Source organism: Coregonus clupeaformis, unplaced genomic scaffold, assembly GCF_020615455.1.
Source record: "Coregonus clupeaformis isolate EN_2021a unplaced genomic scaffold, ASM2061545v1 scaf0678, whole genome shotgun sequence".
NCBI classification, from domain to species: domain Eukaryota; kingdom Metazoa; phylum Chordata; class Actinopteri; order Salmoniformes; family Salmonidae; genus Coregonus; species Coregonus clupeaformis.
Window position 1 is genome coordinate 6,235 of NW_025534133.1, and position 144,179 is coordinate 150,413.

General features: G+C 42.1%; 2 protein-coding genes and 1 pseudogene across 2 annotated transcripts; 1 reads left to right on the forward strand and 2 right to left on the reverse strand.

The window, feature by feature from the left end:
• Positions 1-365: 365 nt before the first annotated feature.
• Positions 366-20,129, reverse strand: LOC121562666 (zinc finger protein 501-like). The gene is made up of 3 exons (XM_045216316.1): positions 20,031-20,129; positions 5,286-5,313; positions 366-1,774 (listed from the first exon to the last, which is right to left on the reverse strand). Exons 1-3 carry the CDS (start codon positions 20,127-20,129, stop codon positions 555-557), a joined length of 1,347 nt encoding a protein of 448 aa, XP_045072251.1. The 3' UTR covers positions 366-554.
• A 22,998-nt stretch (positions 20,130-43,127) lies between these two features.
• Positions 43,128-44,317, forward strand: LOC123485413 (testis-expressed protein 264 homolog). The gene is made up of 2 exons (XM_045216317.1): positions 43,128-43,162; positions 43,392-44,317. The coding sequence occupies exons 1-2, from the start codon at positions 43,128-43,130 to the stop codon at positions 44,200-44,202; spliced, it is 846 nt and encodes a 281-aa protein (XP_045072252.1). The 3' UTR covers positions 44,203-44,317.
• Positions 44,318-107,095: 62,778 nt separating this feature from the next.
• Positions 107,096-109,081, reverse strand: LOC123485414 (annotated as a pseudogene).
• Between the last annotated feature and the right edge of the window lie 35,098 nt (positions 109,082-144,179).

Genomic DNA, 144,179 nt, shown 5'->3' on the forward strand with positions numbered 1-144,179 from the left:
TTGGCATTGCTCATGGTGATCTTAGGCTTGTGTGCGGCTGCTCGGCCAAGGAAACCCATTTCATGAAACTCCCGACAAACAGTTCTTGTGCTGATGTTGCTTCCAGAGGCAGTTTGGAACTCGGTAGTGAGTGTTGCAACCGAGGACAGACGATTTTCATGTCCTTCAGCATTCGAGCGGTCCCGTTCTGTGAGCTTGTGTGGTCTACCATTTTGCGGCTAAGCCGTTGTTGCTTCTAGACGTTTCCACTTCACAATAACAGCACTTACAGTTGACCGGGGCAGCACCAGCAGGGCAGAAATTTGACTTGTTGGAAAGGTGGCATCCTATGACGGTGCCACATTGAAAGTCACTGAGCTCTTCAGTAAGGCCATTCTACTGCCAATGTTTTTCTATGAAGATTGCTCGATTTCATACACCTGTCATACACCAAATTTTTTACATCTCATTTATACATGATACATTTATTTTTATTTTTAAGTAAACCGATTTTTTAAATGATTTCATTAAACAACATGATTTTATGTGGCATCAACAACAACACAAATTCTCAGTCAAAAACATAAGTCAGAACACAGCCTCTCTATTCTCTCATGTGATTTCAGGTCCTCTGACTGGGAAAATGTCTTTCCACAGTGAGAGCAGTGGTATGTCTTCTCCTCCTGTGTATGTATTCTTTCATGCTTATTCAGATGTCTTAACCGGTTAAATGTCTTTCCACACAGGGAGCAGTGGTAGGTCTTATCCCCTCCTGTGTGTGTCCTCTCATGCCTAGTCAGGCCCCCTAACTTGGTAAAACTCTTTCCACACAGGGAGCATTGGTAGGGCTTTTCTTGTGGGTGTGTTCTCTCATGCTGTTTCAGGTTTACTAAACCCCTGAAAGTCTTTCCACACTCGGAACATTGATAAGGCTTCTCTCCTGTGTGTATTCTCTCATGAGTTTTCATGTTTATTAACCAGGTAAAAGTCATTCCACAGTGGGAGCAGTGGTAAGGCTTCTCTCCTGTATGTATCCTCCCGTGTAATTTCATGGACTTTAACTGGGTAAACCTCTTTCCACACATGGTGCATTGGTAAGGCTTTTCTCCTGTATGTGTCCTCTCGTGCATTTTCAAGGTGCCTAACCATCTAAAACTCTTTCCACACTGGGGACAGTGGTAAGGCTTCTCTCCTGTGTCTATTCTCTTATGCTGTTTCAGGCTCACTAAACCCCTAAAACTCTTTCCACACTGAGAGCATTGGTAAGGCTTCTCTCCTGTGTGTGTCCTCTTGTGCCTATTTAGGTTCCCTAACTGGCTAAAACTCTTTCCACAGTGGGAACATTGGAAAGGATTTTCTCCAGTGTGTATTCTCTCATGCGTTTTCAGGCTCCCTAACCAGGTAAAAGTAATTCCACATTTGGAGCAGTGGTAAGGCTTCTCTCCCGAGTGTATTCTCTTGTGTATTAACAGGTACCCTAATTCGTTAAAACTCTTTCCACACTCTGAACACTGGAAAGGTTTCTCTCCTGTGTGTGTCCTCTCATGCCTTTTAAGGTGATATAACCAAAGAAAACCTTTCCCACACTCGGAACATTGGAAAGTATTTTTCCCTGTGTGTGTCCTCTCATGTTTCTTCAGGCTCCCTAACTTAGTAAAATTCCTTCCACAGTGGGAGCAGTGATGTTGTCCTGCTGGTTTGGGAGCCTCTGATTGGTCTGATTGCCCTGAAGGACCCTGGTCTGGGTCCCCTGAAGGACTCTTCCCGCTGTCAGAGGGAGAGTCTGGTCTCTCTCCTGCCAAAGACAAACAGAGTATCCAGTTACTGTGTGTCCAAACTTGTGAACCAGACGTCTATGATTGGTTCAGATTTGGTCTTGTTTGGGGGTGGAGTTCATGAAAGTAATAGCCAGTGTGAAGAACAGTGGTCACCAAGGCAACCTAGACAATCATCAAACATTTCGGTCGCAGTGTGTTTTCCGTTTGCTCCCGCAGTATTCTTAAAGTTAATGTGAATTTATCAGTAAAACCGGATTTCTTTTCAAATATTATTTTGGTGATCCCTTTCTGGAGTACGCAAGACTACTTTGCTTTCAAAATGTCACGAAACATAAAGACAAAAACAGGACTGAGGAAAAACCCGGCCTACAAGACCCAGTTTCATCACTGTCCTCTCCTGAGCCTGAAAGCCCAGAGACTCGCACTTTGCCCAGAGGTGGGGTTTTGTCTGGGGGCGCTAAAATGAACATTCGAGGCCAACAAGCTTCTTCTAGGCTTCTTCTTCTACGCTCTGAGAAAGTTAAGATGAAAATGTATGTAGTTGAATACAAGCATCATATTCCCTATACAGTGCACTACTTTAGACCACTGTGGGAAAGAGGTTTCTGGTACTTTTCAAAGCAGATTCAACTAATCTGCGAAACGACAATGCCTGTTATTGCATCACTCAAAACAACAACAGAGTTCCACACCATGATGATTACAGCCCTTTACACCTGACTCCGACCTGACTACTTCTCTGGAGGCTGACGTGAAACGCCTGGCTGGGAGACCTGACTACCTCTCTGGAGGCTGACATGAAACGCCTGGCTAGGAGACCTGACTACCTCTCTGGAGGCTGACGTGAAACGCCTGGCTGGGAGACCTGACTACCTCTCTGGAGGCTGACGTGAAACGCCTGGCTGGGAGAGCTGAAAAAGGTGCAGGAGAGCTGTGTGAGCTTAGAGGGATTTTCTTGCCCCAATAACCTGAGACTGGTATCGGTCCCAGAGTCAGTGGAAATGCCTCGCGCAAACAGATTTTGTTTCCGGGCTGCTGAAGGATGTTCTCATTTACATTACATTTACGGCATTTAGCAGACGCTCTTATTCAGAGCGACTTACAAATTGGTGCATTCACCTTATAGCCAGTGGGTTAACCACTTTACAATTATTATTATTATTATTATTTTTTTTTTTTTTGGGGGGTAAGGGATTACATTATCCTATCCCAGGTATTCCTTAAAGAGGTGGGGTTTCAAATGTCTCCGGAAGGTGGTGAGTGACTCCGCTGTCCTGGCGTCGTGAGGGAGCTTGTTCCACCATTGGGGTGCCAGAGCAGCGAACAGTTTTGACTGGGCTGAGCGGGAACTGTGCTTCAGCAGAGGTAGGGGATTCAGCAGGCCAGAGGTGGATGAACGCAATGCCCTTGTTTGGGTGTAGGGACTGATCAGAGCCTGAAGGTACGGAGGTGCCGTTCCCCTCACAGCTCCGTAGGCAAGCACCATGGTCTTGTAGCAGATGCAAGCTTCAACTGGAAGCCAGTGGAGTGTGCGGAGGAGCGGGGTGACATGAGAGAACTTGGGAAGGTTGAACACCAGACGGGCTGCGGCATTCTGGATGAGTTGTAGGGGTTTAATGGCACAGGCAGGGAGCCCAGCCAACAGCGAGTTGCAGTAATCCAGACGGGAGATGACAAGTGCCTGGATTAGGACCTGTGCCGCTTCCTGTGTAAGGCAGGGTCGTACTCTCCGAATGTTGTAGAGCATGAACCTACAGGATCGGGTCACCGCCTTGATGTTAGCGGAGAACGACAGGGTGTTGTCCAGGGTGTTGTCCAGTTCTCGCCATGGATGAGAAGCCCCTGATTGATCGTGCCCACCGGTCACTGCGCCCAAGGCCACAGGACAGTGAGAGGCCCCCGTGACATCATTCAGCACTTTTTCCATGAGAAGATGTCGATTCTCTGAGCCCGCAATACCACTCTGAGCTTTCAAGGACAGAGCTTCTCTATCTACCAGGACTACTCCCCCCACTGTGTCCAGGCAGCGCTCAGCTTTACCACTACAACACAAGGACAGAGCTTCTCTATCTACCAGGACTACTCCCCCCACTGTGTCCAGGCAGCGCTCAGCTTTACCACTACAACACAAGGACAGAGCTTCTCTATCTACCAGGACTACTCCCCCCACTGTGTCCAGGCAGCGCTCAGCTTTCGGGCAGGCCAAACGACAGCTACGCGACCATCCAGGTGTGAAGTACGCACTGCGATTCCCGGCCCACCTGTGGCTTTCTCATGATGTAAAAAGACTACACTTTTGACTCTCTCCAGATGAGGCTATGGCTCACATCAAGAAGTCTTGAACTCATAGATCAGAAACAGTGGCTTGTTAATAGTAACAGTAAGAAGCCGTAGCAGAACTATGTTTAGTTCTAACTGTATTATCCTGTACAGTTCGGGAGGAGGCGAACCCACTCAGGCTTATTTGATGTGATCCAATGTTTTGATCATCTAGTTTGCTTGCCTTACAAGCGTTCAGTCACTTTTATTGAATGTTATTAGGGTTTACGTAATTCCTTTGTTTATATACTGTCTCATTTACCATGTTTGGATATTTGTTTACAGCATCCGTTTGTCTCGACTCAGTAAACAGTAAATGTGCCGAAGCTACACGTGGAGGAAGGAGGTTGAATTGTTTAGTTCTAATGTTGTCATTCTGTCATTCTATTCAGCTTCTTTTTCCAAGTATCTTTATATTATATTACATCATATTATTATATTATATTATACATTATAACATTATATAGTAACATTATTACTCTGAGAATTATTCCTGGGGATTATTAGCAAATAAATCTAAAAACCTGTTTTTGCTTTGGCATTATGGGGTATTGTGTGTAGATTGACGAGGAACATTTTTATATAATCAATTTTAGAATAAGGCTGTAACGTAACAAAAATGTGGAAGTCAAGGAAAGAAATTCCACAAATTAACTTTTAACAAGGCACACCTGTTAATTGAAATGCATTCCAGGTGACTACCTCATGAAGCTGGTTGAGAGTATGCCAAGCGTGTGCAAAGCTGTCGTCAAGGCAAAGGGTGGCTACTTTGAAGAATCTCAAAGTAGCCACCCTTTGTACCAAATTTTTCACTGGTACTGTATATATACAGTGGGGAGAACAAGTATTTGATACACTGCCGATTTTGCAGGTTTTCCTACTTACAAAGCATGTAGAGGTCTGTCATTTTTATCATAGGTACACTTCAACTGTGAGAGACGGAATCTAAAACAAAAATCCAGAAAATCACATTGTATGATTTTTAAGTAATTCATACTTGATCGAATAGAAGTTTCGTAATGCTTAAGTTGTTCTGAGTGTACTGATAAGTAGGACACGTGACATACCGACAACTTTGAGAAAAAACACTATAGGAGATGGCTTTGCAAATTCATAACATGATGCTAGTAGCATAGCATCTCTCTCCATTGAATTGACAAGCGAACTCCAAATATCCAAAGTGAAAAACACATTTAAGGCGGTACTTACTGGTGTTAATCAGATCTCCTATCTCCTCCTCTTCATCTTTCAACGTGACAGTAATCTCTCCCTCCTTCTTCACTCCAAAACCTACATCCTCCTCTATCTCTTCCTCCTCCTCTTTCACTCTGAACGCGTCTTCCTCTTCTTTCACTGTAACATCCTCCTCCTCTTTCACTCTGAACGCGTCTTCCTCTTCTTTCACTGTAACATCCTCCTCCTCTTTCACTCTGAACGCGTCTTCCTCTTCTTTCACTGTAACATCCTCCTCCTCTTTCACTCTGAACGCGTCTTCCTCTTCTTTCACTGTAACATCCTCCTCCTCTTTCACTCTGAACGCGTCTTCCTCTTCTTTCACTGTAACGTCTTTCTCTTCTTCTTTCACGGTAACAGCTTCACCCTCTACTTGTTTTTGTATTGTAACATCCTCCTCTTCCTCCTCCTCTTTCACTAGAGCTTCTTTCTCCGTCCAGCAGACCTCCTCTTCTTTAGCAGGAGGAGAGTAGCTTAGTGAGCTCATGGTCGGGGATGTTAGCTAGCTAGGCTAGTGCTAACTTAACAAGCCAGCTAGCTGACTAATAACAACTTAATATTAAATTAAATAGGTTAACAAGTAGATACGTCCGAAGTGTGTTTAAAACACAGTAGCTAATATACACCGAAAGCGTCTAGTGCTTGAATCTTTCGGCTGTTGGCTAATCAGCTACGGAGGTGGTTGACTGTTGCCTCCCGTCCACTAGATTATACGTCACGCTTTCAGCATCGCCTGAAAGACACACATCGCCATCTGCTGACTGGAGTGGGTATCGCGGTTGAGGAAAATATTTTATTTTCAAAGTTTATTTTTAATGTATATAATTAAATAATACTATTATATTGAGACGTACAAAGACAGGAATGTGTTGATTGATTAGTGCAGATTTTTAACGAGTTCAAATTTAAAAAATTTATACTACAGCACATCCGCATTTAAGGCAGTTTCATTAAGTCAAACAAAATCTAAATAAGTAACTATCTAACATGTTGCTCCTACATGGTGTAACAATACATCATGTAGATGTATATAATGAACAGACTAGATCTATACTGCTCCTACATGGTGTAACAATACATCATATAGATGTATATAATGAACAGACTAGGTCTATACTGCTCCTACATGGTGTTACAATACATCATATAGATGTATATAATGAACAGACTAGGTCTATACTGCTCCTACATGGTGTAACAATACATAAATGTAGATGTATATAATGAACAGACTAGGTCTATACTGCTCCTACATGGTGTAACAATACATCATATAGATGTATATAATGAACAGACTAGGTCTATACTGCTCCTACATGTAACAACACATAGATGTATATAATGAATGTCTACTAGTGGTGTTCCACACTTTATTTATATTCAGACCAAAATATGTTGAATTAATCAAATGCTTTTTACAAATCAGCACCATGTGTTTTCTCTGACATGGTTGGGAACACTGATGAGGTAGCTGGTGAATGTTCTTCATGTCAACAACTTCCCTACGTCGTCATAACAACATCATTATATTTTCACACACCTTTTAGCTCGAAGACTAGAACACAAATTAACTCAATGAAACAAAACGACTAAATTCATGAGGTTTCAAAGTTAGAATAAAGCAATAGGCTACGCGTTCTAGCCCTGTTCTAGCCCCGTTCTAGTCCCATTCTATATCAAAATCATATAATGAACATCTAAGGGTTCAGACTTGTATTAAATCCATAATCGAAATAGAAATACCCATTTTAAAATGTTAATCTGATTTTAGACATGACCTTGTCTTGAGAGGAAAGAGCTAAAGTAGGCCTATTTTAGAGTAAGATTTCATACAAACACGATTTTACGTGGCATAAACAAAAATGCAAATTCTCAGACGAAAACATAAGTCAGAACACAGCCTCTCTTATTCTCTAATTCCAGGTCCTCTGTCCTGGGATAAAAGTCCCTCCCCGTTTTGTTTCCGTTTAAGAAAACGTTTTGCAACAGAATCGGTGGAATGAATACACCCCCAGGGGGGTTGGAAACAAAATGATTTTCCAATCGTTTCGGTCTGAATAGAACCACAAATTTTTTTCGTTCCATTCTTCTGTTTCCGACCAATTATGTGTATGATATATGTAACCCTGGATGACAGAAAGGGGGCGCTGTAATGCAGCCACCACCTTGGTACCCAATGGAAGCTATAGAAAATACATTTACATTTTAGTCATTTAGCAGACGCTCTTATCCAGAGCGACTTACAGTTAGTGAATACATATTTTTTTATACTGGTCCCCCGTGGGAATCGAACCCACAACCCTGGCGTTGCAAACGCCATGCTCTATCAACTGAGCTACATCCCTGCCGGCCATTCCCTCCCCTACCCTGGACGACGCTGGGCCAATTGTGCGCCGCCCATGAGTCTCCCGGTCACGGCCGGCTGCGACAGAGCCTGGATTCGAACCAGGATCTAGTGGCACAGTTAGCACTGCGATGCATTGCCTTAGACCACTGCACCACTCAGGAAAATAATTGATTAATGTCTACATTCATTTGACACGTTTATCCTATTACAGACAAATTAATACATACTTTTACATTCTAATATGTACTGTATATATACTGAGTGTACAAAACTTTAAGAAACACCTCTTCCCATTAAATGGACTGACCAGGTGAAACGTTTATCCTATTACAGACAAATTAATACATACTTTTAAATTCTATAAAATATATATATGTACTGTATATATATACACTGAGTGTACAAAACTTTAAGAACACCTCTATCCATTAAATAGACTGACCAGGTGAATCCATGTGAAAGCTATGATCCTTATTGATGTCACTTGTTAAATCCACTTCAAATCAGTGCAGATGAAGGGGAGGAGACAGGTTAAAGAAGGATTTTTAAGCCTTGAGACAATGGAGACATGGATTGTGTATGTGTGCCATTCAGAGGGTGAATGGGCAAGACAAAATATTTAAGTGCCTCTGAACGGGGTATGGTAGTAGGTGCCAGGTGCACCGGTTTGTGTCAAGAACTGCAACGCAGCTGGGTTTTTTCACGCTCAACATGTGTATCAACATGGGCCAACATCCCTGTGGAATGCTTTCGACACCTTGTAGAGTCCATTTCCCGACGAATTGAGGCTGTCCTGAGGGCAAAAGGGGGTGCAACTCAATATAAAAGCATTTTCCTTGAAGTCTTTTTTTTTTTTTTTTTAGAGCGTACTAATGTTACTGTTCCCACTACAAAAAAGACTTAAATACTTGTAATTTTGTCCTTGAAACATTTAATTGAAATACTGTTGAATTCCATTCATTCCAATGGAGGACTGCTCCTACTGGGGAGTGCCAATATGGCCGACTGGTGGCTTCAAAGCCTCTCATAGCATCAGCAATCCAGGGTTTATATACGTCATTGGTTCCTACCAGCAAAATAAAGTTCTGAACCGGTTCAAACCCCAAATAACACTACATAGCATCAGTAATCCAGGGTTTACCGAGCCGACTAGGTGAAAAATCTGTCGATGTGCCCTTGAGCAAGGCACTTAACCCTAATTGCTCCTGTAAGTCGCTCTGGATAAGAGCGTCTGCTAAATGACTAAAATGTAAATGTAAATGTTTATATACGTCATTGGTTCCGACCAGCAAAATAAAGTTCTGAACCGGTTCAAACCCCAAATAACACTACATAGCATCAGTAATCCAGGGTTTATATACAGTGGGGGAAAAAAGTATTTAGTCAGCCACCAATTGTGCAAGTTCTCCCACTTACAAAGATGAGAGAGGCCTGTAATTTTCATTATAGGTACACGTCAACTATGACAGACAAAATGAGAAAGAAAAATCCCGAAAATCACATTGTAGGTTTTTTTATGAATTTATTTGCAAATTATGGTGGAAAATAAGTATTTGGTCAATAACAAAAGTTTCTCAATACTTTGTTATATACCCTTTGTTGGCAATGACACAGGTCAAACGTTTTCTGTAAGTTTTCACAAGGTTTTCACACACTGTTGCTGGTATTTTGGCCCATTCCTCCATGCAGATCTCCTCTAGAGCAGTGATGTTTTGGGGCTGTCGCTGGGCAACAGACTTTCAACTCCCTCCAAAGATTTTCTATGGGGTTGAGATCTGGAGACTGGCTAGGCCACTCCAGGACCTTGAAATGCTTCTTACGAAGCCACTCCTTCGTTGCCCGGGCGGTGTATTTGGGATCATTGTCATGCTGAAAGACCCAGCCACGTTTCATCTTCAATGCCCTTGCTGATGGAAGGAGGTTTTCACTCAAAATCTCACGATACATGGCCCCATTCATTCTTTCCTTTACACGGATCAGTCGTCCTGGTCCCTTTGCAGAAAAAACAGCCCCAAAGCATGATGTTTCCACCCCCATGCTTCACAGTAGGTATGGTGTTCTTTGGATGCAACTCAGCATTATTTGTCCTCCAAACACGACAAGTTGAGTTTTTACCAAAAAGTTATATTTTGGTTTCATCTGACCATATGACATTCTCCCAATCCTCTTCTGGATCATCCAAATGCACTCTAGCAAACTTCAGACGGGCCTGGACATGTACTGGCTTAAGCAGGGGGACACGTCTGGTACTGCAGGATTTGAGTCCCTGGCGGCGTAGTGTGTTACTGATGGTAGGCTTTGTTACTTTGGTCCCAGCTCTCTGCAGGTCATTCACTAGGTCCCCACGTGTGGTTCTGGGATTTTTGCTCACTGTTCTTGTGATCATTTTGACCCCACGGGGTGAGATCTTGCGTGGAGCCCAAGATCGAGGGAGATTATCAGTGGTCTTGTATGTCTTCCATTTCCTAATAATTGCTCCCACAGTTGATTTCTTCAAACCAAGCTGCTTACCTATTGCATATTCAGTCTTCCCAGCCTGGTGCAGGTCTACAATTTTGTTTCTGGTGTCCTTTGACAGCTCTTTGGTCTTGGCCATAGTGGAGTTTGGAGTGTGACTGTTTGAGGTTGTGGACAGGTGTCTTTTATACTGATAACAAGTTCAAACAGGTGCCATTAATACAGGTAACGAGTGGAGGACAGAGGAGCCTCTTAAAGAAGAAGTTACAGGTCTGTGAGAGCCAGAAATCTTGCTTGTTTGTAGGTGACCAAATACTTATTTTCCACCATAATTTGCAAATAAATTCATAAAAAAATCCTACAATGTGATTTTCTGGATTTTTTTTCCTCATTTTGTCTGTCATAGTTGACGTGTACCTATGATGAAAATTACAGGCCTCTCTCCTCTTTTTAAGTGGGAGAACTTGCACAATTGGTGGCTGACTAAATACTTTTTTCCCCCACTGTACGTCATTGGTTCCGACCAGCAAAATAAAGTTCTGAACCGGTTCAAACCCCAAATAACACTACATAGCATCAGTAATCCAGGGTTTATATACGTCATTGGTTCAGACCAGCAAAATAAAGTTCTGAACCGGTTCAAACCCAAATAAGGTACCGGTACATATCGTTCCTTTCTTAACCTGTGAAAGCAACTCTTTTTAAAAAAACATTTAGCTAATTAAATGACTTTACCAATCAGTGTGGATAGAGCAGCTTGCTATGGAGCGGGCAAGCTAGTCGTTTACATGCTTGATGGACAGACAAGTGTAAGGGCGCGAGACGCGACAGAGGGGAGAGAGCAAGTAGCTTCTGAGGGGAGGGGCAGGCAGGCTTTTCATAAAGTGCTTTGCTGGCGTTTTTTTGTGGGACTGAAAAAAAAAAGGCAGGAATTTAAAGTAAATGCCCAGTGTTTCCAGATTTCTATGAAACATGAGCTATAATTAATTACAATGTGAGTTAAATCGTTTTACTTCCAATTCTTTTTAATTAAGTATGTCAAAAAGCAGCTTTTCTGTGTTGTTATGGTGTGGGCTACCCAAAAAACGGAATGTTTTTTAAAATTACATTTATGCTTTGGCCACAAATACAAGTATAGGACAAGTCAACAACATTTTAATATGAGTTAAGAGAATATTAACTTTTAAAGTGCGATTTTCACTGGGCGGTTACTTTAAAAGAAAGTTAACCATTTCCAATGCTATTAAAAGAACGGTTCTGTTCCGGAACAGTAGAGATCATTTTCTTTCCCGGTTCTGTTTCTGTTCCTCAAAATGTTTTGTTCTTTACCAGTTTTTGGTTCTGTTCTCTGAACCGGTTCCTGCTACACACTGGGCGCATTGGAAAGACTATGTATTCTCTCATGCCTTTTCAGGTTCCCTAACCGTGTCAAACCCTTTCCACACTGGGAACATTGGAAAGGTTTCTCTCCTGTGTGTATACTTTGATGTTCCTTCAGATGCCCTAACCGTGTAAAACTCTTTCCACACTGGGAGCATTGGAAAGGCTTCTCTCCTGTGTGTATTCTTTTATGTTCCTTTAGGGACCCTAACTTGGCAAAATCCTTTCCACACAGAGAGCAATGGTAAGATGTCTCCCCTCTGTGTGTCCTTTCATGCTCCTTCAGGTTCCCTAACTGTGTAAAACCCTTTCCACACAGGGAGCATCGGAAAGGCTTCTCTCCTGTGTGTGTTCTTTCATGCATATTCAGGTTGCCTAACAAGGTAAAACCCTTTCCACACTGGGAGCATTGGAAAGGTTTCTCTCCTGTGTGTATTCTTTTATGTTCCTTCAGATGCCCTAACCCTGTAAAACCCTTTCCACACTGGGAGCATTTGAAAGGTTTCTCTCCTGTGTGTGTTCTGTCATGCATATTCAGGTTCCCTAACCGTGTAAAACTCTTTCCACACTGGGAACATTGGAAACACTTCTCTCCTGTGTGTGTTCTCTCATGCCTTTTCAGGTTCCCTAACAGGGTAAAACTCTTTCCACACTGGGAGCAGTGGTGTGGTCCTGCTGGTTTGGCCGTCTCTGGGTCTGGTTCCCCTGAAGGACTCTTCCCGCTGTCAGAGTGAGAGTCTGGTCCCTCTCCTGCCAAAGACAAAGACAAACAAAGTATTTGGTTAAACAGAGAAACCTGAATGAAAGCTCCACATGATTAAACTGTCTTCCTATGAGGTTTAATCAGTCATCAATAAGTGCATCGATGACGTTGTCCCCACAGCGAATGTACTTAAATAACCCAACCAGAAGCCATGGATTACAGGCAACATCCGCACTGAGCTAAAAGGGTAGAGCTGCCGCTTTCAAGGAGCGGGACTCTAACCCGGACGCTTAAAAGAAATCCCTCTATGCCCTCTGACGAATCATCAAACAGGCAAAGAGTCAATACAGGACTAAGATTGAATCCTACTACACCGGCTCTGATGCTCGTCGGATGTGGCAGGGCTTGAAAACTATTACAGACTACAAAGGTAAGCACAGCCGCGAGCTGCCCAGTGACATGAGCCTACCAGACGAGTTAAATTACTTCAATGCGCACTTCGAGGCAAGCAACACTGAATCATCATGAGAGCACCAACTGTTCCGGACGACTGTGTGATCACGTTCTCCGTAGCCGATGTGAGTAAGACCTTTAAACAGGTCAACATTCACAAGGCCGCAGGGCCAGACGGATCACCAGGACGTGTACTCAGAGCATGCGCTGATCAACTGGTAAGTATCTTCACTGACATTTTCAAGCTGTCCTTGACCGAGTCTGTAATACCTACATATTTCAAGCAGACCACCATAGTCCCTGTGCCCAAGAACACCAAGGTAACCTGCCTAAATGACTACCAATCCGTAGCACTGAAGTGCTTTGAAAGGCTGGTCATGGCTCACATTAACACCATCATCCCAGAAACCCTGTGGAATGTCTTTCTCTCTCCCCTCTGGCAACAGCCCCCTGGCAACAGCCCCCTGGCAACAGCCCACTGGCAACAGCCCTCTGGCAACAGCCCTCTGGCAACAGCCCTCTGGCAACAGCCCACTGGCAACAGCCCCCTGGCAACAGCCCACTGGCAACAGCCCACTGGCAACAGCCCCCTGGCAACAGCCCACTGACAACAGCCCTCTGGCAACAGCCCTCTGACAACAGCCCTCTGGCAACAGCCCTCTGACAACAGCCCACAGGCTGACGTGATCTTCCTGTCTGGGTTGGCGCCCCCCCCTTGGTTTGTGCTGTGGTGGAGACCTCTGTGGGCTATACTCGGCCTTGTCTCAGGATTGTAAGTTGGTGGTTGGGGATATCCCTCTAGTGGTGCGGGGGCTGTGCTTTGGCGGAGTGGGTGGGGTTATATCCTTCCTGTTTGGCCCTGTCCGGGGTTTCTTCGGATGGGGCCACAGTTTCTCCGGACCGCTCCTGTCTCAGCCTCCAGTATTTATGCTGCAGTAGTTTATGTGTCGGGGGGCTGGGGTTAGTTGGTTATACCTGGAGTACTTCTCCTGTCTTATCCAGTGTCCTGTGTGAATTTAAGTATGCTCTCTCTAATTCTCTCGTTCTCTCTTTCTCTCTGAGAACCTGAGCCCTAGGACCATACGTCAGGACTACCGGGCATGATGACACCTTGCTGTCCCCAGTCCGCCTGGCCTTGCTGCTATTCCAGTTTCAACTGTTCTGCCTGCGGCTACGAAACCCCTACCTGTCCCAGACCTGCTGTTTTCAACTCTTTAATGATCGGCTATGAAAAGCCAACTGAGAGACCTGAGCCCTAGGACCATACGTCGGGACTACCGGCCGTGGTGACTCCATGCTGTCCCCAGTCCGCCTGGCCTTGCTGCTATTCCAGTTTCAACTGTTCTGCCTGCGGTTATGGAACCCCTACCTGTCCCAGACCTGCTGTTTTCAACTCTTAATGATCGGCTATGAAAAGCCAACTGAGATTTATTCCTGATTATTATTTGACCATGCTTGTCACTTATGAACATTTTTGAACATCTTGGCATGGTTCTGTTATAATCTCCACCCGGCACAGCCAGAAGAGGACTGGCCACCCCTCATAGCCTGGTTCCTCTCTAGGTTTCTTCCTAGGCTTTCGCCTTTCTAGGGAGTTTTTCCTAGCCACCGTGCTTCTACACCTGCATTACTAGCTGTTTGGGGTTTTAGGCTGGGTTTCTGTACAGCACTTCGAGATATTAGCTGATGTAAGAAGGGCTATATAAAATAAAATTGATTGAAAATTGATTGAACAGCCAACAGGCAACAGCCCACTGGCAACAGCCCTCTGACAACAGCCCACAGGCAACAGCCAACAGGCAACAGCCCACTGGCAACAGCCCTCTGACAACAGCCCACAGGCAACAGCCAACAGGCAACAGCCCTCTGGCAACAGCCCACTGGCAACAGCCCACTGGCAACAGCCCACTGGCAACAGCCCACTGGCAACAGCCCACAGGCAACAGCCAACAGGCAACAGCCCACTGGCAACAGCCCTCTGACAACAGCCCACAGGCAACAGCCAACAGGCAACAGCCCTCTGGCAACAGCCCACTGGCAACAGCCCACTGGCAACAGCCACTGGCAACAGCCCTCTGGCAACAGCCACTGGCAACAGCCCACTGGCACACACAAACAGGTGATGGACACCAACTTTTCAAGGATGGTCATTGCTGACCAAAAATGAGCTGGAACTGGGCAAATAACTCACTAACTAGCAATGAATCTCAACAAATGTGAACACGCTGCTAGCCTGCTTTGATCTAAAAAAAACGCATCTCGTGACTGAAGACCGCTTCTGCCTGTCAGTTGCAGAACTCCAATAATTACACTCCAATGTGCTGTGAGATCTGTCAATACAGACCTCCAATAATTACACTCCAATGTGCTGTGAGATCTGTCAATGCAGACCTCCAATAATTACGCCTCAATCACAGCTACAGCATCATTGCGCAAAATGCTACGCAGCATCATTTGGATATGTACGCAACAAAAGTTCAACATTCACCTTCTGCTACTATTTCTGTCAAGCCGTCTATACATACAGATTGACACATACCTTCGATAAATCCAACATATGCACCACACAGAACGCACTGCAACTGCCTCTGCAACACGATGCTGCGAGGCTCAGACTGGAAACAGAGCATAAGGTCAAAGCTGCACCATCATCAAAGGTCTAAGGGAGTCTTAGAGATGAAGCACAACTTTTTATTAAAGGAAAGTTCCATATAGTGCTATTCCTAATGTTTGGTATACTCAGTGTAGTGCTGTAGTGTTTGGTATACTCAGTGTAGTGCTGTAGTGTTTGGTATACTCAGTGTAGTGCTGTAGTGTTTGGTATACTCAGTGTAGTGCTGTAGTGTTTGGTATACTCAGTGTAGTGCTGTAGTGTTTGGTATACTCAGTGTAGTGCTGTAGTGTTTGGTATACTCAGTGTAGTGCTGTAGTGTTTGGTATACTCAGTGTAGTGCTGTAGTGTTTGGTATACTCAGTGTAGTGCTGTAGTGTTTGGTATACCCAGTGTAGTGCTGTAGTGTTTGGTATACCCAGTGTAGTGCTGTAGTGTTTGGTATACTCAGTGTAGTGCTGTAGTGTTTGGTATACTCAGTGTAGTGCTGTAGTGTTTGGTATACTCAGTGTAGTGCTGTAGTGTTTGGTATACCCAGTGTAGTGCTGTAGTGTTTGGTATACTCAGTGTAGTGCTGTAGTGTTTGGTATACTCAGTGTAGTGCTGTAGTGTGTGGTATACTCAGTGTAGTGCTGTAGTGTTTGGTATACTCAGTGTAGTGCTGTAGTGTTTGGTATACTCAGTGTAGTGCTGTAGTGTGTGGTATACTCAGTGTAGTGCTGTAGTGTTTGGTATACTCAGTGTAGTGCTGTAGTGTTTGGTATACCCAGTGTAGTGTTTGGTATACCCAGTGTAGTGCTGTAGGGTTTGGTATACCCAGTGTAGTGCTGTAGTGTTTGGTATACCCAGTGTAGTGCTGTAGGGTTTGGTATACCCAGTGTAGTGCTGTAGGGTTCGGTATACTCAGTGTAGTGTTTGGTATACTCAGTGTAGTGCTGTAGGGTTCGGTATACTCAGTGTAGTGTTTGGTATACTCAGTGTAGTGCTGTAGTGTTTGGTATACCCAGTGTAGTGCTGTAGTGTTTGGTATACTCAGTGTAGTGCTGTAGTGTTTGGTATACCCAGTGTAGTGCTGTAGTGTTTGGTATACCCAGTGTAGTGCTGTAGTGTTTGGTATACTCAGTGTAGTGCTGTAGTGTTTGGTATACTCAGTGTAGTGCTGTAGTGTTTGGTATACCCAGTGTAGTGCTGTAGTGTTTGGTATACCCAGTGTAGTGCTGTAGGGTTTGGTATACCCAGTGTAGTGCTGTAGGGTTCGGTATACTCAGTGTAGTGTTTGGTATACCCAGTGTAGTGCTGTCGTGTTTGGTATACACAGTGTAGTGCTGTAGTGTTTGGTATACCCAGTGTAGTGCTGTCGTGTTTGGTATACTCAGTGTAGTGCTGTAGTGTTTAGTATACTCAGTGTAGTGCTGTAGTGTTTGGTATACTCAGTGTAGTGCTGTAGTGTTTGGTATACTCAGTGTAGTGCTGTAGTGTTTGGTATACTCAGTGTAGTGCTGTAGTGTTTGGTATACTCAGTGTAGTGCTGTAGTGTTTGGTATACTCAGTGTAGTGCTGTAGTGTTTGGTATACTCAGTGTAGTGCTGTAGTGTTTGGTATACTCAGTGTAGTGCTGTAGTGTTTGGTATACTCAGTGTAGTGCTGTAGTGTTTGGTATACTCAGTGTAGTGCTGTAGTGTTTGGTATACCCAGTGTAGTGCTGTAGTGTTTGGTATACCCAGTGTAGTGCTGTAGGGTTCGGTATACTCAGTGTAGTGTTTGGTATACTCAGTGTAGTGCTGTAGGGTTCGGTATACTCAGTGTAGTGTTTGGTATACTCAGTGTAGTGCTGTAGTGTTTGGTATACCCAGTGTAGTGCTGTAGTGTTTGGTATACTCAGTGTAGTGCTGTAGTGTTTGGTATACCCAGTGTAGTGCTGTAGTGTTTGGTATACCCAGTGTAGTGCTGTAGGGTTTGGTATACCCAGTGTAGTGCTGTAGGGTTCGGTATACTCAGTGTAGTGTTTGGTATACCCAGTGTAGTGCTGTCGTGTTTGGTATACACAGTGTAGTGCTGTAGTGTTTGGTATACCCAGTGTAGTGCTGTCGTGTTTGGTATACTCAGTGTAGTGCTGTAGTGTTTGGTATACTCAGTGTAGTGCTGTAGTGTTTGGTATACTCAGTGTAGTGCTGTAGTGTTTGGTATACTCAGTGTAGTGCTGTAGTGTTTGGTATACTCAGTGTAGTGCTGTAGTGTTTGGTATACTCAGTGTAGTGCTGTAGTGTTTGGTATACTCAGTGTAGTGCTGTAGTGTTTGGTATACTCAGTGTAGTGCTGTAGTGTTTGGTATACTCAGTGTAGTGCTGTAGTGTTTGGTATACTCAGTGTAGTGCTGTAGTGTTTGGTATACTCAGTGTAGTACTGTAGTGTTTGGTATACCCAGTGTAGTGCTGTAGTGTTTGGTACACCCAGTGTAGTGCTGTAGTGTTTGGTATACTCAGTGTAGTGCTGTAGTGTTTGGTATACTCAGTGTAGTGCTGTAGTGTTTGGTATACCCAGTGTAGTGCTGTAGTGTTTGGTATACTCAGTGTAGTGCTGTAGTGTTTGGTATACTCAGTGTAGTGCTGTAGTGTTTGGTATACTCAGTGTAGTGCTGTAGTGTGTGGTATACTCAGTGTAGTGCTGTAGTGTTTGGTATACTCAGTGTAGTGCTGTAGTGTTTGGTATACCCAGTGTAGTGCTGTAGTGTTTGGTATACTCAGTGTAGTGCTGTAGTGTTTGGTATACTCAGTGTAGTGCTGTAGTGTGTGGTATACTCAGTGTAGTGCTGTAGTGTTTGGTACACTCAGTGTAGTGCTGTAGTGTTTGGTATACTCAGTGTAGTGCTGTAGTGTTTGGTATACTCAGTGTAGTGTTTGGTATACCCAGTGTAGTGCTGTAGGGTTTGGTATACCCAGTGTAGTGTTTGGTATACCCAGTGTAGTGCTGTAGTGTTTGGTATACCCAGTGTAGTGCTGTAGTGTTTGGTATACTCAGTGTAGTGCTGTAGTGTTTGGTATACTCAGTGTAGTGTTTGGTATACCCAGTGTAGTGCTGTAGTGTTTGGTATACTCAGTGTAGTGCTGTAGTGTTTGGTATACTCAGTGTAGTGCTGTAGTGTTTGGTATACTCAGTGTAGTGCTGTAGGGTTCGGTATACTCAGTGTAGTGTTTGGTATACCCAGTGTAGTGCTGTAGTGTTTGGTATACCCAGTGTAGTGCTGTAGTGTTTGGTATACTCAGTGTAGTGTTGTAGTGTTTGGTATACTCAGTGTAGTGCTGTAGTGTTTGGTATACTTAGTGTAGTGTGTGGTATACCCAGTGTAGTGCTGTAGTGTTAGGTATACCCAGTGTAGTGCTGTAGTGTTTGGTATACTCAGTGTAGTGCTGTAGTGTTTGGTATACTCAGTGTAGTGCTGTAGTGTTTGGTATACTCAGTGTAGTGCTGTAGTGTTTGGTATACTCAGTGTAGTGCTGTAGTGTTTGGTATACTCAGTGTAGTGCTGTAGTGTTTGGTATACTCAGTGTAGTGCTGTAGGGTTCGGTATACTCAGTGTAGTGTTTGGTATACCCAGTGTAGTGCTGTAGTGTTTGGTATACCCAGTGTAGTGCTGTAGTGTTTGGTATACTCAGTGTAGTGTTGTAGTGTTTGGTATACTCAGTGTAGTGCTGTAGTGTTTGGTATACCCAGTGTAGTGTTGTAGTGTTTGGTATACTCAGTGTAGTGCTGTAGTGTTTGGTATACCCAGTGTAGTGCTGTAGTGTTTGGTATACTCAGTGTAGTGCTGTAGTGTTTGGTATACTCAGTGTAGTGCTGTAGTGTTTGGTATACCCAGTGTAGTGCTGTAGTGTTTGGTATACTCAGTGTAGTGCTGTAGTGTTTGGTATACTCAGTGTAGTGCTGTAGTGTTTGGTATACTCAGTGTAGTGCTGTAAACCCGGTTCAGTCCTTAACCCTGTACAACCCGGTTCAGTCCTTAACCCGGTTCAACCCGCTTCAGTCCTTAACCCGGTTCAACCCGGTTCAGGTCAGAGACATGTATTTAGAGAGTTGGGCCATTAAGGTTTCTGCATTATGGTGCATTTACATGAAATTATGGCAGCCATGTTTGCGCCCCATTAACAATACATGGGGAATATTTAAACTGAACGTCTAGAATCTGAACAATATGGAACGTTCTGAAAGTTGGCCCAACTCTGCATAATAATAATGTATTACATTTCTATAGCGCTTTTCATAACAGTCTCATGTCTCAGGTTCAGCCTAATGGAAGTACCTCCATGTTTTGAGGATATTTATAAGTTATATTCTCCGAGAATCAATGGCTAGGCCCAGAGCCATATATTAAAACGATACATTATTTCAACAAGTGCAGTTTGTGACCCTGCTTTTAAGACAGTACTCACTGGTGTTAATCAGATCTTCAGTCTCCTCTTCCTCCTCTTTCACTCCTAAAACGTCTTCCTCCTTCTCTTTTATTGAGATAGCCTCCTCTTCCTCTTTCACTCTAAAAGGTTCTTTCTCTTCTTTCACTATAACATCCTCCTCTTCTTCGTTCAATGTTATGGCCTCCTCTTCCTCCTTTTTCATTCTGAAAGCTTCTACCTCCTCCTCTTCTACTGTTACAGCCTCTATCCCCTCTTCCTCTTTCACTCCAAACGCTTCTTTCTCTTCTTTCACTGTAACATCTTCCTCCTCTTCTTTCAATGTGATACCGATAGCCTCCGCTTCCATTCTGAAATATTCTACCTCCTCTTCTTTCAATGTGACAGTCTCTATACCCTCTTCCTCTTTCACTCCAAACGCTTCTTTCAATGTGACATCCTCGTCCTCTTCCTTATTTTTCATTCTGAAAGCTCCTTCCTCTCTTTTCACTGTAATATCCTGCTCTTCTTCTTCTTTCACGACAACGTTCAGCCACAGACCCTCTTTCTCCGTCCAGCAGACCTCCTCTTCTTTAGCAGGAGGAGAGTAGCTTAGAGAGCTCATGGTCGGGGATGTTAGCTAGCTAGTTAGTTAGTTGGTTAGCATAAACGACTAGCCTGGTTCTAAGCTAACTTTAAAAGCCAGCTCTCTACTAACCTGATTAACAACATAAATATGAAATTAAAGGGTGCAACTAGCTATACGAAATAAGTATATTTGAAAATACAGAGGGAAATATACACCGAAAGCGTCTACAGAGCTTCAGGGTTTCGGCTGTGTTGGCTAGCAAGCTACCGAGGTGACTGACTAACTGTTGAAAGAAGCGTCCCGTCCACTAGATTATACGTCACACTGCCATCATCGCCTGAAAGACACACACCGCCATCTGCTGGCTGGAGTGTGTAACGCAGCACTTCTTTCATTTATAATAATATTACATAGAGACGTGCAAAGAGAAGCATGTGTTGATTGATTTAATGAGTGACAATTTAAAGTCAAACAAGTTTATACTTTTCCCCTTACAATTTATACATCTACAACACATCTGCATTTAAGGCAATTTCAAACAAACCGATAATATCCAAATCAGCACCTAGGTGTATAATGCTCCTACATGTAACAACACATAAATGTAGATGTATATAATGAACGTCCAATAATGGTGCAGGTGTTCCACATTTTATTTATATTCAGACAAAGTTATATTAATTAAATAATTAATTAGTTATATTAATTAAAATGGGAGGGGAGGGAATGGGAGGGGAGGGAATGGGAGGGGAGGGGAGGGGAGGGAATGGCCGGCAGGGATGTAGCTCAGTTGGTAGAGCATGGTGTTTGCAACGCCAGAGTTGTGGGTTCGATTCCCACGGGGGGCCAGTATGAAAAAATAAAAAAATTATGTATGCACTCAGTAACTGTAAGTCGCTCTGGATAAGAGCGTCTGGTAAATGACTACAATGTAGACAGTAGCTCACTGAAAAAAAACAGAAACTGCTACAAGAATCGTTTGTCTGCAGTTTTCCTGGACAACAAATGTGCAACCAAGTACTATTGCGATTTGTCTTTATTTTCTGAATAAAACAACAATTGGTTCTGAAAATCCCTCACACATAATGAGCACATTACGTTTATATTGACTCTACACACCCACACACCCACTCACATACAAGCTGCTGCTACTCTGTTTTATCTTATGTCCTATTGCCTAGTCACCTTAATCCTATACACATCTACCTCCATCACTCCAGTATCCCTGCACATTGTTAATATGGTACTGGAACTGACCCTGTATATAGTCACCTTAATCCTACACATATCTACCTCCATCACTCCAGTATCCCTGCACATTGTTAATATGGTACTGGAACTGACCCTGTATATAGTCACCTTACCCCTATACATATCTACCTCCATCACTCCAGTATCCCTGCACATTGTTAATATGGTACTGGAACTGACCCTGTATATAGTATGCTTACTTACTTATTGTGTTGTTCATATTTCTTCATATTTCTCCGGTGTTATTTTTAGTATTACATTGTTATTGATTACTGCATTGGTGGGTTTTGAGTTTGCAAGAAGGGCATTTCACTGTACTTGTACATGTGACATTAAAACTTTCAACTGAAACTGGTGACCAACTGTATGCAATCAAATTAATTTAGCATTATCCAAATCATATATCAAATCAAACTCAAGCGGTTTCAAGGCTGGAATCAAGAACTCCAAAATTCCATTAATCTATATAATAAACGAATAGATTAGAGTCCTGTCCAGGGGAAGTATTTGTACATCAAGCTGCCTCACACTACAGAAACAGGAGATGGGCTCCTGCTACTATGAGCTGTTCTGGACCAGACAAGCCAAGGCTCCTGTTACTATGAGCTGTTCTGGATCAGACAAGCCAAGGCTCCTGTTACTATGAGCTGTTCTGGATCAGACAAGCCAAGGCTCCTGTTACTATGAGCTGTTCTGGATCAGACAAGCCAAGGCTCCTGTTACTATGAGCTGTTCTGGATCAGACAAGCCAAGGCTCCTGTTACTATGAGCTGTTCTGGATCAGACAAGCCAAGGCTCCTGTTACTATGAGCTGTTCTGGATCAGACAAGCCAAGGCTCCTGTTACTATGAGCTGTTCTGGATCAGACAAGCCAAGGCTCCTGTTACTATGAGCTGTTCTGGATCAGACAAGCCAAGGCTCCTGTTACTATGAGCTGTTCTGGATCAGACAAGCCAAGGCTCCTGCAAGGCTACTTCCTTACTAATATAATAATTTACATTTAGCAACAATATCCAAATCATATAAATGAACATCATCAGAGGGTTTATCCTTGTATCAAATCAATCAAATCTCATATTCAAAACGAAATAAACATTTAAAAATATTTAATAAGATTTTAAACATGTCTTGAGATGAAAACATAAAAATAAATGTAAAGGCCTATTTTTGAGTATGATTCCATTTATACAATTTGATTTCATGTGGCATTAACAAAAACACAAATTCTCATAAAAAAAATTAAAAAAAACAAGGAAAACACTGTTCTATGATGAGATTTCATGTCCTGGAAAATGTATTTCCACTAATAAAAGCAGTGGTATGTCTTCTCCTCCTTTGTATGTATCCTCTGATGTGATTTCAACCTCCCCAATATAATTCTACATTGGGGGAGCAGTGGTACGTCTTTTCTCCAGAGTGTATTCTCTTACAGTATCTCTTTGAAACATTGTTGAATTTAAAATTTTACATCACCGGTTATTTCGTGTGCTGAACGTTATAAAATATGTTTGCAAAGGGAAGTAACAGTTGTACATTTCCACTAGTGGCACTAGTAAACACTGTGTTGATCAAAGCCTCCAGTAATTCACCCCCTTTTCTACACAATGCTTCAGGAAGCTTTGTTTACCCATCACTAAGTGCTACCGCTAATTTAACCAGCCAGCTAACTAACAACGTAAATATGAAATTAAATGGGTCAACTAGCTAATACGACAGAAGTGGGTTTAAACGCAGTGATCTCAGAAAAGGGACAATTGTGAACCTGCAACTAAGAGGGAAAAAGGGGGTAAAATAAAATAATTGACGTTTTAAAATATCCAAATCATGTAATGAACATCTAATTGTATTCAATCAATCCAAATCCATAATCAAAACAAAAAACACATTTAAAAATCTGATTTTAGACATGATCATGTCTCCAGAGGAAAAAACTGTAACAAAAGTAGGCCTATTTTTTTGGTAAGATTTCATCTAAACAATATGATTTAATGTGGCATAAAATAACAGTCAAACATCAGTCAGAACACAGCCTCTCTATTCTGTCATGTGATTTCAGGTCCTCTGTCCGGGAAAACGTCTTTCCACAATTAGGTTCCCTAATTAGGTTCCCCTGTGTGTTTTCTCATGCCTTTTCAAGTTCCCTACATTAGAAAAACTATTTCCACACTGAGAGCAGTGGTAAGGCTTTTCTCCTGTGTGTATTCTCTTATGTATGTTCAGGCCCCCTAACCACCGAAAACTCTTTCCACACTGGGAGCAAGAGTGGGGTTTCTCCCCCTGTGTGTTTCCTCTCATGTGATTTTAGGTCCCGTGATCTTGCAAATATCTTTCCACAATGGGAACAGGGGGAGTGTATTCTCTCATGCTCTTTCAGCTTCCATAACCACTTAAAACTCAAATTACACTGAGAGCAGTGGCGTCGTCTCACTGGATTGGCCATCTCTGGGTCTGGTTCCCCTGAAGGACTCTTCCTGATGTCAGAGTGAGAGTCTGGTCTCTCTCCTGCCAAAGACAGAGTATTTAGTTAAACAGGGTTCAGAATTAAACCTCCACAAGACAAAAGTGTCTTCCTTTGAGGTTTAATCCAGATTAGATCCCTCATTATAAAACTGTACATTTGGATCCTGGATGCTGATTGGTTGATAGCTTAAAAAAGGTCAAACAAACGAAAATACAGCTAGTTTGCTGTCATTCCAGCAGCAGAGGTTGACGTGACTGTTAGCTTTAGCGGTCTAGCTAGCAAGGTAGAAGAACGCTAGCCAGCCTGCATAGCAACCATTTCTGTTTAGAATGCACTACCAGTGTGCTTGGCTAGAAACTATAACAATAGAATTAACAACCAGTGTGCTTGGCTAGAAACTAAACCAACAGAATGAACAACCAGTGTGCTTGGCTAGAAACTATACCAACAGAATGATCAACCAGTGCTTTTGTCTCTCAACCTCAGAAATATAACTAATGACGGTCTTAAGTCCGGACTATATCTGTTAGTGCCCTTTTGGTATCAGAAAGAAAGTGTATTAGAGGGCAATTCCACCCCCCAAAAAAAAAATTTAATTTAAAAGTTTAACCAACCATACAACTCTATAAGGACTACTTTTAACAATTTACACTGAACATTTTCCAAAAAACACATTTACTGGAAGAACTGCTGCTGCAACGTTTGTTAACAGAATTTCTGTAAAATCTCCCTCAGTTTTTAATGTGACCACGTTTTCCAAAAAAACTCTTAAATACTGTATCTTCTCCGAATTAAAGATTCAACGACGTCTTCAGAAAGAATGGGGTCGTCGGCTATGACACGACACCTTGAGTTTGAACAAATCTATTTTGGTTATTGAACTACATTAAGTGAAGTGGATTTAAACCCAGTAACAGAAATTGCGGTAACGGAAGTTCAAGTTTCAAGTTGCATGTACGGGATACACATGGTATTCACCGTCCAATGAAATGCTCATTGGCAGGTTCCTTCTGGACAATGCAACAACAATAAGAAATAATACAAGATAAGAATACCAACATAAATTAAATGTCTCAGTAGAATAGAATAAACATTTTAGGATCAGTATAATACAGGAAGGAACCATTTATAGTCCAATATTTACACACGTCTTGGGGAAAGGAGGATTGGAGGGCAAGTGGTTAAACTGTGCAGTGTTTAGCTATCATAACAGGAATCTGGTAGCAGCAGTTGGGATGTGGTGGAGCATGAATATATATATGTCTGGATGTCTGTGTGGGTGTTTGTGTCTGTGTGTGTGTGTATGTCTGTGTGGATGTGTGTGTGTCTGTGTGTGTCTGTATGTGTCTGTGTGTGTGTGTATCTGTCTGTGTGGGTGTGTATGTCTGTATGTCTGTGTGTCTGTGTGGGTGTGTATGTCTGTGTGTGTGTGTGTGTATGTGTGTGTGTGTGTGTGTGTGTCTGTAAAAACGTGTCCAGACAGACAGACCACCAAAGGCCATCAAAGAGGCAAAACGACAGTCCAGGGACAAAGTGGAGTCGCAACTCAACTAATAAATAACAACTAATAAATAACACAACATGGCTGTCTACAAGCACCAGGGCCGGCCGGTCATGGCTAGAAGGGATCCAGCTTTTGTTAAATCTCCTGTTTTTAGCTCCCCATATGATCTCTGTTTGTTGGCTAACTAGCCACCTTGACATTGGCATAAAGAGTGAATAGATTCATCAGATGTGCGTGGCAATATTTAACTAGCTTATCACATTAGGTTCCCACTAGATGAGCTGGATAAAAGCCAATTTATGCTTGATCCGGGGTTGATGTGGTCGGAGGCTCCGTATGGATGGTGTGACGCTATAGTGGATCCTCCGGAGGCAGGCAGAGGCCAAAGTGAGCCCCGTACCGTATCGTCCGGAGGCAGGCAGAGGCCAAAGTGAGCCCCGTACCGTATCGTCCGGAGGCAGGCAGAGGCCAAAGTGAGCCCCGTACCGTATCGTCCGGAGGCAGGCAGAGGCCAAAGTGAGCCCCGTACCGTATCGTCCGGAGACAGGCAGAGGCCAAAGTGAGCCCCGTACCGTATCGTCCGGGGGCAGGCAGAGGCCAAAGTGAGCCCCATACCGTATCGTCCGGAGGCAGGCAGAGGCCAAAGTGAGCCCCGTACCGTATCGTTCGGGGGCAGGCAGAGGCCAAAGTGAGCCCCGTACCGTATCGCCGTGCGCCTCTCAAATGTTTTAATAATGCGGAGGGTTACATACAGCTACTCAGAGACATGATTGGTTGATGGTAGGTGAGGGTTCCATACAGCTACTCAGAGACATGATTGGTTGATGGTAGGTGAGGGTTCCATACAGCTACTCAGAGACATGATTGGTTGATGGTCGGTGAGGGTTCCATACAGCTACTCAGAGACATGATTGGTTGATGGTAGGTGAGGGTTCCATACAGCTACTCAGAGACATGATTGGTTGATGGTAGGTGAGGGTTCCATACAGCTACTCAGAGACATGATTGGTTGATGGTAGGTGAGGGTTCCATACAGCTACTCAGAGACATGATTGGTTGATGGTAGGTGAGGGTTCCATACAGCTACTCAGAGACTGATTGGTTGATGGTAGGTGAGGGTTCCATACAGCTACTCAGAGACATGATTGGTTGATGGTAGGTGAGGGTTCCATACAGCTACTCAGAGACATGATTGGTTGATGGTAGGTGAGGGTTCCATACAGCTACTCAGAGACATGATTGGTTGATGGTCGGTGAGGGTTCCATACAGCTACTCAGAGACATGATTGGTTGATGGTAGGTGAGGGTTTAGCTACTCAGAGACATGATTGGTTGATGGTAGGTGAGGGTTCCATACAGCTACTCAGAGACATGATTGGTTGATGGTAGGTGAGGGTTCCATACAGCTACTCAGAGACATGATTGGTTGATGGTAGGTGAGGGTTCCATACAGCTACTCAGAGACATGATTGGTTGATGGTCGGTGAGGGTTCCATACAGCTACTCAGAGACATGATTGGTTGATGGTAGGTGAGGGTTCCGTACAGCTACTCAGAGACATGATTGGTTGATGGTAGGTGAGGGTTCCATACAGCTACTCAGAGACATGATTGGTTGATGGTAGGTGAGGGTTCCATACAGCTACTCAGAGACATGATTGGTTGATGGTAGGTGAGGGTTCCATACAGCTACTCAGAGACATGATTGGTTGATGGTCGGTGAGGGTTCCATACAGCTACTCAGAGACATGATTGGTTGATGGTCGGTGAGGGTTTAGCTACTCAGAGACATGATTGGTTGATGGTAGGTGAGGGTTCCATACAGCTACTCAGAGACATGATTGGTTGATGGTAGGTGAGGGTTCCATACAGCTACTCAGAGACATGATTGGTTGATGGTAGTTGAGGGTTCCATACAGCTACTCAGAGACATGATTGGTTGATGGTAGGTGAGGGTTCCATACAGCTACTCAGAGACATGATTGGTTGATGGTAGGTGAGGGTTCCATACAGCTACTCAGAGACATGATTGGTTGATGGTAGGTGAGGGTTCCATACAGCTACTCAGAGACATGATTGGTTGATGGTCGGTGAGGGTTCCATACAGCTACTCAGAGACATGATTGGTTGATGGTCGGTGAGGGTTCCATACAGCTACTCAGAGACATGATTGGTTGATGGTAGGTGAGGGTTTAGCTACTCAGAGACATGATTGGTTGATGGTAGGTGAGGGTTCCATACAGCTACTCAGAGACATGATTGGTTGATGGTCGGTGAGGGTTCCATACAGCTACTCAGAGACATGATTGGTTGATGGTCGGTGAGGGTTTAGCTACTCAGAGACATGATTGGTTGATGGTCGGTGAGGGTTCCATACAGCTACTCAGAGACATGATTGGTTAATGGTAGGTGAGGGTTCCATACAGCTACTCAGAGACATGATTGGTTGATGGTAGGTGAGGGTTCCATACAGCTACTCAGAGACATGATTGGTTGATGGTAGGTGAGGGTTCCATACAGCTACTCAGAGACATGATTGGTTGATGGTAGGTGAGGGTTCCATACAGCTACTCAGAGACATGATTGGTTGATGGTCGGTGAGGGTTCCATACAGCTACTCAGAGACATGATTGGTTGATGGTCGGTGAGGGTTTAGCTACTCAGAGACATGATTGGTTGATGGTCGGTGAGGGTTCCATACAGCTACTCAGAGACATGATTGGTTGATGGTAGGTGAGGGTTCCATACAGCTACTCAGAGACATGATTGGTTGATGGTAGGTGAGGGTTCCATACAGCTACTCAGAGACATGATTGGTTGATGGTAGGTGAGGGGTTACATACAGCTACTCAGAGACATGATTGGTTGATGGTAGGTGAGGGTTCCATACAGCTACTCAGAGACATGATTGGTTGATGGTAGGTGAGGGTTCCATACAGCTACTCAGAGACATGATTGGTTGATGGTCGGTGAGGGTTCCATACAGCTACTCAGAGACATGATTGGTTAATGGTAGGTGAGGGTTCCATACAGCTACTCAGAGACATGATTGGTTGATGGTAGGTGAGGGTTCCATACAGCTACTCAGAGACATGATTGGTTGATGGTAGGTGAGGGTTCCATACAGCTACTCAGAGACATGATTGGTTGATGGTAGGTGAGGGTTCCATACAGCTACTCAGAGACATGATTGGTTGATGGTAGTTGAGGGTTCCATACAGCTACTCAGAGACATGATTGGTTGATGGTCGGTGAGGGTTCCATACAGCTACTCAGAGACATGATTGGTTGATGGTAGTTGAGGGCGGGAGGTCCTAAACACAAACTCACTTCCTTGACAACTTCTTTAATAATAATAATAATAATAATAATAATAATATGCCATTTAGCAGACGCTATTATTCAAAGCTACTTACAGTCATGTGTGCATAAAATTTTTTACGTATGGGTGGTCCCGGGGATCGAACCCACTACCCTGGCGTTACAAGCGCCATGCTCTACCAATTGAGCTACAGAGGACCACAACAGCTCTCCGCTGCTCTGCCAAGCCCAGGAAGTATGAATGCCCTGACTTCTGCAGAGGCCACATCACCGTAAATGCTGCGCGGCCCAATGCAGACGTCAGAATGACCATGTAGCTCCTTTTAGCTAGCTAGATAGCTGCAGTGCCAACCGTGAGTGTCTTTTAGCTAGCTAGATAGCTGCAGTGCCAACCGTGAGTGTCTGTCGGTGTGTTTAAATGTCATTCTGTTTTAGGGCTGAACCCATTTAAATCGACTGGTCGATAGGCTGTTGGTCGATCGAGATTTCTTTAGTCGAACAGTCGCAAAAAATTAATAAAACAAATAATGGGTGGAGCACAAGACACCTGTCTGATTGGCTCCTCTCTGAGTGGACTGATCCATTTGGGAGGTCTGTCTGAGTGGACTGATCCATTGGGGAGGTCTGAGTGGACTGATCCATTGCGGAGGCCTGTCTGAGTGGACTGATCCATTGTGGAGACCTGTCTGAGTGGACTGATCCATTGTGGAGGTCCTGTCTGAGTGGACTGATCCATTGGGGAGGTCTGAGTGGACTGATCCATTGGGGAGGTCTGAGTGGACTGATCCATTGTGGAGGTCTGTCTGAGTGGACTGATCCATTGTGGAGGCCTGTCTGAGTGGACTGATCCATTGTGGAGGTCTGTCTGAGTGGACTGATCCATTGTGGAGGTCTGTCTGAGTGGACTGATCCATTGTGGAGGTCTGAGTGGACTGATCCATTGTGGAGGTCTGTCTGAGTGGACTGATCCATTGTGGAGGCCTGTCTGAGTGGACTGATCCATTGTGGAGGTCTGTCTGGGTGGACTGATCCATTGTGGAGGCCTGTCTGAGTGGACTGATCCATTGTGGAGGTCTGTCTGAGTGGACTGATCAATTGTGGAGGTCTGTCTGAGTGGACTGATCCATTGTGGAGGTCTGTCTGAGTGGACTGATCCATTGTGGAGGTCTGAGTGGACTGATCCATTGTGGAGGTCTGAGTGGACTGATCCATTGTGGAGGTCTGTCTGAGTGGACTGATCCATTGTGGAGGCCTGTCTGAGTGGACTGATCCATTGTGGAGGTCTGAGTGGACTGATCCATTGTGGAGGCCTGTCTGAGTGGACTGATCCATTGTGGAGGCCTGTCTGAGTGGACTGATCCATTGTGGAGGTCTGAGTGGACTGATCCATTGTGGAGGTCTGTCTGTGTGGACTGATCCATTGTGGAGGCCTGTCTGAGTGGACTGATCCATTGTGGAGGTCTGTCTGAGTGGACTGATCCATTGTGGAGGTCTGTCTGAGTGGACTGATCCATTGTGGAGGCCTGTCTGAGTGGACTGATCCATTGTGGAGGTCTGTCTGAGTGGACTGATCAATTGGGGAGGTCTGAGTGGACTGATCCATTGCGGAGGCCTGTCTGAGTGGACTGATCCATTGTGGAGGCCTGTCTGAGTGGACTGATCCATTGTGGAGGTCCTGTCTGAGTGGACTGATCCATTGGGGAGGTCTGAGTGGACTGATCCATTGGGGAGGTCTGAGTGGACTGATCCATTGCGGAGGCCTGTCTGAGTGGACTGATCCATTGTGGAGGTCCGTCTGAGTGGACTGATCCATTGTGGAGGTCCGTCTGAGTGGACTGATCCATTGTGGAGGTCTGTCTGAGTGGACTGATCCATTGTGGAGGTCTGTCTGAGTGGACTGATCCATTGTGGAGACCTGTCTGAGTGGACTGATCCATTGTGGAGGTCCGTCTGAGTGGACTGATCCATTGTGGAGGTCTGTCTGAGTGGACTGATCCATTGTGGAGGCCTGTCTGAGTGGACTGATCCATTGTGGAGGTCCGTCTGAGTGGACTGATCCATTGTGGAGGTCTGTCTGAGTGGACTGATCCATTGTGGAGGTCTGTCTGAGTGGACTGATCCATTGTGGAGGTCTGTCTGAGTGGACTGATCCATTGTGGAGGTCTGTCTGAGTGGACTGATCCATTGTGGAGGTCTGAGTGGACTGATCCATTGTGGAGGTCTGTCTGAGTGGACTGATCCATTGTGGAGGCCTGTCTGAGTGGACTGATCCATTGTGGAGGTCTGTCTGAGTGGACTGATCCATTGTGGAGGCCTGTCTGAGTGGACTGATCCATTGTGGAGGCCTGTCTGAGTGGACTGATCCATTGTGGAGGTCTGTCTGAGTGGACTGATCCATTGTGGAGGCCTGTCTGAGTGGACTGATCCATTGTGGAGGTCCGTCTGAGTGGACTGATCCATTGTGGAGGCCCGTCTGAGTGGACTGATCCATTGTGGAGGCCTGTCTGAGTGGACTGATCCATTGTGGAGGTCTGTCTGAGTGGACTGATCAATTGTGGAGGTCTGTCTGAGTGGACTGATCCATTGTGGAGGTCTGTCTGAGTGGACTGATCCATTGTGGAGGTCTGTCTGAGTGGACTGATCCATTGTGGAGGTCCGTCTGAGTGGACTGATCCATTGTGGAGGCCTGTCTGAGTGGACTGATCCATTGTGGAGGTCTGAGTGGACTGATCCATTGTGGAGGTCTGAGTGGACTGATCCATTGTGGAGGTCTGTCTGAGTGGACTGATCCATTGTGGAGGCCTGTCTGAGTGGACTGATCCATTGTGGAGGTCTGTCTGAGTGGACTGATCCATTGTGGAGGCCTGTCTGAGTGGACTGATCCATTGTGGAGGCCTGTCTGAGTGGACTGATCCATTGTGGAGGTCTGAGTGGACTGATCCATTGTGGAGGTCTGTCTGAGTGGACTGATCCATTGTGGAGGCCTGTCTGAGTGGACTGATCCATTGTGGAGGTCTGTCTGAGTGGACTGATCCATTGTGGAGGTCTGTCTGAGTGGACTGATCCATTGTGGAGGCCTGTCTGAGTGGACTGATCCATTGTGGAGGTCTGTCTGAGTGGACTGATCCATTGTGGAGGCCTGTGTGAGTGGACTGATCCATTGTGGAGGTCCGTCTGAGTGGACTGATCCATTGTGGAGGCCTGTCTGAGTGGACTGATCCATTGTGGAGGCCTGAGTGTACTGATCCATTGTGGAGGCCAGTCTGAGTGGACTGATCCATTGTGGAGGCCTGAGTGGACTGATCCATTGCGGAGGCCTGTCTGAGTGGACTGATCCATTGTGGAGGCCTGTCTGAGTGGACTGATCCATTGTGGAGGTCTGAGTGGACTGATCCATTGTGGAGGCCTGTCTGAGTGGACTGATCCATTGTGGAGGCCTGTCTGAGTGGACTGATCCATTGTGGAGGCCTGTCTGAGTGGACTGATCCATTGTGGAGGTCTGTCTGAGTGGACTGATCCATTGTGGAGGCCAGTCTGAGTGGACTGATCCATTGTGGAGGTCTGAGTGGACTGATCCATTGTGGAGGTCTGAGTGGACTGATCCATTGTGGAGGTCCGTCTGAGTGGACTGATCCATTGTGGAGGCCTGTCTGAGTGGACTGATCCATTGTGGAGGCCTGTCTGAGTGGACTGATCCATTGCGGAGGTCCGTCTGAGTGGACTGATCCATTGTGGAGGCCTGTCTGAGTGGACTGATCCATTGTGGAGGCCTGTCTGAGTGGACTGATCCATTGTGGAGGCCTGTCTGAGTGGACTGATCCATTGCGGAGGCCTGTCTGAGTGGACTGATCCATTGCGGAGGCCTGTCTGAGTGGACTGATCCATTGCGGAGGCCTGTCTGAGTGGACTGATCCATTGTGGAGGTCCGTCTGAGTGGACTGATCCATTGTGGAGGCCTGTCTGAGTGGACTGATCCATTGTGGAGGTCCGTCTGAGTGGACTGATCCATTGTGGAGGTCCGTCTGAGTGGACTGATCCATTGTGGAGGTCTGAGTGGACTGATCCATTGTGGAGGCCTGTCTGAGTGTACTGATCCATTGCGGAGGTCTGAGTGGACTGATCCATTGTGGAGGTCTGTCTGAGTGGACTGATCCATTGCGGAGGTCTGTCTGAGTGGACTGATCCATTGTGGAGGCCTGTCTGAGTGGACTGATCCATTGTGGAGGCCGTGGGGATGGCACAGTCCATCAGACTAAGACATGTGCTACCGAAATTGTATATGGTTATATTACATAAGAACAATGGTGCAACACTAATAAAAATAATATTATTTTATAACAAATGCGCTTTCTCCCTCGTAGTATTCAGACCCCTTGACTTTTTCCACATTTTGTTACATTACAGCCTTATTCTAAAATTGATTAAATTGTTTTTCCCCTCATCAATCTACACACAACATCCCATAATGACAAAGAAAATAAATGTTTTTTAGACATTTTAGCACATTTATTAAATTGTACTAAATTACAATCTAAGTAAGAGTACTTTTACTTAAGTACAGATTTTTTTTGTACTCGACCCACCGCTGCAAATGATCCATAGTCTGACTATAAAGCGTGGGCCTAAAACGGCCATATCGGTGGCCATATCACCTAAAACGGCCATATCGGTGGCCATATCACCTAAAACGGCCATATCGGTGGCCATATCACCTAAAACGGCCATATCGGTGGACATATCACCTAAAACGGCCATATCGGTGGCCATATCACCTATAACGGCCATATCGGTGCCCATATCACCTATAACGGCCATATCGGTGCCCATATCACCTATAACGGCCATATCGGTGCCCATATCACCTAAAACGGCCATATCGGTGGCCATATCACCTAAAACGGCCATATCGGTGCCCATATCTCCTATAACGGCCATATCGGTGCCCATATCACCTAAAACGGCCATATCGGTGGCCATTTTAGGTCGTCAGATTACCTCAATCACCAATTTCTCAGCCTGAGTATCACCAAAGCTCCACACTTTGAATGAATAACATGCAACGGATGAAATTGATCAACATAAATGTTCAAAACATGAAAAACATGTTTTAAACATAACATTTGACCAAAAAAAAGTGTAAACATGTTCAAATATGCTTATTTGGGGGGAATTTAAACCATTTACTTGTGTTACAAAACGTTAATAAAATATAAAGTGTTACTGTTTGACAGAAAGTGTCATTTTGTCAACATTGGTGCTTTTAGACTATATCCTCTGGTATACAGAAAACATGTTGTCAATCTTATTAATCATGTTTGATAAAAGCTCTCAGAAGAAAAATTACTCAACCCATGGATTATTGTGAATAACACTAAGAACATCCTTTAGTCATGTGTTACAATAATCCACAGGTTTTCATGCTTTATTGGTTAAATAACCTGGATCAGTTTATTTTAAATACATTTAATCCAGATCAAAATTATCCTTCTTTGTCTTGATTTTGTCCTCTTCATCATTTGAAGTCACACACGAGTTGTTTTATGCTTTTATGTGATGTCAAGCACAGACACTGATTAAAGCATTACAGAAAGAGATATTCAGATGTTTAAAAAGGTAGTGAAATATATAATGTGAAGCATTTGATCCATTAACGTTTTGTTGGCCACCCCCCACTCTTTGTAGCCCCACGCATCTCCTTGTTGTGGCAGGTGTAACCTCACACATGGGGACAGCAGCCACGTCCTCCTGCTACACCGAGACAGGACGTGAAACCCACCCGTACACTACCCCAAGGCGGCAGGTAGCTTAGTGGTAAAGAGCGTTGTGCCAGTAACCGAAAGGTCGCTGGTTCTAATCCCCGAGCCGACTAGGTGAAAAATCTGCCGATGTGCCCTTGAGCAAGGCACTTAACCCTAATTGCTCCTGTAAGTCGCTCTGGATAAGAGCGTCTGCTAAATGACTAAAATGTAAATGTAACAATTCCTACAGAACAACCTATTAAAGTGTAGACCTTCATTAGAATGGCCCTTTAAAACCACACATCGGTTCAACAACCGCAGAATTTGCGCCCCTGTTTTTAAGACAGTACTTACTAGTGTTAATCAGATCTCCAGTCTCTTCTTCTTCTTCCTCCAATGTGACAGTAATCTCTCCCAATCCAAAAACGGCATCCTCCTCTTCTTTCACTGTAACATCCTCCTCCTCTTTCACTCTGAACGCGTCTTCCTCTTCTTTCACTGTAACATCTTCCTCCTCTTTCACTCTGAACGCGTCTTCCTCTTCTTTCACTGTAACATCCTCCTCCTCTTTCACTCTGAACGCGTCTTCCTCTTCTTTCACTGTAACGTCTTTCTCTTCTTCTTTCACGGTAACAGCTTCACCCTCTACTTGTTTTTGTATTGTAACATCCTCCTCTTCCTTCTCCTCTTTCACAACAATGTTCAGCCACAGAGCTTCTTTCTCCGTCCAACAGACCTCCTCTTCTTTAACAGGAGGGGAGTAGTTTAGTGAGCTCATGGTTTGAAACACAGTGGCTAATATATACAGAAAGTGTCTAAAGAGCTTGAATGTTTCGGCTATTTTGTCTAGCAAGCTACCGAGGTGTCTGACTAACTGTTGCTGCTGTTGAAAGAAGCGTCCCGTCCACTAGATTATACGTCACACTAGCAGCATAGCCTTAAAGTCCCACATCGCCATCTGCTGACTGGAGTGGGTAACGCAGTCGATGGAAATATTTATTTCATTTTCCAGACAAAAAGTAGATTTTTTTATTTATTTCATTAAATAATATTATATTGAGACGTACAAAGAGAAGCATGTGTTGATTAGTGAATATCTTTAATGAGTGAGAATTTAAAACAACCAACCATACTACTGCAGATCTGCATTTAGGAAATCAGTCAAACGAACAGATAATATCCCAATAAGGCAGCTAGGTCCAAACTGCTCCTACATGGTGTACCAGTACTGAGTAGGTCCAAACTGCTCCTACATGGTGTACCAGTACTGAGTAGGTCCAAACTGCTCCTACATGGTGTACCAGTACTGAGTAGGTCCAAACTGCTCCTACATGGTGTACCAGTACTGAGTAGGTCCAAACTGCTCCTACATGGTGTACCAGTACTGAGTAGGTCCAAACTGCTCCTACATGGTGTACCAGTACTGAGCTGCTTTTAGTATGAAAAAAAGTAGTGGAACTTCAGTTCATCAACGATTTTAATTGGCTGATACACATTTTGTGCTGGAGAACCTGTTTAAATGTAAAATGGTTGCTTATAGATCCATTATTCATCCAATTAATAATTTACATTTTAAAATATCCAAATCATATAATGAACATGAAGGGTTTATAGTTGAATTCAATCAATCCCAAATCCATCATTAAAAATGTTTTAATTATAATTTGATTTTAGACATGATCATGTCTCCAGAGGAAAAAAACTAAAACAAAAGTAAGCCTATTTTTGAGTAAGATTTCATATAAACAATATGATTTAATGTGGCATAAAATAACAGTCAAACATCAGTCAGAACACAGCCTGTCTATTCTGTCATGTGAATTCAGGTCCTCTGTCCGGGAAAATGTCTTTCCACAATTAGGTTCCCTGACTAAAACTCTTTCCAAACTGTGAGCTTATCCTCCCCTGTGTGTGTATGTTCTCATGCCTTTTCAAGTTCCCAAGCTTGGTAAAACTATTCCCACACTGGGAACAATGGTAAGGTTTCTCTTTAGAGTGTATTATCTTATGTATGGTCAGGCTATCTAAGTCAGTAAAACTCTTTCCACACTGGGAGCAGTGGTAAGGCTTTTCTCCTGTGTGTGTCCTCTCGTGCTTTTTAAGGTCTGGTGATCTTGAAAATCTCTTTCCACACTGGGAGCAGTGGTTAGGCTTTTCTCCTGTGTGTTTCCTCTCATGTTCTTTTAGGTTCCCTAACTTGGTAAAATCATTTCCACACACGGAGCAATGGTAAGGTTTCTCTCCTGTGTGTGTCCTCTCATGCTCCTTCAGATTATCTGACAACCTAAAGTTCTTTCCACAATGGGAACAAGGGTAAGGCTTCTCTCCAGAGTGTATTCTCTTATGTTTGTTCAGGTTCCCTAACTGGGAAAAAGTCTTTCCACACTGAGAGCAGTGGTAAGGCTTTTCTCCTAAGTGCATTCCTTTATGCCTTTTCAGGCTCACTAACTGGGTATAACTTTTTCCACACTGGGAGCATTGGAAGGGCTTTTCTCCTGTGTGTGTTCTCTCATGCTCTTTCAGCTTCCATAACCACTTAAAACTCTTATTACACTGGGAGCAGTGGTGTTGTCTCGCTGGTTTAGACATCGCTGGGTCTGGTTTCCCTGCATGACTCTTCCCGCTGTCTGTGTGAGAAACTGGTCTCTCTCCTGCCAAAGACAAACAGAGCATTTAGTTAAACAGAGAGACCTGAATGAAACCTCCACAAGATAAAACTGTCTTCCTATGAGGTTTAATCTAGACTAGATCGCTCATTATAAAACAGTACATTTGGATCCCGGATCCTGATTGGTTGATCGCCGTTAGTTATTCATGATTATCCCTGGGTTCCATTTGAATTATTCCTACTAGTCGAGGCTCCTCAGAGGAGGACCATCCTCAGTGAATTTCAGAAAAATAAAAAGTGAAATATTTTTTTAAAAGTTATCATTTTTAGATAAAACTATACTAAAATATAATCACGTCACCAAATAACTGATTAAAAACACACTGTTTTGCAATGAAGGTTCTACAGTAGCCTCAGCAGCACTCTGTAGGGTAGCACCATGGTGGTGTAGCCGGAGGACAGCTAGCTGAAGGACAAAACAAGAGAGGCTAGGAGGCTGGTGATTCTCACCCCCCGTCCATGAACTGACATGTTGTCCACCCAATCAAAAGGATCAGAGAATGAATCTAGTACTGAAAGCACAAGGCTACGGCTATCCAACACTGGAACTCTGCCAAGTCAAGGTCAGCTTTTGGTTTGATTAATGTATTGCCACCGGGGCCCGCCGGTGTAACTGCCAAACTGTTTGCTGTACACTGTTACTGCATGATTGTAGCGGGTTTATTAACGTGTTAGTTCTAGTAGCTAGTTATGTTGACTCTGACGTTACTTTAGCTAATATGGTGACAACAATGTAGGCTGTGTGTAGCGGTTAGCGGTTATGGTATTTGTATTTATTAGGGATCCCCATTAGTTCCTGCCAAGGCAGCAGCTACTCTTCCTGGGGTCCAAACATATTAAAGCACTTACATCACATATAAAACAAAATATAAAACAGTACATCATATGACATTATTACACCACTACCTACAGTGGGGAAAAAAAGTATTTAGTCAGCCACCAGTTGTGCAAGTTCTCCCTCTTAAAAAGATGAGAGAGGCCTGTAATTTTCATCATAGGTACACGTCAACTATGACAGACAAAATGAGAAAAAAAAATCCAGAAAATCACATTGTAGGATTTTTAATGAATTTATTTGCAAATTATGGTGGAAAATAAGTATTTGGTCAATAACAAAAGTTTCTCAATACTTTGTTATATACCCTTTGTTGGCAATGACACAGGTCAAACGTTTTCTGTAAGTCTTCACAAGGTTTTCACACACTGTTGCTGGTATTTTGGCCCATTCCTCCATGCAGATCTCCTCTTGAGCAGTGGTGATGTTTTGGGGCTGTCGCTGGGCAACACGGACTTTCAACTCCCTCCAAAGATTTTCTATGGGGTTGAGATCTGGAGACTGGCTAGGCCACTCCAGGACCTTGAAATGCTTCTTACGAAGCCACTCCTTCGTTGCCCGGGCGGTGTGTTTGGGATCATTGTCATGCTGAAAGACCCAGCCACGTATCATCTTCAATGCCCTTGCTGATGGAAGGAGGTTTTCACTCAAAATCTCACGATACATGGCCCCATTCATTCTTTCCTTTACACGGATCAGTCGTCCTGGTCCCTTTGCAGAAAAACTTGGACACACGGAAGCATGTTGAAACAGTCCTTGTAAAGGTGTCTAAAGGAAGTGGCTGATTAGAATATTGGGACGTTGTTTTGAAGCCACTACAGCAACAATGTTGACATTTTGAAACGTGATCTCCGCCCTGCCACAGGTAACGAACGTGACCGGATGAGACAGCAACTTTTTCTGAGCCTGATGAAAATCAAGCATCAGCACTATTATCAATATCTTATTATCTCATACAAAGAAATATCAACAGAAAAACAGGTCAAACAAACAAATACATCTATACTGAACAAAAATTTAAATGCAACATGCAACAATTTCAAAAGGTTTTACTGAGTTACAGCTCATATAAGGAAATCAGTCAATTGAAATAAATAAATTAGGCCCTAATCTATGGATTTCACATGACTGGGAATAGAGATATGCATCTGTTGTAGGGGCGTGGATCAGAAAACCAGTCGGTATCTGGTGTGACCACCACTTGCCTCATGCAGCGCGACACATCTCCTTCACATAGAGTTGATCAGGCTGTTGATTGTGGCCTGTGGAAGTTTGTCCCACTCCTCTTCAATGGCTGTGCGAAGTTGCTGAAAATTGGCGGGAACTGGAACACTCTGTCATACACATTGTTCCAGAGCATTCCAAACATGCTCAATGGGTGACGTGTCTTGTGAGTAGGTATGCCATGGAAGAACTGGGACATTTTCAGCTTCCAGGAAGTGTGTTCAGATCATTGCAACATGGGGGGCCGTGCATTATCATGCTGAAACATGAGGTGATGGCGGCGGATGAATGTCACAACAATGGGCCTCAGGATCTCGTCACAGTATCTCTGTGCGTTCAAATTGCCATCGATAAAAATGCAATTGTGTTTGTTGTCCGTAGCTTATGCCTGCCCATACCATAACCCCACCGCCACCATGGGGCACTCTGTTCACAACGTTGACATCAGCAAACCGCTCGCTCACACAACGCCTACATGTGGTCTGCGGTTGTGAGGCCAGTTGGACGTACTGCCAAATTCTCTAAAACGACATTGGAGGCGGCTTATGGTAGAGATATTAACATTAAATTACCTGGCAACAGCTCTGGTGGTCATTCCTGCAGTCAGCATGCCAATTGCGCGCTCCCCTCAAAACTTGAGACATCTGTGGCATTGTGTTGTGTGACAAAACTGCACATTTTAGAGTGACCTTTTATTGTCCCCAGCACAAGGTGCACCTATGTAATGATCATGCTGTTTAATCAGCTTCTTGATATGCCACACATGTCAGGTGGCTGGATTATCTTGGCAAAAGGAGAGATGCTCACTAACAGGGATTTTTTTTTTTTATAATGTGTGCACCAATTTTTTTTGGGCCGCATGTTACATTTATGGGATCTTTTATTTCAGCTCATGAAACATGGGACCAACACTTTACAAGTTGCGTTCATATTTTCTGTTCAGTGTAACATTCAGCAAAAAAGAGCTTGGCCTCCCTCTTCGAATAGTCTATTGGTATAAGAAATGCTAAAAAAAAAAAAACATTAAGTCTAGCAAGCTATTTTAGGCTAGGTTTTCCTGCGTGGGACTCCAAGAGCTATAGAGAGTTTTTTACGGAGAGGCCAGCGGAGCACAGGTGCTTGAGTATGCGCAAGAGACAGAGGCCAGAAGCTTATTATGCATAAACCAATCATTAATCAGCTAAATATAAGGCTAACACTGCATTGAATGTATTACCTGAAAGAGGTAGGCTAGGACATCTATATACAGTGCATTGAATGTATTACCTGAAAGAGGTAGGCTAGGACATCTATATACAGTGCATTCGGAAAGTATTCAGACCCTCCTTCCCTTTTTCCACATTTTGTTACGTTACAGCCTTATTCTAAAATTGATTAAATACATTTTTCTCCTCATCGATCTACACACAATACCCCATAATGACAAAGAGAACAGGGTTATTTTTTTTGTTGGGGAAAATGTATTAAAAATAAACTGAAATACCTTATTTACATAAGTATTCAGACCCTTTGATACGATACTCTTAATTGAGCTCAGGTGCATCCTGTTTCCATTGATCATCTTTGAGAAGTTTCTAAAACTTGATTGGAGTCCACCTGTGGTAAATTCAATTGATTGGACATGATTTGGAAAGGCACACACCTGTCTATATAAGGTCCCACAGTTGACAGTGCATGTCAGAGCATAAACCAAGCCATGAGGTCGAAGGAATTGTCCGTAGAGCTCAGAGACAGGATTGTGTCGAGGCACAGATCTGGAGAAGGGTACCAACACATTTTTGCAGCATTGAAGGTCCCCAAGAACACAGTGGCCTCCATCATTCTTAAATGGAAGAAGTTTGAACCAAGACTCTTCCTAGATCTGGCTGCCGGAAATTGCCAAACTGAGCAATCGGGGGAGAAGGGCCTCGAGTTACATGTTAAAATATGCTTATTTGGGGGGAATTTAAACCATTTACTTGTGTTACAAAACGTTAATAAAATATGAAGTGTTACTGTTTGACAGAAAGTGTCATTTTGTCAACATTGGGAATGTTGGTGCTTTTAGACGATATCATCTGGTATACAGAAAACATGTTGTCAATCTTATTAATCATGTTTGATAAAAGCTCTCAGAAGAAAAATTACTCAACCCATGGATTATTGTGAATAACACTCTAAGAACAGCCTTTAGTCATGTGTTACAATAATCCACGGTGCAATAATCCACAGGTTTTCATGCTTTAATTGGTTAAATAACCTGATCAGTTTATTTTAAATACATTTAATCCAGATCAAAATGATCCTTCTTTGTCTTGATTCTGTCCACTTCATCATTTAAGTCACACACAAGTCGTTTTTTGCTTTTATGTGATGTCAAGCATAGACACAGAGCAAAGCACTACAGAAAGAGATATTCAGATGTTTACAAAGGTAGTTTAGATTTAACAACCTATTAAAGTGTAGACCTTCATTAGAATGGCCCTTTAAAACCACACATCGGTTCAACAACTGCAGAATTTGCGCCCCTGTTTTTAAGATATTACTCACTGTTGTTAATCAGATCTCCTGTCTCTTCTTCCTCCAATGTGACAGTAATCTCTCCCAATCCAAAAACTGCATCCTCCTCTTCTTTCACTGTAACATCTTCCTCCTCTTCTTTCACTCTGAACGCGTCCTCCTCTTCTTTTACTGTAACATCTTTCTCTTCTTCTTTCACGGTAACAGCCTCACCCTCTACTTGTTTTTGCATTGTAACATCCTCCTCTTCCTTCTCCTCTTTCACGACAATGTTCAGCCCCAGGGCTTCATTCTCCGTCCAGCAGACCCCCTCTTTAGAAGCGGGGGAGTAGTTTAGTGAGCTCATGGTTTAAAACACAGTGGCTAATATATACAGAAAGTGTCTAAAGAGCTTGAATGTTTCGGCTATATCGGCTAGAAAGCTACGGAGGTGACTGACGAGCTGTTGTGGCTGAAGAAACGTGCCGTCCACTAGATTATACGTCACACTGGTAACATCGCCTGAAAGATGCACACATCGCCATCGGCTGGCTGGAGTGGGTAACGCAGTCGATGGAAACGTTTATTTTATTTTTCAGACAAAAAGTATCTTTATTTATTTAATTATATAACGTTATTATATTGAGACGTGCAAAAAGAAGCCACACCCACCAACCGGATGATACCAAAAATTCTGTTCAAGAACTTAGTGCTGAGCGATTAACCAAAATGTTGGTTATTTTTCGTTTTTTTTTAAACAACTGACCGATGTTGTTTCAATTATTTCAATTCCATTTTGTTCCTTTTTTTCCCCCTGTGACTTCAATGCGCACATCGCACAGTTTCTCTATAAATAAATCAGATCCAGCCTGAACTGGGCGATGTAGTAGGGAGTTGTAGTTTTCTAGAGATAAATCAGATCCAGCCTGAACTGTGTGATGTATTAGGGAGTTGTAGTTTTCTAGAGATAAATCAGATCCAGCCTGAACTGGGCGATGTAGTAGGGAGTTGTAGTTTTCTAGAGATAAATCAGATCCAGCCTGAACTGGGCGATGTAGTAGGGAGTTGTAGTTTTCTAGAGATAAATCAGATCCAGCCTGAACTGGGCGATGTAGTAGGGAGTTGTAGTTTTCTAGAGATAAATCAGATCCAGCCTGAACTGGGCGATGTAGTAGGGAGTTGTAGTTTTCTAGAGATAAATCAGATCCAGCCTGAACTGTGGGATGTAGTAGGGAGTTGTAGTTTTCTAGAGATAAATCAGATCCAGCCTGAACTGGGCGATGTAGTAGGGAGTTGTAGTTTCCAACAGGCCAATATTCTACATAGTTAAGCGCATAAAACACGATAATTAACTACAATGACCATAATCCATTGCGCATCTACTTGTCCGTCTGTGTTTTCTTTTACGACTGCCATGGAAGAGAGAAGGAAGAGTGTGCGGATCCTGAGGTGATCTGATCTAAATCAGGGTTCCCAAACTCCGTCCTGGGGCACCCATGCGTTTTAGTTTTTGCCCTAGCATCAGATGGCTGATTCAAATAACCAACTCATCATCAAGCTTTGATTATTTGAAATCAGCTGTGTAGTGCTAGGACAAAAACCAAAACATGCACCCAGGTGGGGCCCCATGACCGAGTTTGGGAAACCCTGATCTAAGTGACTGTTATTGTTGTCTAAGTGACAAGTTCAAACAGGGACCATATAAAGATTGTGGACAACTTTTTACTGAGAGTTGCAGCATTGGACCCAATCTGTCTAGAATTGGAGTGTTCTACGATGATCCTAAAAAGGTGATAGGAGAGAAGTGTCGCTGTGCGGTGGGCAGTATCCTGAGTGAGGGCGATACTAGGCCTAGTGAGGAGCTCCAACAGCTCTATGAGAAGTTTGGTTTCCGGGTCTTCAGCTTCCCAGAGGTCACTCACGTGGTCAGCGCCTCCTTTCCCCACAGGACGCCCCTGTCAATCTTCTTCGGAGTGCAGAGAGTCTACCCCCAGCTGGACAGCTACATCAAGGAGAGGAAGTTGTGTGCCCACCCATTCCTGGAGATCTACAGAGATGATCTGATCCACTACATGAGTCCTCTGGCTCGTCAGGGTGATTTCTACGTACCAGAGGTCCGCCAGGACCCGGACAGGAGGCTGCTGGGAGATGATGACTCTGAGGAGGACAGGGGGACCAACATCACAGGTGCGGACTCCAACAGTGAGTGCAGTTCAGGGAGTGGTGTTCTCCTGTCAGACAGCAGAGAGACCTCCCTAGCACCATCCAGCGTCTCCTCCCTGCTCCGACACGACAGAGGAGGAACAGGAGGAGGTGAAGACCGCAGCGACAGGAGCACCAGCTCCTCCTCCTTTGAGGAGTTGGACATGGAACTTCCTGATGGACAGGAGGAGGAGGCGGGGACAGAGCAAGCCAGCGACGCCCCCTGCAACAAGCACCTAAAGACGACCACAGAGGAGAGGGGGGTTAAAGCCGGGGGGGAGGAGTGAGGGGATGAAGTGGGGGAGAAGAAGAAGAGGAGGTTGGGGGAGGAGGAGAGAATTCTAATGTGCAGTTTTCTATGGCTCTTTCTCAATGAGTTTTTCCTTGATTCCTCCCATTGTGGACCTTCTCCTCCAATTTGGCTGAGGTGAGGAAATAGGATGCAGGGAATCACAGAAAGACTTATTGGGATAGAGCCATAGTGTGTTCCTATAAGTATAGTTTTTTTAATTCCCAAACCTATTTTGAGGTGATGAGTCAGTCTGATGAGTGTGTTGTGTTGAGCTGTTGGTCAGGCAGAGTACCAGGGGCGGCAGGTAGCTTAGTGGGTAAGAGCGTTGTGCCAGTAACCGAAAGGTCTCTGGTTCTAATCCCCGAGCCAACTAGGTGAAAAATCTGTCGATGTGCCCTTGAGCAAGGCACTTAACCCTAATTGCTCCTGTAAGTCGCTCTGGATAAGAGCGTCTGCTAAATGACAAAAATGTAAATGTAATGTAAATGTTATTCAGGATGACACGTTGTGTTACCAGCCATCCATTCACCCAATCAGAAGACCTCTCCTGATGTTCTGACTGACACGTTGTGTTATCAACCTTCCAGCCATCCACTCACCCAATCAGACCTCTCCTGATGTTCTGACTGACACGTTGTGTTATCAACCTTCCAGCCATCCACTCACCCAATCAGACCTCTCCTGTGTTCGACGACACGGTGTTATCAACCTTCCAGCCATCCATTCACCCACTCAGACCTCTCCTGATGTTCTGACTGACACGTTGTGTTATCAACCTTCCAGCCATCCACTCACCCAATCAGAAGAGCTCATTTCTTTAAGTACGTAGATGTATATTAATTAATGAATGTCCACTAGTGGCTAACAGAGTTAAATATTAATTTTATTGTTTTAAATATTATAATCATTTTTTACAATCAGCGCCTGTTTTTTCTCTGAAAAAAGGGGAAATAATAATAATAAATAAATAGTACTGATGGGAACATTTATCAGGTAGTGAATGTTTTTTAATTTCAACAACTTATCAGAACAACGTCATCACATTAACATCCACCTTTAGCTTGAAGACTAAGGGCTCTATTCAATCCGCACCGCAGTAGTTCAGCTTTACAGCGCAATTTACATTTAAAGGCAATGTTACTGCTTTAGCCAAGACTGCATTCAAGGTAAACCCTGCATGTGTCGGCTCAATCTGAAATGACCTTTACATTTCTAATCGGGGTTCACAGACTGAACGGAGCCCAAGTACACAAATTAATTCAATGAAAACGACTAAATTAATGAGGTTAGAATCAAGAAATACACATAGGGTCCCATAGTTGAGAACATAAGCAATAATTTAAATTTAAACAGGTTCACCGGCACGAAATGCATATCAGCCAATTAAAATAGTTGATTTACTTAGTTGACAGACCGCTAAATTGTAGCTGGTCCCATCAGATAACATGGCACACGATAGCCCTGTGCTCACCAGAACACATTCTTCATCAGCCTATCAAAGACCTTGGACTTTTTATCCACCAACCAATAGCATTTCTTAAAACAGGTCAACCCCCGGCCACTAAACAGGTCAACCCCCGGCCACTAAACAGGTCAACCCCCGGCCACTAAACAGGTCAACCCCAGCCACTAAACAGGTCAACCCCCGGCCACTAAACAGGTCAACCCCCGGCCACTAAACAGGTCAACCCCGGCCACTAGAGGGATATTTTAAACCTACAAATTCAAGGTTTTCTTTTGTTCCATTGGTATGTAAAAAATGTTGTGTTCCAATATTGCATTGATGCATCCTTGACTAGTCTACCAGCTACTACTAACGTTGACTAGACTACTATATACTACTAACGTTGACTAGACTACCAGCTACTACTAACGTTGACTAGACTACTAGCTACTACTAACGTTGACTAGACTACTAGCTACTACTAACGTTGACTAGACTACTAGCTACTACTAACGTTGACTAGACTACTAGCTACTACTAACGTTGACTAGACTACCAGCTACTACTAACGTTGACTAGACCACCAGCTACTACTAACGTTGACTAGACTACTAGCTACTACTAACGTTGACTAGACTACCAGCTACTACTAACGTTGACTAGACTACTAGCTACTACTAACGTTGACTACACTACTAGCTACTACTAACGTTGACTAGACTACCAGCTACTACTAACATTGACTAGACTACTAGCTACTACTAACGTTGACTAGACTACTAGCTACTACTAACGTTGACTAGACTACTAGCTGCTACTAACGTTGACTAGACTACTAGCTACTACTAACGTTGACTAGACTACCAGCTACTACTAACGTTGACTAGACTACCAGCTACTACTAACGTTGACTAGACTACCAGCTACTACTAACGTTGACTAGACCACCAGCTACTACTAACGTTGACTAGACCACCAGCTACTACTAACGTTGACTAGACCACCAGCTACTACTAACGTTGACTAGACCACCAGCTACTACTAACGTTGACTAGACTACTAGCTACTACTAACGTTGACTAGACTACTAGCTACTACTAACGTTGACTAGACTACTAGCTACTACTAACGTTGACTAGACTACTAGCTACTACTAACGTTGACTAGACTACCAGCTACTACTAACGTTGACTAGACTACTAGCTACTACTAACGTTGACTAGACTACTAGCTACTACTAACGTTGACTAGACTACTAGCTACTACTAACGTTGACTAGACTACTAGCTACTACTAACGTTGACTAGACTACCAGCTACTACTAACGTTGACTAGACTACTAGCTACTACTAACGTTGACTAGACTACCAGCTACTACTAACGTTGACTAGACTACCAGCTACTACTAACGTTGACTAGACCACCAGCTACTACTAACGTTGACTAGACCACCAGCTACTACTAACGTTGACTAGACTACTAGCTACTATTAACGTTGACTAGACCACCAGCTACTACTAACGTTGACTAGACTACTAGCTACTACTAACGTTGACTAGATTACCAGCTACTACTAACGTTGACTAGACTACCAGCTACTACTAACGTTGACTAGACTACCAGCTACTACTAACGTTGACTAGACTACTAGCTACTACTAACGTTGACTAGACTACTAGCTACTACTAACGTTGACTAGACTACTAGCTACTACTAACGTTGACTAGACTACTAGCTACTACTAACGTTGACTAGACTACTAGATACTACTAACGTTGACTAGACTACCAGCTACTACTAACGTTGACTAGACTAGTAGCTACTACTAACGTTGACTAGACTACTAGCTACTACTAACGTTGACTAGACTACTAGATACTACTAACGTTGACTAGACTACTAGATACTACTAACGTTTACTAGTCTACCAGCTACTACTAACGTTGACTAGACTACCAGCTACTACTAACGTTGACTAGACTACCAGCTACTACTAACGTTGACTAGACTACCAGCTACTACTAACGTTGACTAGACTACTAGCTACTACTAACGTTGACTAGACTACTAGCTACTACTAACGTTGACTAGACTACTAACTACTACTAACGTTGACTAGACTACTAGCTACTACTAACGTTGACTAGACTACCAGCTACTACTAACGTTGACTAGACTACTAGCTACTACTAATGTTGACTAGACTACCAGCTACTACTAACGTTGACTAGACTACTAGCTACTACTAACGTTGACTAGACTACTAGCTACTACTAACGTTGACTAGACTACTAACTACTACTAACGTTGACTAGACTACTAGCTACTACTAACGTTGACTAGACTACCAGCTACTACTAACGTTGACTAGACTACTAGCTACTACTAACGTTGACTAGACTACCAGCTACTACTAACGTTGACTAGACTACTAGCTACTACTAACGTTGACTAGACTACTAGATACTACTAACGTTGACTAGACTACTAGCTACTACTAACGTTGACTAGACTACCAGCTACTACTAACGTTGACTAGACTACCAGCTACTACTAACGTTGACTAGACTACCAGCTACTACTAACGTTGACTAGACTACTAGCTACTACTAACGTTGACTAGACTACTAGCTACTACTAACGTTGACTAGACTACTAGATACTACTAACGTTGACTAGACTACTAGCTACTACTAACGTTGACTAGACTACCAGCTACTACTAACGTTGACTAGACTACCAGCTACTACTAACGTTGACTAGACTACTAGATACTACTAACGTTGACTAGACTACTAGCTACTACTAACGTTGACTAGACTACCAGCTACTACTAACGTTGACTAGACTACCAGCTACTACTAACGTTGACTAGACTACTAGCTACTACTAATGTTGACTAGACTACTAGCTACTACTAACGTTGACTAGACTACTATATACTAACATTAGACACCATTTTCACGTTTTTGCTGGAGAACCTGCTTACATTTAAAATGGTTGCTTATAGACCCATTATTCATCCATTTAATAATTTTTATTTTAAAATATCCAAATCATATAATGATTTAATAATAATAATAGTTGAATTCAATCAATCCAAATCCATAATCAAAACAAAATACACATTATAAAACCTTATTTTAGACATTTCATATAAACAATATGATTTAATGTGGCATAAAATAAGAGTCAAACATCAGTCAGAACACAGCCTGTCTATTCTGTCCTGTGAATTCAGGTCCTCTGTCTGGGAAAATGTCTTTCCACAATTAGGTTCCCTGACTAAAACTCTTTCCAAACTGTGAGCTTTATCCTCCCCTGTGTGTTTTCTCATGCCTTTTCAGGCTCCCTAACTGAGTAAAACTCTTTCCACACAGGGAACAATGACAAGGCTTTTCTCCAGAGTGTATTCTCTTATGTTTGTTCAGATTCCCTAAATTAGAAAAACTCTTTCCACACTGGGAGCAATGGCAAGTTTTCTCCCCTGTGTGTGTCCTCTCATGCGCCTTCAGGTTATCGGACAACCTAAAATTCTTTCCACAATGGGAACAGCGGTAAGGCTTCTCTCCGGAGTGTATTCTCTTATGTTTGTTGAGGTTCCCTATATGGGAAAAACTCTTTCCACACTGGGAGCATTGGTAAGGCTTTTCACCTGTGTGTTTCCTCTCATGCTCTTTTAGGTTCCTTAACTTGGTAAAACCCTTTCCACACATGGCGCAATGGTAAGGTATCTCTCCTGCGTGTGTCCTCTCATGCTCCTTCCGATTATATGACAACCTAAAGTTCTTTCCACAATGGGAACAAGGGTAAGGCTTCTCTCCAGAGTGTATTCTCTTATGTTTGTTCAGGTTCCCTAACTGGGTAAAACTCTTTCCACACTGAGGGCAGTGGTAAGGCTTTTCTCCTGAGTGTATTCCATTATGCCTTTTCAGGCTCACTAACTGGGTATAACTTTTTCCACACTGGGAGCATTGGAAGGGCTTTTCTCCTGTGTGTGTTCTCTCATGCTCTTTCAGCTTCCATAACCATTTAAAACTCTTATTACACTGGGAGCAGTGGTGTTGTCTCGCTGGTTTGGGCATCTCTGGGTCGGGGTCCCCTGAAGGACTCTTCCGTCTGTCAGAGTGAGAGTCTGGTCTCTCTCCTGCCAAAGACAAACAGAGCATTTAGTTAAACTGAGCGACAGTGATTAGAACAGGTGATAGGAGTCCGCTATTGGAAGATGGCTGAAGATACAGTTTTCAACTGTTCTTTATACAGTGTAGTTAGAAAGTATTCAGACCCTCCTTCCCTTTTTCCACAGTTTGTTACGTTACAGCTTTATTCTAAAATGGATTAAATACATTTCCCCCTCAATCTACCCACAATACCCCATAATGACAAGCGAAAACAGGTTTTTAGACATTTTTGCAAATTTATTAAAAATAGAAAAAAACATGAATACCTTATTTATATAAGTACTCAGAACCTTTGCTATGAGACTTGAAATTGAGCTCAGGGTGCATCCTGTTTCCATTGATCATCCTTGAGATGTTTCTACAACTTGATTGGAGTCCACATGTGGTAAATTCAATTGATTGGACAATGATTTGGAAAGGCACACACCTGTCTATGTAAGGTCCCACAGTTGACAGTGCATGTCAGAGCAAAAACAAAGCCATGGAGGTCGAAGGAATTGTCCGTAGAGCTCCGAGACAGGATTGTGTCGAGGCACAGATCTGGGGAAGGGTACCAAAACATTTCTGTAGCAATGAAGGTCCCCAAGAACACAGTGGCCTCCATCATTCTTAAATGGAAGAAGTTTGGAACTACCAAGACTCTTCCTAGAGCTGGCCACCCGGCCAAACTGAGCAATCAGGGGGAGAATGGCCTTGGTCAGGGAGGTGACCAAGAACCCGATGGTCACTCGTACAGAGCTCCAGAGTTCCTCTGTGGAGATGGGAGAACCTTCCAGAAGGACAGGTCTGAATTCTTTCTGAATGCACTGTATATAGGGTGTTGACTTTCTGTAGACCTTCTATAGGCTTCTACAGCGCTGAGAGAAAGTTTGTGAACCCTGTTCCTGGAGAGCTACTGTCCTATGATCTAGCACTTCCTGATTCTACTTCCTGATTGTAATAATTAGCTGGTTGATAAGATGAACCAGGTTAATTAAAACCTACAGGCGGTTAGCGCTCCAGGAACAGGGTTGTAATCTAGCACTTCCTGATTGTAATAATTAGCTGGTTGATAAGATGAACCGGGTTAGTTAAAACCTACAGGTGGGTAGCGCTCCAGGAACAGGGTTGGAGACCCCTGCTTTAGCATTTTCTGTATTTCTGCATGTATTTGACCTCAAATGTGATCAGATCTTCATCTAAGTCCTAATAATAGATTTAAAAATATATATATAAATACAAAAGCAATTGTACTTTTTAATTCCTGCACTGAGCCAACATTCAATTTCTTTGTGGGGAAAAGTGTGTGAACCTCTAGATTAATGAGCACAATAAAGTAAACATTTTAATTTTATTAAAGCAGTCAAAAGTTTAGTATTTGGTCCCATATTCCTTGCATAAAGTGACTACATCAAGCTTGTAACTACAAACTCCTTGGATGCATTTGTAGTTTTGTTTTTCCAACCAGAACTGAATGGTGAATAATGTCTTGTGCCATTTTCTATTCAAGTAGGATTAGAAAATGTTTCTGAACACATCAACATTCATCCTGATAATACCATGATTAAGAAAAACCATGAATGAATAATGACGAGTGAGAAGCTTACAGAGGCTACAACAAAACATGCTAACATGCTAATATGCTCTCCATTGGGTCACCATTACCTACAACAAAACATGCTAACATGCTCTCCATAGGTCACCATTACCTACAACAAAACATGCTAACATGCTCTCCATTGGGTCACCATTACCTACAACAAAACATGCTAACATGCTAACATGCTCTCCATAGGTCACCATTACCTACAACAAAACATGCTAACATGCTCTCCATTGGGTCACCATTACCTACAACAAAACATGCTAACATGCTAACATGCTCTCCATTGGGTCACCATTACCTACAACCAAACATGCTAACATGCTCTCCATTGGGTCACCATTACCGATGACATGGAAGAGCATATTCGCATGTTTTGTTATAGCCTCTAAGATTCTCACTCATCATGATTTCGTAATCATGGCATTATCAGGATTAATGTAGACGTGTTCAGATTATACATTGTTGGATTGAGCCAGGTTCCTCTTTAGATTGTTGGATTTTGCTCAATGGGAAAGTTTTTCTGGAGCTTTCTGCATGAGTTATGTTTTGGGAGCCACTGGCTGTCTACACTTGGGCTCTCTGTGTGGATGGATGGCTCGTTGGATGGTGTCTGTGGCTCTCTGTGTGGATGGATGGCTCGTTGGATGGTGTCTGTGGCTCTCTGTGTGGATGGATGGCTCGTTGGATGGTGTCTGTGGCTCTCTGTGTGGATGGATGGCTCGTTGGATGGTGTCTGTGGCTCTCTGTGTGGATGGATGGCTCGTTGGATGGTGTCTGTGGCTCTCTGTGTGGATGGATGGCTCGTTGGATGGTGTCTGTGGCTCTCTGTGTGGATGGATGGCTCGTTGGATGGTGTCTGTGGCTCTCTGTGTGGAAGGATGGCTCGTTGGATGGTGTCTGTGGCTCTCTGTGTGGATGGATGGCTCGTTGGATGGTGTCTGTGGCTCTCTGTGTGGATGGATGGCTCGTTGGATGGTGTCTGTGGCTCTCTGTGTGGATGGATGGCTCGTTGGATGGTGTCTGTGGCTCTCTGTGTGGATGGATGGCTCGTCGGATGGTGTCTGTGGCTCTCTGTGTGGATGGATGGCTCGTCGGATGGTGTCTGTGGCTCTCTGTGTGGATGGATGGCTCGTTGGATGGTGTCTGTGGCTCTCTGTGTGGATGGATGGCTCGTTGGATGGTGTCTGTGGCTCTCTGTGTGGATGGATGGCTCGTTGGATGGTGTCTGTGGCTCTCTGTGTGGATGGATGGCTCGTTGGATGGTGTCTGTGGCTCTCTGTGTGGATGGATGGCTCGTTGGATGGTGTCTGTGGCTCTCTGTGTGGATGGATGGCTCGTTGGATGGTGTCTGTGGCTCTGTGTGGATGGATGGCTCGTCGGATGGTGTCTGTGGCTCTCTGTGTGGATGGATGGCTCGTTGGATGGTGTCTGTGGCTCTGTGTGGATGGATGGCTCGTTGGATGGTGTCTGTGGCTCTGTGTGGATGGATGGCTCGTTGGATGGTGTCTGTGGCTCTCTGTGTGGATGGATGGCTCGTTGGATGGTGTCTGTGGCTCTCTGTGTGGATGATGGCTCGTTGGATGTGTCTGTGGCTCTCTGTGTGGATGATGGCTCGTTGGATGGTGTCTGTGGCTCTCAGTGTGGATGGATGGCTCGTTGGATGGTGTCTGTGGCTCTGTGTGGATGGATGACTCGTTGGATGGTGTCTGTGGCTCTCTGTGTGGATGATGGCTTGTTGGATGTGTCTGTGGCTCTCTGTGTGGATGATGGCTTGTTGGATGTGTCTGTGGCTCTCTGTGTGGATGGATGGCTCGTTGGATGGTGTCTGTGGCTCTGTGTGGATGGATGGCTCGTTGGATGGTGTCTGTGGCTCTCTGTGTGGATGATGGCTTGTTGGATGTGTCTGTGGCTCTCTGTGTGGATGGATGACTCGTTGGATGGTGTCTGTGGCTCTCTGTGTGGATGATGGCTTGTTGGATGTGTCTGTGGCTCTGTGTGGATGGATGGCTCGTTGGATGGTGTCTGTGGCTCTCTGTGTGGATGATGGCTCGTTGGATGGTGTCTGTGGCTCTCAGTGTGGATGGATGGCGTCTGTGGCTCTCAGTGTGGATGGATGGCTCGTTGTGTCTGTGGTGGCAGGTGAGTTATTTTATTTATTAATTTTTTCATGATATCCAATTGGTAGTTACAATCTTGTCTCATCGCTGCAACTCCCCAATGGGCTCGGGAGAGGCGAAGTTCGAGACATGCATTCTCAGAAAATTCTGCTTCTTAAGACATTGCTCGCTTAACCTGGAAGCCAGCCGCACCGATGTGACGACCGAAGTCAACTTGCAGGTGCCCGGCCCCGCCACAAGGAGTTCCTTGAGCGCGATGAGCCAAGGAAAGCCCCCCACCCCCCACCAAACCCTCCCCTAACCCGGACGACACTGGGCCCATTGTGCCCTATGGGGCTCCCGGTCACAGCCGGCTGTGACACCGCCTGGGATCCAACCCCAGGCTGTAGTAGCGCCTCAGCTCTGGGATGCAGTGCCTTAGACGCTGCGGCACTCGGGCAGCCAGGGGTGTTTTCTATAGAGCCTGAGGGCAGTGGTAAGGCTTTTCTCCTGAGTGTATTCCATTATGCCTTTCTATAGAGCCTGCCTGGGGGCTAAATTGAAATGCAAATGCTTTGGTCGTGGATCTGATCGCAGATCTGGCGTCATTTTCAAAATCAAATCAAATTTTATTCGCCAAATGCACCGAATACAACAGGTGTAGACATTACAGTGAAATGCTGACTTACAAGCCCTTAACCAACAATGTAGTTTTTAATAAATAAAAAAAAGTGTTAAGTAAAAAATAAAAGCAAATAACTAAAGAGCAGCAGTAAAATAAAATAACAGTAGCGAGGCTATATACAGGGGGGTACCGGTCAGAGTCAATGTGCGGGGGCACCGGTTAGTCAAGGTAATTGAGGTAATATGTACATGTGGGTAGAGTTAAAGTGATTATGCAGGACCTATACACCGCCTGGTATATAAGTCCTGGATGGCAGGAAGCTTGGCCCCAGTGATGTACTGGGCCGTACGCACTACCCTCTGTAGTGCCTTGCGGTCGGAGGCCGAGCAGTTGCCATACCAGGCGGTGATGCAACCAGTCACGATGCTCTCAATGGTGCAGCTGTATAACTTTTTGAGGATCTTAGGACCCATGCCAAATCTTTTCAGTCTCCTGAGGGGGAATAGGCTTTGTCGTGCCCTCTTCACGACTGTCTTGGTGTGTTTGGACCATGTTAGTTCGTTGGTGATGTGGACACCAAGGAACTTGAAGCTCTCAACCTGTTCCACTACAGCCCCGTCGATGAGAATGGGGGCGTGCTCAGTCCTCTTTTTTCCCCCCTGTAGTCCACAATAATCTCCTTTGTCTTGGTCACGTTGAGGGAGAGGTTGTTATCCTGGCACCACACGGCCAGGTCTCTGACGACCTCCCTATAGGCTGTCTCATCGTTATCGGTGATCTATTGTTCTTCAAACAAGGGGAGGAGACTGATGACGTCACGACTTCCCTTGATCATGACTCTTCAGTTCCATTCGAAAAAATGTTTCTGAACACTTCTAAATTCATCCTGATGTACAATGATTAAGAAAAACCATGAATGAAGTCATGATTAACAAAACATGCTAATATCCTTCTCCTGTGGCTCACCATTACACATAAGAGTCATTGGACGAAGACCTCTTCACATTAACACGGGTCTCTTGCAGTACGGTTATGGAAGCATAAGGGCCTTATTTTTCATATCAGCAAGAAATAATCATATTTTTAAAATATGTTTTCATACGAAATGGCTGATGGACATCCACAAATTAATCCACACCCTACGAAACGGAACATATGTTACTAAATGGAGTGTCTCGGATTCATGTACAGAATAGTACGAACGGCTCTGAGACCAGGTTGTAACACAGCTTCCGGATTGTAGTTCACATGAGCCAGTCGCGGGCTGAGCTAATGGCTGAAATCTGTAGAGAAAAAGCCAAATGCTGCCTAGAGTTCTGGAGAGCTAGCCGATGACATCATGTCTTCCCATCAAACCAATCTACTTGAATGCCTAACTCCTTGAAGTTATGTATAAAAAACACTATGTTGTTCTTTAGTGTAAGTTGTTTACTGTATTTATATATATCGCTTTTCAACAGGAAAAGTTAAAAAATCACAGACGGACATCTTTAACAATTCCTACAGCACAGAACAACATATCCAAGTGTAGAATGCCTTTTCAAAATCACACATTAGTTCAACAACTTCAGAGTTTGTTCCTCTGTTTAAGATCGTACTCACTGTATTTACTGGTGTTAATTAGATCTCCAGTGTTCTGTTCTGCTTCTTCCTCCTCCTATGAAATTAAATGGGGTAACTGGTTGTTTCCACAGAAGTGCGTTTAAAACATAGTGGCAAATAAACAACGAAATTGTCTAAAGAGCTTGAACGTTTCGACTATGTTGGCTAGCAAGCTACCGAGGAGGCTGCAGTTGTTGAAGAAGTGTTCCGTCCACTAGATTACACGTCACACTAGCAGCGTCGCCTGAAAGAAACACATCGCCATCTGCTGACTGGAGTGGGTAACGCAGTTCGGGGAACTTATAATTTGTGTCTTTTAAATAATATTATATTAACATTTTCACAAAGAAAAGCATGTGTTGATTGATTAGTTCAGATTTGTGTTGATTGATTAGTTCTGATTTGTGTTGATTGATTAGTTCTGATTTGTGTTGATTGATTAGTTCTGATTTGTGTTGATTGATTAGTTCTGATTTGTGTTGATTGATTAGTTCTGATTTGTGTTGATTGATTAGTTCTGATTTGTGTTGATTGATTAGTTCTGATTTGTGTTGATTGATTAGTTCTGATTTGTGTTGATTGATTAGTTCTGATTTGTGTTGATTGATTAGTTCTGATTTGTGTTGATTGATTAGTTCAGATTTGTGTTGATTGATTAGTTCTGATTTGAATGTAAAACAAACTTTCAGGTTTCAAGGTTATATCATTAATAAATGCCCATTATATTCATCCATTTAATAATGTACATTTCACAATATTCAAATCATAAATCCAACCACATTTTTGTTGTTGTTGAAAAATCCAAATCATATATCCAATCAAATGTATTTATCAGTATCCAAATCACACATCAAATCAAATTCAAGAGGTTTCAAGGTTAGAATCAAGAAAGGGAAAATTCCATCCATCTACAGTGCATTAGGAAAGTATTCAGACCCCTTGACTTTCCACATTTTGTTACTTTACAGCCTTATTCTAAAATTGATTAAAATTGTTGTTTTTTCTCATCAATCTACACACAATACCCCATAATGACAAAGCAAAACCAGGATTTATACATTTTAGCAAATTTATTTAAAACATAATAACTGAAATATCACATTTACATTAGTATTCAGACCCTTTAGCCGCAAAACACCAGTCTCAACGTCAACAGTGAAGAGGAGACTCCAAGATGCTGACTGGCAGAGTTGCAAAGAACACCTGTACAGTCGTGGTCAAAAGTTTTGAGAATGACACAAATATAAATTTTCACAAAGTCTGCCTCAGTTTGTATGATGGCAATTTGCATATACTCCAAAATGTTATGAAGAGTGATCAGATGAATTGCAATTAATTGCAAAGTCCCTCTTTGCCATGAAAATGAACTTAATCCCCCCCAAAACATTTCCACTGCATTTCAGCCCTGCCACAAAAGGACCAGCTGACATCATGTCAGTGATTCTCTCGTTAACACAGGTGAGAGTGTTGACGAGGACAAGGCTGGAGATCACTCTGTCATGCTGATTGAGTTAGAATAACAGACTGGAAGCGTTAAAAGGAGGGTGGTGCTTGAAATCATTGTTCTTCCTCTTTTAACCATGGTTTCCTGCAAGGAAACAGCCATGAATAAAGAATGGTACCAACACATCCTCCGAGAGCAACTTCTCCCAACCATCCAATAACAGTTTGTTGACGAACAATGCCTTTTCCAGCATGATGGAGCACCTTGCCATAAGGCAAAAGTGATAACTAAGTCACTCGGGGAACAAAACATCAACATTTTGGGTCCATGGCCAGGAAACTCCCCAGACCTTAATCCTTAATCCCATTGAGAATTTGTGGTCAATCCTCAAGAGGCGGGTGGACAAACAAAAACCCACAAATTCTGACAAACTCCAAGCATTGATTATGCAAGCATGGGCTGCCATCAGTCAGGATGTGGCCCAGAAGTTAATTGACAACATGCCAGAGTTCTTGAAAAAGAAGGGTCAACACTGCAAATATTGACTCTTTGCATAAACTTAATGTAATTGTCAATAAAAGCCATTAAAACTTATGGAATGCTTGTAATTATACTTCAGTATACCATAGTAACATCTGAGAAAAAGATCTAAAAACACTGAAGCAGCAAATTTTGTGAAGACCAATACTTGTGTCATTCTCAACTTTTGACCACGACTGTACAGTATGTATTCACCCCCTTTGCTATGAAGCCCCTAAATAAGATCTGGTGCAACCAATTACCTTCAGAAGTCACATAATTAGTTATATAAAGTCCACCTGTGTGCAATCTTAGTGTCACATGATCTGTTAAATGATCTCAGTATATATACACCTGTTCTGAAAGGACCCAAAGTCTGCAACACCACTAAGCAAGGGGCACCACCAAGCAAGTGGCACCATGAAGACCAAGGACCTCTCCAAACAGATCAGGGACAAAGTTGTGGAGAAGTACAGATCAGGGTGGAGTTATAAAAAAATATCCAGAACTTTGAACATTCCACGGAGCACCATTAAATCCAGTATTAAAAAATAGAATGAATATGGCACCACAACAAACCTGCCAAGAGATGGCCGCCCACCAAAACTCACGGACCAGGCAAGAAGGGCATTAATCAGAGAGGCAACAAAGAGACCAAAGATAATCCTGAAGGAGCTGCAAAGCTCCACAGCAGAGATTGGTGACGGCTGGCCGCCCAACAACCTGCCCGCTTGACCCTATCCCCTCCTCTCTTCTCCAGACCATCTCCGGTGACCTTCTCCCTTACCTCACCTCGCTGATCAACTCATCCTTGACCGCTGGCTATGTCCCTTCCGTCTTCAAGAGAGCGAGAGTTGCACCCCTTCTCAAAAAACCAACACTCGATCCCTCTGATGTCAACAACTACAGACCAGTATCCCTTCTTTCTTTTCTCTCCAAAACTATTGAGCGTGCCGTCTTTAGCCAACTCTCTTGCTATCTCTCTCAGAATGACCTTCTTGATCCAAACCAGTCAGGTTTCAAGACTGGTCATTCAACTGAGACTGCTCTTCTCTGTGTCACGGAGGCTCTCCGCACTGCTAAACCTAACTCTCTCTCCTCTGCTCTTGTCCTTCTAGACCTGTCTGCTGCCTTTGATACTGTGAACCATCAGATCCTCCTCTCCACCCTCTCCGAGCTGGGCATCTCCGGCGCGGCTCACTCTTGGATTGCGTCCTACCTGACCGGTCGCTCCTACCAAGTGGCGTGGCGAGAAGCTGTCTCCGCACCACGTGCTCTCACCACTCAGTTCTAGGCCCTCTCCTATTCTCGCTATACACCAAGTCACTTGGCTCTGTCATATCCTCACATGGCCTCTCCTATCATTGCTACGCAGACGACACACAACTAATCTTCTCCTTTCCCCCTTCTGATAACCAGGTGGCGAATCGCATCTCTGCATGTCTGGCAGACATATCAGTATGGATGACGGATCACCACCTCATGCTGAACCTTGGCAAGACGGAGCTGCTCTTCCTCCCGGGGAAGGACTGCCCGTTCCATGATCTCGCCATCACGGTTGACAACTCCGTTGTGTCCTCCTCCCAGAGTGCGAAGAGCCTTGGCGTGACCCTGGACAACACCCTGTCGTTCTCCGCTAACATCAAGGCTGTGACCCGATCCTGTAGGTTCATGCTCTACAACATTCGGAGAGTACGACCCTGCCTTACACAGGAAGCAGCACAGGTCCTAATCCAGGCACTTGTCATCTCCTGTCTGGATTACTGCAACTCGCTGTTGGCTGGGCTCCCTGCCTGTGCCATTAAACCCCTACAACTCATCCAGAATGCCGCAGCCCGTCTGGTGTTCAACCTTCCCAAGTTCTCTCACGTCACCCCGCTCCTCCGCACACTACACTGGCTTCCAGTTGAAGCTCGCATCTGCTACAAGACCATGGTGCTTGCCTACGGAGCTGTGAGGGGAACGGCACCTCCGTACCTTCAGGCTCTGATCAGTCCCTACACCCAAACGAGGGCATTGCGTTCATCCACCTCTGGCCTGCTGGCACCCTACCTCTGCTGAAGCACAGTTCCCGCTCAGCCCAGTCAAAACTGTTCGCTGCTCTGGCACCCCAATGGTGGAACAAGCTCCCCTCACGACGCCAGGACAGCGGAGTCACTCACCACCTTCCGGAGACATTTGAAACCCCACCTCTTTAAGGAACACCTGGGATAGGATAAAGTAATCCTTCTAACCCCCCCAAAAAAAAATAAATAAAAAATAAAAAGTGGTTATCCCACTGGCTATAAGGTGAATGCACCAATTTGTAAGTCGCTCTGGATAAGAGCGTCTGCTAAATGACGTAAATGTAAATTGGAGAATCTGTCCATAGGACGACTACAAAGAGCTAGGCTTAAAAAAAAAAGTGGCCAGAAAAAAGCCATTGCTTAAAGACAAAAATAAGCAAACACGTTTGGTGTTCACCAAAAGCCATGTTGGAGACTCCCCAAACATATGGAAGAAGGTACTCTGGTCAGATGAGACTAAAATTGAGCTTTTTGGCCATCAAGGAAAATGTCTGGTGCAAACCCAACACCTCTCATCACCCCGAGAACACCATCCCCACAGTGAAGCATGGTGGTGGCAGCATCATGCTGTGGGGATGTTTTTCCAACAGCAAGGACTGGGAAACTGGTCAGAATTGAAGTAATGATGGCTGGCGCTAAATACAGGGAAATTCTTGAGGGAAACCTGTTTCAGTCTTCCAGAGATTTAAGACTGGGACGGAGGTTCACCTTTCAGCAGGACAATGACCCTAAGCATACTGCTAAAGCAGCACTTGAGTGGTTTAAGGGGAAACATTTAAATGTCTTGGAATGGCCTAGCCAAAGCCCAGACCTCAATCCAATTGAGAATCTGTGGTATGACTTAAAGATTGCTGTACACCAGCGGAACCCATCCAACTTGAAGGAGCTGGAGCAGTTTTGCCTTGAAGAATGGGCAAAAATCCCAGTGGCTAGATGTGCCAAGCTTATAGAGACATACCCCAAGAGACTTGCAGCTGTAATTGCTGCAAAAGGTGGCAAAAGGGGTGAATAGTTATGCACCCTCAAGTTCAGTTTTTTTGTCTTATTTCTTGTTTGTTTCACAAGAAAATATATTTTGCATCTTCAAAGTGATAGGCATGTTGTGTAAATCAAATGATACAAACCCCCCCAAAATCCATTTTAATTCCAGGTTGTAAGGCAACAAAATAGGAAAAATGCCAAGGGGGGTGAATACTTTCGCCACCCACTGTATTTTCAGGTCTCTCCAGAGATGTTCGATCGGGTTCAAGTCCGGGCTCTTGCTGGGCCACTCAAGGACATTCAGAGGCTTGTCCTGAAGCCAATCCTGCGTTGTCTTGGCTGTGTGCTTAGGGTGGTTGTCCTGTTGGAAGGTGAACCTTCACCCCAGTCTGAGGTCCTGAGCACTCTGGAGCAGGTTTTCATCAAGGATATCTCTGTAATTTGCTCCGTTCATCTTTCCCTTGATCCTGACTAGTCCCCCAGTCCCTCCGCTGTAAAAACATCCCCACGCTATGATGCTGCCACCACCATGCTTCACCGTAGGGATGGTGCCTGGTTTCCTCCAGACGTGACGCTTGGCATTCAGGCAAAGAGTTCAATCTTGTTTTCATCAGACCAGAGAATCTTGTTTCTCATGGTCTGAGAGTCTTTAGGTGACTTTTGGCAAACTCCAAGCGGGCTGTCGTGTGCCTTTTACGGAGGAGCGGCTTCCGTCTGGCCACTCTACCATAAAGGCCTGGTTGGTGGAGTGCTGCAGAATTGGTTGTCCTTCTGGAAGGTTCTCCCATCTCCACAGAGGACCTATGGAGCTCTTGGTGACCTCCCCGACCAAGGCCCTTCTCCCCCGATTGCTCAGTTTGGCCGGGCGGTTTGGACCAGGTTTTCATCAAGGATCTCTCTGTACTTTGCTCTGTTCATCTTTCCCTCGATCCTGACTAGTCTCCCAGTCCCTGCCACTGAAAAACATCCCCACAGCATGATGCTGCCACCACCATGTCAGAGTGACCATGGGGTTCTTGGTCACCTCCCTGACCAAGGCCCTTCTCCCCTGATTGGTCACCTCCCTGACCAAGGCCCTTCTCCCCTGATTGGTCACCTCCCTGACCAAGGCCCTTCTCCCCTGATTGGTCACCTCCCTGACCAAGGCCCTTCTCCCCTGATTGCTCAGTTTGCTCTAGGAAGAGTCTTGGTGGTTCCAAACTTATTCCATTTAAGAATGATGGAGGCCACTGTGTTCTTGGGGACATTCAATGCTGCAGAAATGTTTTGGTACCCTTCCCCAGATCTGTGCCTCGACACAATCCTGTCTCGGAGCTCAACGGACAATTCCTTCGATCTCATGGCTTGGTTTTTGCTCTGACATACACTGTCAACTTTGGGACCTTATATAAACAGGTGTGTGCCTTTCCAAATCATGTCCAATCAATTTAATTTACCACAGGTGGGCTCCAATCAAGTTGTAGAAACATCTCAAGGATGATCAATGGAAACAGGATGCATCTGAGCTCAATTTCGAGTCAGAAATACTTATGTAAATGTCTGAATACTTATGTAAATAAGGTATTTCTGTTTTTTGTCATTATGGGGTATTGTGTGTAGATTGATGAGGATTTAATTTTGTTCCAATATCAAAACGACACTGAAGGGCAATATCCATAATAAACAACATTTAAGGGTTATTCTTGTATCCAATCACTAAGTTCATAATAATAAAATATACTTTATATGAATTTAGATATGACCATGTCTTGAGATGACAAACAAAAAATTTTTGAGCAAGCTTTCATATATACAACATCAATTCTCAATCAAAAATTATATAGAAAGGTATAACCATAAACAATATGATTTAATGTGGCATAAACAAAAACACTAATTCTCAGTCAAAAACATAAGTCAGAACACAGCCTCCCTATCCTCTCATGTGATTTCAGGTCCTCTGACTGGGAAAATGTCTTTCCACAATGAGAGCAGTGGTAGATTGTCCTGTGTGTGTCCTGTATTGTGATTGTAGTTGCTGTAACTGGGTGAAACGATTCACACTGGGAGCAGTGGTAGGGCTTTTCTCCTGTGTCCTCTCGTGTAATTTTAAAATGGTCTAACTGGTTAAAACGCTTTCCACATTAGGAGCAATGGTAAGGCTTCTCACCAGAGCAAGTTACCTCCAAAAAATGTAGGCACTGAGCAAAGTTTAGGTCTGCTGAGTACAAACTTTAACGTTGCGGCCCGCATTTACTGTGAACACTGAGGCTGTATCCACTTTAAGTTACAGTTTTAACAGTGGCCAAGTAGGCTACTGTGGCTATTGGATCATAATGTAGGCCTACCAGAGTGGCCTACCATCAAAAACCATGGAGAAAATGCATCCCATAACATTTTAACATGGAAATAGCTGTTATCATTCAGCCTACAGTAGCAGCCAATGTGTGGTGTTCAATGTAGGCCTACATTCCATGAGACTTTTGAAAACATGCAGGCTTGACATGAACCCTTTTAGCCTTCAGACAAGTAGGTGACTGAAAATGTTGTTGGAATGTATGATGCAAGAAACCACTTTATAAAATAAAAGTCATTATTATTCCCATACCCATATATTACAGTCCAAAAAAAAAAAAAAAGCCTCCCTTTAAGATATAAAAAAGCTATTTTATCTTACTTGCATTTCAAAGATGGCTAGAAATGTACACGTAGGAAGCCATCACTCGCCATGGCTGATCCAGAAATGAGCTAGCACTGGGCTAATAACTCAATAACTAGCAAAGAATATGAACAAATGTGCGGCTACATGCTTTGATCTCAAAATAAGTACTACTACTCACGGCCGCTCCTGTCTTTTCAGTGCAACTGAATCCTCCTCCGATGCTCTCTGCCTAAAACAAAATCACAGACTAAGTCTTGCATAGTTCGATTGTTCTGGTATGTTGCATTGAAAGGGGCTAATATTAGGTTGATTTCAATCAAAATTCCCACAGTAGAGCGGAAACGTTGATAGTGTTAACTAACGGTCCAAAGTAAAAAGTTGAGTGAAGTTCAATCTCGTGCGTCTCTACGTGGGCTGGTATTTCTTCTGCGCTGCAGTACTTGGTGCAGTTGATGATGCCATTGACCTTAACAAGGGCCCCAGGACCAGTGGAAGCAGAATAGCCCCATAACATCAGAGATCTACCACCATATTTGACAGTAGGTTTGGGGTTCTTTTCTGCTCATGCATCCTTATTTTGATGCCAAAACGCACTACCGTCATCCAACAAATGTAAACGAATGGAGTTTGCTAAACGGCATTGGCACTTGGATTAGAATCGGTGGCGTGGTCTGATGACATGAAAATAGAGCTCTTTGGCCACGCCCATGAGAGGTTAAGCTTAGAATAAAGAAAATACACATTCTATTCATCCATTTATAATTAACATTTGAAAATATCCAAATCATATTAAATGAACACCTAAGGGTTCATAATTGTGTTCCATCAAATATATGATTTCATTTAAACAATATGATTTCATGTGGCATAAATAAAACACACATTTCACAACACAGCCTCTATTCTGTCATGTGATTTCAGGTCCTCTGACTGGGAAAATGTCTTTCCACAACTAGAGCAGTACTAAGGCTTCTCTGCTGTATGTGTTTTTTATGCTCTTTCAGGTTCCCTAACTGACCTATACTGTTTCCACACTGGGAGCAGTGGACGGTCTTATCCTCACCTGAGTGTGTGTATTCTCTTATGTTTGTTCAGGTTCCATAACTGGGTAAAACTCTTTCCACACTGAGAGCAGTGGTAGGTCTTCTCCACTCCTGTGTGTATTACTTCATGATTTTACAGGTTCACTAAATGGGTGAAACTCATTCCACACTGGGAACATTGGAAAGGCTTTTCTCCTGTACGTGTCCTTTCATGCTCTTTAAGGCTCCCTATCCGGCCAAAACTCTTTCCACAGTGGGAGCAATGGTGATGCTTCTCTCCTGTGTGTATTGTTTGATGTTCATTCAGGTTCCCCAACCGTGTAAAACTCTTTCCACACTGGGAGCATTGGAAAGGCTTCTCTCCTGTGTGTATTCTCTCATGCGCTTTCAGGCGCCCTAACGCTATAAAACCCTTTCCACACTGGGAGCATTGGAAAGGCTTCTCTCCTGTGTGTGTTCTCTCATGCTCTTTCAGATGTGATGACTGGTTAAAGCTCTTTCCACACTGGGAGCATTGGAAAGGCTTCTCTCCTGTGTGTGTTCTCTCATGCTCTTTCAGATGTGGTGAATGGTTAAAACTCTTTCCACACTGGGAACATTGGAAAGGCTTCTCTCCTGTGTGTATTCTCTCATGCGCTTTCAGGTGCCCTAACGCTATAAAACCCTTTCCACACTGGGAGCATTGGAAAGGCTTCTCTCCTGTGTGTATCCTCTCATGCTCTTTCAGGTGCCTTAACCGTGTAAAACTATTTCCACAGTGGGAACAGGGGTAAGGCTTCTCTCCAGCGCGTATTTTCTCGTGGTTTTGCAGATACCCTAACTGAGAGCAGTGGTAGGGTTTTTCTCCGGTGTGTATTATTCCTTCATGCCTTTTCAGATTTCCTAACCGGGTAAATCTCTTTTCACACTGGGAGCATTGGAAGAGCTTTTCTCCTGTGTGTGTTGTCTCATGCTCTTTGAGCTTATATAACCACTTAAAACTCGTTCCACACTGGGAGCAGTTGTGTTGTGTCGCTGGTTTGGGAATCTCTGGGTCTGGATTCCCTGAAGGACTCTTCCCGCTGTCAGAGTGAGAGTCTGGTTTCTCTCCTGCCAAAGATAAACATATTATTTTATTAAACAGAGAGACATGAATGAAACCTATACATGATTAAAATGTTTTCCTATGAGGTTTAATCCAGACTAGATCCCTCATTATAAAATGGTTAATTTGGATTCTGGATTCTGATTTGTTGATAGCCGTTAGAAAATCCCAGGTAAAGCCTGTTAAAAGTTCAATTTGAATGATCCCTATACATCCACTGTCCCCCAGCCAAGCCAGGCAATTCATAAACTAATCTCCACTGGAAACAACCATCTAGTCATTATTACCCCGTGTTTCTAGTCTAACATTTGGTTTGTAACAGAGGGGATTTATAGAAGCCTCTTCCTCTCCAACGGTTAGAGCCATTTTGGATGTAAAATACAAATATTTATAGAACTTATTTTGGTGATTTATTATTGCATATGGAAAACATGTATTTATTTATATGGAATCTCTCTTTAATTTGCTCTAAGGACACCTAGTGGCAAATGGTTGGTTTTCTACTAAACTATTCACTACTGCACCTTTTTTTTTTTTTTTTGTTAAATATTCTTTTTATTTATTTATATTCCATCCTATTTTTGGGGAAGATTTAGGCTTTCTGATAATGTATCAATAATAATCAAATAAACCAAATGTAAACCCACTTGAGGCGACGCTGTGCCATGAGGGGTACTGAAATGGAAAATCAGATATTTTCTGAACATTAATTAAGTGAAATAGTAGAAAACAAGCACTGTCCTCACTATCAGAGGGTATGACTGTCCTCACTATCAGAGGGTATGACTGTCCTCACTATCAGAGGGTATGACTGTCCTCACTATCAGAGGGTATGACTGTCCTCACTATCAGAGGGTTTGACTGTCCTCACTATCAGAGGGTATGACTGTCCTCACTATCAGAGGGTATGACTGTCCTCACTATCAGAGGGTATGACTGTCCTCACTATCAGAGGGTATGACTGTCCTCACTATCAGAGGGTATGACTGTCCTCACTATCAGAGGGTATGACTGTCCTCACTATCAGAGGGTATGACTTCCCTTTAGGCTCCTTTCACCAGTAGAACGTCCATGTGTCCAGTCCATTGCCTGTGAATGTCAGTGGATAATGTAGGCCATCATTTTACATGTCTTTCATTAAGCATGATATTGGCCTGAAAAGTAGCCTACGGTGTCTTCAGAAAGTATTCATACCACTTGACTTATTCCACATGTTGTGTTACAGCCTGAATTCAAAATGGATAAAATAGATGTTTTTCCTTTCACCCATCTACACACAATGACAAAGTGAAAACATGTTTTAGACATTTTTAGTATATTTATTGAAAATGATATCTCTGAGTGAATACATGTTAGAATCACCTTTGGCAGCGATTACAGCGGTGAGTCTTTCTGGGTAAATCTCTAAGAGCTTTGCACACCTTAATTGTACAATATTTGCACATTATTCTTTTTTAATTTCTTCAAGTTCTACCAAGCCGATTTAAGTAAAAACTGTAACTAAGGCACTCGTATTGATATGCAACTCCAGTGTAGACTTGGCCTTGTGTTTTAGGTTATTGTCCTGCTGAAAGGTGAATTTGTCACCCAGTGTCCGTTGGAAAGCAGACTGAAACAGGTTTTCCTCTAGGATTTTGCCTGTGCAAAATTCTGTTTCTTTTATCCTGAAAAACTCCCTAGTCCTTGCCGATGACAAGCATACCCATAACATGATGCACCCACCACCATGCTTGAAAATATGATGAGTGGTACTCAGTGACGTTGGATTTGCCCCAAACAAAAAGTGACTTACTTTGCCCTATGTTTTGCAGTTTTACTTTAGTGCCTTGTTGTAAACAGGATGCATGTTTTGGAATATTTTTTATTCTGTACAGGCTTCCTTCTTTTCACTCTGTCATTTAGGTTAGTATTGTGGAGTAACTGCAATGTTGTTGATCCATCCTCAGTTCTCTCCTATCACAACCAATAAACTGTAACTCTTTTAAAGTCACCATTGGCCTCATGGTGGAATCCCTGAGCAGTTTCCTTCCTCTCCGGCAACTAAGTTAGGAAGTATGCCTGTATCTTTGTAGTGACTGGGTGTATTGATACACCATCCAAAGTGTAATTAATAACTTCCATTTTTTTTTTTACCCATCTACCTATAAGTGCCCTTGTTTGGGAGGCATTGGAAAACCTCCCTGGTGTTTATGGTTGAATCTGTGTTTGAAATTCACTGCTCAACTGAGGGACCTTACAGATAATTGTATGTGTGGGGTACAGAGATGAGGTAGTCATTCAAAAATCATGTTAAACACTATTATTGAATCGCCCATAATGCACCGTGCGGCACATCGACGTAGCATGGCCAATGTTTCCCCCATCTCCTCTAAAGCAGAGGTAAAAGTATATCTGCCATTGCGGATGTCAAACTCCACTCATGAGATTGTAGACCCCCTAAATTGATAGTGCAGTTTGTTTAGGCGATTTTACAGCTAACTAGCTACTTCACATGCTAATATTGTCTATGGCATTACTGTGTGTAGCTAGGTTTGCTAGCTAGCTAGCCAGCCAGCCCATAGAGAGAGCATTGTATTGTGGATTTTTTTTGTGGACTTGAGCTGCAACAGATTTCCACAACGATTTTCCTTGTTGCTAACAACCTTATTATATAACGGCAAAATTAAACATTTGTTCACAAAAAAATATTCTCACATATTAGTGTTATTTATAAATTAAAGGAATTAGTGGTTTTGGTGGATTTTTCATTTTTCACCCATTTTATAGCGTAGCTTTCTTAAAGCCCTATCTAAAGCAACGATTGACTTTAGATAGGGTGTCATGGACTACATGTCAATCCGGGACACTGAACTTAGTTGGACACTCCATTTAGTATGATAATGTTATGTTTGGTATGGTTACAGACGACTGATGGTTGCTTAAGGCAGAAATGAAGGTAGGGTGGTTGATCAGTGTGGGGGTGGGCGTATAACGTGAATGTCTAGCGACCCAAAGGTTGTGAGTTTGAATCTCAACACGGACAACTTTAGCTAATTAGCAACTTTTGAACTACTTACTACTTTTTAGCTACTTTTCAACTACTTGGCATGTTAGCTAACGCTTCCCCTTTAACCTAACTCCTAAACTTAACCCTAACCCCTAGCCTAGCTAATGTTAGACACCTAGCTAGAATTCATAACATATCATATGTTTTGTAAATTCGTAATATTTTGTACGTTTACATACCATACGAAATGGCTGATGGACATCCACAAATTAATCCACACCCTACGAAACGGAACATATGATACTAAATGGAGCGTCTCGGATTCATATACAGAATAGTACGAACGGCTCTGAGACCAGGTTGTAACACAGCTTCCAGATTGTAGTTATATAATAATAATAATAATATGCCATTTAGCAGACGCTTTTATCCAAAGCGACTTACAGTCATGCGTGCATACGTTTTTTTTGTGTATGGGTGGTCCCGGGGATCGAACCCACTACCTTGGCGTTACAAGCGCCGTGCTCTACCAGCTGAGCTACAGAGGACCACTAGTTCATATCAACCAGTCCCGAGCTAGCCGATGACATCATGTCTTCCCATCAAACCAACTACTTGAATGCCCTATTCCTTGATGTTTGCAGTTGTGTCTAGAAAAAACACTATGTTGTTCTTTAGTGTACGTAGTTTACTGTATTTACTATATATATCGCTTTTCAACAGGAAAAGTTCAAAAATCACAGACGGACATTTTTAACAATTCCCACAGTACAGAACAACATATCCAAGTGTAGAATGCCTTTTCAAAATCACACATTAGTTCAACAACTTCAGAGTTTGTTTCTCTGTTTAAGATGGTACTCACTGTATTTACTGGTGTTAATCAGATCTCCAGTGTTCTGTTCTGCTTCTTCCTCCTCCAATGTGACAGTAATCTCACCCTCTTCCTCCTCCACTCCAAAAACGTCTTCCTCTTCTTTCACTGTGACAGTAAAATCCTCATCCTCCTCCTTTTTCACTCTGAACGCTTCATCCTCTTCTTTCACGGTAACATCCTCCTCCTCTTTCACTCTGAACGAGTCTTCCTCTGCTTTCACTGTAACATCCTCCTCCTCTTTCACATTGAACGCTTCTTCCTCTTCTTTCACATTAACATCCTCCTCCTCTTTCACTGTAACAGCCTCGTCCTTAACTTCTTCTTTGACGGTAACAGCCTCCTCTTCACTTTCGTCTTTCACGATAGTTCCTTTCTCCGTCCAGCAGACCTCTTCTTTAGCAGGAGAGTAGCTTAGTAAACTCATGGTCAGGGATGTTAGCTAAACTACTGCTAACTTAACCAGCCAGCTAGCTGACAACAACGTCAATATGAAATTAAATGGGGTAACTAGTTGTTTCCACAGAAGTGCGTTTAAAACATAGTGGCAAATAAACAACGAAATTGTCTAAAGAGCTTGAACGTTTCGACTATGTTGGCTAGCAAGCTACCGAGGAGGCTGCAGTTGTTGAAGAAGCGTTCCGTCCACTAGATTATACGTCACACTAGCAGCGTCGCCTGAAAGACACACATCGCCATCTGCTGACTGGAGTGGGTAACGCAGTTCGGGGAACTTATAATTTGTGTCTATTAAATAATATTATATTAACATTTTCACAAAGATAAGCATGTGTTGATTGATTAGTTCAGATTTTTTAATGAGTGAGAATTTAAAACAAACGTTACATCTGTTGCTAAGAGAAAGATGAAAATAGATCACCTTGGCAACGCACACCAGTGGTGGGTTTATAAGTGGGAATGAGAATGCATGAGCACAAAATAACCCCTTACCTACTGTAAAATATGGTGCTGGATCTTTGATGTTATGGGGCTGTTTTGATTCCAATGGTCCTGGGACACTTGTTAAGGTCAACGGCATCATGAACTTTACCCGGTACCAAAACCTGGTTGCTTCTGCCAGGAGGCGGAAACTTGGCCGCAAGTGGATCTTCCAGCAAGACTATAACCTCAAACACGCCTCAAAATCCACAAATAAATGGTTCATGGGCACAAAATCAACATTTTTGCAATGGCCTTCTCAGTCTCTGAACTTGAAACCCATTCAAAACCAGTGGTTTGAATTGAAGAGGGGCAGTCCATGATCGCAGACGAAGGATATCAAGGCTCTGGAAAGATTCTGATACGGAGGAATGGTCTAAGAGCCCTCCCAATGTGTTCTCCAATCTCATAAAACATTTGAGTGTCGCTCTCTCTCCCAAGGTGAGGGTGATGGAGTACAATTACTTGTTACACAAAATCTCATTCTCTTGTTTTAGTATCAAAGTATACATTATTTTCCATTTTATTTATTTATGCTAATTGTTTGAATTATTCATTTTATACAGCCATTTTTTGCAAATCTTTATCAAGGGTGTCAATAATTTCAGACCCCACTGTAGCGCCACACTGCTCCTACACGGTGTACCAATACCTAATGTAGATGTACCTTCAGAAACAATTCATACTCCTAGACTAGGTCCATACTGCTCCTACACGGTGTACAATACCTAATGTAGATGGACCTTCAGAAACAATTCATACCCCTAGACTAGGTCCATACTGCTCCTACACGGTGTACCAATACCTAATGTAGATGTACCTTCAGAAACAATTCATACTCCTAGACTAGGTCCATACTGCTCCTACACGGTGTACCAATACCTAATGTAGATGTACCTTCAGAAACAATTCATACCCCTAGACTAGGTCCACACTGCTCCTACACGGTGTACCAATACCTAATGTAGATGTACCTTCAGAAACAATTCATACCCCTTGACTTCTTCCACATTTTGTTGTTACAGCCCGAATTCAAAATATATGAAATACATTTTTTTCCCCCTCACCCATCTACACACAATAACCCATAATGAAAAAGTGAAAACATGTATTATTTAGCTTAGAATTTAGCTTGATGAATACTACACAGATTATCTCAATGAAACAAAACGACTCAATTCAAGGGGTTTCAAGGTTATAATTAAGAAAGGGAAAATTTCATCCATCTATATAATAATATACATTTTGCAATATTCAAGGTTAGAATCAAGAAAGGGTAAATTCCATCCATCTATATAATAATTTACATTTTCCAATATCCAAACAACACTTAAGGCCAATATCCATAATAAAACAACATTTAAGGGTTTGTATCCAATCACCAAGTTCATAATCAAAATAAAATACACTTATGAATTTCTATCTGAATTTAGGTATGACTATGTCTCGAGATGCCAAACAAATGTAGGCCTATTTTTGAGCAAGCTTTCATATATACAATTTGGTTTTGTGTGGCATAAACAAAGACATACATTCTCAGTCAAAAGTCGGAACACAGCCTCTCCATTCTCTCATGTGATTTCAGGTCCTCTGACTGGGAAAATGTCTTTCCACAATGAGAGCAGTGGTATGTCTTCTCCTCCTGTGTATGTATTCTTTCATGCTTATTCAGATGTCTTAACCGGTTAAATGTCTTTCCATACAGAGAGCCGTGGTAGATTCTCCTGTGTGTGTCCTGTCATTAAACTGGCTTCCAGTTGAGGCTCGCATCTGCTACAAGACCATGGTGCTTGCCTACGGAGCTGTGAGGGGAACGGCACCTCCTTACCTTCAAGCTCTGATCAGACCCTACACCCAAACGAGGGCACTACGTTCATCCACCTCTGGCCTGCTAGCCCCCCTACCTCTACGGAAGCACAGTTCCTGCTCAGCCCAGTCAAAGCTATTCGTTGCTCTGGCACCCCAATGGAGGAACAAGCTCCTCCACGACGCCAGGACAGCGGAGTCACTGACCACCTTCCGGAGACACTTGAAACCCTACCTCTTTAAGGAATACCTGGAATAGTCTAAAAGTAATCATTTTACCCCACCCCCCCCTCCCCATAAAAAAAAAGTGGTTGTCCCACTGGCTATCATAAGTTGAATGCACCAATTTGTAAGTCGCTCTGGATAAGAGCGTCTGCTAAATGACGTAAATGTAATGTGATTTTAGGTGCTGTAACTGGGTAAAACTCATCACACTGGGAGCAGTGGTAGGGCCTTTCTCCTGTGTCCTCTCGTGTAATTTTAAATGGTCTAACTGGTTAAAACTCTTTCCACATTAGGAGCAATGGTAAGAATTCTCACCAGAGCAATGTTCCCTCAAAAAAATTTAGGCACTGAGCAAATTTGAGGTCTACTGAGTACAAACTTTAACGCTGTGAGAATTCTGTGCAACTTCCGACGCGCATTTACTGTGAACACTGAGGCTGTACCCGCTTTAAGTTACAGTTTTAACAGCGACCAAGTAGGCTACTGTGGCTATTTGATCATAATGTAGGCCAACCAGAGTGGCCTACCATCAAAAACAATTGGCCTACCAAAAACGGCCAACAAGTGTTCAGCATATGTGGTAACTCCTTCAAGAATGTTGGAAAAGCATTCCAGGTGAAGCTGGTTGAGAGAATGCCAAGAGTGTGCAAAGCTGTCATCAAGGCAAAGGGTGGCTACTTTGAAGAATCTCAAATATAAAATATATTTTGATTTGTTTAACACTTTTTTTGGTTACTACATGATTCCATGTGTTATTTCATAGTTTTGATGTCTTCACTATTATTCTACAATGTATAAAATAGTAAAAATAAAGAAAAACACTTGAATGAGTAGGTGTGTCCAAACTATTGACTGGTACTGTGCTGTCTTTTCAACGCAACTGAATCCTCCTCCGATGCTCTCTGCCTAAAACAAAATCACAGACTAAGTCTTGCATAGTTAGATTTGTTTTGGTATGTTGCATTGAAAGGGGCTAATATTAGGTTGATTTCAATCAAAATTCCCACAGTAGAGGGAAACGTTGATAGTGTTAACTAACGGGCCAAAGTAAAAACTTCAGTGAAGTTCAATCTCGTGCATCTCTACGTGGGCTGGTATTTCTTCTGCGCTGCAGTACTGGGAAAGCTGCACAGCTCAGAGAGAACAGAGTGTATTCTGTTATATAGGCTCTCTAACTGGGACACAGCTCAGAGAGAACACAGTGTATTCTGTTATGTCTCTAACTGGGACACAGCTCAGAGAGAACAGAGTGTATTCTGTTATGTCTCTAACTGGGACACAGCTTAGAGAGAACACAGTGTATTCTGTTATGTCTCTAACTGGGACACAGCTCAGAGAGAACACAGTGTATTCTGTTATGTCTCTAACTGGGACACAGCTCAGAGAGAACACAGTGTATTCTGTTATGTCTCTAACTGGGACACAGCTCAGAGAGAACACAGTGTATTCTGTTATATAGGCTCTCTAACTGGGACACAGCTCAGAGAGAACACAGTGTATTCTGTTATGTCTCTAACTGGGACACAGCTCAGAGAGAACAGAGTGTATTCTGTTATATAGGCTCTCTAACTGGGACACAGCTCAGAGAGAACACAGTGTATTCTGTTATGTCTCTAACTGGGACACAGCTCAGAGAGAACACAGTGTATTCTGTTATATAGGCTCTCTAACTGGGACACAGCTCAGAGAGAACACAGTGTATTCTGTTATGTCTCTAACTGGGACACAGCTCAGAGAGAACACAGTGTATTCTGTTATGTCTCTAACTGGGACACAGCTCAGAGAGAACACAGTGTATTCTGTTATGTCTCTAACTGGGACACAGCTCAGAGAGAACAGAGTGTATTCTGTTATATAGGCTCTCTAACTGGGACACAGCTCAGAGAGAACAGAGTGTATTCTGTTATGTCTCTAACTGGGACACAGCTTAGAGAGAACAGAGTGTATTCTGTTATGTCTCTAACTGGGACACAGCTTAGAGAGAACACAGTGTATTCTGTTATGTCTCTAACTGGGACACAGCTCAGAGAGAACACAGTGTATTCTGTTATATAGGATCTCTAACTGGGACACAGCTCAGAGAGAACAGAGTGTATTCTGTTATATAGGCTCTCTAACTGGGACACAGCTCAGAGAGAACACAGTGTATTCTGTTATGTCTCTAACTGGGACACAGCTCAGAGAGAACACAGTGTATTCTGTTATGTCTCTAACTGGGACACAGCTCAGAGAGAACAGAGTGTATTCTGTTATGTCTCTAACTGGGACACAGCTCAGAGAGAACACAGTGTATTCTGTTATGTCTCTAACTGGGACACAGCTCAGAGAGAACAGAGTGTATTCTGTTATATAGGCTCTCTAACTGGGACACAGCTCAGAGAGAACAGAGTGTATTCTGTTATATAGGCTCTCTAACTGGGACACAGCTCAGAGAGAACAGAGTGTATTCTGTTATATAGGCTCTCTAACTGGGACACAGCTCAGAGAGAACACAGTGTATTCTGTTATGTCTCTAACTGGGACACAGCTCAGAGAGAACACAGTGTATTCTGTTATGTCTCTAACTGGGACACAGCTCAGAGAGAACAGAGTGTATTCTGTTATGTCTCTAACTGGGACACAGCTCAGAGAGAACACAGTGTATTCTGTTATGTCTCTAACTGGGACACAGCTCAGAGAGAACAGAGTGTATTCTGTTATATAGGCTCTCTAACTGGGACACAGCTCAGAGAGAACAGAGTGTATTCTGTTATGTCTCTAACTGGGACACAGCTCAGAGAGAACAGAGTGTATTCTGTTATATAGGCTCTCTAACTGGGACACAGCTCAGAGAGAACACAGTGTATTCTGTTATGTCTCTAACTGGGACACAGCTCAGAGAGAACACAGTGTATTCTGTTATGTCTCTAACTGGGACACAGCTCAGAGAGAACAGAGTGTATTCTGTTATGTCTCTAACTGGGACACAGCTCAGAGAGAACACAGTGTATTCTGTTATGTCTCTAACTGGGACACAGCTCAGAGAGAACAGAGTGTATTCTGTTATGTCTCTAACTGGGACACAGCTCAGAGAGAACACAGTGTATTCTGTTATGTCTCTAACTGGGACACAGCTCAGAGAGAACACAGTGTATTCTGTTATATAGGCTCTCTAACTGGGACACAGCTCAGAGAGAACAGAGTGTATTCTGTTATGTCTCTAACTGGGACACAGCTTAGAGAGAACAGAGTGTATTCTGTTATGTCTCTAACTGGGACACAGCTCAGAGAGAACAGAGTGTATTCTGTTATGTCTCTAACTGGGACACAGCTCAGAGAGAACAGAGTGTATTCTGTTATGTCTCTAACTGGGACACAGCTCAGAGAGAACACAGTGTATTCTGTTATGTCTCTAACTGGGACACAGCTCAGAGAGAACACAGTGTATTCTGTTATATAGGCTCTCTAACTGGGACACAGCTCAGAGAGAACAGAGTGTATTCTGTTATGTCTCTAACTGGGACACAGCTCAGAGAGAACAGAGTGTATTCTGTTATATAGGCTCTCTAACTGGGACACAGCTCAGAGAGAACAGAGTCTAATTTGTTTATGGATTTTGATGTTTGCTTGGACTTATTGTCTTGCTGGAAGATCCACTTGAGGCCAAGTTTCAGCCTCCTGGCAGAGGCAAACAGGTGTTTTGGCTAAAATGTTCTGGTACTTGGTGCAGTTGATGATGCCATTGACCTTAACAAGGGCCCCAGGACCAGTGGAAGCAGAATAGCCCCATAACATCAAAGATCTACCACCATATTTGACAGTAGGTTTGGGGTTCTTTTCTGCTCATGCATCCTTATTTTGATGCCAAACGCACTACCGTCATCCAACAAATGTAAACGAATGGAGTTTGCTAAACGGCATTGGCACTTGGATTAGAATCGGTGGCGTGGTCTGATGACATGAAAATAGAGCTCTTTGGACACGCTCATGAGAGGTTAAGCTTAGAATAAAGAAAATACACATTCTACTTATCCATTTATAATTAACATTTGAAAATATCCAAATCATATTAAATGAACACCTAAGGGTTCATAATTGTGTTCCATCAATATATGATTTCATTTAAACAATATGATTTCATGTGGCATAAATAAAACACACATTTCACAACACAGCCTCTATTCTGTCATGTGATTTCAGGTCCTCTGACTGGGAAAATGTCTTTCCACAACTGGAGCAGTCTTAAGGCTTCTCTGCTGTATGTGTTTTTTATGCTCTTTCAGGTTCCCTAACTGACCTATACTGTTTCCACACTGGGAGCAGTGGACGGTCTTATCCTCACCTGAGTGTGTGTATTCTCTCATGTTTTTTCAGGTTCCCTAACCGGGTAAATGTCTTTTGACACTGAGAACAGTGGTAGGTATTTTTGTGTGTGTGTGTCCTCTTCTGATATTTCAGGCCTCCTAATTGGGTAAAAGTATTTCCACACTGGGAGCATTGGAAAGGCTTTTCTCCTGTACGTGTCCTTTCATGCTCTTTAAGGCTCCCTATCCGGCCAAAACTCTTTCCACAGTGGGAGCAATGGTGAGGCTTCTCTCCTGTGTGTATTCTCTCATGCGCTTTCAGGCGCCCTAACGCTATAAAACCCTTTCCACACTGGGAGCATTGGAAAGGCTTCTCTCCTGTGTGTGTTCTCTCATGCTCTTTCAGATGTGATGACTGGTTAAAACTCTTTCCACACTGGGAGCATTGGAAAGGCTTCTCTCCTGTGTGTGTTCTCTCATGCTCTTTCAGATGTGATGAATGGTTAAAACTCTTTCCACACTGGGAGCATTGGAAAGGCTTCTCTCCTGCGTTTATTCTCTCATGCGCTTTCAGGTGCCCTAACGCTATAAAACCCTTTCCACACTGGGAGCATTGGAAAGGCTTCTCTCCTGTGTGTATCCTCTCATGCTCTTTCAGGTGCCTTAACCGTGTAAAACTATTTCCACAGTGGGAACAGGGGTAAGGCTTCTCTCCAGAGTGTATTTTCTCGTGGTTTTGCAGATACCCTAACTGAGAGCAGTGGTAGGGTTTTTCTCCGGTGTGTATTATTCCTTCATGCCTTTTCAGATTTCCTAACCGGGTAAATCTCTTTTCACACTGGGAGCATTGGAAGAGCTTTTCTCCTGTGTGTGTTTTCTCATGCTCTTTGAGCTTATATAACCACTTAAAACTCGTTCCACACTGGGAGCAGTTGTGTTGTGTTGCTGGTTTGGGAATCTCTGGGTCTGGATTCCCTGAAGGACTCTTCCCGCTGTCAGAGTGAGAGTCTGGTTTCTCTCCTGCCAAAGATAAACAGATTATTTTATTAAACAGAGAGACATGAATGAAACCTATACATGATTAAACTGTTTTCCTATGAGGTTTAATCCAGACTAGATCCCTCATTATAAAATGGTCAATTTGGATTCTGGATTCTGATTTGTTGATAGCCGTTAGAAAATCCCAGGTAAAGCCTGTTAAAAGTTCAATTTGAATGATCCCTATACATCCACTGTCCCCCAGCCAAGCCAGGCAATTCATAAACTAATCTCCACTGGAAACAACCATCTAGTCATTATTACCCCGTGTTTCTAGTCTAACATTTGGTTTGTAACAGAGGGGATTTATAGAAGCCTCTTCCTCTCCAACGGTTAGAGCCATTTTGGATGTAAAATACAAATATTTATAGAACTTATTTTGGTGATTTATTATTGTATATGGAAAACATGTATTTATTTATATGGAATCTCTCTTTAATTTGCTCTAAGGACACCTAGTGGCAAATGGTTGGTTTTCTACTAAAATGGAACATAAGGGGTTAACTCACTACTGCACTTTTTTTTTTTTTTTGTTAAATATTCTTTTTATTTATTTATATTCCATCCTATTTTTGGGGAAGATTTAGGCTTTCTGATAATGTATCAATAATAATCAAATAAACCAAATGTAAACCCACTTGAGGCGACGCTGTGCCATGAGGGGTACTGAAATGGAAAATCAGATATTTTCTGAACATTAATTAAGTGAAATAGTAGAAAACAAGCACTGTCCTCACTATCAGAGGGTATGACTGTCCTCACTATCAGAGGGTATGACTGTCCTCACTATCAGAGGGTATGACTGTCCTCACTATCAGAGGGTATGACTGTCCTCACTATCAGAGGGTATGACTGTCCTCACTATCAGAGGGTATGACTGTCCTCACTATCAGAGGGTATGACTGTGCTCACTATCAGAGGGTATGACTGTCCTCACTATCAGAGGGTATGACTGTCCTCACTATCAGAGGGTATGACTGTCCTCACTATCAGAGGGTATGACTGCCCTCACTATCAGAGGGTATGACTGCCCTCAAAATCAGAGGGTATGACTGTCCCCACTATCAGAGGGTATGACTGTCCCCACTATCAGAGGGTATGACTGTCCTCACTATCAGATGGTATGACTGTCCTCACTATCAGAGGGTATGACTGTCCTCACTATCAGAGGGTATGACTGTCCTCACTATCAGAGGGTATGACTGTCCTCACTATCAGAGGGTATGACTGTCCTCACTATCAGAGGGTATGACTGCCCTCACTATCAGAGGGTATGACTGTCCTCACTATCAGAGGGTATGACTGCCCTCACTATCAGAGGGTATGACTGTCCTCACTATCAGAGGGTATGACTGTCCTCACTATCAGAGGGTATGACTGTCCTCACTATCAGAGGGTATGACTGCCCTCACTATCAGAGGGTATGACTGTCCTCACTATCAGAGGGTATGACTGCCCTCACTATCAGAGGGTATGACTGTCCTCACTATCAGAGGGTATGACTGCCCTTTAGGCTCCTTTCACCAGTAGAACGTCCATGTGTCCAGTCCATTGCCTGTGAATGTCAGTGGATAATGTAGGCCATCATTTTACATGTCTTTCATTAAGCATGATATTGGCCTGAAAAGTAGCCTACGGTGTCTTCAGAAAGTATTCATACCACTTGACTTATTCCACATGTTGTGTTACAGCCTGAATTCAAAATGGATAAAATAGATGTTTTTCCTTTCACCCATCTACACACAATGACAAAGTGAAAACATGTTTTAGACATTTTTAGTATATTTATTGAAAATGATATCTCTGAGTGAATACATGTTAGAATCACCTTTGGCAGCGATTACAGCGGTGAGTCTTTCTGGGTAAATCTCTAAGAGCTTTGCACACCTTAATTGTACAATATTTGCACATTATTCTTTTTTTAATTTCTTCAAGTTCTACCAAGCCGATTTAAGTAAAAACTGTAACTAAGGCACTCGTATTGATATGCAACTCCAGTGTAGACTTGGCCTTGTGTTTTAGGTTATTGTCCTGCTGAAAGGTGAATTTGTCACCCAGTGTCTGTTGGAAAGCAGACTGAAACAGGTTTTCCTCTAGGATTTTGCCTGTGCAAAATTCTGTTTCTTTTTATCCTGAAAAACTCCCTAGTCCTTGCCGATGACAAGCATACCCATAACATGATGCACCCACCACCATGCTTGAAAATATGATGAGTGGTACTCAGTGACGTTGGATTTGCCTCAAACAAAAAGTGACTTACTTTGCCCTATGTTTTGCAGTTTTACTTTAGTGCCTTGTTGTAAACAGGATGCATGTTTTGGAATATTTTTTATTCTGTACAGGCTTCCTTCTTTTCACTCTGTCATTTAGGTTAGTATTGTGGAGTAACTGCAATGTTGTTGATCCATCCTCAGTTTTCTCCTATCACAACCAATAAACTGTAACTCTTTTAAAGTCACCATTGGCCTCATGGTGGAATCCCTGAGCAGTTTCCTTCCTCTCCGGCAACTAAGTTAGGAAGTATGCCTGTATCTTTGTAGTGACTGGGTGTATTGATACACCATCCAAAGTGTAATTAATAACTTCCATTTTTTTTTTACCCATCTACCTATAAGTGCCCTTGTTTGGGAGGCATTGGAAAACCTCCCTGGTGTTTATGGTTGAATCTGTGTTTGAAATTCACTGCTCAACTGAGGGACCTTACAGATAATTGTATGTGTGGGGTACAGAGATGAGGTAGTCATTCAAAAATCATGTTAAACACTATTATTGAATCGCCCATAATGCACCGTGCGGCACATCGACGTAGCATGGCCAATGTTTCCCCATCTCCTCTAAAGTATATCTGCCATTGCGGATGTCAAACTCCACTCATGAGATTGTAGACCCCCTAAATTGATTGTGCAGTTTGTTTAGGCGATTTTACAGCTAACTAGCTACTTCACATGCTGATATTGTCTATGGTATTACTGTGTGTAGCTAGGTTTGCTAGCTAGCTAGCCAGCCAGCCCATAGAGAGAGCATTGCATTGTGGATTTTTTTTGTGGACTTGAGCTGCAACAGATTTCCACAACGATTTTCCTTGTTGCTAACAACCTTATTATAATGGCAAAATTAAACATTTGTTCACAAAAAAATTATTCTCACATATTTGTGTTATTTATAAATGAAAGGAATGAGTGGTTTTGGTGGATTTTTCCTTCAATAGGATGTACCACAGTATTACAATCAATGCGTTTGATTCATGCATTTAGTTGGGGGACTCTTGGGCGGTACACGAGTGGCGCAGTGGTAGCTGTGCCACTAGAGATACTGGTTCGAATCCAGGCTCTACTGTAGCCGGCCGCAACCGGGAGACCAATGGGGCGGCGCGCAATTGGCCCAGCGTCGTCCAGGGTAGTGGAGGGAATGGCCAGCAGGGAGGTAGCTCAGTTGGTAGAGCATGGCGTTTTGCAACGCCAGGGTTGTGGGTTCGATTCCCACGGGGGGCCAGTATGAAAAAAAAAAAAGATGAAAAAAAAAAGAATAATAAACTGTAAGTCGTAAGTCGAATAAACTAACTGTAAGTCGCTCTGGATAAGAGCGTCTGCTAAATGACGTAAATGTAAAATGTACACACATTTTACAGTGTAGCTTTAACAATTCCTACAGTACAGATAATGGGGATCCTAAACGAATACAAATAATACAGAACAACATATTCAAACTTCAGTAGAATGCAACAATTTAGACGGAGGGTTAGCCCTTTGATCTTTCCATTACGTTACACAGAGTCGTTGGAAGAAGGCTTCTTCTGTACGGGGGAGTTTTGTTAAGAGCCCCGACGCTCCGTCTGAACATGAACACGCATCGCTTCGCTTGATCATGACTCTTTAAGTTATTTTAGAAAATGTTTCTGAACACTTCTAAATTCATCCTGATGTACAATGATTAAGAAAAAAACATGAATGAAATCATGATTAACAAAAACATGCTAAATATGCTCTCCCGTGGCTCACCATTACACATAAGAGTCATTGGGACCGAAGACCTCTTCACATTAACACGGGTCTCTTGCAGTACGGTTTTGGAAGCATAAGGAGCTTATCTTTCATATCAGCAAGAAATAATAATAAATACATTTAAAAAGATTAAAAAGATATAGGTTAGTGTTCCCACACGGCCTGTGTAGTTGGCCACCAGGTTCGTGTAGTGATCTATCTAGCTCCTAATGTACTTCTGGTGTTGCCAAACGCAATGACACCGTCGGTGTGTTCTAAGCGTAACTCGGGAGGCAGAAGTGTAGTTTCGTTGGATGGAAGCACCAACAGTTGTATGGATCTGTACAAAACTGCTACAGTGTATCCTGTAGCTCAGTTGGTAGAGCATGGCGCTTGCAACATCAGGGTTGTGGGTTCGATTCCCACGGGGGCCGGTATGAAAAATGTATGCACTCACTAACTGTAAGTCGCTCTCGTGCTTCTAAATGACTCAAATGTAAAATGTGTATCTTTTTAATTTGAAGGATTCTTTCTCGCTGTTTTTCGAAAAGCTAAAAATCTAAAGCAATGATTGACTTTCTAAACACACAGCCTGATCTCATAGACTACACGTACATGTAAATCCGGGACACTGAACTTAGTTGGACACTCCATTTAGTATGATAATGTTACGTTTGGTATGGCTACAGACGACTGAAGGTTGCTTAAGGCAGAAATGAAGGTAGGGTCGTTGATCAGTGTGGGGGTGGGCGTATAACGCGAATGTCTAGCGACCCAAAGGTTGTGAGTTTGAATCTCAACACGGACAACTTTAGCTAATTAGCAACTTTTGAACTACTTACTACTTTTCAACTACTTGGCATGTTAGCTAACGCTTCCCCTTTAACCTAACTCCTAAACTTAACCCTAACCCCTAGCCTAGCTAATGTTAGACACCTAGCTAGAATTCATAACATATCATACGTTTTGTACATTCGTAATATATTGTACTTTTACATACCATACGAATTGGCTGATGGACATCCATAAATTAATCCACACCCTACGAAACGTAACATATCATACTAAATGGAGCGTCTCGGATTTATGTACAGAATAGTACGAAAGGCTCTGAGACCAGGTTGTAACACAGCTTCCAGATTGTAGTTCACATGAACCAGTCCCGAGCTAGCCGATGACATCATGTCTTCCCATCAAACCAACTACTTGAATGCCCTATTCCTTGATGTTTGCAGTTGTGTCTAAAAAAACACTATGTTGTTCTTTAGTGTACGTAGTTTACTGTATTTATATATATCGCTTTTCAACAGGAAAAGTTAAAAAATCACAGACGGACATCTTTAACAATTCCTACAGTACAGAACAACATATCCATGTGTAGAATGCCTTTTCAAAATCACACATTAGTTCAACAACTTCAGAGTTTGTTCCTCTGTTTAAGATGGTACTCACTGTATTTACTGGTGTTAATCAGATCTCCAGTGTTCTGTTCTGCTTCTTCCAATGTGACAGTAATCTCCCCCTCTTCCTCCTCCACTCCAAAACCGTCTTCCTCTTCTTTCACTGTGACAGTAAAATCCTCATCCTCTTCCTTTTTCACTCTGAACGCGTCTTCCTCTTCTTTCACGGTAACATCCTCCTCCTCTTTCACTCTGAACGCGTCTTCCTCTTCTTTCACTGTAACATCCTCCTCCTCTTTCACTCTGAACGCGTCTTCCTCTTCTTTCACTGTAACATCCTCCTCCTCTTTCACTGTGAACGCGTCTTCCTCTTCTTTCACTGTAACGTCTTTCTCTTCTTCTTTCACGGTAACAGCCTCACCCTCTACTTGTTTTTGTATTGTAACATCCTCCTCCTCTTTCACTGTAACAGCCTCGTCCTTAACTTCTTCTTTGACGGTAACAGCCTCCTCTTCACTTTCGTCTTTCACGATAGTTCCTTTCTCCGTCCAGCAGACCTCTTCTTTAGCAGGAGAGTAGCTTAGTAAACTCATGGTCAGGGATGTTAGCTAAACTACTGCTAACTTAACCAGCCAGCTAGCTGACAACAACGTCAATATGAAATTAAATGGGGTAACTAGTTGTTTCCACAGAAGTGCGTTTAAAACATAGTGGCAAATAAACAACGAAATTGTCTAAAGAGCTTGAACGTTTCGACTATGTTGGCTAGCAAGCTACCGAGGAGGCTGCAGTTGTTGAAGAAGCGTTCCGTCCACTAGATTATACGTCACACTAGCAGCGTCGCCTGAAAGAAACACATCGCCATCTGCTGACTGGAGTGGGTAACGCAGTTCGGGGAACTTATAATTTGTGTCTATTAAATAATATTATATTAACATTTTCACAAAGATAAGCATGTGTTGATTGATTAGTTCAGATTTTTAATGAGTGAGAATTTAAAACAAACGTTACATCTGTTGCTAAGAGAAAGATGAAAATAGATCACCTTGGCAACGCACACCAGTGGTGGGTTTATAAGTGGGAATGAGAATGCATGAGCACAAAATAACCCCTTACCTACTGTAAAATATGGTGCTGGATCTTTGATGTTATGGGGCTGTTTTGATTCCAATGGTCCTGGGACACTTGTTAAGGTCAACGGCATCATGAACTTTACCCGGTACCAAAACCTGGTTGCTTCTGCCAGGAGGCGGAAACTTGGCCGCAAGTGGATCTTCCAGCAAGACTATAACCTCAAACACGCCTCAAAATCCACAAATAAATGGTTCATGGGCACAAAATCAACATTTTTGCAATGGCCTTCTCAGTCTCTGAACTTGAAACCCATTCAAAACCAGTGGTTTGAATTGAAGAGGGGCAGTCCATGATCGCAGACGAAGGATATCAAGGCTCTGGAAAGATTCTGATACGGAGGAATGGTCTAAGAGCCCTCCCAATGTGTTCTCCAATCTCATAAAACATTTGAGTGTCGCTCTCTCTCCCAAGGTGAGGGTGATGGAGTACAATTACTTGTTACACAAAATCTCATTCTCTTGTTTTAGTATCAAAGTATACATTATTTTCCATTTTATTTATTTATGCTAATTGTTTGAATTATTCATTTTATACAGCCATTTTTTGCAAATCTTTATCAAGGGTGTCAATAATTTCAGACCCCACTGTAGCGCCACACTGCTCCTACACGGTGTACCAATACCTAATGTAGATGTACCTTCAGAAACAATTCATACTCCTAGACTAGGTCCATACTGCTCCTACACGGTGTACAATACCTAATGTAGATGGACCTTCAGAAACAATTCATACCCCTAGACTAGGTCCATACTGCTCCTACACGGTGTACCAATACCTAATGTAGATGTACCTTCAGAAACAATTCATACTCCTAGACTAGGTCCATACTGCTCCTACACGGTGTACCAATACCTAATGTAGATGTACCTTCAGAAACAATTCATACCCCTAGACTAGGTCCACACTGCTCCTACACGGTGTACCAATACCTAATGTAGATGTACCTTCAGAAACAATTCATACCCCTTGACTTCTTCCACATTTTGTTGTTACAGCCCGAATTCAAAATATATGAAATACATTTTTTTCCCCCTCACCCATCTACACACAATAACCCATAATGAAAAAGTGAAAACATGTATTATTTAGCTTAGAATTTAGCTTGATGAATACTACACAGATTATCTCAATGAAACAAAACGACTCAATTCAAGGGGTTTCAAGGTTATAATTAAGAAAGGGAAAATTTCATCCATCTATATAATAATATACATTTTGCAATATTCAAGGTTAGAATCAAGAAAGGGTAAATTCCATCCATCTATATAATAATTTACATTTTCCAATATCCAAACAACACTTAAGGCCAATATCCATAATAAAACAACATTTAAGGGTTTGTATCCAATCACCAAGTTCATAATCAAAATAAAATACACTTATGAATTTCTATCTGAATTTAGGTATGACTATGTCTCGAGATGCCAAACAAATGTAGGCCTATTTTTGAGCAAGCTTTCATATATACAATTTGGTTTTGTGTGGCATAAACAAAGACATACATTCTCAGTCAAAAGTCAGAACACAGCCTCTCCATTCTCTCATGTGATTTCAGGTCCTCTGACTGGGAAAATGTCTTTCCACAATGAGAGCAGTGGTATGTCTTCTCCTCCTGTGTATGTATTCTTTCATGCTTATTCAGATGTCTTAACCGGTTAAATGTCTTTCCATACAGAGAGCCGTGGTAGATTGTCCTGTGTGTGTCCTGTCATTAAACTGGCTTCCAGTTGAGGCTCGCATCTGCTACAAGACCATGGTGCTTGCCTACGGAGCTGTGAGGGGAACGGCACCTCCTTACCTTCAGGCTCTGATCAGACCCTACACCCAAACGAGGGCACTACGTTCATCCACCTCTGGCCTGCTAGCCCCCCTACCTCTACGGAAGCACAGTTCCTGCTCAGCCCAGTCAAAGCTATTCGCTGCTCTGGCACCCCAATGGAGGAACAAGCTCCTCCACGACGCCAGGACAGCGGAGTCACTGACCACCTTCCGGAGACACTTGAAACCCTACCTCTTTAAGGAATACCTGGAATAGTCTAAAAGTAATCATTTTACCCCCCCCCCCCCTCCCCATAAAAAAAAAGTGGTTGTCCCACTGGCTATCATAAGTTGAATGCACCAATTTGTAAGTCGCTCTGGATAAGAGCGTCTGCTAAATGACGTAAATGTAATGTGATTTTAGGTGCTGTAACTGGGTAAAACTCATCACACTGGGAGCAGTGGTAGGGCCTTTCTCCTGTGTCCTCTCGTGTAATTTTAAATGGTCTAACTGGTTAAAACTCTTTCCACATTAGGAGCAATGGTAAGAATTCTCACCAGAGCAATGTTCCCTCAAAAAATTTAGGCACTGAGCAAATTTGAGGTCTACTGAGTACAAACTTTAACGCTGTGAGAATTCTGTGCAACTTCCGACGCGCATTTACTGTGAACACTGAGGCTGTACCCGCTTTAAGTTACAGTTTTAACAGCGACCAAGTAGGCTACTGTGGCTATTTGATCATAATGTAGGCCAACCAGAGTGGCCTACCATCAAAAACAATTGGCCTACCAAAAACGGCCAACAAGTGTTCAGCATATGTGGTAACTCCTTCAAGAATGTTGGAAAAGCATTCCAGGTGAAGCTGGTTGAGAGAATGCCAAGAGTGTGCAAAGCTGTCATCAAGGCAAAGGGTGGCTACTTTGAAGAATCTCAAATATAAAATATATTTTGATTTGTTTAACACTTTTTTTGGTTACTACATGATTCCATGTGTTATTTCATAGTTTTGATGTCTTCACTATTATTCTACAATGTATAAAATAGTAAAAATAAAGAAAAACACTTGAATGAGTAGGTGTGTCCAAACTATTGACTGGTACTGTGCTGTCTTTTCAACGCAACTGAATCCTCCTCCGATGCTCTCTGCCTAAAACAAAATCACAGACTAAGTCTTGCATAGTTAGATTTGTTTTGGTATGTTGCATTGAAAGGGGCTAATATTAGGTTGATTTCAATCAAAATTCCCACAGTAGAGGGAAACGTTGATAGTGTTAACTAACGGGCCAAAGTAAAAACTTCAGTGAAGTTCAATCTCGTGCATCTCTACGTGGGCTGGTATTTCTTCTGCGCTGCAGTACTGGGAAAGCTGCACAGCTCAGAGAGAACAGAGTGTATTCTGTTATATAGGCTCTCTAACTGGGACACAGCTCAGAGAGAACACAGTGTATTCTGTTATGTCTCTAACTGGGACACAGCTCAGAGAGAACAGAGTGTATTCTGTTATGTCTCTAACTGGGACACAGCTCAGAGAGAACACAGTGTATTCTGTTATGTCTCTAACTGGGACACAGCTCAGAGAGAACACAGTGTATTCTGTTATGTCTCTAACTGGGACACAGCTCAGAGAGAACACAGTGTATTCTGTTATGTCTCTAACTGGGACACAGCTCAGAGAGAACACAGTGTATTCTGTTATAGGCTCTCTAACTGGGACACAGCTCAGAGAGAACACAGTGTATTCTGTTATGTCTCTAACTGGGACACAGCTCAGAGAGAACACAGTGTATTCTGTTATGTCTCTAACTGGGACACAGCTCAGAGAGAACACAGTGTATTCTGTTATATAGGGTCTCTAACTGGGACACAGCTCAGAGAGAACACAGTGTATTCTGTTATGTCTCTAACTGGGACACAGCTCAGAGAGAACACAGTGTATTCTGTTATGTCTCTAACTGGGACACAGCTCAGAGAGAACAGAGTGTATTCTGTTATGTCTCTAACTGGGACACAGCTCAGAGAGAACACAGTGTATTCTGTTATGTCTCTAACTGGGACACAGCTCAGAGAGAACACAGTGTATTCTGTTATGTCTCTAACTGGGACACAGCTCAGAGAGAACACAGTGTATTCTGTTATATAGGCTCTCTAACTGGGACACAGCTCAGAGAGAACACAGTGTATTCTGTTATGTCTCTAACTGGGACACAGCTCAGAGAGAACACAGTGTATTCTGTTATGTCTCTAACTGGGACACAGCTCAGAGAGAACACAGTGTATTCTGTTATGTCTCTAACTGGGACACAGCTCAGAGAGAACACAGTGTATTCTGTTATATAGGCTCTCTAACTGGGACACAGCTCAGAGAGAACAGAGTGTATTCTGTTATGTCTCTAACTGGGACACAGCTTAGAGAGAACAGAGTGTATTCTGTTATGTCTCTAACTGGGACACAGCTTAGAGAGAACACAGTGTATTCTGTTATGTCTCTAACTGGGACACAGCTCAGAGAGAACACAGTGTATTCTGTTATATAGGATCTCTAACTGGGACACAGCTCAGAGAGAACAGAGTGTATTCTGTTATATAGGCTCTCTAACTGGGACACAGCTCAGAGAGAACACAGTGTATTCTGTTATGTCTCTAACTGGGACACAGCTCAGAGAGAACACAGTGTATTCTGTTATGTCTCTAACTGGGACACAGCTCAGAGAGAACAGAGTGTATTCTGTTATATAGGCTCTCTAACTGGGACACAGCTCAGAGAGAACAGAGTGTATTCTGTTATGTCTCTAACTGGGACACAGCTCAGAGAGAACAGAGTGTATTCTGTTATATAGGCTCTCTAACTGGGACACAGCTCAGAGAGAACAGAGTCTAATTTGTTTATGGATTTTGATGTTTGCTTGGACTTATTGTCTTGCTGGAAGATCCACTTGAGGCCAAGTTTCAGCCTCCTGGCAGAGGCAAACAGGTGTTTTGGCTAAAATGTTCTGGTACTTGGTGCAGTTGATGATGCCATTGACCTTAACAAGGGCCCCAGGACCAGTGGAAGCAGAATAGCCCCATAACATCAAAGATCTACCACCATATTTGACAGTAGGTTTGGGGTTCTTTTCTGCTCATGCATCCTTATTTTGATGCCAAACGCACTACCGTCATCCAACAAATGTAAACGAATGGAGTTTGCTAAACGGCATTGGCACTTGGATTAGAATCGGTGGCGTGGTCTGATGACATGAAAATAGAGCTCTTTGGACACGCTCATGAGAGGTTAAGCTTAGAATAAAGAAAATACACATTCTACTTATCCATTTATAATTAACATTTGAAAATATCCAAATCATATTAAATGAACACCTAAGGGTTCATAATTGTGTTCCATCAATATATGATTTCATTTAAACAATATGATTTCATGTGGCATAAATAAAACACACATTTCACAACACAGCCTCTATTCTGTCATGTGATTTCAGGTCCTCTGACTGGGAAAATGTCTTTCCACAACTGGAGCAGTCTTAAGGCTTCTCTGCTGTATGTGTTTTTTATGCTCTTTCAGGTTCCCTAACTGACCTATACTGTTTCCACACTGGGAGCAGTGGACGGTCTTATCCTCACCTGAGTGTGTGTATTCTCTCATGTTTTTTCAGGTTCCCTAACCGGGTAAATGTCTTTTGACACTGAGAACAGTGGTAGGTATTTTTGTGTGTGTGTGTCCTCTTCTGATATTTCAGGCCTCCTAATTGGGTAAAAGTATTTCCACACTGGGAGCATTGGAAAGGCTTCTCTCCTGTGTGTGTTCTCTCATGCTCTTTCAGATGTGATGACTGGTTAAAACTCTTTCCACACTGGGAGCATTGGAAAGGCTTCTCTCCTGTGTGTGTTCTCTCATGCTCTTTCAGATGTGATGAATGGTTAAAACTCTTTCCACACTGGGAGCATTGGAAAGGCTTCTCTCCTGCGTTTATTCTCTCATGCGCTTTCAGGTGCCCTAACGCTATAAAACCCTTTCCACACTGGGAGCATTGGAAAGGCTTCTCTCCTGTGTGTATCCTCTCATGCTCTTTCAGGTGCCTTAACCGTGTAAAACTATTTCCACAGTGGGAACAGGGGTAAGGCTTCTCTCCAGAGTGTATTTTCTCGTGGTTTTGCAGATACCCTAACTGAGAGCAGTGGTAGGGTTTTTCTCCGGTGTGTATTATTCCTTCATGCCTTTTCAGATTTCCTAACCGGGTAAATCTCTTTTCACACTGGGAGCATTGGAAGAGCTTTTCTCCTGTGTGTGTTTTCTCATGCTCTTTGAGCTTATATAACCACTTAAAACTCGTTCCACACTGGGAGCAGTTGTGTTGTGTTGCTGGTTTGGGAATCTCTGGGTCTGGATTCCCTGAAGGACTCTTCCCGCTGTCAGAGTGAGAGTCTGGTTTCTCTCCTGCCAAAGATAAACAGATTATTTTATTAAACAGAGAGACATGAATGAAACCTATACATGATTAAACTGTTTTCCTATGAGGTTTAATCCAGACTAGATCCCTCATTATAAAATGGTCAATTTGGATTCTGGATTCTGATTTGTTGATAGCCGTTAGAAAATCCCAGGTAAAGCCTGTTAAAAGTTCAATTTGAATGATCCCTATACATCCACTGTCCCCCAGCCAAGCCAGGCAATTGATAAACTAATCTCCACTGGAAACAACCATCTAGTCATTATTACCCCGTGTTTCTAGTCTAACATTTGGTTTGTAACAGAGGGGATTTATAGAAGCCTCTTCCTCTCCAACGGTTAGAGCCATTTTGGATGTAAAATACAAATATTTATAGAACTTATTTTGGTGATTTATTATTGTATATGGAAAACATGTATTTATTTATATGGAATCTCTCTTTAATTTGCTCTAAGGACACCTAGTGGCAAATGGTTGGTTTTCTACTAAAATGGAACATAAGGGGTTAACTCACTACTGCACTTTTTTTTTTTTTTTTGTTAAATATTCTTTTTATTTATTTATATTCCATCCTATTTTTTGGGGAAGATTTAGGCTTTCTGATAATGTATCAATAATAATCAAATAAACCAAATGTAAACCCACTTGAGGCGACGCTGTGCCATGAGGGGTACTGAAATGGAAAATCAGATATTTTCTGAACATTAATTAAGTGAAATAGTAGAAAACAAGCACTGTCCTCACTATCAGAGGGTATGACTGTCCTCACTATCAGAGGGTATGACTGTCCTCACTATCAGAGGGTATGACTGTCCTCACTATCAGAGGGTATGACTGTCCTCACTATCAGAGGGTATGACTGTCCTCACTATCAGAGGGTATGACTGTCCTCACTATCAGAGGGTATGACTGTCCTCACTATCAGAGGGTATGACTGCCCTCACTATCAGAGGGTATGACTGCCCTCAAAATCAGAGGGTATGACTGTCCCCACTATCAGAGGGTATGACTGTCCCCACTATCAGAGGGTATGACTGTCCTCACTATCAGATGGTATGACTGTCCTCACTATCAGAGGGTATGACTGTCCTCACTATCAGAGGGTATGACTGTCCTCACTATCAGAGGGTATGACTGTCCTCACTATCAGAGGGTATGACTGTCCTCACTATCAGAGGGTATGACTGCCCTCACTATCAGAGGGTATGACTGTCCTCACTATCAGAGGGTATGACTGCCCTCACTATCAGAGGGTATGACTGTCCTCACTATCAGAGGGTATGACTGTCCTCACTATCAGAGGGTATGACTGTCCTCACTATCAGAGGGTATGACTGCCCTCACTATCAGAGGGTATGACTGTCCTCACTATCAGAGGGTATGACTGCCCTCACTATCAGAGGGTATGACTGCCCTCACTATCAGAGGGTATGACTGTCCTCACTATCAGAGGGTATGACTGCCCTCACTATCAGAGGGTATGACTGCCCTTTAGGCTCCTTTCACCAGTAGAACGTCCATGTGTCCAGTCCATTGCCTGTGAATGTCAGTGGATAATGTAGGCCATCATTTTACATGTCTTTCATTAAGCATGATATTGGCCTGAAAAGTAGCCTACGGTGTCTTCAGAAAGTATTCATACCACTTGACTTATTCCACATGTTGTGTTACAGCCTGAATTCAAAATGGATAAAATAGATGTTTTTCCTTTCACCCATCTACACACAATGACAAAGTGAAAACATGTTTTAGACATTTTTAGTATATTTATTGAAAATGATATCTCTGAGTGAATACATGTTAGAATCACCTTTGGCAGCGATTACAGCGGTGAGTCTTTCTGGGTAAATCTCTAAGAGCTTTGCACACCTTAATTGTACAATATTTGCACATTATTCTTTTTTAATTTCTTCAAGTTCTACCAAGCCGATTTAAGTAAAAACTGTAACTAAGGCACTCGTATTGATATGCAACTCCAGTGTAGACTTGGCCTTGTGTTTTAGGTTATTGTCCTGCTGAAAGGTGAATTTGTCACCCAGTGTCTGTTGGAAAGCAGACTGAAACAGGTTTTCCTCTAGGATTTTGCCTGTGCAAAATTCTGTTTCTTTTATCCTGAAAAACTCCCTAGTCCTTGCCGATGACAAGCATACCCATAACATGATGCACCCACCACCATGCTTGAAAATATGATGAGTGGTACTCAGTGACGTTGGATTTGCCTCAAACAAAAAGTGACTTACTTTGCCCTATGTTTTGCAGTTTTACTTTAGTGCCTTGTTGTAAACAGGATGCATGTTTTGGAATATTTTTTATTCTGTACAGGCTTCCTTCTTTTCACTCTGTCATTTAGGTTAGTATTGTGGAGTAACTGCAATGTTGTTGATCCATCCTCAGTTTTCTCCTATCACAACCAATAAACTGTAACTCTTTTAAAGTCACCATTGGCCTCATGGTGGAATCCCTGAGCAGTTTCCTTCCTCTCCGGCAACTAAGTTAGGAAGTATGCCTGTATCTTTGTAGTGACTGGGTGTATTGATACACCATCCAAAGTGTAATTAATAACTTCCATTTTTTTTTACCCATCTACCTATAAGTGCCCTTGTTTGGGAGGCATTGGAAAACCTCCCTGGTGTTTATGGTTGAATCTGTGTTTGAAATTCACTGCTCAACTGAGGGACCTTACAGATAATTGTATGTGTGGGGTACAGAGATGAGGTAGTCATTCAAAAATCATGTTAAACACTATTATTGAATCGCCCATAATGCACCGTGCGGCACATCGACGTAGCATGGCCAATGTTTCCCCATCTCCTCTAAAGTATATCTGCCATTGCGGATGTCAAACTCCACTCATGAGATTGTAGACCCCTAAATTGATTGTGCAGTTTGTTTAGGCGATTTTACAGCTAACTAGCTACTTCACATGCTGATATTGTCTATGGTATTACTGTGTGTAGCTAGGTTTGCTAGCTAGCTAGCCAGCCAGCCCATAGAGAGAGCATTGCATTGTGGATTTTTTTTTGTGGACTTGAGCTGCAACAGATTTCCACAACGATTTTCCTTGTTGCTAACAACCTTATTATAATGGCAAAATTAAACATTTGTTCACAAAAAATTATTCTCACATATTTGTGTTATTTATAAATGAAAGGAATGAGTGGTTTTGGTGGATTTTTCCTTCAATAGGATGTACCACAGTATTACAATCAATGCGTTTGATTCATGCATTTAGTTGGGGGACTCTTGGGCGGTACACGAGTGGCGCAGTGGTAGCTGTGCCACTAGAGATACTGGTTCGAATCCAGGCTCTACTGTAGCCGGCCGCAACCGGGAGACCAATGGGGCGGCGCGCAATTGGCCCAGCGTCGTCCAGGGTAGTGGAGGGAATGGCCAGCAGGGAGGTAGCTCAGTTGGTAGAGCATGGCGTTTTGCAACGCCAGGGTTGTGGGTTCGATTCCCACGGGGGGCCAGTATGAAAAAAAAAAAACATGAAAAAAAAAAGAATAATAAACTGTAAGTCGTAAGTCGAATAAACTAACTGTAAGTCGCTCTGGATAAGAGCGTCTGCTAAATGACGTAAATGTAAAATGTACACACATTTTACAGTGTAGCTTTAACAATTCCTACAGTACAGATAATGGGGATCCTAAACGAATACAAATAATACAGAACAACATATTCAAACTTCAGTAGAATGCAACAATTTAGACGGAGGGTTAGCCCTTTGATCTTTCCATTACGTTACACAGAGTCGTTGGAAGAAGGCTTCTTCTGTACGGGGGAGTTTTGTTAAGAGCCCCGACGCTCCGTCTGAACATGAACACGCATCGCTTCGCTTGATCATGACTCTTTAAGTTATTTTAGAAAATGTTTCTGAACACTTCTAAATTCATCCTGATGTACAATGATTAAGAAAAAAACATGAATGAAATCATGATTAACAAAAACATGCTAAATATGCTCTCCCGTGGCTCACCATTACACATAAGAGTCATTGGACGAAGACCTCTTCACATTAACACGGGTCTCTTGCAGTACGGTTTTGGAAGCATAAGGAGCTTATCTTTCATATCAGCAAGAAATAATAATAAATACATTTAAAAAAGATTAAAAAGATATAGGTTAGTGTTCCCACACGGCCTGTGTAGTTGGCCACCAGGTTCGTGTAGTGATCTATCTAGCTCCTAATGTACTTCTGGTGTTGCCAAAACGCAATGACACCGTCGGTGTGTTCTAAGCGTAACTCGGGAGGCAGAAGTGTAGTTTCGTTGGATGGAAGCACCAACAGTTGTATGGATCTGTACAAAACTGCTACAGTGTATCCTGTAGCTCAGTTGGTAGAGCATGGCGCTTGCAACATCAGGGTTGTGGGTTCGATTCCCACGGGGGGGGCCGGTATGAAAAATGTATGCACTCACTAACTGTAAGTCGCTCTGCGTCTGCTAAATGACTCAAATGTAAAATGTGTATCTTTTTAATTTGAAGGATTCTTTCTCGCTGTTTTTCGAAAAGCTAAAAATCTAAAGCAATGATTGACTTTCTAAACACACAGCCTGATCTCATAGACTACACGTACATGTAAATCCGGGACACTGAACTTAGTTGGACACTCCATTTAGTATGATAATGTTACGTTTGGTATGGCTACAGACGACTGAAGGTTGCTTAAGGCAGAAATGAAGGTAGGGTCGTTGATCAGTGTGGGGGGTGGGCGATAACGCGAATGTCTAGCGACCCAAAGGTTGTGAGTTTGAATCTCAACACGGACAACTTTAGCTAATTAGCAACTTTTGAACTACTTACTACTTTTCAACTACTTGGCATGTTAGCTAACGCTTCCCCTTTAACCTAACTCCTAAACTTAACCCTAACCCCTAGCCTAGCTAATGTTAGACACCTAGCTAGAATTCATAACATATCATACGTTTTGTACATTCGTAATATATTGTACTTTTACATACCATACGAATTGGCTGATGGACATCCATAAATTAATCCACACCCTACGAAACGTAACATATCATACTAAATGGAGCGTCTCGGATTTATGTACAGAATAGTACGAAAGGCTCTGAGACCAGGTTGTAACACAGCTTCCAGATTGTAGTTCACATGAACCAGTCCCGAGCTAGCCGATGACATCATGTCTTCCCATCAAACCAACTACTTGAATGCCCTATTCCTTGATGTTTGCAGTTGTGTCTAAAAAAACACTATGTTGTTCTTTAGTGTACGTAGTTTACTGTATTTATATATATCGCTTTTCAACAGGAAAAGTTAAAAAATCACAGACGGACATCTTTAACAATTCCTACAGTACAGAACAACATATCCATGTGTAGAATGCCTTTTCAAAATCACACATTAGTTCAACAACTTCAGAGTTTGTTCCTCTGTTTAAGATGGTACTCACTGTATTTACTGGTGTTAATCAGATCTCCAGTGTTCTGTTCTGCTTCTTCCAATGTGACAGTAATCTCCCCCTCTTCCTCCTCCACTCCAAAACCGTCTTCCTCTTCTTTCACTGTGACAGTAAAATCCTCATCCTCTTCCTTTTTCACTCTGAACGCGTCTTCCTCTTCTTTCACGGTAACATCCTCCTCCTCTTTCACTCTGAACGCGTCTTCCTCTTCTTTCACTGTAACATCCTCCTCCTCTTTCACTGTGAACGCGTCTTCCTCTTCTTTCACTGTAACGTCTTTCTCTTCTTCTTTCACGGTAACAGCCTCACCCTCTACTTGTTTTTGTATTGTAACATCCTCCTCCTCTTTCACTGTAACAGCCTCGTCCTTAACTTCTTCTTTGACGGTAACAGCCTCCTCTTCACTTTCGTCTTTCACGATAGTTCCTTTCTCCGTCCAGCAGACCTCTTCTTTAGCAGGAGAGTAGCTTAGTAAACTCATGGTCAGGGATGTTAGCTAAACTACTGCTAACTTAACCAGCCAGCTAGCTGACAACAACGTCAATATGAAATTAAATGGGGTAACTAGTTGTTTCCACAGAAGTGCGTTTAAAACATAGTGGCAAATAAACAACGAAATTGTCTAAAGAGCTTGAACGTTTCGACTATGTTGGCTAGCAAGCTACCGAGGAGGCTGCAGTTGTTGAAGAAGCGTTCCGTCCACTAGATTATACGTCACACTAGCAGCGTCGCCTGAAAGAAACACATCGCCATCTGCTGACTGGAGTGGGTAACGCAGTTCGGGGAACTTATAATTTGTGTCTATTAAATAATATTATATTAACATTTTCACAAAGATAAGCATGTGTTGATTGATTAGTTCAGATTTTTAATGAGTGAGAATTTAAAACAAACGTTACATCTGTTGCTAAGAGAAAGATGAAAATAGATCACCTTGGCAACGCACACCAGTGGTGGGTTTATAGTGGGAATGAGAATGCATGAGCACAAAATAACCCCTTACCTACTGTAAAATATGGTGCTGGATCTTTGATGTTATGGGGCTGTTTTGATTCCACTGGTCCTGGGACACTTGTTAAGGTCAACGGCATCATGAACTTTACCCGGTACAAAAACCTGGTTGCTTCTGCCAGGAGGCGGAAACTTGGCTGCAAGTGGATCTTCCAGCAAGACAATAACCCCAAACACGCCTCAAAATCCACAAATAAATGGTTAATGGGCACAAAATCAACATTTTTGCAATGGCCTTCTCAGTCTCTGGACTTGAAACCCATTGAAAATTATATTATTTTGCATACAATATAGCTAATTGTTTGAATTATTTATTTTATACAGCCATTTTTTGCTAATCTTTATCAAGGGTGTCAATAATTTCAGACCCCACTGTAGCGCCACACTGCTCCTACACGGTGTACCAATACCTAATGTAGATGTACCTTCAGAAACAATTAATACCCCTAGACTAGGTCCATACTGCTCCTACACGGTGTACCAATACCTAATGTAGATGGACCTTCAGAAACAATTCATACCCCTAGACTAGCTCCATACTGCTCCTACACGGTGTACCAATACCTAATGTAGATGGACCTTCAGAAACAATTCATACCCCTAGACTAGGTCCACACTGCTCCTACACGGTGTACCAATACCTAATGTAGATGTACCTTCAGAAACAATTAATACCCCTAGACTAGGTCCATACTGCTCCTACACGGTGTACCAATACCTAATGTAGATGGTGTAGTGTATTAAGATTATGTCTTTGTTAAATGTTTTTCATGAAGAAATGGAATGTTGGTTATGTTAGTATCAAAAGGCAATGTTTAGTATAATGTTACATATAATAGACAGGAAGTGGGTTGTAAACTGGTGATTGGCCAGAAGAGGGAGCCCATCTTGTTGCATTGGTTATAAATAGGGGTACACGAAGAAGATAGAGCAGAGCAGACATTAGAATTGGAGGACACTGCTCTCCGGACCTCGCGAGTCTGTAATCTATGCTGTAACCTCGTGGTATGAATAAAAACTTCTGACACGATGCAGCATGGATGGACTCTTTTGTTGACAGCGATGATTGCCACCATTCATCATATACGACATAATGGCGAGCTTGCCAGGAGGGATTATGCAATCCTTCTTTGCTGCATTTGGAGTCGCCAAGCTAACTCAAGCTAACTTTGGTCTGGAGTCATGACCCGACTAAACACAGCTAAGTTGTTGGTTTTGTTACTGCTTGTGTACACTGGAGGAATGTATCCTTATGACCGTGCCTCTGGTGGCGTTATCGCTGTTGATTGGGAGTCTGATAACAAATATTCTAAATTTGGTTGATGGGTAAATGGGGAATAATAGCATGTTTAGGACAATGGATTGGTAGAGAATAAATGTTGGGAGACGTCTGCATAGTTAGGGCACCGTGAATCTGGAAAAGACCTCGAGGAGGCGATTCTTTCTGAATGGGCCATGAAATCCTTGCAACGCGTTAGGTGGTGTAAGGTTGATTCTGGAGAATTATTAAGCTGGATGGATTATATGCATGTTATATACTCATCGTATGGTTGACGAACTGTAATGCATGGGGTAACCTCTCTATGATTATCCAGAACTTACGGCAACAAAAAGTTAGACGGAGATATTGATAATTGTGATGATGATTGGGCCGCGGTGCAGGATATTGATTTGGGTAGTAGGCCGCAGTTAGCTAGAGGCTACAGCTCAGTCTTGATTGTTTCAGGCCACGTGGTACATCGTGGCTAAGGCTAACGGCTAATGCTATCGGCTAAATGTGTTTTGTGTCACAGTGTACCTTAGGCTAAGCTAAATGCTAATGCTACATGCTAATTGTGTTGCGTGCTACATGCTAACGGATATCCTTAGAGATTCCATTGCGATGGATTAAAGTCTTTTAAACTTGTTTATGTGTTTGTAAGTCGGGTTATATGTTTTGTGAGCTCTGTTATGTGTAATTGTGTGAGTATAACGTATAAAATAGTGACGCTGTAGCGTAATGCTATCGGTCTATTGTGTGATAAGCATGGGCTTAAGGGGATGTGCGCATGCGTGTGATTTTACGGGGCTAAAAACTACGACATGAGGTCGCGCTGAGCCTACAAAACAAAGTGGTGGCTTTGGGGTTTCCTTGCAGGGGTTTAATAGCTAACGAGAAGGAAAGGTGGACACGAATCTTTTAAAATCGTTAAAGTAACTGTTATTTGAACGTTAAACTATTGGTTGAGATGTAGTAAATTTATAAATTAAATATATGTTGACGGAGTATAATTAATTAAATTAAAAGACGATTAAAATTAAATGAAATGTTTTGGAGCGATCTATGTAATAAATGATATTTGCGCATGCGTGGGATTCTGCAAAACAACACATTGGTTAAACTGCAGGGGGAGACAGAGGAACACAGACGACGGAACAAATAGGCACAAGGAGAGTTTAACACGAATTTTATAAGTTTAAACGGCGGTGGGTTAAGATGAAACTTGTTTGGGTACCTATTGAATTTATAAATTAAATATATGGTAATGGATTATAATAGAGTGAATTAGATAATTAAATGACGGATTAAAATCAAGGTTTTTGGGCGATCTATAATTAGTCCTGAGTTAAAGTCTTAGAGCGAATGTAGAACGAATGAATATTGAATGGTTGGAAATACTCAGTGATGGCATTAACTACTAAAAGCTGTTATTGTGTCTTTGTCCCTTGTCATGAGAGACAGGAGAGAGGGGGAGCGAGGAGATACAGGAAGTGATCACGTGACGCGGCAGAAGATCAAGTCATAAAAAAGGTTACTGTTATAAGATATGTGATGTTATGACGATTTTACATAGGCTTGGCAAATGCTATTTCATTAAAAATTGCATTTTGGATGCTCTGTGTATCACTGGGGTTTGATGGGAATTGTAGTATTGAACGGTTTGTTTTTGGGGATTGCTTTGAAGTTGACTAATTTACTTGCATTTGATGGGTTGTGGTAATATAGTCAACACTAATGGATAAATTGGGGACATAGGATATAGGAATAAAAATTGGTTTTAATTATTCATGATTTTTAATTGACTTATTTGGATTTATTTGGAGTTGATAGATTTATATTAAGAATTACAGGAGGGAAGCCTACATAGGCTATATAGTTTAAAATAAGATAGTTCACAATAAAGGAATATAAAAGGGTTGTTACAATGGGGAAAAAGATATCAGGACTATGAAAGTCATTACACGGGTTGAAATACGGGTAATCCTTTAATTAAAGTGTTGCTAGGTTATCCGGCAAGTGAAACAAAAGTTGCCCTTCATTCTCAAACAGAAATTGATAAAATATGTCAGCGATAAGATAGGTTTAAAAAGTAGAGCTTAGGGATGTTTATTCTCAGCTTACAATGATCGTCCAGGAGTGATTATTGCATCAGAAATATAGACAAATAATAGATAGGGTACCCGCAGAAACAACGATGAAGATGAATCCAGAAGACGGAAGAAAATGAGATGTCTGGAACGTGAAGGAGAAGAGGATGATGAAGATGAGAGTGATTGATGAGAGGTCATGGGTGGAGGTGACTCTGTGATCAGAGGGAAGTGGCAAGAGAGGAAAGAAGAAATGGATACTAGAGATTTGATCTCTGATGAAAGTTGAAGATACAAGAGCAAAGAAGAAATGGAGAAGTGGAAGAAGTAACACGACTGGATGAAGACCTCAAGAATTGAAGGAGAAGAATAATACAGTGAGGCCAAAGGAAAGGCCACTAGTAAGAAGATGATATTTCAAGAACAGAACTTAGAAGATAACCTTTTGAAGAATACTGATATGTCAACAACGAGAAAGAACAAGACGAAGAAACTCTGAAAACTCAATCATACAACTGGTGGAGAAGAGAAGTTTTGGTTATGAAGAATCAGAGTGAACCAAATCAACAATCACTGTTACAGCTTCAACTGAACAGTATCAAATGCAATTGTACCAGCCAAGGGGGGTACCAGGTGTTATATCCACAGCCAAGGTCTGGACAGACACAGAATTGGAGAAGAAGAGAAAATAGCCAACAATTGAAGTAAAAACAACCGACCATTAGAAGTGATAGTGAATAGGGGAAAAACTTATCTGGGTTCAGCCTAAAGCGGTTAAACATCTCACTAATTAAACATCTAACTAATTAGGTTAGGATAGGGATTTGAAGTAGTAAAACAGTTTACTCTTCGGGAATCAATTGAGCTATGCTATAGAACTCAAAGAGAAATTAAAATAGACATACTAATATTAGAGGGTGTTTGGGAATCATTTGCTTAAAAAGATAATATCATAGGAAGGATGATAATGTATTAGACAATGTCTGAAAATAAACTTAATAGGGGTGACTGTTATTCTGGGTTACATTCTTACACTAAGAGATTTCAGGATAGGCTAAAAGGTGTTTAGTCGTTTTGCCAAGTCTGTGTGTAATGAGTCAGAAGCAGGTGGGGAACTTTCCCAATCACATAGTCTAAACATTTGGTGGTAGGGGATTTTGTGAAAATCAGTGGGAAAAGGTTTTAAATGTTATGAGAGGAAAGATTAGATTAAAATAAGTTAGGAGTAGATTAGGGTTGAAGGAACTCTGAGACAGTAAGCTAAGTTTTAAAGTTAGTAGTAAGAGAGAGAGAGAACAGTAATGAATGACACTTTAGAATAGGAAGATCAAGGTAATTGTGGGTACCTTTTGTTATAATCAAAAGGTTTAAAGTTTAGAGGTAGAACTGAGATTTGGGGAAAAAGTGACACTAGTGGTGATGGATGGAAGTACAAGTAAAGAGTTCAGAGCTTTGGGAAAACTAGGGATGAGGTAGTAACAATAATGACATCACCACGTGAGTCTATTAAAACAACAGTGAGAAGTAATTTAACTCTTTCAACATTGATAGTTATTAAAGCCATAAATATAGCGCATTTGATTATAAGGGTTCAGCATCAATTATAGGGGGAAAATACTGTTATTAGGGTTAGGAGAATAATAATTATAATATGCCATTTAGGATGATGACGTTTCTTTCACAGAGAGAGAGAGAGAGATAATTATGAAAGCATAGAAATTTGTTCCGGTTAAGAATTATTGGTTAAAGGGCTATGTAATTCGTAAAGTGAAGCTTATAATGGAAGATTTGAAGTCTGTAGAGCGTTCTACAGTCATAGAGGGAGTTAAGGATAAGTTTATTACAGTAGTCACTCCAACAGGGAATAATCGAATAGGATGTTGGTAGTTTCCCACTAGAGGGAATTAAGGGTTTTAATTCATCAACTAAATCAACAACGTTAATGGTAACTTTGGGAAGGGATTAATGATACGATGGTAATAGCAAATGTAGGAAGGATGACAACAACTTTTCTGAAATTAGAGGTAGCAAGAGGGACTCAGGAGGTTATGGAAAATAGGAGAGCAGATAGAAACAATATAGATTAATCTGAAATGGAGAAGAGAGATTCATCATGGAAGCTGCATGATGGGGTCTTTTGATTTTGATGACAGAGGGGGGGGGCATCTGATCAGTGCTGCTCGTTCCTCTGTTGTGGAAATTAGAGATAGATTAACTCATTCTGTAAGAATCAGTGGGGAATCTTGAGGGTTGATGTCTGTTGGGGATGCCAGCCCAAGACGTGTTGGACGGTTGCGCAGCCTCTAGCGGGTATGGGTCAGTGTTATGCTTTGTCATAACTGTGGTATCAGCAACAGTCATTGACCGATAAAATAATGTAGTTGTCAGAACAGTAGGGTTTAAGTGTTCTTGGGTAAATGGATTACCCTATGGGAATTGTTAGATGGAAAGTAAAGTCAGGTAACCGCAAACTCTGAAGCATTTGAGGTGTAACCATTGAGGGATAAAAGTTGTTGTTGTTCTAATAAAACATATGAGGTAGAGGTATGTTTATGGGAATATAGGTTACTTTTTATATACCAGGTAGTAAGAAGAGCAGGACTTTGATGGTTAAAAGATTAGCTTTTGACTGACAGTGTGACTATGGGGAATTTTAGAGATATTTGGAGGGTTTGTGATGATAAAGCATCTATATTCTTACATTAGGGATGGACAGGATTTTGTTACATGTCAACGTTGAAGCTTCCATATGAGGTTTCTACTATTATAAGAGGGATAGCACCGGACACAGCTAAATCTAGGGTTAAAAGGGTGACATGGCTACATGTCATAGTCTTCAAGCCTATCATTGAAGGGTAAGTCTAAGGGAGAAGGGGGGACTTCATTCATGGTATGGTGTAACATTTGGGAAGATCATATTGATAAATATTAGTTATACTTTGAGTCCAGATAGTTCAGATAATATCACTGGGGTTATAGATGCATTATAAGGGATGCGTTTGGGAGATCTGAGAAGATTTGGTTGCAAGATCAATTAGGCCAGTAGGGGCAGTGATGGGTCAGATTTTAGTTTCAGCTTTGATAACACTGTGTGATGTTTGTAACTGACCTTTGAGAAAGCTAAGATAGGTTGGAGAGTACCTGGAGACAACACTCAGATGCCATTGTTGACTGTTCCGGATCTGGACGAAGAGGGACAAGTGGAACTGATGGATAAATATCATTTTGGATTATTTGATGATTTTTCAAATTGTTTTTTCAATATTAGTATGATTTTTAGTATGATTTATGAATCAAAGGGGGGAATGGATAATGTGATTCATGCATCATTTATGTATAATTTTTTTAATTCTTAGGTGAAATTGAGGTTTAATTTGAAAGTGGTTGTTTTGCAAAGGATACTGTTTGGTTGTTTCTTTTCTTTTCATTCCAGAAGCATTTGGGGGAACATGTGACTCAAACAAAGACAATATGAAGGGACAATATGACTGGAGGAGATGAAACAAGGAGGGTGTGGCCGATTCCATCATCAACAAGTCCATTGGAGGAGGAGACTACGGAGGAGATGAAGTGTAGTGGACTACATTCCAGTGTCTGCAATGAAATATAGACATATTTGATGTGTAATACATAATGGTGTCATATTCTTAGGTATTGATTTTAGTAGAATGATGTTTGATGTTATTGAATGCAGATGAGGATCTTAGATGCTTTTGTTTATTTCGATGGGGTTTAGGGAAAGGACGTTTAGGCAGGGAGAGATTCCCTTTTGGGTCCTATGGGTTGACCAGCCTGAGAGTGGATGTTTCTGGATAGGATTTTGTTTGCAGGGGAAACATGTGTATTTAATGGCATCATAGTTTCAAATGTATTTACATGGTTTATGAGTTTATCTGGAGTACCGCGGTGGTTGCCTGGGGCAGAGGGACCGTGAGAGAATTTTACTGTCTTGATTGATGGATGGATGGATTTGGAACAAAGGTTGCCGGACAGTTTTTCGCTCTCACACTCCATAAAGATTTATTCATGATTCATAGTAATGTGTTCACACTTCATAAACAGTTATTCATATGTCATAGAAAGGTATTTACATTCTAGAGGAGAATGTTTTTGGGGTTAAGGTTAAGGATACTCAATAAGATAAATTGTTACTGGTCATAATCCTATTCTGTTTGTTTTCGAGACTTAGTTTAGTCTCGAAGGGGGGAATATAGTATCTGAAGATTATGCCTTTGTTAAATGTTTTGGAGGAACAAAGAATGTTGTTTTATGATCTTAGTTCAAATGTAGCGTTTGGAGGGTGATGCCCCAGGGGAGACTGGTGATTGGCCAGAAGAGGGAGCCACCCCTCCTTGTTGCATTGTTTATAAATAGGGGTTAAACGATGAGACGTCAGAACGGCCATAGCAATTGGAGGAGCCGTTCTCCGGACACCGCGGGTCTGTATTTATGCTGTAAACCTCGTGGTATGAATAAAAACTTCTGACACGATGCAGCATAACGGACTCTTTGTTGATGGCAATAATTGCCACCATTCATCATATACGACAGTGGTTAAAGACTTAGTAACTTAGTTGTAGTCACGATCTGGTTACCTATAAGTACAAACAGTTATGTTTTTGCGTTATTAAGAATTTATTAACTTATTTCCAGATATCTTCTAAACTACCCACAATGCACTATTTCTCAACGTCATATGGAGGATCTACTCTGTGCTATCGAGTTTGTATGCTAGCTCGGTAGCTAGCTCAAGCTTGCAAACGTTAGCCACACCTCATGTTTTTCATGCACTGTGTGGTTGTGTTATCTAGTGTGAACCTGTTACCACAATAGGCTCTGGTGCCTTCTTGCCGTGGGCCACACCTCATGTTTTTCATGCACTGTGTGGTTGTGTTATCTAGTGTGAACCTGTTACCACAACAGGCTCTGGTGCCTTCTTGCCGTGGGCTCAAACCAAAGAGAAAATCAGACCTGGCAGTGACATACTAGACCCTGGCAGTAAATCTAATACTCAGGTGCTTTAAGTCATGCATGAAAGGTCTGGGGTGGTTCCGTGGTTATAAGTTACTGACCTAAAACTCACTAGTTTCTATAACTCTCGTCTTGCTAAAACTCACTAGCTTCTAGAACTCTGGTCGTCCTAAAACTCACTAGCTTCTAGAACTCTGGTCTTCCTAAAACTCACTAGCTTCTAGAACTCTGGTCGTCCTAAAACTCACTAGCTTCTAAAACTCACTGGCTTCTAGAACTCTTGTCTTCCTAAAACTCACTAGCTTCTAAAACTCACTGGCTTCTAGAACTCTTGTCTTCCTAAAACTCATTAGCTTCTAGAACTCTCGTCTTCCTAAAACTCATTAGCTTCTAGAACTCTCGTCCCCTTGGAACGAGCCCAAACAAAACTCATCTCCAATACAGAAAAATGTGCAGTCAAAATACATTGTGATCCATGACAATGCACTGGCTAAATGCAAAACACAAATCGTTTTGACTGCCCACCCTTGAGACAATCAGCAACCAAGTTGTCCTTACCACGGACATGTCTGATTTCAAGAGGAAACTCCTGCAATATCCGTAGGAACTTTACACCTCACTGCGGAGCTTCTCTCTCTTTTCAGGGTTCACTCGATAGGCATGTTGTTGGATCGGGGCCGAGTCCCCAATGTCATACTCTAGTACATTTGGGTTGGCACATCTGAGAATGAACCCTGATATTCTACAAGCAGGGCAACAATGTCAATATAATTGTACCCCAAAATGGTCAGTTCGTTGCATAAATTATGATTACTAAATGTTGCATGAATTGTAAATATGAAATATCAAAACAGAATGATCACCCCTTTGTTAATATGTATTGGCAATAATTCACTTAATGGTGAGGCATTGAATAATAAAACATATATATTTTGTCAGGCTGGATGTTTGAAATATGAGTAGGTGATTTGAGTCATGCTTCTTCAGTAGTGGAATAAAGACAAGTAGCACTTGAATGTTGTAAAGAAATACTGGAGTGATGTAAGATTGTTAATAAAACTGATTATAGACCAATTTATTATACTGCGTCCATGTTTATAGGCTGCAAGTACGTTGAAATTAAGTTGTTGTCAAGTCGTTGAAAAAACGACCTGAAAATACATATTTTCAACTAAAACCGAATGTAAACTCAGCAACAAAAAAAAGTCCTCTCACTGTCAACTGCGTTTATTTTCAGCTAACTTAACATGTGTAAATATTTGTATGAACACAACAAGATTCAACAACTGAGACATAAACTGAACAAGTTCCACACACAAATAATGTGTCCCTGGGGGTCAAAATCAAAAGTAACAGTCAGTATCTGGTGTGGCCACCAGCTGCATTAAGTACTGCAGTGCATCTCCTCCTCATGGACTGCACCAGATTTGCCAGTTCTTGCTGTGAGATGTTACCCCACTCTTCCACCAAGGCACATACAAGTTCCCGGACATTTCTGGGGGGAATTGCCCTAGCCCTCACCCTCCGATCCAACAGGTCCCAGACGTGCTCAATGGGATTGAGATCCGGGTTCTTCACTGGCCATGACAGAACACTGACATTCCTGTCTTGCAGGAAATCACGCACAGAATGAGCAGTATGGCTGGTGGCATTGTCATGTCAGGATGAGCCTGCAGGAAGGGTACCACATGAGGGAGGATGCCTCCTTGCAGCATGCATAAGGCATGTTCACGCAGATGAGCAGGGATCCTGGGCATATTTCTTTTGGTGTTTTCCAGAGTCAATAGAAAGGCCTCTTTTGTGTCCTAAGTTTTCATAACTGTGACCTTAATTGCCTACCATCTGTAAGTCTTAACGACCGTTCCACAGGTGCATGTTCATTAATTATTTATGGTTCATTGAACAAGCATGGGAAACAGTGTTTAAACCCTTTACAATGAAGATCTGTGAAGTTATTTTGGATTTTTACAAATTATCTTTGAAAGACAGGGTCCTGAAAAAGGGACGTTTCTTTTTTTGCTGAGTTTATATTGGACATCAGGCATAGTCTTCTTTTCAATGACTTTTCAATGACATTTTGCTACGTGGGAAACCTCAATGTCAAAACACAGTTTTAACATGTCCAAATCAATAACCAATATGCAAAAACAGTTTGTGATATATTGAAAACCGAAACCGAAACTGTACTATCTACACAAATGTGCCACAATAATCATATTAAAACAAGCACCTTATAAACTGCACAAGCACCAACAATAAGTCACTGATATCGATTATGGGGGAGATCAGGTTGTACCTGCTGTTGAAACTAACACAACTAAAAAAACATGGAAATGGGAGATAACTTTTACCTCACTGGTTAGAGGACAACCTGCAGAAGACAGTCAGCTACATTTTGGAGTGATGTATTTCCATTTATGGGTCGCTAAACAAAGGAACGCAACACTTATTTCATCGGGTTGCCAACAAGGTAAGTGTAACACAACTTTTTTTTTCTTTCACTTTTTGTTAAATCACATGAATACTCTTTCAATTCAGAGCCTGGATTTTTCCCAGAGGCTAATATCCATATCATGCTGAAATAAATTGAACAGGGGGAAACGTTTAGGGTTCTACATTGTGATATTAATTAAAATACGCCTACTACAATGTTTAAATATTCTACACTGTGACATTATTTCATTGATATCATGAAACAACTCCTTCATGTATGTATTTTCTGATGTTTGATCAGAGATATTTTATCAGAGTATCTCTTGTCACATGATCACAGCTATACGTCTTCTCTCCTGTGTGAGTTCTCAGATGTACTATAAGGCCACTTGACTGGATAAAACTCTTCCCACATTGAGTACAGCTATATCATTTATCTCCTGCTATATAGTTTCTCTCCTGTGTTGTGTGTGTTCTCTGGTGTGATTTTAAATCTCTTAACCTAACAAAAGTCTTTCCACAGTCAGAGCAGTTGTAAGGTTTCTCTCCTGTGTGTCTTCTCAGATGTACTATCAGGTAGCTTGACCGAGTAAAACTCTTCCCACATTGAGTACAGCTATACGGTTTCTCTCCTGTGTGTGTTCTCTGGTGTGATACCAGGCTGCTTGACTGAGTAAAACTCTTCCCACATTGAGTACAGCTATACGGTTTCTCTCCTGTGTGTGTTCTCTGGTGTGATACCAGGCTGCTTGACTGAGTAAAACTCTTCCCACATTGATCACAGCTGTAAGGTTTCTCTCCTGTGTGTCTTCTCAGATGTACTATCAGGTAGCTTGACCGAGTAAAACTCTTCCCACATTGATCACAGCTAAAAGGTTTCTTTCCTGTGTGTCTTCTCAGATGTACTATCAGGTAGCTTGACCGAGTAAAACTCTTCCCACATTGATCACAGCTATAAGGTTTCTCTCCTGTGTGTGTTCTCTGGTGCACTATCAGGGAGCTTGACCGAGTAAAACTCCTCCCACATTGATCACAGCTATAAGGTTTCTCTCCTGTGTGTGTTCTCTGGTGTGATTTTAAATCTCTTAAACTAACAAAAGTCTTTCCGCAGTCAGAGCAGTCGTAAGGTTTCTCTCGTGTGTGTGTTCTCTGGTGCACTATCAGGTAGCTTGACCGAGTAAAACTCTTCCCACATTGATCACAGCTATAAGGTTTCTCTCCTGTGTGTACTCGCTGGTGTATTTTAAGTTCTGATGAAGACCTGCAACGTTTCCCACAGTCAGAGCAGCAGTGAGATTTCTTCCCAGCGGGTCTCAGATGGTTTTTCTTAAGGTGTTCTGATCTGGAGAGAGACCTTTCTGCCTCGTCAGCATCATGTTGTTGAGGCTCCCCAGAGGATCCACGATAGCCACGTCTCTCTCCTGTGTGAACGACAAAGTCAGACAGATGGTTAAAGAACCACAACAGCAGAAATACACTGTTTATTTGAGGTAAAAGGTGATACCCAGAGCATACCCATGAAATTGTACAACAATTGACATCTTAAATTATTTGACATCAAGTGAGCAACAAGTCATATTTTGTCATTTTCCCACATTAGTAGTAACATCGATGACTGTAGGCTAGAAATAAGTTATTAAAGTTGTTGAAATCCTAAGCAGAGTGCCAGACGACTTTTACTCTCCAATATAGGACCCTTTCTGTGTTTGCTGCTTGTTGCTATGCAACACAATTTGGCTGCAGAAACTCCTCCATGCTAATAACCTCTAGTTATGGATGTAGTATATCTGAACTCCTCCATGCTAATAACCTCTAGTTATGGATGTAGTATATCTGAACTCCTCCATGCTAATAACCTCTAGTTATGGATGTAGTATATCTGAACTCCTCCATGCTAATAACCTCTAGTTATGGATGTAGTATATCTGAACTCCTCCATGCTAATAACCTCTAGTTATGGATGTAGTATAACTGAACTCCTCCATGCTAATAACCTCTAGTTATGGATGTAGTATATCTGAACTCCTCCATGCTAATAACCTCTAGTTATGGATGTAGTATATCTGAACTCCTCCATGCTAATAACCTCTAGTTATGGATGTAGTACATCTGAACTCCTCCATGCTAATAACCTCTAGTTATGGATGTAGTATATCTGAACTCCTCCATGCTAATAACCGCTAGTTATGGATGTAGTATATCTGAACTCCTCCATGCTAATAACCGCTAGTTATGGATGTAGTATATCTGAACTCCTCCATGCTAATAACCTCTAGTTATGGATGTAGTATATCTGAACTCCTCCATGCTAATAACCTCTAGTTATGGATGTAGTATATCTGAACTCCTCCATGCTAATAACCTCTAGTTATGGATGTAGTATATCTGAACTCCTCCATGCTAATAACCTCTAGTTATGGATGTAGTATATCTGAACTCCTCCATGCTAATAACCTCTAGTTATGGATGTAGTATATCTGAACTCCTCCATGCTAATAACCTCTAGTTATGGATGTAGTATATCTGAACTCCTCCATGCTAATAACCTCTAGTTATGGATGTAGTATATCTGAACTCCTCCCTGCTAATAACCTCTAGTTATGGATGTAGTATATCTGAACTCCTCCATGCTAATAACCTCTAGTTATGGATGTAGTATATCTGAACTCCTCCATGCTAATAACCTCTAGTTATGGATGTAGTATATCTGAACTCCTCCATGCTAATAACCTCTAGTTATGGATGTAGTATATCTGAACTCCTCCATGCTAATAACCTCTAGTTATGGATGTAGTATATCTGAACTCCTCCATGCTAATAACCTCTAGTTATGGATGTAGTATATCTGAACTCCTCCATGCTAATAACCTCTAGTTATGGATGTAGTATATCTGAACTCCTCCCTGCTAATAACCTCTAGTTATGGATGTAGTATATCTGAACTCCTCCATGCTAATAACCTCTAGTTATGGATGTAGTATATCTGAACTCCTCCATGCTAATAACCTCTAGTTATGGATGTAGTATATCTGAACTCCTCCATGCTAATAACCTCTAGTTATGGATGTAGTATATCTGAACTCCTCCATGCTAATAACCTCTAGTTATGGATGTAGTATATCTGAACTCTTCCATGCTAATAACCTCTAGTTATGGATATAGTATATCTGAACTCCTCCATGCTAATAACCTCTAGTTATGGATGTAGTATATCTGAACTCCTCCATGCTAATAACCTCTAGTTATGGATGTAGTATATCTGAACTCCTCCATGCTAATAACCTCTAGTTATGGATGTAGTATATCTGAACTCCTCCATGCTAATAACCTCTAGTTATGGATGTAGTATATCTGAACTCCTCCATGCTAATAACCTCTAGTTATGGATGTAGTTTATCTGCATGGAGCAACAATGGTGAGCGAATATTTTAGTTTTTCACAACGTATTCTGAATATTACAGCGCACTATCAGTGGAAGATTCAGGAGTGCTACTCAAGGAAACTCACATTAAGCTCTGTGTCGCTATTCACTAATTCACCACCGTGGGTGAAAACTCAGGGGAGTTCTCATAGGCTGCCAGCAACAATAGCCTCCATTTACAGGTTGCTTATGACTGCATTTCCCACTACTTTAGGATTATAATTGTAAGGCTCGTTTGAACGTCCTGCTTAATATAATGATTGTGGCATCGTCACAAAACAACTGATTTATACTTAAAAAACATTTAAACTTCAACCAGTAAAATGCTCTTTGGCTAGCTTTGCTACCAGCCTGTTAATGAGCGTTAGCATTCAAGCTAACAAGAGCTGCATCCAAAATAGGTATTTATATAACATAGACCTACTGTAGGACCCATAACTTCACCTAACAACATAGACCTACTGTAGGACCCATAACCTCACCTAACAACAACATAGACCTACTGTAGGACCCATAACTTCACCTAACAACATATACCTACTGTAGGAGCCATAACTTCACCTAACAACATAGACCTACTGTAGGACCCATAACTTCACCTAACAACAACATAGACCTACTGTAGGACCCATAACTTCACCTAACAACAACATAGACCTACTGTAGGACCCTAAACTTCACCTAACAACATAGACCTACTGTAGGACCCATAACTTCACCTAACAACAACATAGACCTACTGTAGGACCCATAACTTCACCTAACAACAACATAGACCTACTGTAGGACCCATAACTTCACCTAACAACAACATAGACCTACTGTAGGACCCATAACTTCACCTAACAACATAGACCTACTGTAGGACCCATAACTTCACCTAACAACAACATAGACCTACTGTAGGACCCATAACTTCACCTAACAACATAGACCTACTGTAGGACCCATAACTTCACCTAACAACAACATAGACCTACTGTAGGACCCATAACTTCACAACATACACCTACTGTAGGACCCATAACTTCACCTAACAACAACATAGACCTACTGTAGGACCCATAACTTCACCTAACAACATAGACCTACTGTAGGACCCATAACTTCACCTAACAACATAGACCTACTGTAGGACCCATAACTTCACCTAACAACATAGACCTACTGTAGGACCCATAACCTCACCTAACAACAACATAGACCTACTGTAGGGACCCATAACTTCACCTAACAACATATACCTACTGTAGGAGCCATAACTTCACCTAACAACATAGACCTACTGTAGAACCCATAACTTCACCTAACAACATATACCTACTGTAGGACCCATAACTTCACCTAACAACATAGACCTACTGTAGGACCCATAACTTCAACTAACAACATAAACTACTGTAGGACCCATAAATTCACCTAACAACATAGACCTACTGTAGGACCCATAACTTCACCTAATAACATAGACCTACTGTAGGACCCATAACTTCACCTAACAACATAGACCTACTATGGGACCCATAACTTCACCTAACAACAACATAGACCTACTGTAGGACCCATAACTTCACCTAACAACAACATAGACCTACTGTAGGACCCATAACTTCACCTAACAACATATACCTACTGTAGGACCCATAACTTCACCTAACAACATAGACCTACTGTAGGACCCATAACTTCACCTAACAACATAGAACTACTGTAGGACCCATAACTTCACCTAACAACAACATAGACCTACTGTAGGACCCATAACTTCACAACATATACCTACTGTAGGACCCATAACTTCACCTAACAACAACATAGACCTACTGTAGGACCCATAACTTCACCTAACAACATAGACCTACTATGGGACCCATAACTTCACCTAACAACAACATAGACCTACTGTAGGACCCATAACTTCACCTAACAACAACATAGACCCACTGTAGGACCCATAACTTCACCTAACAACACAGACCTACTGTAGGACCCATAACTTCACCAAACAACATACACCTACTGTAGGACCCATAACTTCACCTAACAACATAGACCTACTGTAGGACCCATAACTTCACCAAACAACAACCTAGACCTACTGTAGGACCCATAACTTCACCTAACAACATACACCTACTGTAGGACCCATAACTACACCTACCAACATAGACCTACTGTAGGACCCATAACTTCACCTAAAAACATATACCTACTGTAGGACCCATAACTTTACCTAACAACATAGACCTACTGTAGGACCCATAACTTCACCTAACAACATATACCTACTGTAGGACCCATAACTTCAACTAACAACATAAACTACTGTAGGACCCATAAATTCACCTAACAACATAGACCTACTGTAGGACCCATAACTTCACCTAATAACATAGACCTACTGTAGGACCCATAACTTCACCTAACAACATAGACCTACTATGGGACCCATAACTTCACCTAACAACAACATAGACCTACTGTAGGACCCATAACTTCACCTAACAACAACATAGACCTACTGTAGGACCCATAACTTCACCTAACAACATATACCTACTGTAGGACCCATAACTTCACCTAACAACATAGACCTACTGTAGGACCCATAACTTCACCTAACAACATAGACCTACTGTAGGACCCATAACTTCACCTAACAACAACAGACATACTGTAGGACCCATAACTTCACTTCACAACATACACCTACTGTAGGACCCATAACTTCACCTAACAACAACATAGACCTACTGTAGGACCCATAACTTCACCTAACAACATAGACCTACTGTAGGACCCATAACTTCACCTAACAACAACATAGACCTACTGTAGGACCCATAACTTCACCTAACAACAACATAGACCTACTGTAGGACCCATAACTTCACCTAACAACAACATAGACCTACTGTAGGACCCATAACTTCACCTAACAACAACATAGACCTACTGTAGGACCCTAAACTTCACCTAACAACATAGACCTACTGTAGGACCCATAACTTCACCTAACAACAACATAGACCTACTGTAGGACCCATAACTTCACCTAACAACAACATAGACCTACTGTAGGACCCATAACTTCACCTAACAACAACATAGACCTACTGTAGGACCCATAACTTCACCTAACAACATAGACCTACTGTAGGACCCATAACTTCACCTAACAACAACATAGACCTAATGTAGGACCCATAACTTCACCTAACAACATAGACCTACTGTAGGACCCATAACTTCACCTAACAACAACATAGACATACTGTAGGACCCATAACTTCACAACATACACCTACTGTAGGACCCATAACTTCACCTAACAACAACATAGACCTACTGTAGGACCCATAACTTCACCTAACAACATAGACCTACTGTAGGACCCATAACTTCACCTAACAACATAGACCTACTGTAGGACCCATAACTTCACCTAACAACATAGACCTACTGTAGGACCCATAACCTCACCTAACAACAACATAGACCTACTGTAGGACCCATAACTTCACCTAACAACATATACCTACTGTAGGAGCCATAACTTCACCTAACAACATAGACCTACTGTAGAACCCATAACTTCACCTAACAACATATACCTACTGTAGGACCCATAACTTTACCTAACAACATAGACCTACTGTAGGACCCATAACTTCACCTAACAACATAGACCTACTGTAGGACCCATAACTTCAACTAACAACATAAACTACTGTAGGACCCATAAATTCACCTAAGAACATAGACCTACTGTAGGACCCATAACTTCACCTAATAACATAGACCTACTGTAGGACCCATAACTTCACCTAACAACATAGACCTACTATGGGACCCATAACTTCACCTAACAACAACATAGACCTACTGTAGGACCCATAACTTCACCTAACAACAACATAGACCTACTGTAGGACCCATAACTTCAACTAACAACAACATAGACCTACTGTAGGACCCATAACTTCACCTAACAACATAGACCTACTGTAGGACCCATAACTTCACCTAACAACAACATAGACCTACTGTAGAACCCATAACTTCACCTAACAACAACATAGACCTACTGTAGGACCCATAACTTCACCTAACAACATAGACCTACTGTAGGACCCATAACTTCACCTAACAACAACATAGACCTACTGTAGGACCCATAACTTCACCTAACAACAACATAGACCTACTGCAGGACCCATAACTTCACCTAACAACAACATAGACCTACTGTAGGACCCATAACTTCACCTAACAACAACATAGACCTACTGTAGGACCCATAACTTCACCTAACAACATAGACCTACTGTAGGACCCATAACTTCACCTAACAACAACATATACCTACTGTAGGACCCATAACTTCACCTAACAACAACATAGACCTACTGTAGGACCCATAACTTCACCTAACAACAACAGAGACCTACTGTAGGACCCATAACTTCACCTAACAACATAGACCTACTGTAGGACCCATAACTTCACCTAACAACAACATAGACCTAATGTAGGACCCATAACTTCACCTAACAACATAGACCTACTGTAGGACCCATAACTTCACCTAACAACAACATAGACCTACTGTAGGACCCATAACTTCACAACATACACCTACTGTAGGACCCATAACTTCACCTAACAACAACATAGACCTACTGTAGGACCCATAACTTCACCTAACAACAACATAGACCTACTGTAGGACCCATAACTTCACCTAACAACATATACCTACTGTAGGACCCATAACTTCACCTAACAACATAGACCTACTGTAGGACCCATAACTTCACCTAACAACATAGAACTACTGTAGGACCCATAACTTCACCTAACAACAACATAGACCTACTGTAGGACCCATAACTTCACAACATACACCTACTGTAGGACCCATAACTTCACCTAACAACAACATAGACTTACTGTAGGACCCATAACTTCACTTCACAACATACACCTACTGTAGGACCCATAACTTCACCTAACAACAACATAGACCTACTGTAGGACCCATAACTTCACAACATACACCTACTGTAGGACCCATAACTTCACCTAACAACAACATAGACCTACTGTAGGACCCATAACTTCACCTAACAACATAGACCTACTATGGGACCCATAACTTCACCTAACAACAACATAGACCTACTGTAGGACCCATAACTTCACCTAACAACAACATAGACCCACTGTAGGACCCATAACTTCACCTAACAACACAGACCTACTGTAGGACCCATAACTTCACCAAACAACATACACCTACTGTAGGACCCATAACTTCACCTAACAACATAGACCTACTGTAGGACCCATAACTTCACCAAACAACAACCTAGACCTACTGTAGGACCCATAACTTCACCTAACAACATACACCTACTGTAGGACCCATAACTACACCTACCAACATAGACCTACTGTAGGACCCATAACTTCACCTAAAAACATATACCTACTGTAGGACCCATAACTTTACCTAACAACATAGACCTACTGTAGGACCCATAACTTCACCTAACAACATATACCTACTGTAGGACCCATAACTTCAACTAACAACATAAACTACTGTAGGACCCATAAATTCACCTAACAACATAGACCTACTGTAGGACCCATAACTTCACCTAATAACATAGACCTACTGTAGGACCCATAACTTCACCTAACAACATAGACCTACTATGGGACCCATAACTTCACCTAACAACAACATAGACCTACTGTAGGACCCATAACTTCACCTAACAACAACATAGACCTACTGTAGGACCCATAACTTCACCTAACAACATATACCTACTGTAGGACCCATAACTTCACCTAACAACATAGACCTACTGTAGGACCCATAACTTCACCTAACAACATAGACCTACTGTAGGACCCATAACTTCACCTAACAACAACATAGACATACTGTGGACCCATAACTTACTTACAACATAACCTACTGTAGGACCCATAACTTCACCTAACAACAACATAGACCTACTGTAGGACCCATAACTTCACCTAACAACATAGACCTACTGTAGGACCCATAACTTCACCTAACAACAACATAGACCTACTGTAGGACCCATAACTTCACCTAACAACAACATAGACCTACTGTAGGACCCATAACTTCACCTAACAACAACATAGACCTACTGTAGGACCCATAACTTCACCTAACAACAACATAGACCTACTGTAGGACCCTAAACTTCACCTAACAACATAGACCTACTGTAGGACCCATAACTTCACCTAACAACATAGACCTACTGTAGGACCCATAACTTCACCTAACAACATAGACCTACTGTAGGACCCATAACTTCACCTAACAACAACAGACATACTGTAGGACCCATAACTTCACTTCACAACATACACCTACTGTAGGACCCATAACTTCACCTAACAACAACATAGACCTACTGTAGGACCCATAACTTCACCTAACAACATAGACCTACTGTAGGACCCATAACTTCACCTAACAACAACATAGACCTACTGTAGGACCCATAACTTCACCTAACAACAACATAGACCTACTGTAGGACCCATAACTTCACCTAACAACAACATAGACCTACTGTAGGACCCATAACTTCACCTAACAACAACATAGACCTACTGTAGGACCCTAAACTTCACCTAACAACATAGACCTACTGTAGGACCCATAACTTCACCTAACAACAACATAGACCTACTGTAGGACCCATAACTTCACCTAACAACAACATAGACCTACTGTAGGACCCATAACTTCACCCTAACAACAACATAGACCTACTGTAGGACCCATAACTTCACCTAACAACATAGACCTACTGTAGGACCCATAACTTCACCTAACAACAACATAGACCTAATGTAGGACCCATAACTTCACCTAACAACATAGACCTACTGTAGGACCCATAACTTCACCTAACAACAACATAGACATACTGTAGGACCCATAACTTCACAACATACACCTACTGTAGGACCCATAACTTCACCTAACAACAACATAGACCTACTGTAGGACCCATAACTTCACCTAACAACATAGACCTACTGTAGGACCCATAACTTCACCTAACAACATAGACCTACTGTAGGACCCATAACTTCACCTAACAACATAGACCTACTGTAGGACCCATAACCTCACCTAACAACAACATAGACCTACTGTAGGACCCATAACTTCACCTAACAACATATACCTACTGTAGGAGCCATAACTTCACCTAACAACATAGACCTACTGTAGAACCCATAACTTCACCTAACAACATATACCTACTGTAGGACCCATAACTTTACCTAACAACATAGACCTACTGTAGGACCCATAACTTCACCTAACAACATAGACCTACTGTAGGACCCATAACTTCAACTAACAACATAAACTACTGTAGGACCCATAAATTCACCTAAGAACATAGACCTACTGTAGGACCCATAACTTCACCTAATAACATAGACCTACTGTAGGACCCATAACTTCACCTAACAACATAGACCTACTATGGGACCCATAACTTCACCTAACAACAACATAGACCTACTGTAGGACCCATAACTTCACCTAACAACAACATAGACCTACTGTAGGACCCATAACTTCAACTAACAACAACATAGACCTACTGTAGGACCCATAACTTCACCTAACAACATAGACCTACTGTAGGACCCATAACTTCACCTAACAACAACATAGACCTACTGTAGAACCCATAACTTCACCTAACAACAACATAGACCTACTGTAGGACCCATAACTTCACCTAACAACATAGACCTACTGTAGGACCCATAACTTCACCTAACAACAACATAGACCTACTGTAGGACCCATAACTTCACCTAACAACAACATAGACCTACTGCAGGACCCATAACTTCACCTAACAACAACATAGACCTACTGTAGGACCCATAACTTCACCTAACAACAACATAGACCTACTGTAGGACCCATAACTTCACCTAACAACATAGACCTACTGTAGGACCCATAACTTCACCTAACAACAACATATACCTACTGTAGGACCCATAACTTCACCTAACAACAACATAGACCTACTGTAGGACCCATAACTTCACCTAACAACAACAGAGACCTACTGTAGGACCCATAACTTCACCTAACAACATAGACCTACTGTAGGACCCATAACTTCACCTAACAACAACATAGACCTAATGTAGGACCCATAACTTCACCTAACAACATAGACCTACTGTAGGACCCATAACTTCACCTAACAACAACATAGACCTACTGTAGGACCCATAACTTCACAACATACACCTACTGTAGGACCCATAACTTCACCTAACAACAACATAGACCTACTGTAGGACCCATAACTTCACCTAACAACAACATAGACCTACTGTAGGACCCATAACTTCACCTAACAACATATACCTACTGTAGGACCCATAACTTCACCTAACAACATAGACCTACTGTAGGACCCATAACTTCACCTAACAACATAGAACTACTGTAGGACCCATAACTTCACCTAACAACAACATAGACCTACTGTAGGACCCATAACTTCACAACATACACCTACTGTAGGACCCATAACTTCACCTAACAACAACATAGACTTACTGTAGGACCCATAACTTCACTTCACAACATATACCTACTGTAGGACCCATAACTTCACCTAACAACAACATAGACCTACTGTAGGACCCATAACTTCACCTAACAACATAGACCTACTATGGGACCCATAACTTCACCTAACAACAACATAGACCTACTGTAGGACCCATAACTTCACCTAACAACAACATAGACCCACTGTAGGACCCATAACTTCACCTAACAACACAGACCTACTGTAGGACCCATAACTTCACCAAACAACATACACCTACTGTAGGACCCATAACTTCACCTAACAACATAGACCTACTGTAGGACCCATAACTTCACCAAACAACAACCTAGACCTACTGTAGGACCCATAACTTCACCTAACAACATACACCTACTGTAGGACCCATAACTACACCTACCAACATAGACCTACTGTAGGACCCATAACTTCACCTAAAAACATATACCTACTGTAGGACCCATAACTTTACCTAACAACATAGACCTACTGTAGGACCCATAACTTCACCTAACAACATATACCTACTGTAGGACCCATAACTTCAACTAACAACATAAACTACTGTAGGACCCATAAATTCACCTAACAACATAGACCTACTGTAGGACCCATAACTTCACCTAATAACATAGACCTACTGTAGGACCCATAACTTCACCTAACAACATAGACCTACTATGGGACCCATAACTTCACCTAACAACAACATAGACCTACTGTAGGACCCATAACTTCACCTAACAACAACATAGACCTACTGTAGGACCCATAACTTCACCTAACAACATATACCTACTGTAGGACCCATAACTTCACCTAACAACATAGACCTACTGTAGGACCCATAACTTCACCTAACAACATAGACCTACTGTAGGACCCATAACTTCACCTAACAACAACATAGACATACTGTAGGACCCATAACTTCACTTCACAACATACACCTACTGTAGGACCCATAACTTCACCTAACAACAACATAGACCTACTGTAGGACCCATAACTTCACCTAACAACATATACCTACTGTAGGACCCATAACTTCACCTAACAACAACATAGACCTACTGTAGGACCCATAACTTCACCTAACAACAACATAGACCTACTGTAGGACCCATAACTTCACCTAACAACAACATAGACCTACTGTAGGACCCATAACTTCACCTAACAACAACATAGACCTACTGTAGGACCCTAAACTTCACCTAACAACATAGACCTACTGTAGGACCCATAACTTCACCTAACAACAACATAGACCTACTGTAGGACCCATAACTTCACCTAACAACAACATAGACCTACTGTAGGACCCATAACTTCACCTAACAACAACATAGACCTACTGTAGGACCCATAACTTCACCTAACAACATAGACCTACTGTAGGACCCATAACTTCACCTAACAACAACATAGACCTAATGTAGGACCCATAACTTCACCTAACAACATAGACCTACTGTAGGACCCATAACTTCACCTAACAACAACATAGACATACTGTAGGACCCATAACTTCACAACATACACCTACTGTAGGACCCATAACTTCACCTAACAACAACATAGACCTACTGTAGGACCCATAACTTCACCTAACAACATAGACCTACTGTAGGACCCATAACTTCACCTAACAACATAGACCTACTGTAGGACCCATAACTTCACCTAACAACATAGACCTACTGTAGGACCCATAACCTCACCTAACAACAACATAGACCTACTGTAGGACCCATAACTTCACCTAACAACATATACCTACTGTAGGAGCCATAACTTCACCTAACAACATAGACCTACTGTAGAACCCATAACTTCACCTAACAACATATACCTACTGTAGGACCCATAACTTTACCTAACAACATAGACCTACTGTAGGACCCATAACTTCACCTAACAACATAGACCTACTGTAGGACCCATAACTTCAACTAACAACATAAACTACTGTAGGACCCATAAATTCACCTAAGAACATAGACCTACTGTAGGACCCATAACTTCACCTAATAACATAGACCTACTGTAGGACCCATAACTTCACCTAACAACATAGACCTACTATGGGACCCATAACTTCACCTAACAACAACATAGACCTACTGTAGGACCCATAACTTCACCTAACAACAACATAGACCTATTGTAGGACCCATAACTTCAACTAACAACAACATAGACCTACTGTAGGACCCATAACTTCACCTAACAACATAGACCTACTGTAGGACCCATAACTTCACAACATACACCTACTGTAGGACCCATAACTTCACCTAACAACAACATAGACCTACTGTAGGACCCATAACTTCACCTAACAACAACATAGACCTACTGTAGGACCCATAACTTCACCTAACAACATATACCTACTGTAGGACCCATAACTTCACCTAACAACATAGACCTACTGTAGGACCCATAACTTCACCTAACAACATAGAACTACTGTAGGACCCATAACTTCACCTAACAACAACATAGACCTACTGTAGGACCCATAACTTCACAACATACACCTACTGTAGGACCCATAACTTCACCTAACAACAACATAGACTTACTGTAGGACCCATAACTTCACTTCACAACATATACCTACTGTAGGACCCATAACTTCACCTAACAACAACATAGACCTACTGTAGGACCCATAACTTCACCTAACAACATAGACCTACTATGGGACCCATAACTTCACCTAACAACAACATAGACCTACTGTAGGACCCATAACTTCACCTAACAACAACATAGACCCACTGTAGGACCCATAACTTCACCTAACAACACAGACCTACTGTAGGACCCATAACTTCACCAAACAACATACACCTACTGTAGGACCCATAACTTCACCTAACAACATAGACCTACTGTAGGACCCATAACTTCACCAAACAACAACCTAGACCTACTGTAGGACCCATAACTTCACCTAACAACATACACCTACTGTAGGACCCATAACTACACCTACCAACATAGACCTACTGTAGGACCCATAACTTCACCTAAAAACATATACCTACTGTAGGACCCATAACTTTACCTAACAACATAGACCTACTGTAGGACCCATAACTTCACCTAACAACATATACCTACTGTAGGACCCATAACTTCAACTAACAACATAAACTACTGTAGGACCCATAAATTCACCTAACAACATAGACCTACTGTAGGACCCATAACTTCACCTAATAACATAGACCTACTGTAGGACCCATAACTTCACCTAACAACATAGACCTACTATGGGACCCATAACTTCACCTAACAACAACATAGACCTACTGTAGGACCCATAACTTCACCTAACAACAACATAGACCTACTGTAGGACCCATAACTTCACCTAACAACATATACCTACTGTAGGACCCATAACTTCACCTAACAACATAGACCTACTGTAGGACCCATAACTTCACCTAACAACATAGACCTACTGTAGGACCCATAACTTCACCTAACAACAACATAGACATACTGTAGGACCCATAACTTCACTTCACAACATACACCTACTGTAGGACCCATAACTTCACCTAACAACAACATAGACCTACTGTAGGACCCATAACTTCACCTAACAACATAGACCTACTGTAGGACCCATAACTTCACCTAACAACAACATAGACCTACTGTAGGACCCATAACTTCACCTAACAACAACATAGACCTACTGTAGGACCCATAACTTCACCTAACAACAACATAGACCTACTGTAGGACCCATAACTTCACCTAACAACAACATAGACCTACTGTAGGACCCTAAACTTCACCTAACAACATAGACCTACTGTAGGACCCATAACTTCACCTAACAACAACATAGACCTACTGTAGGACCCATAACTTCACCTAACAACAACATAGACCTACTGTAGGACCCATAACTTCACCTAACAACAACATAGACCTACTGTAGGACCCATAACTTCACCTAACAACATAGACCTACTGTAGGACCCATAACTTCACCCAACAACAACATAGACCTAATGTAGGACCCATAACTTCACCTAACAACATAGACCTACTGTAGGACCCATAACTTCACCTAACAACAACATAGACATACTGTAGGACCCATAACTTCACAACATACACCTACTGTAGGACCCATAACTTCACCTAACAACAACATAGACCTACTGTAGGACCCATAACTTCACCTAACAACATAGACCTACTGTAGGACCCATAACTTCACCTAACAACATAGACCTACTGTAGGACCCATAACTTCACCTAACAACATAGACCTACTGTAGGACCCATAACCTCACCTAACAACAACATAGACCTACTGTAGGACCCATAACTTCACCTAACAACATATACCTACTGTAGGAGCCATAACTTCACCTAACAACATAGACCTACTGTAGAACCCATAACTTCACCTAACAACATATACCTACTGTAGGACCCATAACTTTACCTAACAACATAGACCTACTGTAGGACCCATAACTTCACCTAACAACATAGACCTACTGTAGGACCCATAACTTCAACTAACAACATAAACTACTGTAGGACCCATAAATTCACCTAAGAACATAGACCTACTGTAGGACCCATAACTTCACCTAATAACATAGACCTACTGTAGGACCCATAACTTCACCTAACAACATAGACCTACTATGGGACCCATAACTTCACCTAACAACAACATAGACCTACTGTAGGACCCATAACTTCACCTAACAACAACATAGACCTATTGTAGGACCCATAACTTCAACTAACAACAACATAGACCTACTGTAGGACCCATAACTTCACCTAACAACATAGACCTACTGTAGGACCCATAACTTCACCTAACAACAACATAGACCTACTGTAGAACCCATAACTTCACCTAACAACAACATAGACCTACTGTAGGACCCATAACTTCACCTAACAACATAGACCTACTGTAGGACCCATAACTTCACCTAACAACAACATAGACCTACTGTAGGACCCATAACTTCACCTAACAACAACATAGACCTACTGCAGGACCCATAACTTCACCTAACAACAACATAGACCTACTGTAGGACCCATAACTTCACCTAACAACAACATAGACCTACTGTAGGACCCATAACTTCACCTAACAACATAGACCTACTGTAGGACCCATAACTTCACCTAACAACAACATATACCTACTGTAGGACCCATAACTTCACCTAACAACAACATAGACCTACTGTAGGACCCATAACTTCACCTAACAACAACAGAGACCTACTGTAGGACCCATAACTTCACCTAACAACATAGACCTACTGTAGGACCCATAACTTCACCTAACAACAACATAGACCTAATGTAGGACCCATAACTTCACCTAACAACATAGACCTACTGTAGGACCCATAACTTCACCTAACAACAACATAGACCTACTGTAGGACCCATAACTTCACAACATACACCTACTGTAGGACCCATAACTTCACCTAACAACAACATAGACCTACTGTAGGACCCATAACTTCACCTAACAACATAGACCTACTGTAGGACCCATAACTTCACCTAACAACATAGACCTACTGTAGGACCCATAACTTCACCTAACAACATAGACCTACTGTAGGACCCATAACCTCACCTAACAACAACATAGACCTACTGTAGGACCCATAACTTCACCTAACAACATATACCTACTGTAGGGAGCCATAACTTCACCTAACAACATAGACCTACTGTAGAACCCATAACTTCACCTAACAACATATACCTACTGTAGGACCCATAACTTCACCTAACAACATAGACCTACTGTAGGACCCATAACTTCAACTAACAACATAAACTACTGTAGGACCCATAAATTCACCTAACAACATAGACCTACTGTAGGACCCATAACTTCACCTAATAACATAGACCTACTGTAGGACCCATAACTTCACCTAACAACATAGACCTACTATGGGACCCATAACTTCACCTAACAACAACATAGACCTACTGTAGGACCCATAACTTCACCTAACAACAACATAGACCTACTGTAGGACCCATAACTTCACCTAACAACATATACCTACTGTAGGACCCATAACTTCACCTAACAACATAGACCTACTGTAGGACCCATAACTTCACCTAACAACATAGAACTACTGTAGGACCCATAACTTCACCTAACAACAACATAGACCTACTGTAGGACCCATAACTTCACAACATACACCTACTGTAGGACCCATAACTTCACCTAACAACAACATAGACTTACTGTAGGACCCATAACTTCACTTCACAACATATACCTACTGTAGGACCCATAACTTCACCTAACAACAACATAGACCTACTGTAGGACCCATAACTTCACCTAACAACATAGACCTACTGTAGGACCCATAACTTCACCTAACAACAACATATACCTACTGTAGGACCCATAACTTCACCTAACAACATAGACCTACTGTAGGACCCATAACTTCACCTAACAACATAGACCTACTGTGGGACCCATAACTTCACCTAATAACATAGACCTACTGTAGGACCCATAACTTCACCTACAACATAGACCTACTGTAGGACCCATAACTTCACCTAACAACATATACCTACTGTAGGACCCATAACTTCACCTAACAACAACATAGACCTACTGTAGGACCATAACTTCACCTAACAACATAGACCTACTGTAGGACCCATAACTTCACTTCAACAACATAGACCTACTGTAGGACCCATAACTTCACCTCAACAACATAGACCTACTGTAGGACCCATAACTTCACCTAACAACATAGACCTACTGTAGGACCCATAACTTCACCTAACAACAACATAGACCTACTGTAGGACCCATAACTTCACCTAACAACAACATACACCTACTGTAGGACCCATAACTTCACCTAACAACAACATAGACCTACTGTAGGACCCATAACTTCACCTAACAACATAGACCTACTGTAGGACCAATAACTTCACCTAACAACAACATAGACCTACTGTAGGACCCATAACTTCACCTAACAACATAGACCTACTGTAGGACCCATAACTTCACCTAACAACAACATAGACCTACTGTAGGACCCATAACTTCACCTAACAACAACATAGACCTAATGTAGGACCCATAACTTCACCTAACAACATAGACCTACTGTAGGACCCATAACTTCACCTAACAACAACATAGACCTACTGTAGGACCCATAACTTCACCTAACAACAACATAGACCTACTGTAGGACCCATAACTTCACCTAACAACATAGACCTACTGTAGGACCCATAACTTCACCTAACAACAACATAGACCTAATGTAGGACCCATAACTTCACCTAACAACATAGACCTACTGTAGGACCCATAACTTCACCTAACAACAACATAGACATACTGTAGGACCCATAACTTCACAACATACACCTACTGTAGGACCCATAACTTCACCTAACAACAACATAGACCTACTGTAGGACCCATAACTTCACCTAACAACATAGACCTACTGTAGGACCCATAACTTCACCTAACAACATAGACCTACTGTAGGACCCATAACTTCACCTAACAACATAGACCTACTGTAGGACCCATAACCTCACCTAACAACAACATAGACCTACTGTAGGACCCATAACTTCACCTAACAACATATACCTACTGTAGGAGCCATAACTTCACCTAACAACATAGACCTACTGTAGAACCCATAACTTCACCTAACAACATATACCTACTGTAGGACGCATAACTTTACCTAACAACATAGACCTACTGTAGGACCCATAACTTCACCTAACAACATAGACCTACTGTAGGACCCATAACTTCAACTAACAACATAAACTACTGTAGGACCCATAAATTCACCTAACAACATAGACCTACTGTAGGACCCATAACTTCACCTAATAACATAGACCTACTGTAGGACCCATAACTTCACCTAACAACATAGACCTACTATGGGACCCATAACTTCACCTAACAACAACATAGACCTACTGTAGGACCCATAACTTCACCTAACAACAACATAGACCTACTGTAGGACCCATAACTTCACCTAACAACATATACCTACTGTAGGACCCATAACTTCACCTAACAACATAGACCTACTGTAGGACCCATAACTTCACCTAACAACATAGACCTACTGTAGGACCCATAACTTCACCTAACAACAACATAGACATACTGTAGGACCCATAACTTCACTTCACAACATACACCTACTGTAGGACCCATAACTTCACCTAACAACAACATAGACCTACTGTAGGACCCATAACTTCACCTAACAACATAGACCTACTGTAGGACCCATAACTTCACCTAACAACAACATAGACCTACTGTAGGACCCATAACTTCACCTAACAACAACATAGACCTACTGTAGGACCCATAACTTCACCTAACAACAACATAGACCTACTGTAGGACCCATAACTTCACCTAACAACAACATAGACCTACTGTAGGACCCTAAACTTCACCTAACAACATAGACCTACTGTAGGACCCATAACTTCACCTAACAACAACATAGACCTACTGTAGGACCCATAACTTCACCTAACAACAACATAGACCTACTGTAGGACCCATAACTTCACCTAACAACAACATAGACCTACTGTAGGACCCATAACTTCACCTAACAACATAGACCTACTGTAGGACCCATAACTTCACCTAACAACAACATAGACCTAATGTAGGACCCATAACTTCACCTAACAACATAGACCTACTGTAGGACCCATAACTTCACCTAACAACAACATAGACATACTGTAGGACCCATAACTTCACAACATACACCTACTGTAGGACCCATAACTTCACCTAACAACAACATAGACCTACTGTAGGACCCATAACTTCACCTAACAACATAGACCTACTGTAGGACCCATAACTTCACCTAACAACATAGACCTACTGTAGGACCCATAACTTCACCTAACAACATAGACCTACTGTAGGACCCATAACCTCACCTAACAACAACATAGACCTACTGTAGGACCCATAACTTCACCTAACAACATATACCTACTGTAGGAGCCATAACTTCACCTAACAACATAGACCTACTGTAGAACCCATAACTTCACCTAACAACATATACCTACTGTAGGACCCATAACTTTACCTAACAACATAGACCTACTGTAGGACCCATAACTTCACCTAACAACATAGACCTACTGTAGGACCCATAACTTCAACTAACAACATAAACTACTGTAGGACCCATAAATTCACCTAAGAACATAGACCTACTGTAGGACCCATAACTTCACCTAATAACATAGACCTACTGTAGGACCCATAACTTCACCTAACAACATAGACCTACTATGGGACCCATAACTTCACCTAACAACAACATAGACCTACTGTAGGACCCATAACTTCACCTAACAACAACATAGACCTATTGTAGGACCCATAACTTCAACTAACAACAACATAGACCTACTGTAGGACCCATAACTTCACCTAACAACATAGACCTACTGTAGGACCCATAACTTCACCTAACAACAACATAGACCTACTGTAGAACCCATAACTTCACCTAACAACAACATAGACCTACTGTAGGACCCATAACTTCACCTAACAACATAGACCTACTGTAGGACCCATAACTTCACCTAACAACAACATAGACCTACTGTAGGACCCATAACTTCACCTAACAACAACATAGACCTACTGCAGGACCCATAACTTCACCTAACAACAACATAGACCTACTGTAGGACCCATAACTTCACCTAACAACAACATAGACCTACTGTAGGACCCATAACTTCACCTAACAACATAGACCTACTGTAGGACCCATAACTTCACCTAACAACAACATATACCTACTGTAGGACCCATAACTTCACCTAACAACAACATAGACCTACTGTAGGACCCATAACTTCACCTAACAACAACAGAGACCTACTGTAGGACCCATAACTTCACCTAACAACATAGACCTACTGTAGGACCCATAACTTCACCTAACAACAACATAGACCTAATGTAGGACCCATAACTTCACCTAACAACATAGACCTACTGTAGGACCCATAACTTCACCTAACAACAACATAGACCTACTGTAGGACCCATAACTTCACAACATACACCTACTGTAGGACCCATAACTTCACCTAACAACAACATAGACCTACTGTAGGACCCATAACTTCACCTAACAACATAGACCTACTGTAGGACCCATAACTTCACCTAACAACATAGACCTACTGTAGGACCCATAACTTCACCTAACAACATAGACCTACTGTAGGACCCATAACCTCACCTAACAACAACATAGACCTACTGTAGGACCCATAACTTCACCTAACAACATATACCTACTGTAGGAGCCATAACTTCACCTAACAACATAGACCTACTGTAGAACCCATAACTTCACCTAACAACATATACCTACTGTAGGACCCATAACTTCACCTAACAACATAGACCTACTGTAGGACCCATAACTTCAACTAACAACATAAACTACTGTAGGACCCATAAATTCACCTAACAACATAGACCTACTGTAGGACCCATAACTTCACCTAATAACATAGACCTACTGTAGGACCCATAACTTCACCTAACAACATAGACCTACTATGGGACCCATAACTTCACCTAACAACAACATAGACCTACTGTAGGACCCATAACTTCACCTAACAACAACATAGACCTACTGTAGGACCCATAACTTCACCTAACAACATATACCTACTGTAGGACCCATAACTTCACCTAACAACATAGACCTACTGTAGGACCCATAACTTCACCTAACAACATAGAACTACTGTAGGACCCATAACTTCACCTAACAACAACATAGACCTACTGTAGGACCCATAACTTCACAACATACACCTACTGTAGGACCCATAACTTCACCTAACAACAACATAGACTTACTGTAGGACCCATAACTTCACTTCACAACATATACCTACTGTAGGACCCATAACTTCACCTAACAACAACATAGACCTACTGTAGGACCCATAACTTCACCTAACAACATAGACCTACTATGGGACCCATAACTTCACCTAACAACAACATAGACCTACTGTAGGACCCATAACTTCACCTAACAACAACATAGACCTACTGTAGGACCCATAACTTCACCTAACAACATATACCTACTGTAGGACCCATAACTTCACCTAACAACATAGACCTACTGTAGGACCCATAACTTCACCTAACAACATAGACCTACTGTAGGACCCATAACTTCACCTAACAACATAGACCTACTGTAGGACCCATAACTTCACCTAACAACAACATAGACCTACTGTAGGACCCATAACTTCACTTCACAACATACACCTACTGTAGGACCCATAACTTCACCTAACAACATAGACCTACTGTAGGACCCATAACTTCACCTAACAACAACATAGACTTACTGTAGGACCCATAACTTCACTTCACAACATACACCTACTGTAGGACCCATAACTTCACCTAACAACAACATAGACCTACTGTAGGACCATAACTTCACCTAACAACATAGACCTACTGTAGGACCCATAACTTCACTTAACAACATAGACCTACTGTAGGACCCATAACTTCACCTAACAACAACATAGACCTACTGTAGGACCCATAACTTCACCTAACAACAACATACACCTACTGTAGGACCCATAACTTCACCTAACAACAACATAGACCTACTGTAGGACCCATAACTTCACCTAACAACATAGACCTACTGTAGGACCAATAACTTCACCTAACAACAACATAGACCTACTGTAGGACCCATAACTTCACCTAACAACATAGACCTACTGTAGGACCCATAACTTCACCTAACAACAACATAGACCTACTGTAGGACCCATAACTTCACCTAACAACAACATAGACCTAATGTAGGACCCATAACTTCACCTAACAACATAGACCTACTGTAGGACCCATAACTTCACCTAACAACAACATAGACCTACTGTAGGACCCATAACTTCACCTAACAACAACATAGACCTACTGTAGGACCCATAACTTCACCTAACAACATAGACCTACTGTAGGACCCATAACTTCACCTAACAACAACATAGACCTAATGTAGGACCCATAACTTCACCTAACAACATAGACCTACTGTAGGACCCATAACTTCACCTAACAACAACATAGACATACTGTAGGACCCATAACTTCACAACATACACCTACTGTAGGACCCATAACTTCACCTAACAACAACATAGACCTACTGTAGGACCCATAACTTCACCTAACAACATAGACCTACTGTAGGACCCATAACTTCACCTAACAACATAGACCTACTGTAGGACCCATAACTTCACCTAACAACATAGACCTACTGTAGGACCCATAACCTCACCTAACAACAACATAGACCTACTGTAGGACCCATAACTTCACCTAACAACATATACCTACTGTAGGAGCCATAACTTCACCTAACAACATAGACCTACTGTAGAACCCATAACTTCACCTAACAACATATACCTACTGTAGGACGCATAACTTTACCTAACAACATAGACCTACTGTAGGACCCATAACTTCACCTAACAACATAGACCTACTGTAGGACCCATAACTTCACCTAACAACATATACCTACTGTAGGACGCATAACTTCACCTAACAACATAGACCTACTGTAGGACCCATAACTTCACCTAACAACATAGACCTACTGTAGGACCCATAACTTCAACTAACAACATAAACTACTGTAGGACCCATTAATTCACCTAAGAACATAGACCTACTATGGGACCCATAACTTCACCTAACAACAACATAGACCTACTGTAGGACCCATAACTTCACCTAACAACAACATAGACCTACTGTAGGACCCATAACTTCACCTAACAACATATACCTACTGTAGGGACCCATAACTTCACCTAACAACATAGACCTACTGTAGGACCCATAACTTCACCTAACAACATAGAACTACTGTAAGACCCATAACTTCACCTAACAACAACATAGACCTACTGTAGGACCCATAACTTCACAACATACACCTACTGTAGGACCCATAACTTCACCTAACAACAACATAGACTTACTGTAGGACCCATAACTTCACTTCACAACATACACCTACTGTAGGACCCATAACTTCACCTAACAACAACATAGACCTACTGTAGGACCCATAACTTCACCTAACAACAACATAGACCTACTGTAGGACCCATAACTTCACCTAACAACATATACCTACTGTAGGACCCATAACTTCACCTAACAACATAGACCTACTGTAGGACCCATAACTTCACCTAACAACATAGACCTACTGTAGGACCCATAACTTCACCTAACAACATAGACCTACTGTAGGACCCATAACTTCACCTAACAACAACATAGACCTACTGTAGGACCCATAACTTCACTTCACAACATACACCTACTGTAGGACCCATAACTTCACCTAACAACAACATAGACTTACTGTAGGACCCATAACTTCACTTCACAACATACACCTACTGTAGGACCCATAACTTCACCTAACAACAACATAGACCTACTGTAGGACCCATAACTTCACCTAACAACATAGACCTACTGTAGGACCCATAACTTCACTTAACAACATAGACCTACTGTAGGACCCATAACTTCACCTAACAACAACATAGACCTACTGTAGGACCCATAACTTCACCTAACAACAACATACACCTACTGTAGGACCCATAACTTCACCTAACAACAACATAGACCTACTGTAGGACCCATAACTTCACCTAACAACATAGACCTACTGTAGGACCAATAACTTCACCTAACAACAACATAGACCTACTGTGGGACCCATAACTTCACCTAACAACATAGACCTACTGTAGGACCCATAACTTCACCTAACAACAACATAGACCTACTGTAGGACCCATAACTTCACCTAACAACAACATAGACCTAATGTAGGACCCATAACTTCACCTAACAACATAGACCTACTGTAGGACCCATAACTTCACCTAACAACAACATAGACCTACTGTAGGACCCATAACTTCACCTAACAACAACATAGACCTACTGTAGGACCCATAACTTCACCTAACAACATAGACCTACTGTAGGACCCATAACTTCACCTAACAACAACATAGACCTAATGTAGGACCCATAACTTCACCTAACAACATAGACCTACTGTAGGACCCATAACTTCACCTAACAACAACATAGACATACTGTAGGACCCATAACTTCACAACATACACCTACTGTAGGACCCATAACTTCACCTAACAACAACATAGACCTACTGTAGGACCCATAACTTCACCTAACAACATAGACCTACTGTAGGACCCATAACTTCACCTAACAACATAGACCTACTGTAGGACCCATAACTTCACCTAACAACATAGACCTACTGTAGGACCCATAACCTCACCTAACAACAACATAGACCTACTGTAGGACCCATAACTTCACCTAACAACAACATAGACATACTGTAGGACCCATAACTTCACCTAACAACATATACCTACTGTAGGAGCCATAACTTCACCTAACAACATAGACCTACTGTAGAACCCATAACTTCACCTAACAACATATACCTACTGTAGGACGCATAACTTTACCTAACAACATAGACCTACTGTAGGACCCATAACTTCACCTAACAACATAGACCTACTGTAGGACCCATAACTTCAACTAACAACATAAACTACTGTAGGACCCATTAATTCACCTAAGAACATAGACCTACTATGGGACCCATAACTTCACCTAACAACAACATAGACCTACTGTAGGACCCATAACTTCACCTAACAACAACATAGACCTACTGTAGGACCCATAACTTCACCTAACAACATATACCTACTGTAGGACCCATAACTTCACCTAACAACATAGACCTACTGTAGGACCCATAACTTCACCTAACAACATAGAACTACTGTAAGACCCATAACTTCACCTAACAACAACATAGACCTACTGTAGGACCCATAACTTCACCTAACATAGACCTACTGTAGGACCCATAACTTCACCTAACAACAACATAGACTTACTGTAGGACCCATAACTTCACTTCACAACATACACCTACTGTAGGACCCATAACTTCACCTAACAACAACATAGACCTACTGTAGGACCCATAACTTCACCTAACAACAACATAGACCTACTGTAGGACCCATAACTTCACCTAACAACATATACCTACTGTAGGACCCATAACTTCACCTAACAACATAGACCTACTGTAGGACCCATAACTTCACCTAACAACATAGACCTACTGTAGGACCCATAACTTCACCTAACAACATAGACCTACTGTAGGACCCATAACTTCACCTAACAACAACATAGACCTACTGTAGGACCCATAATCTCACTTCACAACATACACCTACTGTAGGACCCATAACTTCACCTAACAACAACATAGACTTACTGTAGGACCCATAACTTCACTTCACAACATACACCTACTGTAGGACCCATAACTTCACCTAACAACAACATAGACCTACTGTAGGACCCATAACTTCACCTAACAACAACATACACCTACTGTAGGACCCATAACTTCACTTAACCACAACATAGACCTACTGTAGGACCCATAACTTCACCTAACAACAACATAGACCTACTGTAGGACCCAATAACTTCACCTAACAACAACATAGACCTACTGTAGGACCCATAACTTCACCTAACAACATAGACCTACTGTAGGACCCATAACTTCACCTAACAACAACATAGACCTACTGTAGGACCCATAACTTCACCTAACAACAACATAGACCTAATGTAGGACCCATAACTTCACCTAACAACATAGACCTACTGTAGGACCCATAACTTCACCTAACAACAACATAGACCTACTGTAGGACCCATAACTTCACCTAACAACAACATAGACCTACTGTAGGACCCATAACTTCACCTAACAACATAGACCTACTGTAGGACCCATAACTTCACCTAACAACAACATAGACCTAATGTAGGACCCATAACTTCACCTAACAACATAGACCTACTGTAGGACCCATAACTTCACCTAACAACAACATAGACATACTGTAGGACCCATAACTTCACAACATACACCTACTGTAGGACCCATAACTTCACCTAACAACAACATAGACCTACTGTAGGACCCATAACTTCACCTAACAACATAGACCTACTGTAGGACCCATAACTTCACCTAACAACATAGACCTACTGTAGGACCCATAACTTCACCTAACAACATAGACCTACTGTAGGACCCATAACCTCACCTAACAACAACATAGACCTACTGTAGGACCCATAACTTCACCTAACAACAACATAGACATACTGTAGGACCCATAACTTCACAACATACACCTACTGTAGGACCCATAACTTCACCTAACAACAACATAGACCTACTGTAGGACCCATAACTTCACCTAACAACATAGACCTACTGTAGGACCCATAACTTCACCTAACAACATAGACCTACTGTAGGACCCATAACTTCACCTAACAACATAGACCTACTGTAGGACCCATAACTTCACCTAACAACATAGACCTACTGTAGGACCAATAACTTCACCTAACAACAACATAGACCCACTGTAGGACCCATAACTTCACCTAACAACATAGACCTACTGTAGGACCCATAACTTCACCTAACAACAACATAGACCTACTGTAGGACCCATAACTTCACCTAACAACAACATAGACCTAATGTAGGACCCATAACTTCACCTAACAACATAGACCTACTGTAGGACCCATAACTTCACCTAACAACAACATAGACCTACTGTAGGACCCATAACTTCACCTAACAACAACATAGACCTACTGTAGGACCCATAACTTCACCTAACAACATAGACCTACTGTAGGACCCATAACTTCACCTAACAACAACATAGACCTAATGTAGGACCCATAACTTCACCTAACAACATAGACCTACTGTAGGACCCATAACTTCACCTAACAACAACATAGACATACTGTAGGACCCATAACTTCACAACATACACCTACTGTAGGACCCATAACTTCACCTAACAACAACATAGACCTACTGTAGGACCCATAACTTCACCTAACAACATAGACCTACTGTAGGACCCATAACTTCACCTAACAACATAGACCTACTGTAGGACCCATAACTTCACCTAACAACATATACCTACTGTAGGACCCATAACCTCACCTAACAACAACATAGACCTACTGTAGGACCCATAACTTCACCTAACAACATATACCTACTGTAGGAGCCATAACTTCACCTAACAACATAGACCTACTGTAGAACCCATAACTTCACCTAACAACATATACCTACTGTAGGACGCATAACTTTACCTAACAACATAGACCTACTGTAGGACCCATAACTTCACCTAACAACATAGACCTACTGTAGGACCCATAACTTCAACTAACAACATAAACTACTGTAGGACCCATTAATTCACCTAAGAACATAGACCTACTGTAGGACCCATAACTTCACCTAATAACATAGACCTACTGTAGGACCCATAACTTCACCTAACAACATAGACCTACTATGGGACCCATAACTTCACCTAACAACAACATAGACCTACTGTAGGACCCATAACTTCACCTAACAACAACATAGACCTACTGTAGGACCCATAACTTCACCTAACAACATATACCTACTGTAGGACCCATAACTTCACCTAACAACATAGACCTACTGTAGGACCCATAACTTCACCTAACAACATAGAACTACTGTAAGACCCATAACTTCACCTAACAACAACATAGACCTACTGTAGGACCCATAACTTCACAACATACACCTACTGTAGGACCCATAACTTCACCTAACAACAACATAGACTTACTGTAGGACCCATAACTTCACTTCACAACATACACCTACTGTAGGACCCATAACTTCACCTAACAACAACATAGACCTACTGTAGGACCCATAACTTCACCTAACAACATAGACCTACTGTAGGACCCATAACTTCACTTAACAACATAGACCTACTGTAGGACCCATAACTTCACCTAACAACAACATAGACCTACTGTAGGACCCATAACTTCACCTAACAACAACATACACCTACTGTAGGACCCATAACTTCACCTAACAACAACATAGACCTACTGTAGGACCCATAACTTCACCTAACAACATAGACCTACTGTAGGACCAATAACTTCACCTAACAACAACATAGACCTACTGTAGGACCCATAACTTCACCTAACAACATAGACCTACTGTAGGACCCATAACTTCACCTAACAACAACATAGACCTACTGTAGGACCCATAACTTCACCTAACAACAACATAGACCTAATGTAGGACCCATAACTTCACCTAACAACATAGACCTACTGTAGGACCCATAACTTCACCTAACAACAACATAGACCTACTGTAGGACCCATAACTTCACCTAACAACAACATAGACCTACTGTAGGACCCATAACTTCACCTAACAACATAGACCTACTGTAGGACCCATAACTTCACCTAACAACAACATAGACCTAATGTAGGACCCATAACTTCACCTAACAACATAGACCTACTGTAGGACCCATAACTTCACCTAACAACAACATAGACATACTGTAGGACCCATAACTTCACAACATACACCTACTGTAGGACCCATAACTTCACCTAACAACAACATAGACCTACTGTAGGACCCATAACTTCACCTAACAACATAGACCTACTGTAGGACCCATAACTTCACCTAACAACATAGATCTACTGTAGGACCCATAACTTCACCTAACAACATAGACCTACTGTAGGACCCATAACCTCACCTAACAACAACATAGACCTACTGTAGGACCCATAACTTCACCTAACAACATATACCTACTGTAGGAGCCATAACTTCACCTAACAACATAGACCTACTGTAGAACCCATAACTTCACCTAACAACATATACCTACTGTAGGACGCATAACTTTACCTAACAACATAGACCTACTGTAGGACCCATAACTTCACCTAACAACATAGACCTACTGTAGGACCCATAACTTCAACTAACAACATAAACTACTGTAGGACCCATTAATTCACCTAAGAACATAGACCTACTGTAGGACCCATAACTTCACCTAATAACATAGACCTACTGTAGGACCCATAACTTCACCTAACAACATAGACCTACTATGGGACCCATAACTTCACCTAACAACAACATAGACCTACTGTAGGACCCATAACTTCAACTAACAACAACATAGACCTACTGTAGGACCCATAACTTCACCTAACAACATAGACCTACTGTAGGACCCATAACTTCACCTAACAACAACATAGACCTACTGTAGAACCCATAACTTCACCTAACAACAACATAGACCTACTGTAGGACCCATAACTTCACCTAACAACATAGACCTACAGTAGGACCCATAACTTCACCTAACAACAACATAGACCTACTGTAGGACCCATAACTTCACCTAACAACAACATAGACCTACTGTAGGACCCATAACTTCACCTAACAACAACATAGACCTACTGTAGGACCCATAACTTCACCTAACAACAACATAGACCTACTGTAGGACCCATAACTTCACCTAACAACATAGACCTACTGTAGGACCCATAACTTCACCTAACAACAACATATACCTACTGTAGGACCCATAACTTCACCTAACAACAACATAGACCTACTGTAGGACCCATAACTTCACCTAACAACAACAGAGACCTACTGTAGGACCCATAACTTCACCTAACAACATAGACCTACTGTAGGACCCATAACTTCACCTAACAACAACATAGACCTAATGTAGGACCCATAACTTCACCTAACAACATAGACCTACTGTAGGACCCATAACTTCACCTAACAACAACATAGACCTACTGTAGGACCCATAACTTCACAACATACACCTACTGTAGGACCCATAACTTCACCTAACAACAACATAGACCTACTGTAGGACCCATAACTTCACCTAACAACATAGACCTACTGTAGGACCCATAACTTCACCTAACAACATAGACCTACTGTAGGACCCATAACTTCACCTAACAACATAGACCTACTGTAGGACCCATAACCTCACCTAACAACAACATAGACCTACTGTAGGACCCATAACTTCACCTAACAACATATACCTACTGTAGGAGCCATAACTTCACCTAACAACATAGACCTACTGTAGAACCCATAACTTCACCTAACAATATATACCTACTGTAGGACCCATAACCTCACCTAACAACATAGACCTACTGTAGGACCCATAACTTCAACTAACAACATAAACTACTGTAGGACCCATAAATTCACCTAACAACATAGACCTACTGTAGAACCCATAACTTCACCTAATAACATAGACCTACTGTAGGACCCATAACTTCACCTAACAACATAGACCTACTATGGGACCCATAACTTCACCTAACAACAACATAGACCTACTGTAGGACCCATAACTTCACCTAACAACAACATAGACCTACTGTAGGACCCATAACTTCACCTAACAACATATACCTACTGTAGGACCCATAACTTCACCTAACAACATAGACCTACTGTAGGACCCATAACTTCACCTAACAACATAGAACTACTGTAGGACCCATAACTTCACCTAACAACAACATAGACCTACTGTAGGACCCATAACTTCACAACATACACCTACTGTAGGACCCATAACTTCACCTAACAACAACATAGACCTACTGTAGGACCCATAACTTCACAACATACACCTACTGTAGGACCCATAACTTCACCTAACAACAACATAGACTTACTGTAGGACCCATAACTTCACCTAACAACAACATAGACCTACTGTAGGACCCATAACTTCACCTAACAACATAGACCTACTATGGGACCCATAACTTCACCTAACAACAACATAGACCTACTGTAGGACCCATAACTTCACCTAACAACAACATAGACCTACTGTAGGACCCATAACTTCACCTAACAACATATACCTACTGTAGGACCCATAACTTCACCTAACAACATAGACCTACTGTAGGACCCATAACTTCACCTAACAACATAGACCTACTGTAGGACCCATAACTTCACCTAACAACATAGACCTACTGTAGGACCCATAACTTCACCTAACAACAACATAGACCTACTGTAGGACCCATAACTTCACCTAACAACAACATAGACCTACTGTAGGACCCATAACTTCACCTAACAACATAGACCTACTGTAGGACCCATAACTTCACCTAACAACATATACCTACTGTAGGACCCATAACTTCACTTCACAACATAGACCTACTGTAGGACCCATAACTTCACCTAACAACAACATAGACCTACTGTAGGACCCATAACTTCACCTAACAACATAGACCTACTGTAGGACCAATAACTTCACCTAACAACAACATAGACCTACTGTAGGACCCATAACTTCACCTAACAACATAGACCTACTGTAGGACCCATAACTTCACCTAACAACAACATAGACCTACTGTAGGACCCATAACTTCACCTAACAACAACATAGACCTAATGTAGGACCCATAACTTCACCTAACAACATAGACCTACTGTAGGACCCATAACTTCACCTAACAACAACATAGACCTACTGTAGGACCCATAACTTCACCTAACAACAACATAGACCTACTGTAGGACCCATAACTTCACCTAACAACATAGACCTACTGTAGGACCCATAACTTCACCTAACAACAACATAGACCTAATGTAGGACCCATAACTTCACCTAACAACATAGACCTACTGTAGGACCCATAACTTCACCTAACAACAACATAGACATACTGTAGGACCCATAACTTCACAACATACACCTACTGTAGGACCCATAACTTCACCTAACAACAACATAGACCTACTGTAGGACCCATAACTTCACCTAACAACATAGACCTACTGTAGGACCCATAACTTCACCTAACAACATAGACCTACTGTAGGACCCATAACTTCACCTAACAACATAGACCTACTGTAGGACCCATAACCTCACCTAACAACAACATAGACCTACTGTAGGACCCATAACTTCACCTAACAACATATACCTACTGTAGGAGCCATAACTTCACCTAACAACATAGACCTACTGTAGAACCCATAACTTCACCTAACAACATATACCTACTGTAGGACCCATAACTTTACCTAACAACATAGACCTACTGTAGGACCCATAACTTCACCTAACAACATAGACCTACTGTAGGACCCATAACTTCAACTAACAACATAAACTACTGTAGGACCCATAAATTCACCTAAGAACATAGACCTACTGTAGGACCCATAACTTCACCTAATAACATAGACCTACTGTAGGACCCATAACTTCACCTAACAACATAGACCTACTATGGGACCCATAACTTCACCTAACAACAACATAGACCTACTGTAGGACACATAACTTCACCTAACAACAACATAGACCTACTGTAGGACCCATAACTTCAACTAACAACAACATAGACCTACTGTAGGACCCATAACTTCACCTAACAACATAGACCTACTGTAGGACCCATAACTTCACCTAACAACAACATAGACCTACTGTAGAACCCATAACTTCACCTAACAACAACATAGACCTACTGTAGGACCCATAACTTCACCTAACAACATAGACCTACTGTAGGACCCATAACTTCACCTAACAACAACATAGACCTACTGTAGGACCCATAACTTCACCTAACAACAACATAGACCTACTGTAGGACCCATAACTTCACCTAACAACAACATAGACCTACTGTAGGACCCATAACTTCACCTAACAACAACATAGACCTACTGTAGGACCCATAACTTCACCTAACAACATAGACCTACTGTAGGACCCATAACTTCACCTAACAGCAACATATACCTACTGTAGGACCCATAACTTCACCTAACAACAACATAGACCTACTGTAGGACCCATAACTTCACCTAACAACAACAGAGACCTACTGTAGGACCCATAACTTCACCTAACAACATAGACCTACTGTAGGACCCATAACTTCACCTAACAACAACATAGACCTAATGTAGGACCCATAACTTCACCTAACAACATAGACCTACTGTAGGACCCATAACTTCACCTAACAACAACATAGACCTACTGTAGGACCCATAACTTCACAACATACACCTACTGTAGGACCCATAACTTCACCTAACAACAACATAGACCTACTGTAGGACCCATAACTTCACCTAACAACATAGACCTACTGTAGGACCCATAACTTCACCTAACAACATAGACCTACTGTAGGACCCATAACTTCACCTAACAACATAGACCTACTGTAGGACCCATAACCTCACCTAACAACAACATAGACCTACTGTAGGACCCATAACTTCACCTAACAACATATACCTACTGTAGGAGCCATAACTTCACCTAACAACATAGACCTACTGTAGAACCCATAACTTCACCTAACAATATATACCTACTGTAGGACCCATAACTTCACCTAACAACATAGACCTACTGTAGGACCCATAACTTCAACTAACAACATAAACTACTGTAGGACCCATAAATTCACCTAACAACATAGACCTACTGTAGGACCCATAACTTCACCTAATACCATAGACCTACTGTAGGACCCATAACTTCACCTAACAACATAGACCTACTATGGGACCCATAACTTCACCTAACAACAACATAGACCTACTGTAGGACCCATAACTTCACCTAACAACAACATAGACCTACTGTAGGACCCATAACTTCACCTAACAACATATACCTACTGTAGGACCCATAACTTCACCTAACAACATAGACCTACTGTAGGACCCATAACTTCACCTAACAACATAGAACTACTGTAGGACCCATAACTTCACCTAACAACACCATAGACCTACTGTAGGACCCATAACTTCACAACATACACCTACTGTAGGACCCATAACTTCACCTAACAACAACATAGACCTACTGTAGGACCCATAACTTCACCTAACAACATAGACCTACTATGGGACCCATAACTTCACCTAACAACAACATAGACCTACTGTAGGACCCATAACTTCACTTCACAACAACATAGACCTACTGTAGGACCCATAACTTCACTTCACAACATAGACCTACTGTAGGACCCATAACTTCACCTAACAACAACATAGACCTACTGTAGGACCCATAACTTCACCTAACAACATAGACCTACTGTAGGACCCATAACTTCACCTAACAACAACATAGACCTACT

Excerpts from the sequence above, each read along its gene's own strand:
- LOC121562666 (XM_045216316.1), bottom strand. The coding sequence starts at position 20,129 with ATGAAAAATAAGGAAGAGGACGAGGATGTCACATTGAAAGAAGCGTTT. Across the intron at positions 5,314-20,030 it reads TCACATTGAAAGAAGAGGAG|GAGGAGATAGGAGATCTGAT; the intron begins GTAGAATATTTC and ends AAAGATGAAGAG. Across the intron at positions 1,775-5,285 it reads AGGAGATCTGATTAACACCA|GAGAGAGACCAGACTCTCCC; the intron begins GTAAGTACCGCC and ends TGTCTTTGGCAG.
- LOC123485413 (XM_045216317.1), top strand. The coding sequence starts at position 43,128 with ATGGAAGAGAGAAGGAAGAGTGTGCGGATCCTGAG. Across the intron at positions 43,163-43,391 it reads AAGAGTGTGCGGATCCTGAG|TGACAAGTTCAAACAGGGAC; the intron begins GTGATCTGATCT and ends TTGTTGTCTAAG.